The sequence below is a fragment of the Syzygium oleosum genome, unplaced genomic scaffold (assembly GCF_021117445.2).
Source record: "Syzygium oleosum isolate NSW1041296 unplaced genomic scaffold, Sole_v2.1 Sole_v2.02, whole genome shotgun sequence".
In the NCBI taxonomy this organism is placed as follows: Eukaryota; Viridiplantae; Streptophyta; class Magnoliopsida; order Myrtales; family Myrtaceae; genus Syzygium; species Syzygium oleosum.
In genome coordinates, this window is record NW_026607486.1 from 24059069 (window position 1) to 24191684 (window position 132616).

Genomic DNA, 132616 nt, shown 5'->3' on the forward strand with positions numbered 1-132616 from the left:
GGAAAAAAAAAAAAACAAAACCGACGGTGGCCAAGCCGGGCGGCTACCGGCAGTGGCCGCCGCCACAACCACCGGGAAGGATCGGCGGAGGTCACCTGGGCCTTCCTGAAGCCCGGCGACCCTCGCCGGCCCCGGGCGAGTCCCCAGTGAGGCCCGGCGACCCTTGCTCAGATCTGGGGCGAGGGTCGCGCCCTCCCCCAGATTGAGGGTCGCCGGCGGTGGCCGCTTGGCTTGGCCACCGCCGGTTTTTTTTTTTCCTTTTTTTGGTTTTTTACAGCTTTTTCTATTTTTATTTTTATTTTTATTTTTGCTGACGTGGCGCCACGTATCTCAAGGAAAATAATTAAAAATGACACGTCAGCATTTTCCGTTAGTAAATCTAACGGTGTTAACTTTAGTACTCAAATGAATCATTTTGACAAGTTTTAGGACTCAAATGAACTTTTTGTAAGTTTTAGAACTCAAATGCACTTTTGTGATAAGTTTTAGGACTTGTAGTGCACTTATCCCTATTATATATATTATATACATGTATATAGAGAGAGAGAGGGTGGAGTGGGACTTCGTTCCTATTTAGGTGGTCGGATCGAATGATATCGTTTCGTCTCCACCACCCCCACCGCCCATCTTCCATCTCTTCGTTGGGCCTGGGCCTGGTCCTGGTCCTGGGCCTCGCTTTTTTCTCTCCACGGCTCGCCACTGACATAAATTGCGACTACTATTTGTTTTCCGCATTTTGAATTGCTCGCGCAAAACACCACCAAACCACAACCCCCCCTCCCTCCCCGCCACCGAGCATGAATTCTCCAGCGGACGGCCGCGCCACCGCCACTTCGTCGCCGGCCATGCCGACCCATCCACAGAAGTCGGGCCAATGCCCGTCGCAGGCGGCTGTGGCGAGGCAAGGAGTGATGTACCCAGTGGCCTCCTCGGGCCGCGGTTTCATACCCAAATCCCCAAATCAGCTGGACCCCGCGGCGGCGGTGCGCCATCCCGTCCCCGCATCCGCTAGGGCTTTGGCCCCTTCTCATCCCAAGCAATGCTTTTCCCCTTCCCTCCCCCTCCCCGATTGCAATGGCTGTAAAGAGCTCAGGTCTTTTTTCCTTCAAATTCTGCATCTTCCCTCATCTTCAATCTGTCTGTCTGTCTCTCTCTCTCTCACTCTCCCTCCCTTGACTAACTATTCCCTCGTTCTCTTCTCTTCATTCTTTTGCGGGGGTGGTTTCTGTAGGGATCGAGCCAGAGAGGACGCAGCTGCTGTCGTTCGAGATAGAAAAGTAAGCCTTTTACCCTTTCCTTCATCCCTATCCGTACATGGAAGTTGACTTTAGCGGGAGACCAATTAGGATGCCCTGCGATATGAAGGCATGGCTTAAACTTTGGTCATATATGTTGAATCGTGTTAGACTCTGTGGTTTCCCGTCTTAAGTCTTGAATTGACTTAATGTAGTGATTATGTTCCTTTATTCCTGTCTAATATACTGAGGAAGTAAGGCAGGTTGCTATCACGATGTCGAATATATATATATGTAGGGCTTTTCTTGAGCATGCCTTCAAGTGGATGATGCTGTTTGATCAAAAGTAATTGGTTTGGGTTTGATGCGTTAACATTCATTGTTAGGGCATAGATTTAGGCCCTGCCACACGGGGTTTCCCCAATACAGTATTCAGTATTGCAGCCTTCTCTAGTCCTTAAAATTAGCATTGATGGAGGTTCTTAGAATTGTGCGGAGAAAAGTCGAGCATGCATAAGTTGGTATTTAGAGGCTGTATTGTTACTGTCAATTCCTAGGCTGCCAACAACATATCGATTTTTCACTAGGTGGGATCGCCTATTTTCAGTAACCATAAGGAAGGAAAAATAAATGAATAATGTCCAGCATAGCAGGATGAGGAACTTATGTGTCGGAAAGTGGAACAAGCACTTGTGAGTTGATTACACTCTGGATGACTAGTATGTTGTGGTTAGATCCATATTTGATAGGCATGTTCTTTATCTATGTAAGCGTGATAGCAGTAACTACAATTTTGTTGTAGATTGATAATTTGTTTTCCATTGAGATGAGAATCCTTGTTCGCCATCCTAAATTTCGGTTTTTGGAGTGTTGGCATCCCGGTGCTTATAGCCATTGTCCTTACTTGGTTATAATTCTGTATCTATAGGTCCGATTGTCAGATGGGGATTCTCTTTATGCACTTTGCAGATCATGGTTAAGGAATGGTTTCCCTGAAGAACCACAGGTTTGAACTATTGTTCTTTCTTTCTCTAAATACTGATGATAGTGCATATAGACCATGGAGAACTTGACGGGAACTGTGTTTTGAAGATAAATTTATGTATAATAGAAGTATTTGATGGCATGGCTACATATTCAAGAGTGTTCCACTTTATGCTTTTTTCTCTTGTTTATATCAAATATAAATCTGGCCTTAGATAGTAGATTTTGTCTATGTACTATGGTCACAGTTAGATTTGTATATGGAATGGTATTAAGAAAGGTGACTCCACCGAGGCTATTTTTAATTATATCCTAGGAGATTCGGCACACTGAGGGGTAATTAGAGAATTAGTTCCCCTTAAACTTTTCGTTGTCAATTTGATTCTGTCCTAGTCAAAATGGATCTTTGAAATCTAATGTTCTAATGCAGTCTTTTCTTGTGCGATGTCAAATTTATCGACAGGCATTTGATTAATCATGATGATACACCTCCTAAAGTTTCTTGCACTATATGTGTTTGTTCTTTCTTTCAATCTTTACCTTTTTCTTTAGTTTTGCAATAGGTTAGTCTCAAATGTAATTTACTTACTGGATCTACTAACTAGGGTCAATAAAGGGGCCAGTTTTCTTGGCAAGTACAAGATCCATGTTAGATCTGATTGTAGGATTGATGATTTTCTTTATATATTCATTCAATCATTTGTCTTAAGGAAATTCTACTATTTCACCGTTTATTTTTTTTCAGCCACCATATGGCGTTGGTGTTAAATCCCTTCCAAGACCCCTGCCTCCTGTCGAAAGTTACAGGATAGTAAAGAAAGAAGAAGCTGAAGATGACAAGGAGGTTTGGTTTGCAATTGTTATTGTCGTTTTGACTTTTTGATAAGTTAAGAAAATTTTATTGCAACTCACAAGGTACTGATGGTATACTGTTAGGACTAAGGATATGTACCAGATATCTACATTTCCATCCTGTCAATATGGTGGCTGTGCATTGTCACTGTCACTTAGGCAGACAAGTGCTTCTTTATAATCCAAAGGACAAGAACTAACGTTTTCATTTCCCTGTGTCTCTTGAAAATTTCAAAGTAGAGTGATGCTAAATTCTTTTGGATTCTGTACAATGAGGCAACTTAAGCTCCAGTTTGTAGCATGTCTATTGGGATGGCACTTCTTCGTAACCATGAAAAGAAGTACCTTTTTGAAGAATGTTTACTGGGTACAGATTTATGTTTCTTGAACTACAAGCCCGGTGGATGCCTGTAAAACTGTTCTAATAATGTCGAAATTTCATGAGCAAGCCTTTGAAGTCCATTTACAAATTTATATATTCTTAGATAAGTACATATGCTTGTTTCTTGCATTAAGGATGTTTTTGAAGGACTTATAGTATTTTACTCGTATTTATTCCCTGCAACATAAATGACTGGATGACTTGTTTTCTCATATCTAATCTAAATGCTCCAAACAATGAATTGTTTCCAATGAACATATTCTGTTAATTGCTCGTTAAAAATTTCATTTTGATGCCGCATCTGTATGGGTGGTTTCATAGCAGTTTGAAGGGACATCTTGATTTAAGGACTTCGAGAATTTCTAATGGCAATTATTTTAACTTCACCTATTATATATCGGTTAACATTTTTCAGTAGATTCTAGATAAGAAAGAGCTTAGCAGGTTGAGGAAAAGAATCTTCACACCGTCTTTTTTTATTTTCAACACATTGTGGAAGGAAACACGATGATTTGGACGACAGTGTGTAATTTCTGATCAAAGTAAACGAAAGAGCAGTGGTCGTTAAGATTGCAATTTGATATCTCAAACGTGTTAGATCTGGAATTGTTCTATTGATGGTTCTCATATTTGATTTGTCTGGATTATGCAATTGCTTACTTCTTTTTCCTCTCTTAGGAGGAGAAGGATGCTGAGGAGTTGAGCGCTAGTGATTTGCTGAAAAGACATGTTAAGCGTGCTAAGAGGGTCCGGTCAAGGTAATATCTCATCTTTTGATGATTTCTGCTTTAGGAAGTGGTTCTTTGATGATATTGTTGGTAGATTTAATTTTTCTGCTGTTGGCTGCACTTTTTATTACTTTATGATTTTTGTTGACCGATGTTGCTTCTGTTTAGAAAGATATAAAAGATTAACTCGTGTATGTAGTTAGATATCATTTGAGGACAATTGAACTCCCATTGCACTCATCTCTTGGGTAATATAGACCTGGAAAAAATTTCTGGCCATGGAGTCAGGTGAATGACATGCTTTTTTCTTTTCTATTATAGATTAAGAGATGAGCGATCGCAACGGATTGCAAGGTACAAAGGTAGGCTTGCCCTTCTCCTGCCCCTTCAGGTGGAGCAATTTAAAAGTGATTCAGCTGCTTAAACCTGACCGACCATCTTTGACAAGCTGCACCTTCCAAACTGAGGAACCTGTTGAGTCTATGCAAAAGCAGTTGAAGCAAACTGATCTTGTCGTCAAGTTGGTTTCTATTCCTATTCAAGCATTTGTCGAGGTTGAGTAAATGCGTGGTTGATGCTTCGTCTCTATGATTAGCATTCTTGGAACACACTTGCATGATTGTTCTCTTTGTAGATTCTAATAGGTAGGGTTTGAGTAGTTGTTATGAGATGTTGCCTCTGGTGCCGTCCTGCGCTTTCACTTTCTGCCTTAAGCAGAATTTGTGGCCTTGACTGAGATGGTTGAGTTGCTGAGGTGAGACACTGATTACAATCATGTAAGAAGTATTGGGGTAACATAAGACATTCTCTCCTTTTTTTTCTCCATTTGTTCAATTTGTCTGTTATTAATTGGACATGCCTCAACTCGAAGTGCTTGCATTTTCTTCTTTTCCAGGTTCTTTGGAGGTGATGTAATACTAATGTTTTCATATCGTAATGATCACTTCAAGGTTCACTGGCTCTTGATGTCACCATTAATTTAAGTAGTTAAAAATAGCAATTTCTTGAGATGATGATATGGCCATATCTCAATGGTTTAATTTGCTAGAATCATGAGTATGAGTTAAGAACGCTCGATAAACTCGCATACAAAGTCCAGGGAAAGCAGTTTTATTTTCGGGCACTCAATAGGAAATCAAAAAATGATTGTAAGCTTGTTGACCTGGTCGATAGGTGTGTATGCTTGTCGTTTGCTTTTGATAACTCAGTATTTCTATTTCCTGAAATTGAAGCATCTATTGACTGGAGGTTTGTGGGTTCGCAAGAAAACCAAATAGATTGGCTTCAACCCTTGGTAGATTTTGGAAGGCAGAGGAAGTGAAAGCATCAAAGTAGATAAGAGATCACATGAAGCGAGTATGTTCAGTCTTCGACAATTGATGTAATTCTGGTACAATTTAGTCTGACGGTCTGAAAACGCATTCTGCATAATAATCCAAATATGAGAAAAAACACATTACAACGGCAGGGATCTGAGGTTGGGACCTGCTTTGCATGCTTCTTCGGGCATCCAACCTTACCACAAAACTCCAGTGGATTTGCCTGTTTGCGCCGACTCCCGTCAAATGTTAGCGAAGCATACATTAACACAATTCAGCAATATCAAAAGCTGACATCTCCACATCCTAGACCGTCAGGATTCCCCAGGTTAATATCAGTGATAAATCAATGACACGTATATCCAAAATTGATTTTCGCATTGACTAATATATCAAATTAATACATTCATGCCACATTTATTCTAAATTAATTATCATGTTACAAAAAATTTAAAGCTGATACACATATGGCAAATTTTCAAGACTAGTTTGAATTTTTTGGGGTAATGTGATATAAAATTAAATTGGGAGTAAGTGTGACACGTATGTATCAATTTGAGATTTTTTGTGATATTAACCCAATTCTCCTAGACCGGCTCCAATATTTTCATAGTCAAAACTTCCGCCCGTTCCACCAAAGCTGTCGTTACCCACTGAGAAGAAGCTTCCATTTGCAGTCCCACCGTCGCCTCCATAGTCGCGCATTCCGCCACCAAAGTTATTTCCTCCTCCACCTCCACCGCCTGCATTACCACCGCCACCACCCAGTAATCCTTGGAGGAGTGTCTGACCAAGTTCTGTCCTCCACCTCCGCCTCCTCCACCGAAGAGACCCTGGAGAACTTGGTTCAGAGCGTTGGCCTGCCCATTTCTTTCCATACCCACTGGCTGCCCGGCTCCATTGATGCAAGGGTTGGCAGGAGTAGGACTCTGGAAAATGCAGGGCACCCCTTGAAAATGGGTGGTAGCAGAAGCCATTGGATCTGTTTGGTAACGCTGCGTTGTGTGAGTTAGATCTGGATAATAAGGTCCAGCTTGTGGAAATTGAGTAGGAGGCTGGAAAATTTGAGCCTGAGGGTATTGAGCAGGCAATGTGGAGTAACTTTGCATCAGGGGTTGTTGAAGCGAAGTTGAAACTGGAGCTACTGGCTTCTTCATGGCGCAAGATAAGTGAGCGTCGAATTCACAGGAGTGGCAACGGTAGAGCCAATGGTTGGAGCCCAAGTTCCCGCAGATATCGCAAGAGAAACTCCGGTTGGGGGTAAGGAGGGGAGAAAGTGAGGTTGAGGAGGTGATGGTGGGAGGGGTGAGTTCGAGTCAACGGCATGGATGCGCAGGTGATATGGAGATCGAGGTTGCACGAAGCGCAGCGGTAGGAGAAGCCGCTGCCTTGCTTGCCACAAGCATCGCATCGGGAGACACCCGGTGGGTACACCGGGGTTGGAAGGAGGGTGAGGATGTGATTGTATGGGTGGTCGACGGGGTGATTGATTTGAAGGGGCATTTTGGCGCATGAAACGTGGAGGAAGTAGCTGCAGGGTGCGCAACCGTACGTCCATCCCGCTGCCTCGAGCTTGCACCCTGAGCAGGAGGCTTGCTGAGGTTGAGGTTGACGGTAGAGAGTCAGGATGAGGGTGGCTGAAATGGATGATGGATGCTTCCGGTTGAGCCATTCATCCTCCTTTTCATCCACTGTTTTCAAAGCTGTTTCTTTCCCCCTCTCGATGGTGTCTTCTTCATCTAATACACCTCCCCTACATCAAAGTCTAGTCAACGCTTATCTCTAATTTCAGGTATATTGACCGGTCAGCATCCGGTGAACCTGGTGGTTTGAATAGGTGGGTTCTGCATAGCATAATTGAGTTCACGAGCTGTACGGAATGATTGTCATGTCGATCACTACATGCTAACCATTATCTCCTTCACGAGCAAAAATATTGTACGCAAAAGGATACCAGACCACCACCTCAGTAATCCTACTACCCAATTCTTCTAATACACGTAGCTTCATAATATTGAAGTCGAACCGTGATCAAGTTTCAAGGTTTTGATTCTTCATGAAATGCTACTGCATACAATACCAATATGGAGACTTGGTCTACAATTGAAATCGACTTCCCCTCACTATCTCGTATATGTTTTTCACATAAATTGAAAAGAATTGGAGAATTTTTTATTGTATTGTATTGATCTCATGTATACATGTACATAGTCTATTTATAGTGTACAAATGAAAGAAAAAGAGGAAACAATATACAAGAGATCATAATCAAATTAATCAAGGATCGATTAAATCAATTAGTCTCCAATTGATATCCATATTGGAATCTCCAATAATATCAAATCATATCTCAAACACTCCCCCTCAAGCTGGTGGCCTATATATGTCGAGGACATCTAGCTTGCTTAGTAGATATGCATGTTGTCTTTGACATAGTGGCTTAGTAAAGATGTTTGCAGGTTGTTCCATAGTTCCAATTCCTTTTGTCACAAGGATCCCTTCTCGAATCTTATCTCAAGTAAAATGACAGTCAACTTTTATGTGTTTTGTTCTCTCATGGAAGACTGGATTTGCCGCTAGTTTGAGTGCGGCATCGTTATCACAAAATAGTTCACTTGGTCCATTGAGTTGTACTCCAAGATCCGAGAGCAGTCCTCGTATTCACACTATTTCACAAACAGTCTTTGCCATGGTTCGATATTCGGATTCAGCTGATACAACAATACAGTTGATTGTTTCTTCGTTTTCTACGAAATCAAGGACTTTCCCAATTTGATGCAAAAATCAGTAATAGATCTTCTGGTCATCGGGCAAGTAGCATAGTCTGTATCATAGTAAGCTGTCATCTTCATGTTGCAATCACGAGACAAGAATATACCAAGTCCTGGGCACCCTTTTAAATACTTAACTACCTTCAATGCTGCATTCATGTGAGATTGTTTCGGACTATGCATGAATTGGCTGAGTATTTGCACTGCATAACATATGTCAGGTCTTGTCATGGTGAGATATATCAGTTTCCCAACAAGTCGTTGATATCCCGAGGGATCCTTAAGTAATGGATCCTTGATAGAAGCAGATGAACCCATATCATACTCATGTGTCGTTAATTTTGTGCTCTGCTCAATCGGTATAACGGTTGGTTTACATCCTGACAATCCTACTTCGGAAACAATCTCCAAGATGAATTTTCGCTGACTAAGGTTGATGCCTTTGTCGGATCGAGCAATTTCAATACCAAGAAAATATTTGGAAGGACCTAGATCTTTGATGTGAAAAGCAGAGTGTAGATACTCTTTGAATTTTTCAACATGAGAGTCATCATTTCCCATGATAAGTATGTCATCAACAAATATTAATAAATATATTGATGAAGTACCTGCAGTCCATGTGAATAAAGCATAATCATGTTTGCAATGCTGAAATCCTGCATTTGTCAGTGAGTGAATTTGGCATACCATTGTCTAGAAGCTTGTTTCAGCTCATATAGAGATTTACGGAGACGACATACTCAAGACTCCCCCTGTCTACGTAAACCCTGTGGAAGTTCCATGTATATTTCTTCATCAAGATCTCCATGCAGAAAAGCATTATGTATATCCATCTGATGTAATGGCCAATTGCTAATGGCAGCAATTGACAAAAAGGAACGTACAGTGACCTCTTTGGCAACTGGAGAAAAGGTTTCATGATAATCAAAGCCTCTCATTGTGTGAATCCTTTAACAACTAAACGAGCCTTGTATCATTCAACAGAGCCATCAGCTTTGAACTTAATTTTGTATACCCATTTACATCCAATTGGCTTCCGATGTGAGGGCAGTGGAACAATATCCCAAGTGTGATTTTCCATGAGGGCATTAAGTTCATGTGCCATGGCATCCTGCCATTGAGGATCACGTGCAGCTTCATAATATGAAGATGGCTCCTGTTCTTCCGAAATACGACTAATGTAACACATATGTTTTGGAGATAATTTACTAAAAGAGACATATGAGGAAACATGATATTGTGTACGAATATGCCGTTTAGAACGTCGAGGTTGCTCAACTGGCAATTGTTCAGATACTTCTGGAGAGAATTCTTGGGCAGGCTGTGGTGGAGGTGAAGTCTCCATAGGTGATGTAGATGAATGAATATCCTCAGATAATATGGCTGGTGATTCCACTGCTTGATTTGAAGACTCCTTCATAATTTGGGTAGATGGTTTTGGTGTAACAAGGACATATTGTGGAGCCATTGATAAATCCTCATCTGATAAGAACTGATGGCGGTCTAATAAAGATGATTCGGATGAGGAAGTCTTCTCTTGGAATGGGAATACATCTTCGTGAAATATAACATCCCTGCTTATGAAAAATGCCCTGTGGATATTTCCATAACCATATATCCTTTCTGAAGAGGGGGATATCCCATGAAAATACACTAAGTGGCTCGAGGTCCCATTTTGTCCCGAGGCCCCACAGTTGTTGCATAGCATAAACAGCCAAATACTCGAAGGTGATCAATATCCAGCTCTTTTCCATAAAGCAGTTCGAAGGGAGTTCGGCCATTAAGAATTCGAGTTGGCATGTGATTAATTAGATAAGCTGTCGTGACCACACAATCTCCCCAAAAGATTTCAGGAATTGAAGCTTGATATTTTAATCCCCGAGCTACTTTTAAAAGATGTCTATGCTTGCGTTCAACAACTCCATTTTGTTGTAGAGTGTAAGTACAAGAACTTTCATGAAGAATTCCATGGGAAGATAAAAACGATATGCAATCAGAAGTGAAGAATTCATGTCCATTATCTGTATGAATTCTTTGGACAGATTTATCGAATTGATTTCTGACCAAAGAGAGAAATTTTGACATGTAAGAAAAGGTTTGGCTTTTAGATTACATAAGGAAAACCCAAGTAGCACGAGTATAATCATCAACTATCGTGAGGAAGAAACGAGATCTATCACGATGAGGGGTATGATACGGACCCCAGATGTCCACATGGAGTAAGGAAAAAGGATTGGTTGCTCGAGATGTACTGATTGGAAAAGATGCTCGAGATTGTTTAGCCAAGGGACAAATTTGACATTTTGGATGAGGAAAACATGCACTATGACCCAGGCGTTGATGAAAAAGGAGATTTTTATTACTAGTGGTCGCATTACAAGAAATGCTCTTATTTAGTAAAGCTAAATCTCCTAGAGAGTCCATCCAAAAATATAGTCCTTGTGCAATACTACCCAAGCCTATCAGTTTCCCAGTCGAATGGTCCTGAAAGAAGCAATTCTCCGAATTGAATATGACACGACAAGAATTGTCCTCGCAAACTTTTGAGAAAAATAGGAGATTGAATTCAAAATCTGGAATATGTAGGACATTTTTAAGGATAAGATTGGGACCAAGACGAACAGTGCCAATTTTAGAAACATAGGTGACATTCCCATTTGGTAGACGCACAGATATGGAGGATTGTGAATTTCTATGAACATGGGAAAATAGATGCTCATAACAAATTATATGGTCACTGGCTTCTGAATCAATTATCCATGCATCAGTTGATATTGAATTCGTCTTGTGAAGAATGGTGCCTGAGAAACTTGCATTCTTGTCACTGGTATTCAGTTGACTTAGAGCTTTCATAATATTATGATATTGCTCCTGAGTAATTGTTTAATGTGTTCCATCAACTTTTTGCGCAGAGACCTGGTAAGCAGAAAATTCTTTTTCCTTCTTGTCTTTATCATTTGGTCTCCCATGTAATTTCCAGCATGTGTCCGCAGTATGGTGTGGTCGTTTGTAGTATTCAAAATATTTATTTTTGAATTTTGAATTTTACCCACTAATCTTTGCTGATGACGTGGCATTTCGTGAGCCATAGGATCCTTTATAATTGGGTGCTGACGTGGCTTGATTATGGCCATTGGATTCGGCCAGATTGATGGACAAATGTGGGCCATCCGAATCAATGCGTGAATCCCAGCCGTCCGCTCGAGAAGACCTAGGGCGTCTCTCATTTTCCTTCGACGCCTAGCAATTCGTCTGGCCCCATCACTCCCGAAAGCTCCAGTCGCTCCCTGTCCTCCGGTCGTCAGCTCTTCCGTTGCAACGCTAGATGGGAAGACGGCAAGGCTTACTCCTTCATCGATCTTTGCATGTTCGATCGCAGCTAGCCGTTGGCTCTCCTCCTGGACGGCCAATTGGTAGATCCGGCCTAGCGAAGGCGCCAGTTCCATCGCAAGAATTTGCGACCGGAAAGACGAGTATGACTTGTTGAGTATCAGTAAGAACCTTGTGACCTTTTCCCTTTCTTTTATCTCTTTGTATTGTTGGAGTGTGGCCTCGGGTCCTTCGAGCCGCTCCTCGGCCGCCTCGAGCTCGTTCCACAGAGTTGAGAGCCTGTTGAAGTAAGTGGTAACCGAAAGGTTCCCTTGCTTCAACTCCAACAGAGCTTGATTGATTGTGAATAACCTCGCTCGATCCAGCCGTCTGTACATCTCACGAATGTTTTCCCAAATTTTCTTTGCATCTTCGGTCGGTGGGAGGCCAGCAGCAATGTCTAAAGCTAGGCAATTTCTTATCCAAGTGCGAACCAATTGGTTGCACTTCTTCCAGTGCCTCTAAAGTCGTTCGTCAGCGGAAAAAGGTATGGCTCCGTCGAGGAAGCCATCCTTGTCTTTTGTGACAAGGGCTTGCCGGAGATCCCGAGCCCAAGCGTTGTAATTCTCCGGTCCGGTGAGTTGCAAGGTAATGAGGCGTAACTCGGGTCCGTCGACTGGCGAGGTATAGAGTGGGTCGTCGGGCTCGGGACGGCCACCGCTGCCGATTGGGAACGCATACGGTAGATACTCGGGTTGAAGGACTAGGTAGGGATTTGTCCCTAGACCCGGCGGAATGGATCCAGATCCGGATCTGGATCCATGACCCGGATTTGTCCAACCCGTTCTGCCATTCGGATTGGTTTCGTGCGCTGGATGAATTGATCCATCCCCACTGGGCTGATTTCCAGGCCCAGCTACATTTTCCTCTCCGTGCAGGCCATGTTGAGGATTGGCCCACGCTTGTCCTGGTCTGATGGTCCATTGACCTTGGGTGGAATACCAGTGAGCTAGATGCCACTGAAATGGGCCGGGAATCTGGACTGGAGCAGGTCCAAATGGCCCGGAAATCGGGACTGGAGCAGGTGCAAATGCGGTTGAATGCTGAACAGAAGACCGTCCATCATCAGTTGGATTAATTTGATCCGATGATGTTGGAGTTTGAATTTAGGTGAGTTGAGGGCTTCTTCATTTGTATTATGATTTTCTGACATTGTATCAAAAAATGAATTCCTACCGGGTGGCTGATTTGTTTTGCAAGGTTATGATTGCAACAACCAAAAAGGAGAAAACACCGGAGGCAATTCCAGAACTGTGGAAGCTAGGTTAGGAAGGATGGCTCTGATACCATGACAGAAATTGAAGAGAATTGGAGAATTTGTTATTGTATTGTATTGATCTCATGTATACATGTACATAGTCTATTTATAGTGTACAAATGAAAGAAAAAGAGGAAACAATATACAAGAGATCATAGTCAAATTAATCAAGGATCAATTAAATCAATTAGTCTCCAATTGATATCCATATCGGAATCTCCAATACTATCAAATCATATTTCCAGCAGTTTTCTCTGTTGAGGGCATATAATTTGGGCTTCTCTTATTTACATGCACTCAATCTGTACATCAACTTTCTTCTGGAGAGAGAGGGAGAGGGAGGTCAGCCTTTACAAATACATGCTCTTAGTCAACGCCACCGAAAGTTTCTCCTCTCAAAAAGTCAGACTTCAGATGCCATATCTCTCGTGAACAGATGTGTAATTTTAAAAAGCATACATTAGGAACTCCCTCTATAATTGCGCATTTAGCAAGGTCAACTCGCCTCCTCACCGTAGTCCAAACGTACGAAATGCAATAAGTGCTTCCTTGATTTCAATTGCCTAATGACTAAAATAACACGACTTTCCTCAGTAATTAAAGCATGATATGAATTCTAAATCACCTAATTCAAAAGTCGAAGGATCGAGAGATGGAACAAAGCATACTTTTATGGAAAAAATTGCCCACGATCTGGCCGCCGGAATAAGCACTCCGGCGAAGATTTGGCTGCCGATGAGCTCAGACCAAATCCTTTTCGGAAAGAAAGTCCATTTCGGGTTTTCTTTTGAGAAAAGGGGAAATAACACAAATGATTGGTCCAGTATGCAATATGGTCCCTGAATTATTGGTAAATGTTCAACATAGTCTTTTTATTAGGCTCAAACAACAAATTAGTTGTTATCTGATGACGTGAATGAAGATATTGAGTCAATATGTTCATATTTTTATTCGTCTACTTCAAAAAGAGGAAAACAAATGAGGGTGTTGACATCATTATTTAATTATGTGGATCATCACATCCTATTTTGAGATGAATATCTTACTTATATAATCTGATATGACTTTTTTTTCATGGGCTCACCATTTAAACGTAAGTAAATTGGAAGTCAGATAAGCAGATTTCGTTAAGTTAAATTAACGAAAAGAAGATAATGAATATTTTTATATAATTAAGGGATTAAATTAAATATTTACTAATAATTTAGGCATCACATTAAACATATTAAAACACTTCAGAAATGAAATTGCGCACTAAATCGAAGTTAATGATCAGTCCGCTGCCTAGGTCAAATATTTGAGAATTTTTTCTTGGATGGGCTAGACACGTGGGCGACAAGGGGCCCACCCTCGCCTCGCCTTTGCTCGGGAGAAAGATTGGATTGGATTGGATTGGATTGGGGGGATCCGGGGGGCGGGCGGGACTCTCCTCTCACTCCACTTCCACTGGGTCTGTGCCGTGCCGAGGAGGGGGGGTGGGAGGGAGGGCCACCCGCCGACTCAAACTTCATCATCATCACCACCAATTAATTCTCGTTCGTTCCCACATCGGAGGGATGGAGGGAGGAGGGAGAGGGATGAAGGAGGAAGAGGTAAAGGAAGTGGAGACGAAATCCGGGAATGGAAGCGGCGCGCCTCCGCCCAACCCAACCCAAAACGACGCCGCGGCTCCTGATGCCCAGCTATTCCAGCTCCTCTCCGGCCTTCTTCACCAGGTGTGGGTGGTGGTTTTCTTTCCCTTCTCTTCCCATCCTCCTCCTCCTCCTCCTCCATTTCCCCTTTGAATTCTCCCCTCCCCCCCTCCCCTCCCCCCTCCGACGATTCCATTTCATTCCCGACCTACCCTATCGAAATTCCCCCTCTCTCTCTCTCTCTCTCTCTCTCTCCTTTTGTTGTCGTCGTCTGCTGGGTGTATGTAAGTATTGGATGTTTTGGGTTCTGTGTGATCCGCGCGTGCTGGCCCAGCGCGAGGTTATTTATCTTATGGAGCCATCGTGACGAAATTTTTGCTTTCTTGGGATGAGCTTCTATTGCGAAGCCGTGCCCCCCTCAGCTGCAAAGACGACGACCACGCTTCCCCTCGTCTTCTTTTCTTTTCTTTTCTTTCTCTTATTTTTTTTAGCTGGGTCGCCCTTTTCCGTATCTCAAGGCGCTGTTTCTGAGTTGCAATACAATTTAACACGAAGGCGTGGAGGAGGTGACGACAATTGCAATCTGGCGCCTTGGATCGATACACTGTGTCCTTTAGGATTCCAGGCATCTCTTTGAACCCCCCAACATATTGTTGTTTGTTCTTCCTGCTTCTTGTTGTTGTTGTTGTTGTTGTTGTTGCTGCGCTTTCAAACAATGTACATCTCTTTGTCACCCTCCCCTGTTCGAAGGAATCGAATGTTCGGTCCGTCTAGGACTAGGAGTGCCATCTCAAGAAAAAAAAGGGTGGAATACGATTCTAGCGTCTGTCGAATTTCAAAGGGCTGTCAAAATTGGCTACATCAATCATTGTTTCTTAGGAAAGAAACTCTGGAGGTAATTAATGTGATGGCTTATCTTCAGAGCATCCGGAGTTGCTGTATGTTTCTGCCTCCTGTTTCATTTCCCAGCAAGCATCCTACCTTTCACTACTTGTTCAGTCATCAACCTGGGGATATCTGTTTCTCAATGCTTTGTTTGGATATATTTTCTAACCTTCTTACCGCACGTTGTTTTCGATGAGAATTTTCGAAAAAAGAAAACAGAAAAATGAAAACTTGACTCAGCTTTTCATATTGCCTGCCCTTCATCCTTGTAGGTGCCGAGAGGACGGACTCTGGAAAATCATATAATGAGTCTCTTTGGTTTTCTTTGGCATGTTTATCATTTTTCCTGGCTAAAAATGAAGAGCGTTTCTGTGCCATGTGATCGTGTCTGGTGTTTGCATGTGTCTGCACGTGTCTATGCCCACATCGATGCCTTGGATGCATGATGGAGTGCGTACGTCTACCTTGCATGTGTATGTCTCTCCTTTAGGCCATGGGGTTAAAAGGTGGCATTTTCTCTAGAAACGTGTATGTATTGGGTGTGCTCGAATTGGATTCCGTAGGGAGCTTTTAGCTGATGCTTTCTTGAGGTTTTATTCATTAGGTGGAAGCATTGACCAACGATGAGGAAGTCGAATTGCGGTCCAAGATTGAAGCACTTAGATTAGAGGTGACAAAGGTTCCTTCAAGCTCGACTCGGCATCTTGATGAGGTATTTGTTTCAAGGTTATCTAGCAATCATGTTTCAATTGTTAAGAGGTCTTTCTCTGAGCACCCAAGATTTCATTTGATGCTTGGATTACTATAACTACTTCATATGAGGGATTTTCCTTTGATGTTTCTGTTCGATTTAGCTGGAAATAGCCAAAGAGTTGGACAAGCTGTCAACGAAGTTGGATGATGTGGATGAGATGATATCGTCAGCCATAGCTTTGGATCCGCACGTGCAGTCGCTCTTGAGTGGTACGGCTGATATATGGATGCCAGTGATTACAGCGAGCGCTGATGAGAGACGTAACTTTGCCGGACCTACTGGAGAAGGTGATGCCAGAGAGAGTGAGAAGGCTCCTATGTAGTTCTTGTAAAATCATGTCGACCATTTGAAAGGCGGAAAAACATTCAATAGAGTTGTATGGACAACCAAACACTTGTGCTCGTACTTGCACAAGCCAATTAAATATTTCAAAAGCTGTCGCCTTCTTCAATTCCAAACTAATTTCAATGCATAACCTGTATGATAAGAAGATAACAGAGGTAATCCAGGGATGGCCATTTTGTTAATGAGCGTGCTAAGGGCAGGAATCAATAAGGAAAAGTTCTGCTTTTGTGATGTGAACTTTGTAGTCGGTGCTTTGACAATATGTCGAGTTTTAGTACGTGGTGTTGGACTACAGGGATTCTCTCTAATTTTATGTACGTCACGGTGGAAGTTAGTGCTCGTTTGTTTAAGCCATTTTGTAAACTGATGCATGAACTCAAACGTGCGCCAAATGCAACTTCTTATATCCCGGGTGCCCTTTGTCATTCCATACGTTCTTATATCCCAGGCAAAGCAGCAAGGGTTTTTTTTTTTTTTGGATCGAAACAATATCATTTCATTTCATCAATATGAGCTTCACCACATGCAAGATTCTAAAGGGTTTCGAGAGGGTTAAAGACCCAATTATAGGGCAAAGATTTGCACCTTTGAGTCTTAACAATCCTGCCACCTGATTTATTTCCCTATTAAAGTGGGCTAAAGAACATTAGGTAAATAGGCTAGCACTTTGGTAACAACAGATGTGATTGTTCAAATAGATCATCCTAAAATTCTGAAGTTCATGCTGATTCTCACGTCATAAACTTTGTGAGGCAAGCAATTTCGTTTTTATATGAAGTTTCTTATTTGCATATGGAGTAAAAGAAAAGGCAATGAAAATTAGAAAAAAGCCGTAATTCATGGAATTTATTTTCATGAAAAAGACGTGGGCAAAGCATTTTCTTAGTCATAAATAATGGAATGTGAAAAGATCCATGTTCCCCAAAAGACTAACGGAGTATATAAAAAAGGCCTGAGAAGTGTAAGGAATAGAATTGGGTTCCTCTGGTTGCAATCTTTCGGAATCGGGCCATTTGAAAATGATTGCTCAGGAATCTTCTAAACTGATGAAGAGAATTTAAACACTATGCCAAACCTAGAAATTGCCGTACATGAGATAAACAGCAGAGGCCCTCGTATCTTGGAGTCATGCCTGAATACAAGCTGTCATTTGTTTCAGAATTTCCTACTAAACAGGTGGGATCAATTTGGTGGAGGTTCCACATTTCGACTGCTCTCGTCGTCGTCAACAACATTACACCAAACAAGCTCTCACTAAGCTATTTAACCAAATAGAGAACTGTTCGGCTCGGATTCTGACAAGAGGTCGCCTTTGCAAGGGATGAGTTCACTGTACACTCAAAACTGCCCAAAAAACCATTGTCAATGACAGCAGCAGGACGGAGAACTCACCAGACGAGTGAAAACCATCGCCAGCCGTGAAGCCAAGGTCCACGAAGATAGAGGGCGGTGAATAATTGGGATTGGGCATTATGTTGGAATTTTGGGACGCATGCACGCGTTCAAGCTTATTACCATTTAGGATTCCGAGGAGGATCCCATCCAAGGAAGGTACTCCAAGTTAAAATGGGAATACGATACCAACAAGGAATAGTTATTCTGCTTTGTTCTCAAACTAGTATTAAAGGTGCTGTCACTACAAACCCTAAAAGTGAAATGTGAAAACATCTACAATAGCTACACTTTGTAGTCATAATTTCTCGCAAGGCAAGATAAGATCATCGACTCTCCCGACGAACCATAAAAGTGAAATGTGAGATGTGTGGAAGGAGCAACCAGTGGCTATCTGGAGTTAATGCCAGACAATGCATGAGGCTCAGTCCTGCTGTAAGTGGTAATTAACCATTATTTCCATTGAAGCCCATCATTTGTATATCACACAGCTACCAGGTCAATAATTTGACGAGCCATCATAAAAAATTTAAAACTTGCCGAGAAAGGGAACAGGCGAAGAGTTCTAAACCTCTCACAGCTAGACAACACCATAATTCAGCATCGCCGGGCCTATCAATAGAAAAATCAGCACTTTCAAGAAAATATCACAGAACAAACATTAGTGGCTCCATCGTCCACGTTTAGGAGGTGGCTGCTTTTCTGCAGTAATTTTCAAGCCATTCCATGGTAACACTTTTGGGCCTCTCTAAAGGCAACCCAAGTGCTCTGTCCCATATCAGCTGAAGAAGTGCAAAAAAGCTTCCATTAACTCTTAAGACTGAAAAATCAATACTCAACGGTAAATGAACAATAGAGGAGTACCTGTGAGCAGATTCCAATGCTCCTAGATACGCCAAAAAGAACAGTATAGTATCTGTTCCATAGTTTTGAAAGAAATTAAACTCCAACTTTAAAAAAAGAAGCACATGCACACAGTGTCAAAACAGATTGTAAGCAACAATAAGAAACGTCACCTTGCTTCCGTCAAACCAAAATGATTCAGCAAAACTCCACTGTGAGCATCCACATTAGGCCATGGGTTTTTGACCTACAAGAATCCCCAACCACACGACACATTTACAGCATTGTAAAAATTCCATCAGGTACAACACTAGAGCTTAGACCCACAAAATGCTGCAGGAAGTGTAGCTTAATTCGTGCACACACAAGTGCTATCTATACTTATTTCTTTTCGTGGTGATTCTAAGAAATTATATTAGCCAATTAATAAACAACTAGATGATTTAAAAAACCTACATTACTATGAAAGAAATCAAACAAATATTAAATCAATCTTTCTCGTACAAACCCTTATCATTGCATAGTAATTTGGACCCGTAGACTGAAAAATTGGAAAAGTTTTATCAGCATGCAAGTCTGGTCATTCTCTCTTTCATAGTATTCCCTTCTATATGAATTGAGCTTGACTTAGATAATTGTGACAGTTTCGGAACAACGCATCACAATGATAAAAAGTGCCCTTGTCTAGATAGATAAGAAAATCCCATGAAAAGATGAAGGAAAAGAAAGACACTAGTTGATAGGAAAAATAGAGTTGACAGAGATGATAACTAAGAACAGCATGTACCTAAAACTATTGAAGAAAAATATAGAAGTCAAAAAGCAAAGGAAGTGATAGAAAAAGCAAGGGGGGAAAACGATAGTAATTTGAGAGGTGAAATGAAAGGGCAAAACTAGAACACCTGATTTCTAGCGTATCCCCAAGACCAAAAAGAAAAAACCAAAAATGAAAAACGAAAGGGCAAAAAAACAATCCATCAAATTCAAGATTTACTTAACCACTGGGTTTGCCCCAGTAGCCACCCTCCTACTTGGGAAGGGGGAGGTGGGGAGTTCGATTCCCCACCTTTTCAGAGAGGCTAAGGGTGGGGAGTCAAGAGTTAAAGTAGGATAGACACAAAAAAAAATTCAAGATTTACTTCTTTTATATTTTTGCCCATAAATTCATCAAGAGTTAAGGGGGCTGTGACTAGTTACTATTTTTTGTGTAAGTTTGTACTCTTCTAGAGTTTGACCCTCAAATTGTCTTGTTTAACACAATCAAATAAGATGGGGGAAAAAACTACTGTATTCTAAAAGGCCACCACTCAGAGAGGGAAAATTCAGTTGTTACTGTCCTGTAAATATCATGAGAAATCACAAGAAAAAAGCCCATCAGGCGGCACACTGCTTTAGCGTTAGTTAAATTGTCAAAATCTTGACAAATTTCATGATTTTCTTGTTTTGATGGCGAATTTGACATAATGCTGAAAGTACAAAGAATACAGAATTTTGATTAAAAAAAAGTATTATCTAAAAACATTCATAGTGAAGAGTATTTAAATTAACACAATACCTTTCCTAACTCAGTCAGTATAGGAGGTACCACTTCATAAAGCTTTGAAACCTAGTCATTCAAATTGTAGTAGATGGTTAGTCAAACAATAAATTGATTACATAACATAATTAGTCACGCCAAGCTAATTTTTGTACACAATGAGGGCTCAAATACTAACCAGTTGGAAAAGGGGATCATCAGGTAAATGCTTCAGAGCAAATTCCCTCTGACATGTATATCTGGGATCTGTTTGCCGGAGCACTCCATGACCATACCCAGGAACGACCTGCATAATCAAAAGGAGAAAAGAAAAGAATGGACAAACAATCAGCAAAATCCTACTTAGAATTTTAGTTGGGCTTTGAGCCTTATAACTTTAAGGACGATACAGACAGAAAACTTTACGAAGTGCCATAGATAACAATGATAATATCACATCAAGGACCTCTCCCTCACATGCAACATAGTATTACAACAACATTGAACAAAGAGTGAATCAGCATTTCCGATATTGACATGTTAATGTATGGAAAACCAAATCCAGCCGAATCAAGTATTAGCATCATCGAGAGTTTATGGATTTCTCAAAATATCCTAACTGACATAAGCTGCACAGACCAGCTTTTAACATTTTCTCTCAATTAGATAGCAATGTAAGGAGGGGAGGTCCAAAAAATGGATATGTTGGAGTGCAAACTAAACCAATTATAGTAAGTGGCACTCTATGATTCTGTGATGGAACCAACATATCGCTTGAAGGGGTGTGTAATGTAACCACCCAGTTTAAGGCAGTAATCCAAGAAAGTAACAGAAATAAGGGGCAACCGATTGTCTGCCACTCTAGATTTAACAGTGTTCAGAAATTAACTGAGGCTGTGTCAATAAACGCCTCACGTTGGCTTGTAAATCTAATATCTCAAAGTAGAGAAGTACTCTATACAAGATTGAAATTACAAAAATAAGATGTAATACATATTCACATTTAGGCTCGAGCTCTTAGGATCAGCAGCACACTCAAGGGGACTGGCAAGGGCCATCATCTCCTAGGCCATAAGGTGCCTTGGTATATTTTTTCCAATAGACAGAAATTTCATGTAGTACGCTTTATTTCACGCCTCCCCTACCCCATACTAGGATCTTGCAAATATTTAATTTCAGCCCTTAATCTAAGGTTCTGCATTTCGTTTATCACTGCTTCTTTTAATATGAAAACAGTATATAAGGCAAAGCCAAAGTGTATACAAAAAAAAATTGACAACATGTGAGACCCAACAAAGAGTTCCATCAGACGGTATTTTTCTTGCGTGAAATCACCAAGATCAAATCTCGAGGACTGTCTCCCAAATGGTGAGTAACAGTTATGTTTACCAAAAACATTATATATGAAACAGATGAATGCACCTTGCCACTATTCAGAGTCTTCCAGATATATTCTTTCAACTGTTCTGTACTGACATTCTCTCCACACTCATCTACAACTGACTTGATCCAAAGCAAAACTTCCTGCAGCAGAATACAGTGACAGTAAGAGATGGAAGAGAATGAGAATCACCAAAGCTGCGACCAGTAAATTTCGAATAACAAAAAAGAAAAAGAGATGAAAAGAAATACAACTAATACTAACATGCAAGGAAATAAACTAAATTTCATAGAATTTTATCCAATGTTGATTAAGAAACATATAGCCATAAACAACCGACAGAAATAAAGCATGTTCCTAACTAGACAAGTGACACATTTGCAAAAAGTATTTCCAACAAACAAATGATGAACTGAACCAAGAAATCAATTTCACAGTCATTGCTTTGTCGTATTAATGCAAATCATGTGTTCAGTTTCAAACCATTTATTCATAACTGCTGCTAAAATATGATGAAAAATAAGTTAAAAACATTAGGCTGGGTATATGCTCCTTAGCGGATATTCATCATGAAACCAGTCGAATCATCTGAGTTTCATGGAGGTTATGTTTTTGCCTCGTGCCAAATTTAATATTCTAGGTACTATATTACATTGCGATGACTTTCATCTAGGCTAATATTAGACAATGAAATATATCATCTACCTACACTTACTAATTTTATTTACTTTAACAATGGAGGGACACTGAAGTTGGTAACTTTAGTCCCCAAGTGAGTAGATAGAGGCTTATGGCATGGCTTCGGAGGCAGTTTCATAAAGTCCAATATTTATCAAAAATCCACGGTGGTACCCTCTAGACGACATTTCTTTCGGCACAACAGGTAGGCAACAGCCAGACCATATGTGACTAGCCAATCTGGCTTTGCCAGAACTCTACGTGCCATAACTTATGCTCTACTTGATAATACACAATCATGCCCTAAAGACATCTTCAAAGGTGTTCTTGTGTTCAGAAAGGGTAGCACAGAGTGTTTAAGTAGGGTTGCACGTTGCGTAAGACTAGATCTCTAACAAGACAATCGAACAAATTCATTATATATTAAAATAAAAGATGAAGAAGATCCTAAGGAATTCAAGGATATTTGTCAGAAAGAAGCTGCTTTCACATCTCACTATCGTTGAAAAAACCTATCTCTTCATAGTGAAAAATATATACCACCAACAGCAATCTCATCCTTCCCCAACACAAAAAAAAAAGAAGAAAAAACCCATCCCATTGAGTGGGGGCCCTATATTATTAGTTTTACACCACTGCGCTTGATTCTGTATGAAATTCAGCTTGGCTCTACAACAAAGAAGATCCAAGCAAGGATAAAAGTTTTCATCCAAAAGCACAAGTAGATAAAAACAGCCACTTAGCGAGACTGTTGATGGTATCAGCAGGAAAGCAAAAATTATATGTATCCCCACTTCTTTCTTTTCTTTTCTTTTTTGGTTCAAGGAGAACCAATAGAGCAGTTGCTACCACAAATACTTAAAACAAAATTTTTAAAGAGCACTGAATGAATTGGCAATCCTGTGTTGAAATCTTCGTTACCCTATTCTTCATCCCACCTAAAATGAGTTACACTATCCAGCTTCACCGCTTTGAGTAGAATGAACATCGCTTTGGTTTGATGTCATTTTACACATGAGTGTGTAAAAAGCGCTTAAACAATTAACAAGAGCTCCATCCCATAATCAAAGCTTTTAAAAATGTTAAGAGTCGTCCCACCACTCCGACCATATATCATTGTCATTTGTCTTCAGCTGCATGCAATATTCAATTAATTGAAGTTTGCTATGAAGTAAAATGCTTTAAAATTGATGGCTAATGACTTCTAATAGTTATGAGTAATGAAACCTGATTAGCCAATCCATGAAGTGGCCCAGCTAAACCATTTAATGCAGCTGCAAAGGAAAGATACGGATCTGAAAGTGCACTGGCAACCTGAATAAAACAGACATTTGTCAAGATTTACCGATAGCATCAACATTTAACAAATTATCTCTCTGAATGTGCATTACAATGCATATATGTGATCCACTAGACGATTATTGGTTCTCATCAGATTCTTTCAACTACAGGAGCTAGAAACCTATAAGAGCAACATCAAATAAGATGATCAGGAAGCATGGCACTTACAAGGTGGGCAGTGTGAGCACTGACATTTCCACCTTCATGATCACTGCAGTGAAGTTATTTTGTTAAACCAAGTTATATAAGAATTTAAATTATCACATGCTAACACAAACAACAATCATGAAATCAAGGACATGGGATTCTTGCCATGCAATGTACCTGTGAATTGTGAGGTAGAGTCTCATAAGCTCATGCATTTTGGGATTATCAAATCCTAGCATGTGTGCAAAATTCCCTCCATAATCCAAAGAATCATGCATGGGTATGAACTGACCTTCCTTGTATATCCTTTAAAAAGAAAGGGCTTGTGTCAAGTTATGATTTGAGAAAGCCACAATATAAAGAGATAAATAAAGTAATAAATGCCATGCTAACTCCAATCCTATGTTCTTTTCATTGCAGTATTTCTGAACTAATTCTCAAAATTATGCCAAAAAAGAGTCTTGGTATTACCTTAAATGCTAAAACCTTATCCATGCATAGCTACTCAACATAATTGGAGCTCTAGTAGTTTGTATTAAAGAATTTACATGCAAAATCAATCATGTGATCTACTAACCTCCGATAAATGTAAGCAGCAAGTGCTGGAAGACGAGCAATCAAATTAAGAGAGTCCTCATATGCTGTTTCCCAGTATCTGAAAATCAGTTTAGCAATTGGCATCACTAAACAATAGAAGGCCAGTGTTATGCACAAGCATTCCAAATTTACTAACTTTGATTTATGAATTCCTTTTGCATATGCCTTCTGAAATTCACTTTGAACCTGAAAAGGAATGTCAATAAGTTAAACTATATAATACGCTTCAAACTTCAGAGACATTGATAAAGCATATGCTTCAGCAATTATCATGAGGTTATGCTATGAAAATTCTTTCAATGTGGAAATGACAGTTCACCCCCTTAAAATTTCAAAGCTGGACATAAACTATTTTCCATGTGGAACTCATGCAATTTTTACAAAAGCCATGTGGTACTTTTCTGCTCCATGATGACACTTCAAACATTTCCTCGTGGGAAGCTTCTAGTATCAATGTAATTAAAAACTCGTCTTCTGTCTTTTGTTCCAGCAATCGCCTCTTACTCTTATTAGCTGATTTGTTCACAACGCTTTGTTAGTCGATTTTGCCAAGCACCATTAAAGTTTACCTACGAAAATAAAAAGCTAATGGGCACCTTTCTTTGTCACTTCATGCAATCAGCAGAGTTCACACTACGGCAATTCTTTTCAATTTACAAACCCATAAAACAAGAGACTAATTTATAAACAGAATAGTCCATCTATGAACCTGAAGGAACATAACCCCGGCTGTTAATTGGGTCATTGGGTGAGCTGTTACATCCAGACCATCAATAAACTTGTACAACTTATCTGCAAGCAAATTTTAGAAAGCCAGTGATTGTCAAATGCCAAAATAATAGGGTTATCAGTATATAAAAAGAAAAAACATCATGAGCACTATAGACCATGGTATCAACACCAAAAAATCACAGCATATTGTCAAGGACGGATTATTTCAATAAAGTTAAGATGGACATCAGAGGACTATGTGCAGCCATTGAATATCTAGATAGATTTTGCCCTTTTTACAGTCGTCACAATTCTGAATAAATAGCCAACGACCCAAGCTTGAAAGTTCCTCATGCCTAATGTTTAAAAACCTTCAAATTTCCTAAAACACTAAGTTAAAAGATCAAAGTCAAATTACCCATTTAGCATAAGATATAAACAAATCACCAAACAATACCGGAAAGAGATCAATACTCTAATAGAATCCACAAAAACCACCCGACTAGAGTCTGTTCCCTCAACTTCTTTTCTGGCTAAGGCTTCACAAGCTTTGACGTTCATTTTCTCTTTCAATCAAAACAGTCGCAGCAGAAGCACATGCTATAAACATACCCACAGTTTTGTTGGTCTGGAGAGAGAGAGAGAGAGAGAGTCAGAGAGAGACAGAGAGAGAGAGTGAGAGACCTGGAACTTGAGCACGGTCTCGCAATTCAGCAGACAGTGCATCCACCTGTGCCTTGTTGGGAACCTGAACCAGAATAGGAGAAGAAACGAGCTATGAGTTTTACAAATAAAGTAACAAGCACCTTTTAATTTTCCAGTACATAAAAGCCTACAAGATATTTTCCTCCTTATTAAGAATTGAAATTTGAGGATTTTCCAAAAGAAATAGCTGTCAAGAAGTTCTTAGCTTAAGTACTGTTGTTCTGAAACTCAAATCACAACACACTTTCTCATCAGATGGTAAATGACGGGAAGCACCCAATAAATACTTTCTTCCTAATTACCCGAAAAAACACAGGTATACTATCAGTTACAAAAGTTCATCCTGTCAATCTCATGATGATCCAAAATATTGAAAATGCAAGCTCTCATAATTCCCTAGCAAATTGAGAAGACTAAAACTAACATTCTTAATGATCCAATATAGCTTCAGGGTACATACTTAAAATATGATATTTCTTCAATACTAACTAGCATGGAATGCAGGTCTTGTACCTTAGCATCCACAATATTGGAAATTATGGTAAGGCATGTAAATGGGCCAGAAGACAATTTCTATTTCTAGTAAATATGGAAAAAAATGTAGAATCATGCATGTTTGTTGCCGGGGGCAACAAGATCAAGTTGGTAAAAAGCAAGGAGATCAACCTCTTTCTTTCAAATATAAATATAAAACATCGATTCTAGTTGTCGTTCCTTAACTTAATTCTGACTCTAACCACTCAATGAGCCCCCCCATCACTCATGTGGACCTAAACATAGTTTTCAGCTCATCCGGATCTGCTTGCCCATTCACAAAGATTTTTTTGACATAGGTCGGATAGCACAATTGATTCCTCTAAGAGAAGCAGCCTGATTACTACGACACTTCCAATATATTGTTAAACATAAATGCGGAAGGGCTTGAGGATACACTTTTAGGCCTGATCTCCCAACCAGCCCATCAAGACAATATATGGGCCTAAACTATCACTAGGCTAGCCCGAGCCCATTTGAACCTGTCTAAACCTTTATGTATTTGTCACTGTCATAAGTGAAACTGAATAAAGATATCTTCTTCCTCATTCTTATGTTTGTTCCACATACTGGAAATATCCACTGTCTACGAAACCTACTTTATCCATGAATTTTAATGTATTACTTCTTACGAAAAACTCTATATGTTTATATTAAAATGCTCCCTTAGAAGATTATCCTGGGGATCAGACAAAAATAGTTTTCATTAGTAGTTCCTCCGTCCACCCACAATTTTCATCTCTCTCTCTCTCTCTCTCTCTCTCTCTCTCTCTCTCTCTCTCTCTCTCACACACACACACACACACACACACACACACACGCAGCCCACTTGCCCCATGGCGCACCCCTTCCCTTCAATCACAAATTTATGTGCTGTGTGAACAATTAGATCGTGAGTATCTTGGCATCAAATCAATTGAACTCTTGACATCTTTTGCGAAACTATCATAAATTGCTATAGTACTAGATATCATAAGCCACTGCACCATCAACATTTTAGGAGAATTAAAAACTCAAACATAAACATAAAGGACCTTTCCAGTCAAAAGAAGCCAGAGAAGGCCCTCAGGAAGCGGCTCTCCCCCAGGTTTTGCAGCTGGTAACACCTTTTGGCATTCAGGAATTGAAAGACCCCTGAAGCGAATGCCCTGGAAATCAAAGAGCCACCATTAATATTTAAATAACAACACAAAAAGGAAAGCCAACCGTGATAAGAATCATAGATGACAGACCAGAACTACTTCAAGGAATCATCATACCAATATAACTTGGTGCATAAACAACAGTTAATGACAACATACCTCATCTGGGTCAAGTAATGAGGTCTCCCACAGTAACCCGATCATTCCTCTCATGCCACCAAGCACCTTAGCAGTTTTCACATAAGAGATGTCAAGTAAGAATCAAGAAAAAAGGAACCACCTTTTGCATGAACACAGGTTCTTCCACAAACAAAAAGGGGAGGGCACTTGCACTCTTGTAACAAGAGCTGAAATGACCATATTAATGTATATACCATATCAGTTGTAAAATTCCCCAATTGAACCTTTCCATGTTCTGCTTTCAGTTTCTTCAGTCGCTCCTGTCAACAGAGGAAAATTTCTTAGTGTCAAACATGAATTTTCTGATCTTTAGCATGTCGCCATGTTGCAGTCACTTAAGAGACTCAAAAATTCATTGAGGGCCCATGATGGAGCATATTGGAATTGAACAGAGCTGCCCTAAAGTGTTTATCGATTTCTAATGCAAACCAATACAACGTTAAGTCTGATTGCCACTACTCCAAATTTCAACACTAGGATTAGTGTACTATTTATTTAATTATTTATTAATCCCTATGGAAAGAGAAGAGAAATAATGTTAAAGGCATCGCCGCATCTGACATCTAAACATAGGTGAACATCAAAGAAAAGTCAAAAGTAGAACAAAACCTGTTGTTCTGGAATCATCTCCTTCAACTGACTGTGAAGATCCTGAACGAAAAAGATATCACGTGAGCAAATCAAGTGGGTACTATAGTAAAAGCAAAAGTACTTGCTGACCATACCATGAATTCATGCTATACACTAGTTCTAATTTATGAATCTACGTGCAAGGGGTAGGTCTAGGGCATTTCAAGGTATCAGAGTTGCAGCATAATATCATAGCATTTGGTTAACTTTGTTTCTCTAATCCATTCAACCAAGCAAACTCAGATTTGTCGTACAGTACGGTACAGCTTCCTAATGAAATCTCGTGTAAGTATGAAGGTCTCGCAAAACAATTAATTCAATGATCGCGGGAGGGAGGGAGGGAGGGAGGGATATTACAAGATCGGAAGAGCTCTCCATCTGCAGCCATCTAACCGAATTTCCGAGACTAGATTGCTGCGCCTGCAAGACGAGAGAATCCAAATGAATCGAAGACGAAACCGGAGTGCCGTTTTTTTATTTTATTTTTTTGGGGTTCCTGAAATCAAGGGAAGATGGAACTTACGGAGCGGGAGCGCAGTCTGGAGAGAGCAGACAAGCTTCGAAAGAACGCCATGGCTGCAGGCTGCTTGTAATCGCCTTGATGCCCCTAATCCAAATCCAAATCCAAATCCAAATCCAAATCCAGTAATGACGATAATCAATATGAGATTTCAAAGAACAACAAACAAATCAGGGGAGAGCGAACAAATGGGAGAAGAAGGGAAAGGAGGCTCTGGCTCTGGCTCGAGTAGCAGACCGAAACCTGGTCAAGAGGAGAGCACAACCGCAATCTCCGATCCTTCTTCTTCCCCTCCTTCTCTCTCTCTCTCTCCCTCTCTCCCGTTCACTCCTCGGGGTCGTTTTTCGAAACCAGAGTGTCGCGTGGTGTTATGTGGACGGTGGAGAGAAGAGAATAGGGAGAGATGCTCTAAGCACTCCCAATTAGACCTTTCGATCAGTCAACTTCGCACGAAAGCCAATTCGAGGCCATCTCTCTTCCCTTATTATGGCCCGTTTGATTCAACTTTGAAAATGCTATTTGAGAAATGCAAATGCCTTTGGGTAAAAGCCCAATGGAGAAATGCAAATGATATTTGGTAAAAATATTTTATAAAGCTATTTTGGCCAAAATATAATATTTGGTGAATTATTTTTGCAAATGGACTTTGGGAGTAAAAACCTAACTTACCCTTCGCCGGAGCCGGCGCCGGCAGGCCGCCGGCGAGCCAGATCTGGCACCGGCGGCCGTCGCCTGAGGTCAGGCGACCGCCGCAGGCGAGCTGAGATCTGAGGGGCAGTGGCCCGTCGCCCGAGGCGGGTGACCCTTAGCGAGGGTCGCGGGACCCAGCGCGCGCTGGGTCTCGGGCGGCCGGCGCCTGAGTCGCGCGACTCGGAGAGGCCGTCGCACTGGGTCGCGCGACCTCGGGCGGCCGTCGCCTAGCGGGCGGCCGCCGGCCTCTTCTTGAGGAGTCACCGGCCTCGGGCGACGGCGGCCGCCGGCCTCTTCTTCGGCCGATCCAGGTCTTGCGCCGCCTCACCAGGCCTCTCTCGCCGGCCACCTCACGAAGAAGAAGATGAACAGTACACACGAGGGGCAAAACCGGAATAAGCTAAAATAACTAAGGTAGTTTGGGGATAAAAAATTTGGGTTCAGCATTTGGCAAATGCTGATCCAAATGCTGAACCAAACGGGCCCTATATCTATTAAAAGTGGAAGTTCGCCTTTTGCGGACAGGTGGGGGTGGACACCGGACACCTTTCTCTCCTCTTTTCCAATATTTCTCTCCTTTCCCACACGCCGGCGGTTGGCACACATGTAGACCCGCCAAACGGATTCGGGTCGGATCGGGTCGGAGATACTCCGATCCAAATTAACCCATTTCTATTCAATAGGAGCGTGAACGTGTGTAGGTGTGATTAGTCCTTTGTATAAGTGTTTTTAATCAATTCATAGCTAACTTTTGAGTACTCAATTTAGTTTTGCTATCATATTTCTGTTATTTGTATAAAAAATTATCTTTTGAAATCTGGAGTTTTGGAATGGGTTCATTGCTTCAAAATATCTTTCATTATTTGATAATGACTTTAATCAGTTCGACATTCCGACGATGTCGTTAATGAGTTAGGATTTAATTGCTCGAATTTGAATATGGTCTAATACTTGATTATGTTTTTTTTTTAAATTACTCTGTAGTTAATAATTACAGAGTGTAAAATGTCGAAGAGCTCTATGATGTAGCTAGCAAGGATCACCTAGAGGGGGGTGAATAGGTGATCTTATATAATTTTTTATCAATTTACGCGGAAATGAAAGATCACAGTTGAGTCTGAATAAACTTCAGATTCAAGACAGATTATATAGATAGTGCTCTTGATGTGCGGTATGTAAATTAAGAGATAAGGGATAGAAAAACTGTACACAAGTTTATAGTGGTTCGGCTTATAGCAAGCCTACGTCCACTTTCCCACGCTGACAGCCTACCGGTTGGATTTCACTATGTAATCAAGAGGAATTACAGCTTTTGAGTGACAGCACTCATGTGTATGATAGGACTCTCTATCTCACACAATCACTCTTACAAAGTATCCCTCAAGATCTTAATGTTTGGCTCAGAAAGACAAGAGTAAGGATCGGAGTATGCTCAAACTTTGGACTTGTTGATTCTTGATTATGTTCTCCTTCTGCTGCTCGTTGATCTCCTTAAATACTCATTTACTTCCAAACTAGCCGTTTGGACAGCTTTCAGAGGATCATCTTCCAATCTTCACCTTGGACAGATTTGTATAAAAAAGATTGAGTAGCCGTTGGATGGCAGATTCTGAATTCCGCTGATTCTGGTCGCCCATACAATCAGAATCTTGGTTTCCATAAGTAGAGCTTTATCCGTTGTAATGCATACTTGTCGTAATGTTTGATTGTCAATCAATTTGATTGAGATTGAGACAATCAAAACTTTCCTTTTGTGAAATCCATACCAGATCACTAGCTGTTATTTTTCATTCTGAGTTTTGCGTCTGCATCTGAAGAACTTCTGCATCTGCGTTTGCGTCTGAATAATTTCCGCGTCTGCGTCTGCGTCTGAATAATTTCTGTATCTGCGTCTGCGTCTGAATAATTTCTACGTCTGCGTCTGCGTCTCAGAACTAAGATTATGTGGGTCTTCAATAAGATATGAACTTCTTATTTTGCCAACTTGTAAAGTCTGAAAAACTTCCTTCTGAGCTTCCAGAATATATATACATACCTGGAATAAAATAGTTCAGAATAAGTATCAGATTTACAATAACATGGAAGATTTTGTCAACTTCAAAATCAATAGGAGTTTTCCTCAACAATCTCCCCCTTTTTTATGGTGACAAAACTTCCTTGCAGATTGAATCAAATTTGAAATAAATAAGCATATTAAGCGCATGAAGCATAGATTGAAATTGAAAGAGCAAACTCTATTGATATCTGTGTCTTTGCTTCCTTTGTATATAACCTGCATATGATCTGCATATTAATGTTAGTATGGCAAATCTGCATATAATTTCTCCCCCTTTTTGTCATCAGCAAAAAATAATAATAGAGAGAATAAAGCATTGATATAAATTAACCAAACAGTCTAACAAGAGGAATTGTTAAAATATTACAGACCAATTGAGAAAGAGATGGATTTTGAGAAAAATGTTAAAAAGCAGGCTATTTCTTGGAAGGTGTTCGAATAAGTTGAAAGTTTTCCAATATGGAGACAGCTTCCTCAATCTTCGAAGAACATTGACCCATAGCTTTGTCCATGTTGGTTGAGCACAGAGCAATAGCTTCCTCAAGTTCTGCTTTATCTTTTGCTGCCTGAAGACGTTGAGTCTTGTTGTTTTCCTCAATAATTTTATGTAGATTCTTCACGTCTTGTTCAAGTGTAGCTTGCTTATCTTTGATTTCGAGCAGAAGAGAGAGAATGGTCTGATTTTCTGAGGGCTGTTTCTGGACATTGGCTTGTTCAGACTGATCGAACCCAGTTGCTGCTTTTGGTGGAATCTCTCCTTGAAAAGGTGCATGGTCTGCAGAAACATGTTCTTCGGGAATTGGTTCTGAAACCTTTGAAGTTGGTTCGGAAACATGTTATGGACCATCACTATGTCCTTTTTCAAGGTGCTCTGCTTCATCATCTTCATCTTGTAGAAGAATTCTTCTTTTCTTCCTGTACACCTTGAGTGGGCTGGAAGAGTCAGTCTGCTTGCTTGCTGTTCCTGTCCTTTTTCTTTGCCCTTTCTCTTTATCATTTGTCTTCCCAACAGATTGTGCCTCTGAAGGTTGAGCATCCTTTCCTTTTGCTGTGCTTATTCTTTCCCTTATATCGTCAAACTGCTTCATCTTGATAAGCATTTTTTCTCCAACAAACATACAAGGTACAAGGTTTTTGCACATCTCAGCAGGAATTGATATCTTTAAGAACATAAAAATTCGAGAGATGAGAGCACCATACGGAAGTTGTCCCTTGTCCTTTTGCAGTGTTCTGTACATGTGGAAAATGATGATATGAGGAAGAGAGAAAGATTGACCTTTCAAAATTGCCCAAATAAGCTTCATTTCTGACTTGGATAAGTCAGTTTTGAAGGCTGCTTTAGGCTTCAAGCAGTTGATGATGATCTTATATAAGATCACAGATCTTCTGGACAGATCAGAATAGGAAATATGCCGTTTAGAGCTTTGAGCAAAATTTTGATTCTCTGAGGCCGCTTTGGAAGCATCTTCTAGGCTCACTTTCAATGGAGTAAATTTGGAATTTTTTGCTTCAATTATCAAAGCCGGCTCTTCCGCTTTCAAATCGAACTTTTTATCACCAACAGTGAATTGAAACCAGTTTGGTGACAAAATGGAAAGATTAGAATAAAAATAGGCAATCAGTTCAGCATATACATTGGCAGATTGCAGACAAAATTCATAAATCCCCAATTTCTCAAACAGATACTTCATTAAGATGCCAGCCTTTTCAAGATAGTCGAAATCCACAGTCCGATGGTTCATAACCCCTCGAGCAAGTAATAACTTATAGTAGACATTGTGGTCAGTACCTCTGAATAAGCCTCCAATACCTTGCACACCAGATGCAATTCCGACCTTCATTTCAAAAATATTAAAGAATCTAGCATTATCATCAGGAATTACAAATTTGGATGCACTGGTGGACTTAGGGTTTATTTGAACGAATTTCTTGTCAAAGGGAGTGGATGATTCTCTGACTTTCTCCTTGCCCTTTCTGGAAGTAGACTCTTTTGGAACAGTGCTGGCCTAATCGTGATCAGTTTTAGTGCAAAACTGAGAATAACTTTGCAAAAGACTTGCTTTAGAGAGAAAGCCGTTGTCTTTCAGACATTCGCGAAGGACCGATGCAGAAGCATTACCTCTTTTCAACCTTTGATAAGCATTCCACACAAACTTGATGCTACTGAAGCGAAAATCAGTTTTACCGGTGGTTTTGGGTGGCGACGATCGTTGTGGTGGTGTCGCTTCTGAAAGGTCTTGTTGTTGGTCCGATTCTGTGTCTGAAATTTTCATGAACTCTGCCGATGCTAAAGACTTGGAATCTTGGTTGAGAATACGCGAAGATCGTCTTTTGAAAGGCATTTTGATCACTTCTAGAGTAGAAAGATTCGATCTTGGAGAAGGAAGAGGAGTAGACTCAGAGTATCAAGAAGGTCGGGAGAGAAAAAGTTCGTACTGATAGGGTTTTAGAAGAGAGAAGGATAGTTTTTAAAAACGAGAAGGACAGTATGTGGAAAGAAAAACCACTTTTAGAAAATATAAAAAGTGATCCAATTATGTAGGAAGGAAATATAATTTTTGAAGCACAAACAATCACAAAAATATCATAACAATATTTTAAGCACAAATAATCAGATAAATTAGAATACATAATTTACTTCCAAAAATAACAAATATGAAAATATCCTGCCAGAGATGCCAAAAATATACTCGGCAAAATTTGAATTAAAGACGTACCTTTCTTTGTGAGTCTGAAATAGACATACAGATTGAGAACATTTGAGTCTGAAAAATTCATGTCTAACAAATACTTCAAGAAAATGGATAAGTAATGCTTAGTTTATTTCTAATATACTCAAATGAAGACTTATCGAGAGGTTTTGTGAATATATCAGCTAATTGATTCTTAGAATCAATGAATTGAATATTCACATCACCATTTTGAACATGATCTCGAATGAAATGATGCTTGATTTCAATATGCTTAGCACGTGAATGAAGAATTGAGTTCTTGATCAAATTGATAGCACTTGTGTTGTCACATTTGATTGCAACACTTGAATCTTCAATAGCAAAGTCTCGCAACTGTTGCTTCATCCACAGAATCTGTGCACAGCAACTTCCCAAAGTCACGTATTCTGCTTCTGCCGTAGAAAGTGCAACTGTATTTTGCTTCTTTGAGTACCAGGATACCAACATGTTTCCTAGTAGTTGACATGTTCCTGTAGTACTTTTCCTGTCCACTTTACATCCAGCTAGATCAGCATCAGAATAACCAGTAAGAGTAAAATCTGAATCTTTGGAATACCAAAGACCTGACATTGGATAAGTTCTAATGTATTTGATTATCCTCTCTACTGCATAAAAATGTGATTTCTTTGGGTCTGATTGAAATCTTGCACACATACATACACTAAACAATATGTCAGGTCTAGATGCAGTAAGATACAATAATGAACCTATTATGCTTCTATATACCTTTTGATCAACCTTTTTACCATTTTCATCTTTGTCCAGTTTGGATGAATGAGACATGGGAATGTCTGTTTTCTTGCAGTTTTGCAATCCAAACTTCTTGACAATCTCCTTTGCATACTTCTCTTGGCAAATGAATGTACCACCTTTGGTTTGTTTCACTTGTAGGCCAAGAAAGAATGTCAATCGCCCATCATACTCATCTTGAACTCATTCTGCATATTCTTAGAAAATTCTTTGCAAAGCAGTTCATTAGAGGATCCAAAGATGATATCATCAACATAAATTTGAACAAGTAAAAAATCCTTACCTTTTTTCTTAATGAATAAAGTTGTATCAATCTTACCTTTGGTGAAGTCATTTTGCAGAAGGAAGTTACTTAACCTCTCATACCAAGCACGGGGTGCTTGTTTCAGACCATAAAGGGCCTTTTTGAGTTTATAGACATAATCAGTCTTCCTTGATTTTTCAAAGCCAGGTGGTTGTTCCACATATACTTCTTCTTTGATATATCCATTCAGGAAGGCACTTTTCACGTTCATCTGAAACAATTTAAAGTTATGGAAACAAGTATAAGCTAATAGTAGCCTAATGGCTTTTAACCTTGCAACTGGTGCATATGTTTCATCATAATCTATGCCTTTTTCTTGAGAGTAGCCTTTTGCTACCAGTCTTGCTTTGTTTCTTGTGACTTTTCCTTTGTCATCCAGTTTGTTTCTGAATACCCATTTTGTTCCAATTACTAGATGATTTTTGGGTCTTGGCACAAGCTCCCATACTTTATTGATTCTGAACTGTTGAAATTCCTCCTGCATAGCTTCGATCCAGCTTTCATCTGATAATGCTTCACCAACTTCTTTTGGTTCTACTTCTGATATCGACGCTAAGTTGCTGATGTTCTCCTTGTGTTTATATCTAGTCTTGATACCATCTTCTATTTCTCCAATGATGAGGTTTTTCGGATGACTGGATTTATGTTTCCAGTTTCTGTCAAATTTTTCCTTCTGAATATCATCAGACTCTGAAGGTTCTGATTGAGTCTAGATTGTATCTTCTTTTCCTTCTTCTACGGATTCGACGATCTTTGGAGATTCTTGTTGAGCTTCTGATAACTCTTGAATTTTGGAAGATCGTTCAGATTCATCTTTGTGAGTCTGAATATTTTCATCAAACCTTACATTCATTGTTTATTCCACAGTCTGAGAATTCTTGTTGAAGACTCTGTATGCTTTACTTGTAGTAGAATATCCAAGGAAGAATCTTTCATCTGCTTTCTCATCAAACTTGCCAGAGCGGTCATTTGGATTTTTGAGCATAAAGCATTTACAACCAAACACACGAAAATATGAAATATTGGGCTTTCTACCTTTGTAAAGCTCATAGTGGGTTTTCTCAAGAATGGATCTGAGAAAAGCTCTGTTAATGATATAACATACTGTAAAACCTGCATCTGCCCAAAAATGAAAAGGAATCTTGCTTTCAATCAACAGAGTTCTTGCCATTTCTTGTAAAGAACGATTTTTCCTCTCCACAACACCATTTTGTTCTGGTGTATAAGGAGTAGAAAAATTGTGTTAAAAGCCATTTTCCTCACAAAAATCTGAAAAACTTTGATTTTCAAATTCTCCCACATGATCAGTTTTAATGTAGGAAATGGTATAGCCCTTTTCATTCGGAACTCTTTTTGCAAATTTTGAAAAGTATGAAGATACTTCATTTTTATGAGCAAGGAAGAACACCCAAGTAAATCTAGTGAAGTCATCGACAATAACTAAATAATATTTCTTACCACCAATACTTTGTGTTCGGGTTGGTCCAAATAAATCCATATGAAGAAGCTGCAAAGCACGATTAGTGGAAACATGATGTATAGTCTTAAAAGAGTTTCTTACTTGTTTTCCTAGAGTGCATGCATTGCATAACTCTGTTTTCTTGTATTTCAAATCTGGCAGACCTCGAACCAATTTCTTGTTTGAGATTTTTGAAATTTGTTTCATACTGATATGCCCCAATCTTCTGTGCCATAGATCTTCATCTTCTTTGATTGAGATCAAGCAATGAGTAGAGTTTCGATTGACATCTAGAAGATAAATATTGCCATGTCTTCTTCCTGTGAATGTTTGAAAAGAATCTTTGCTTGTTCCTGAGCGTGTATCTCTTGAAAATTTATTCTGAAACCTGTATCACATAGTTGGCTTATGCTTATCAAGTTGTAGTTGAGTCCTTTTACCAATGAAACATCATTGATTGTGAGTCCTCCAATTTCAACCGTTCCTTTGTCAACTATTTTTCCTTTGTTATTTCCTCCAAAGGAAACTTTTCCACCATTCAGGCTTTGTAGTTCAACGAATATGCTTGGATCTCCTGTCATGTGTCTAGAACATCCACTGTCTAGGTACCACTTTCTTTTTCTCTTTGTGGTAACCTGCAAAAGTCACAACATCTCAAGTTTTCTTTGGTACACAAATTTGTTTGGGTCCTTGAGCATTAGTATAGGCTGTCTTAACAAAGTCTCTTCGAATAGGTCTCCAGACCTTAGGACATTCATTCTCAAAATGTTGTGGATCTCCACATTTTGAGCACTTAAGAGCACTTCGGCCAACAGGTTTGACAAAATTCCTTTTGAAATGATTTTTATAAGCTTGTCGAGGAGGTCTTTGTCTTAGTCTCTCCTTGACCTTTGGAAAATCAATTAAGCTATCACTTTCCTTCACAAATCCGAGACCAGATTTGTTGTAGTAAGGAATTTGGATAGAAAGGATATGCTTCAAGGTTTTCTGAACCTTTTGAAAACTTGGAAGTAATTTCTGAAACTTCCTTTTTCAAAACAGCATTTTCTTTGGAAAGAAAATTTCGACTGTCCTTGACTTGATGAAATTCTTTTTGAAGGAAATCGATTTTTTCTTTTTGTGAAACATCCTGTTGCCTCAGTGATGAATTTTCCTTTTTCAAAGAAGAGATTCTTTTAAGAGCAGTCTTAAATTCAAAGCATAATTCATCAATGTAATTTGATACTTCAATAGGCATTTCAGAATGCTTTACCTCAATTTCCACTTTAGGATCAGAGTCTGAATCTGAGTCTGAGTCTGACTTAGCCATTAGACAGAAATTTGAGATATATTTATCACTGTCTTCGCACTCTGTATCACTCCAGGTTTATGCTTTTAAGGCCTTCTTTGCTTTCTCAAATTTGGTCTTCTTTTTCAGAAGTGGACAATTTGGCTTGATATGTCCACGTTTCCTACAGTGAAAGCATATTACATCCTTTGATTTTTCTGTTTTATTGAGAGACTTCTTCTTCTCAAAATGCTTCTTCCCTTTGAGGTTTCTTCATTTGATTTTCATCTTCTTAAACTTCTTTATGAAGAGAGCTAGTTCTTCATCGTCAACATCTTCATCTTCAGAATCTGCATCAGAATCAATGTTAGTTTTTAATGCAATTGACTTATTACCTCTGGATTCATTCTCCTCATTCCGTTGCTCAGTCTCATATGATTGAAGAGTTCCAATTAACTTATTCACTGATAGAGGCTTGATCCTTTGTGTCTCTCAAAGAGATGTTTTGATATTATCCCACTGCTTTGTCAGTCCTCTCAGTAGTTTGTTAACTTTCATCGCATCTGAGACTGGTTGTCCTTGATATGCAAGTCTGTTTACTATGTCAGCAAACCTATCATACATATCAGCTGTTGATTCTCCAGGCTTCATTTTGAAGGATTCATATTGACCAAGTAGAAGATTGATTTGAGTTTCCTTGGCTCGATCTGTTCCTTCATAAGTAGTGTGGAGAGTATCCCAGATTTCCTTGGCTGATTCACAAGAAGCAATTTTTTTATATTCAACAGGTGATAAGGCACAATAGAAAGAGTAAATTGCTTTGGAATCTAAAGATTCTCTTTTAGATATCTCAGTTTGAGATAATGAAGGATCTACTGCTTTGCTTCCGTCTGCCTTTTCTTTTGAATCAAAAGATTTTGGATTGACTCCTCTGATGATGACATCCCATTACATGTGATCAATTGACTTTATGAATGCCTTCATCTTATTCTTCCAGACACTATATTCCTTGACATCGAAATATGATGGTTTGTTGTTGCTCTGTTCTTCAATGAGCCCTGGAGCACTCAAGCTAGCCATATAGATCGTTAGCTCAAAAGTAAAACACTTCAATAAATGAGCAACCTTGCTCTGATACCAATTGATTTAGTTAGCAAGGATCACCTAGACGGGGGTGAATAGGTGATTGTTGCGACCTAAAATTTTCTCAGGCTAATGGATTATTAAGACTAAGCCTAACTCGGGCCCTCCCAAGCCCTACCAATTCGCAACTTAGGTTTAAGTTTTTAACATGCAAAAGTTTTCATGCTTGGAATCGCCACTAATCTATTTGTGATAGGTCGATTAGAAACCTAAATAAAACATAGGAAGATATGTTTTATTCTTACGAACCAGAGATTATAGACTCGGGGACTTGGTTACACTAGATTACTCTAATGCCCTTTCGGTACCTTTTCTCTTTTATTAAAAATATTTATGTAGGCAGTCTGGATCCATTTTATTACTTAATCACTAACATGTGAGGTGTTCATGCGGGTGCACAAACCACCAATTTAACACCCAAGAAAGCGATAAATAAATAGCAGGATAACATACCTTAAAGCCACGTAAGCATCTGCATTGTTAGTAGAAAATCACACAGACAATCCTAATATGATTTCTAATTAACAAAGTAAGGCACTCAAGATGTTCATTAGGGTTTGCGCTTTATTAAAATGCAAACTAACTTATATGCAATGACGTGCAAAAAATGACATGCGATTAATGCAACCTAGCATGCGAACTATATGTCATGCGACGACGTGACCTAATTCTAATGACGGACAAATGATTTATTTTTGGTATTTTTCCAATGAAATTCGGAATTTAAAAAAAATGCCTAAATTAACATGCAACCTATTCTAAAAAAAATAATTTAATCTATCCTAAAGTGACTTTTTTTGGTATTTTTATGAAAATTCGAAATCAAGAGTTACCCTAAAATGAACCATCGAGATCAGGATAATATCTAAATTAAACTAGGAAATAAATTACTCTAATTCCTAATTTAAATTAAAAAGTTATCCTATCGACTTATTCAAAGAAAGTTATTCTAAACCTATCCTAAACATGCATCATTCTTTTTGGGATTTTCCAATCAAATCAAAACAAAGATTCAAACCAAAGCCAAAGATAGCATCCAATCACCCAAGATATCATCCATATCCATTCAAATTTGGAAAATAAATTGACAAATCACATATCGGGCATGAGGATCGGATTGGCCAATTTTTCACGCAATCGCGAGTCATATTTCGGTCATGAAATCGGATTGAAGATTTTCCGTGCGATCGCGAGTCATATTTCGGGCATGAAATCGGACTGTCGATCATATGCACGTTGTGAAATTAGGAAAATATCACAATTTAAATTTACTTGAGGATTTCATTTGATATGAATAATATTTGAAGATTCAAACAATAATGCAATTTCACAAATTAGGCAACAAAATATACGAAAATCGAATCAATGAAGATTCTTACCTAATTCGCGATATTGCTCGAATAGCGTTTCCAAATTCGGATGGACGACGGATCCGGACTGCGGATCGCAGGACTCGTCAGATGGCTTGCGGTGTGACTCGGCCAGGGAGGGTTCGATAGCCTCTCGGTGAGGCAAGGACTGAGCAAGCTCGCAGCAGCGTTACTGTGAGTACTCGATGGAGAATCAGATAAGACAACGACCAACGAGATTGGACTCGTTGGACTTGGTAATGACTTTGAACTCACGGAGCTTCAATGCGAGGACACTTGTGAAGTTGCTGGACGTTACTGGATTTCAAAGGAGGACCTCCGGGAGTCGTCCAAATTGATTGAGACCCGCCAGACCTGCTGGAGAATGGCCGAATTACAGGGACTTGCTGGAAAACTTGATTGCAGTGAGCGTCGGGTCAGGGACAGTGGCTCGCCGGGATTTTAACGGTGCTATGGTAGCTGGCGATGAGCACTAGTTCTGCTGGGCTGCTGTGCTGAACATCGGAGAGGATGGGCTCGCCGAGAATCTGCAGAAAATTGTTTGGAATTACTGGAAACCGCTCGCGCTTACTGGCTGGTATCTCTAGGCGCTCGCTGACTGTTGGCACAGCGTCTGAGGCGTGAAGGGCTGAGGCAGGGACAACTTCGGATATTGGAAGCGTGGTGGTGCAGAGTGGCCAGCAGCAAAGGGGCTCACAGCAACAGTGATGAGCAGTTCGGCAAGGGTATCACTGAGTTGGACTTCACTTGGACGTAGTATATTGACTCTGTCAACAAAAGCCAACCTTGGGTGAACCTGCAAAATCAGAGAAGACCGAGCCAAACATAGAAGTTCAGATCTCGGTTGGGCTCACGGCAAGGACAGCATCAAGTGAGGGCAAAACAGCTCGTGGGCAGCGGCTCCTCGTCGTCGTCGGAGGTGGGCACAGCAGCAGCAACTTCTTCACGGACAGCCGCCAACTTACTTAAGTGACGCAGCGATGAGCGGAGGAACAGCCACGAGGAGGCACGAAAGCAGCAAGAAATATAGTCTGGTCGTGGAGCTCTCGGTCGTGATCATGTAGACACACGCCCAAGGAAGACGACGACTCTTCTCTCCCTATGAACTCTCTTGTTTTCTCTCTATGTTTCTTGTGTGTGATCAGACCCCAAAAGAAAAGCCCCTTTGTTGTGAATTCTCCTCCCCCTTTTATATGCAAGACAACCTAGATTTTTCGGGAAAGGACGTGGTCAACTTTCCTTATACAGAACGTATATTTTATTCCTTTCCTTCCTTAGGTTATATCTTCCTTCTGATCATGGGCACAGGGAGGTCTTCTTGGCAGCATACTCTTTCTTGTCTTGAGAAAGATATATTGCTCAAATAATATACGTCCTCACATGAATATTCCTTTCCCAGTTGCTCTTACTATTTTCCATTGACCGACAAAATCTTGCATATTTCCACAAATATCCGAAAAACAAAGTCTATGAAATCGTGGACATCTTCAGGAAATCATGAAAGATATTTCTGCACAAGTGCCCAACCAAAAATATATTGACCGAGAATCATGCATATATTCCGAAAATTCTTCATATCCCACGTGCGAAAATTCCACCCATGATAATGAACGAGTTTGGCGAAAATCTTTATTCGTGGGCTTTTAACTAAGTCCATTCGCCATTGATTTAATGCAAATGCAACTATGTGAGCCTATTACTATAAATGCTCCTAAAATCTATATGCAGTTCAATTATTATTTTTGCTAGGTGTCAGGATCGACCCCTAATTTTTCTGTGCAATTAATCACTAAATTGTTAGCCCAAAATTTAGATGTCAACAATGATCTTAAACAATTTTTATCAATTTATGCAGAAATGAAAGATCACAGTTGAGTCTGAATAAACTTCAGATTCAAGACAAATTATATAGACAGTGTTCTTGATGTGCAGTATGTAAATTAAGAGATAAGGGATAGAAAAACTGCACACAAGTTTATAGTGGTTCGGCTTATAGCAAGCCTACGTCCACTCTCCCACGCTGACAGTCTACCGGCTGGATTTCACTATGTAATCAAGAGGAATTACAGCTTTTGAGTGACAGCACTCATGTGTATGATAGGACTCTTTATCTCACACAATCACTCTTACAAAGCATCCCTCAAGATCTTAATGTTTGGCTCAGAAAGACAAGAGTAAAGATCGGAGTATGCTTAGACTTTGGACTTGTTGATTCTTGATTCTGTTCTCCTTCTGCTGCTCGTTGATCTCCTTAAATACTCCTTTACTTCCAAACTAGCCGTTTGGACAGCTTTCAGAGGGTCATCTTCCAATCTTCACCTTGGACAGATTTGTATAAAAAAGATTGAGTAGCCGTTGGATGACAGATTCTGAATCCCGCTGATTCTGGTCGCCCATACAATCAGAATCTTGGTTTCTATAAGTAGAGATTTATCCTTTGTAATGCATACTTGTCGTAATGTTTGATTGTCAATCAATTTGATTAAGATTGAGACAATCAAAATTTTCCTTCTGTGAAATCCATACCAAATCACTAGCCGTTATTTTTCGTTCTGAGTTCTGCATCTGCGTCTAAAGAACTTCTGCGTTTGCATCTGCGTCTGAATAATTTCTGCGTCTGCGTCTGCATCTGAATAATTTCTGCGTCTGCGTCTGCGTCTGAATAATTTCTGTGTCTGCGTCTGCGTCTGAATAATTTTTGTGTCTGCATCTGCGTCTGCGTCTCAGAACTAAGATTACGTGGGTCTTCAATAAGATATGAACTTCTTATTTTGCCAGCTTGTAAAGTCTGAAAAACTTCCTTCTGAGCTTCCAGAATATATATACATACCTGGAATAAAATCGTTCAGAATAAATATCAAATTTACAATAACATGGAAGGTTTTGTCAACTTCAAAATCAATAGGAGTTTTCCTCAATACTCTATGGTGATTTTATTTTGAATTTAGGAATGATCAATGATAATTCCTTTTGTGTAATTATGATATAAAAACACTTAGAAAAAGGACCATAGCGTAGACGCGGTCCAAATATACAGCGCTGCTGCTGCATGAAATGGCCGTTCTCTGCTGCTCCACTGCTCGACACTCCCTTCTCTCCTATGCTCTCCTCTCCGTTGCCACCGGAAACACCCTAAGAATCCATTCCCAACCGCACTCCTCCTCCAATGGCAAATCACAACCGTTTAAGCCACTGGACCCGTCCATTGAATGGCCACTCCGCCGCACCTAATCCCTGTTCCACTTCCGCACACTAGCCCTAACCTTGACTGTACTTGTGATTCACGTGGATCATTTCAAAGCATCAAGGAAGATCGAATGAAACAAGCTCGTCACGAGTTTCGCGCAGAGCAGATTTTCTCACGGGTCTGTTGATAGTACTAGCACAATCGTGACACAGTTGAGTAAAGGGCAGGAGCGAGAGAATCAGGAACTTGATTAGAGAAATTGCCTACAGTACTTAGTGAGGACTCCGTCGAGTTCGTCCGTCTCCTACAACGAGAAGGGCAGGTGGACGGTGGAGATGCCGGAGATAGGCAGTGGGGGTGGTGGCGACTCCGTTTGGTTGGGATAAGAGGGAGAGAGCTGACCCAGATAGAGATCTGCCGTCGGTGGAATTTAAGAGAGTGAAAGTGAAGAGAGGAGCCAAGAGATCCAAACCAATTTTGTTTTTTAACTTGGGTTGAAAATGGGTTTACCTCAAACCCAGGGCTTTTCATTTAAAAATCCATTAAAATTCATATTTCCTATTTGAGCCGATTCATTTATGATCCACTTCAATAAAATTGAGTTACATTATGGGTTTTTAATCCATTTTAGTAGGCCTATACACATGTATCAATTCTTCTTTTTAGATATATTTTTTCCCGATGGAAAAATATGACAAAATTACATTTTCGTCCTCGCAATGTTGGGGGAAGCTCACATTTGGTTTTTATTCTTTCTTTGGTGATAATTTTTGTCTCCGTGCTTCTCTTTGGTGACAGTTTAAGTTCTTTCATAAGATTCGGTTCGAGTTTTGTCGAAAATTGCGAATTCAACACCGGCTATTAACATGTGGTGTCTACATGTGCAAAATTGTAAATAAAAATTACACTTTTTAGTCATCCTACTTTTTAGGCTATTCGAATTTTGTCAACATACTTCAATTTTGCAACAATTCTGGTCCTTGTACCATTTATTGATGAGATCATAAGTAAAATTTTCTTCATTTCCAGTCCAAAATGTAGTGATTGTTCATACGTGTACAGATCTTTATAGTTAATATTGACATGGTAATAATAACCAAAGGAGATTCTTTTAAGCCATGAAATATAGAAGAGTCAGAGATGCGACACTCAACACTGATGGCCATCACTACATAAAACAGTCCCTACAATTCTCCTGAATTGCCTGAAATTTTAAATGGAAAAATTTCTCTACAAAGTGGTGAATTCAATTGTGGTTAGAAAATATTAAAATGATCTGTTTTTTTAAGAGCAATTCTAAATATGTCTCTGGATATAAGCTAGAAATGAGAACCCCATTATTATATATGTTGAATTAGCCTTGCGATTCCATCATCTGATTCACATTTGTATACATAGAAATTATCAATTAATGGTGGTCTTGATTTGATAATTACGCAAGATTTCGAAAGGAAATACAATGGAAGTAACTTCGAAAATCCAATATAAAATATTGAAAGGGGAATTCCTCAACTCTCACCACGGGGAGAGTAGAGAGAGTAGAAAAAGAGTGCACGTGGGCTTACTTTCACCAACCTCACCTTCTTAATTTTGTCATAATTGTTTCCCTTCTCAACATATACACATTTTCTTATCCTATCGCTATTTTCTAACTAATATTTCGACACAAATTTCTTTTCTTTATCTATTCAATACATGAACATGCATAATTTATGAGTAGATTCAATTTTGATTGTTTTCTTTTATACTTTGTTGGTTATCATTCCATTAGTTACAAGTGATTTCTTTCTTTTCATTGTTTTAATATGGGCAGAATATATAGAGCCATGAATTTCACGTCAATCCAACTCACCTGCAACTTGGTATAGGTAGTTGTCCCAATAATCTACAAATATGAGAAATGATTTTTAGGAGATACATGAGGTTGATGTATGTTTCCATATTGTCATTTTTTTATTAGTTATATAGTTCTCTTATCTTAAATTCATGTGTTTTAAAATAATCTGATTGCAAAATTTTATAGGATATAAATAGCAATAAAATATGCATTACTTTTGCATATGAATGTTATGGTACGTCAATATATACAATATAAGCTTTAAGCACATAATTTTAATGATTATTTTATGGGAACCATGTCAATCTTTTAACAATTTATGTTGCAAAAGTCTGACAGAATAAACAAAACTTTATTGTCTTGATCTTTTTATGATTGTAGAACTCATTTCTCTTAACACTCATCTTAAAGGTGCGAGGATATTTCAATTTATATAAAATTTAAATAATGTTTTATCTTCTAATATTTTTTTAGTTATGTCTGTGAGTACTATACATATTAATTATGACATTCAAATAATAAGGTGGATAGTTTCAACTTGGTTTCATGCATATTTATAATTAGAGAAAAATACTATCATTCTCATTTTTATGAAGAAGGTTGTGAGAAATTGATTGGTTTCGTGGGTGGTTATGGTTGACCTCACGTGCATAATGCCAAGTGAATAATTAAATAGGGTAGCCAAACGACGATGTCCCGGCGTACAATATCTCAATCAACTTATTTATAGATTTTATTAGATAATTATTCCAAAAACGTACATTATACGTATGTTGCACATATTGCACAAACATTGCACGAATGTCGCACGGATATTGCACGTTAATATAAAATCTTCTTAGACCTAACATAGAAGAGAAAGAGAAAAGTTTATGAAGATTTATGCAATTTGTATAATGGGACCAACATACTAATAATGTACGTTTTTATATTAACGTTGGATTTAATCTAATGGTGAGCATTATTACATTCGTTCTGGCGAGTATAACAACTTCATTTGTCGTCAAAGAGAAAACACTCGGAAAAGCATGTGCTGACTTGGCAGAAGGTGAAAGCATTAACAGAAGCTCGACTAAGAAGATACAAATGAAAGAGCTGACGCATGATGGTGAAAGGCTTAATTTATTAGAAGGGAAAAAACCACTAAAAACCCCAAATTTTATCATCTGTGACACATTTACTCTAAACTTTTTTTTGTGACACCAAAAACCCCAAACTTTGCTTTTTGTGACACATTTACCCCAATGTATTTAGTCCATGGGCATTTTCGTCTTTTTTGCTTTTTCTCTTTTTTTTTCCTTTTTTTTTCCTTTCCGGCGAGGGCCCCCCTCGCCGACGTTGGGCGAGGGCTGCCCTCGCCGGCGTCGAGCGAGGGCGGCCCTCGCCGGCGTCGGCCGAGGTTCGCCTCGCTCGGGCGAGCGAGGGCGGCCCTCGCCCGACACGAGGCGAGGTCAACCCTCGCCGGATCGGGCGAGGGCCGCCTCACTCGATGCCGGCGTCGGGCGGCCCTCGCCGGCGTCGGGCGAGGTTCGCCCTCGCTGGGCTAGAGAGGGCGGCCCTCGCCCGACTCGAGGCAAGGTCAACCCTCGCCGGCGTCGGGCGAGGTTGACCTCGCTGAGTCGGGCGAGGGCCGCCCTCGCTAGCCCGGCGAGGGCGACCCTCACCGGATCGGCGAGGGCCGCCTCGCCGGCGTCGAGCGAAGGCGGCCCTCGCCCGATATGGCGAGGTCGACCCTCGCCGGCGTCGGGTTAGGGTCGCCCTCGCCGGATCGAGCGAGGGTCGCCCTCGCCGGATCCGGCGAGGGCCGCCTCGCCCGATGCCGGCGAGGGCCCCCTCGCTCGATCCGGCGAGGGTCGACCTCGCCCGAGTCGGGCGAGGGCCGTCCTCGCTCAATCCGGCGAGGGTCGACCTCGCTTGAGTCGGGCGAGGGCCGTCCTCGCTCGCCCGGGCAGGGCGGACCTCGCCCGACGCCGGCGAGGGCCGCCCTCGCTCGACGCCGGCGAGGGCCCCCCTCGCCGGATCCGGCGAGGGCAGCCCTCGCCCAACGCCGGCGAGGGCCCCCCTCGTCGGAAAGGAAAAAAAAAAGAAAAAGCAAAAAAGACGAAAATGCCCATGGACTAAATACATTGGGGTAAATGTGTCACAAAAAGCAAAGTTTGGGGTTTTTGGTGTCACAAAAAAAGTTCGAGGTAAATGTGTCACAGGTGGCAAAGTTTGGGGTTTTTGATGGTTTTTTCCCTTATTAGAAAGAGATTCATAAGGTAATTTATTTCTGGAGACACATGATCAGGACAGTCCATACCCAGACCTCTGTTTAATCAAGCTTTGGATACTGTTAGATTTCTCGTGGTTGGTATAACAACCGCCAAAGAGGAAAATTGTTGGAAAAAATCTAGTAGAAGATGAAATCATAGAAATGAATGAGTTGACGTCTGATGATGAATCGCACGGACATTGCACGAATGTCGCACAGGCATTGCACGCTAATAAAAAATCTTCTTAGACCTAACATAGAAGAGAAAGAGAAAGGTTATGGAGATTTACGCAATTTGTATAATGGGACCAACATCAGGGAGAGCAGAATAGGGAAATAGGGAAAGAAAAAACCTTCAATTCAAAATATATTTCCGCCTACTTAGCACTATCACGTTGTTGGAGAAAGATACGATTTTATCTTTAACCTTGATTTGAATTGATTCAATCAAGGATACTCGGAGATAAAGTAGGAGAGTGTAATCGCTGTAATCTTACTTATTCTTTCCTTTTTTGTATGATAAATGCATATATGTACAATGTGAAGGAAGATGAAAAAAATTGCCCCAAAAATACGTCTTCATCGTTCTTGTTTTTCAACATGGTATCAAAGCTCTAGGTTTTGATCCTTGGGGTACTGTACGTCAATCATCGACTACGGCGATCCCGCTCGCCGGTGAGCGGGCTGGGGGTTCGGGGGCAGCGTGATACTTTTTTGATCCTTTTTTTTGGCTCGCTTTCTTTCTCTATTGCGCCGTCCGGCGTGCGTCTTACCCAATCTTCTTCATCTTTGATGCGCGATTGAACTTGGATCCATGTCGGATCAGAACCCTACCGGAACAATGATTCCCCACCAGAACCAGGGGGGAATTCAACCACGGAAGCTCTTTTGGAGAATCTGACTGCCAAATTAACTCAGATTCTCACTCAGAACCAGACGAACCCTCCTCCTCCATCACCAACACCGCAGAATGATTCGGTTTCTTCTCAGATTGCGATTAAATTGGATGGAGCCAACTATGGATTGTGGTCTCAGGTTGTCGAGATGTACATCACCGGCAAAGACAAACTGGGATATCTCAACGGAGACTTTCCTCAGCCACTGCCTACAGATCCTGGCTTTCGGAAGTGGAAAACATAAGACTCGACTGTGAAAGGATGGCTTATCAACTCCATGGATCCGGTGTTGATTGGCAATTTCATTCGATTCCCAACAGCGAAATCTGTCTGGGATGTAGTTGCAACGACTTTCTTTGACGGAACGGATGCCTCTCAGGTTTATGACTTGAAGAGGCGTGTTGCTCGGATGCGACAAGGAGGAGGATCAATTGAGGCGTACTACAACAACCTGCAGGGTTTGTGGAGAGAAATTGATTTTCGCCGCCCAAATCCGATGGTTTGCCTTGTTGATATCGAGCGATATAATTCAGCTATTCAGGAAGATCGGGTCTATATCTTCCTTGACGGGTTGGATGACCGCTTGGATAAAGTTCGAGCGGACGTGCTTCAAATGCAGCCTTTTCCCACAGTTGAGCAGGCCTATGCTCGTGTTCGACGGGAAGACGTACGACAGAGTGTGATGCTAGCACACGGAGATACCACACACCCGTCTACAGCTATGGTGTCTCAAGGAGGCAAGACGGGACTGCAGATCTTCGACCGAACTCGGGACATACCAGCATTACAAATGACAAAGCCGGGTGGTTTGACAAGAGGAGGTCGACCGGGTGGAGCATCGAGAAGCAAACCTTCCTCGACAGTAGTTGGTGGCTGCTCTAATTGTGGGAGTGTGAAGCATACCCGGGAGACGTGTTTCAAATTGATTGGGTATCCTGATTGGTGGAAGGAGCTGAAAGCACGCAAACAAGTAGAGATTGCAACGAATGGTGAAACAGGGAAGGCATCACTTGTTACTGGGGAGGCTCAGCTATCACTGATGCCACAGGTAGAATCAAACAGTGAATCAATCACTGGAGGTGAAGGTAATTATGGTCATGCTTTCATTAGTAATTCTCGAGATAAATGTAGTCAATGGATTATTGACTCAGGTGCAACAGATCATATGACCTTCACAACAGATGATTTTGTCAGTTATACTAAACCTAGGCGGCATAATATTTCAAATGCTAATGGGATTGTATATCCAGTGACCGGGGCTGGAACTGTTGCTATTTCCTCTTCTATATCACTATTGAATACTTTACTTGTACCATCTTTGTCCACGAAATTAATATCAGTGGGGCAAGCGGCTGAAGATTTGAATTGTGTTATCTTGATGTATCCACAATTTTGTCTTTTTCAGGATATTCTCACGAAGGAGATAGTTGGGCGTGGTACTAAGAGGGGGGGCTCTATTATTTGGATGACTTCAGTTCTGGGAGGGTGCACCAAGTGCGAGGCTTATCTAGTAGCAAAGAGAAGCAAATCTGGCTATGGCATCGCCGATTGGGGCATCCTTCATTTGGCTATATGAAACATTTACTTCCTGAATTATTTTCCAGTTTACCAGATTCAGTTTTTCAATGTCAGACTTGTATTTTGGCCAAAAGCCATCGTGTGCCATTTCCAATCAGTTTGAATAAGAGTAGCGTTGCATTTTCCTTAGTCCATTCTGATGTTTGGGGGCCTTCTCCCGTTACTGCAGTTTCGGGATATTGCTGGTTTGTTATATTTGTGGATGATTGCACAAGAATGACTTGGCTCTATTTCTTGAAACATAAGGATGAGATGGCTAATGTTTTTCGGGTATTTCATAGAATGGTGCAAACACAGTTTGGTGGAAAGTTACAAATTTTAAGAAGTGATAATGGTGGAGAGTACGTTAATGCGCAACTTAAGGACTATTTTCAGGAACATGGTCTAATGCATGAGACGTCATGTGCTCACACACTACAGCAGAATGGAGTAGCGGAGAGGAAGAACAGACATATTTTAGAGACCGCTCGTGCCCTTCTCACTGAAGGTCACGTTCCTAAACGTTTCTGGGACAATGCAGTTGTGACAGCTTTTCACCTCCTAAACCGAATGCCATCCAAGGTATTGGATTTCAAGACACCTCTGCAAGTGCTGTCTACACATGCTACCTTACCATCTGTCTTGCTTATTTCCCCTCGAGTATTCGGGTGTGTTGCTTATGTCCATATTTCAAAGACTCACCGAACCAAACTCGATCGCTGTGCGGTTCGATGTGTTTTCTTGGGATATGGTACACATCAGAAGGGTTATCGCTGCTATCATCCGGCTACTAAAAGAGCCCATGTGATAATGGATGTCACGTTTGTTGAGTCAGATTTTTTCTATCCGAGCACCAATTCTTCCTTTCAGGGGGAGATAGAGGAAGAAAGTGTGAATTGGTGGCAAGTTGGTGGTGTCATGTCTGGAGAACAGAAGGAAGCGCAAAAGGTGCAGCCTGGAAATGAACAACAACCGGCGAGAATGTCGCCAGAAAATGAAAAGCAACTAGTGGAAAATAGTGACAATGAGCAAGCTCTGCAACCGACAGTTATGGATGTACAAGAATTGAATATACAAGAACAGCCCCCAGAACCGAATATACAAGAACAGCCCCCTTTCTCTTGAGCACCCAAATCTGACTCATCTCCTGAGAATATCCCTGAGGTAATTTTCCCTACTACTACATCTTGTTTGCTTGATGATTCTGATATATCTGTGGGATATAAGTTACCTGACAGACATAATAGGGGCAAGCCTCCTGACTGATACTCACCTGATGTTGGGGGGAAGAAATCCAAGTACCCTATTGCAAACTATGTTTCGACGAGGAGACTATCAAAACCATTGAAGGCGTTTGTGTTGAATGTATCTTTAGTTTACATCCCGAGTGGAATGCAAGAGGCTTTGGAAGATCCTAAGTGGGTTCAGGCGATGGAGGAGGAAATGGAGGCGTTGCAAAAGAATAAGACTTGGAAGTTGATGAAGTTACCTAAAGGGAAGAAGACGGTGGGCTGCAAATGGGTCTTCACGGTTAAGTATAAAGGGGATGGTTCCATCGAGAGATACAAAGCACGGCTAGTAGCGAAGGGATACACGCAGACATATGGGGTAGACTATCAGGAGACGTTTTCCCCTGTCGCAAAACTTAACACTGTTCAGGTCTTACTGTCTTTAGCGGCGAATCTAGATTGGCCACTGCATTAGTTTGATGTCAAGAATGCGTTCCTTCATGGCGATCTGGAAGAAGAAATTTATATGGATATTCCACTGGGGTACACTTTTCCTTCATGGCCTGGATTGGTCTGCAAGCTAGAACGATCTTTGTATGGGTTGAAACAATCACCCCGTGCTTGGTTTGGCCGGTTTAGTGCGGCGATGAAGAAATATGGGTATATTCAGAGTGGTACAGATCACACATTATTCTTAAGGCGTTGTTAGGAAAAAATAACTGTATTGATTATCTATGTTGATGATATGATTATTACAGGGGACGATTCAGAGGAAATCTCTAAACTCCAAGAAATACTGTCCTTAGAATTTGAGATGAAAAACCTAGGGGGACTGAAGTACTTCCTAGGAATAGAAGTGGCACGATCTAAAGGTGGAATATTTCTCTCGCAAAAGAAGTACGTGTTGGACTTATTAGCGGAAGTAGGGATGCTAGATTGTAAGCCTGCAGACACTCCAGTTATACAGAACCATAGACTTAGGGAGTATCTAGATCAGATACCAACTAACAAAGAAAGGTATCAAAGGTTGGTGAGAAAATTAATTTATCTATCGCATACTCGACTTGATATTGCTTATGCTGTGAGTGTTGTTAGTCAGTTCATGCACGCCCCTAGTGAAGATCATATGGATGCTGTGATAAGAATACTGCGCTACTTGAGGGGAGCTCCAGGAAGAGGAATTCGTTTTTTGAAGAATGGACACCTTGAAATTGAGGGGTTTACGGATGCTGACTGGGCTGGGAGTGTATCTGATAGGAGGTCAACTTCAGGATATTTTACTTTTGTCGGAGGAAACTTAGTTACTTGGAGAAGCAAGAAGCAAAATGTTGTAGCATTATCAAGTGCGGAAGCAGAATTCAGGGGGATGCACAAAGGTCTTTGCGAACTTCTATGGCTTCAGAGATTAATGACAGAACTCGGTTATACTCCTATGTCCGAGATGAAGTTGTTTTGCGACAACAAGGCAGCCATCGATATATCTCATAATCCTGTTCAGCATGATCATACAAAACATATTGAGGTAGATCGTCATTTCATTAAGCAGAACCTGGATACCAAAGTGGTTCGGTTTCCGTATGTAAAATCGGAAGATCAACTAGCGAATATACTAACGAAGGCTGTATCGAGTAAGATCTTTTACAGTTCACTTGACAAGTTGGGCATCCAAGATATCTATGCACCAACTTGAGGGGGAGTGTTGGAGAAAGATACGATTTTATCTTTAACCTTGATTTGAATTGATTCAATCAAGGATACTCGGAGATAAAGTAGGAGAGTGTAATCGCTGTAATCTTACTTATTCTTTCCTTTTTTGTATGATAAATGCATATATGTACAATGTGAAGGAAGATGAAAAAAATTGCCCCAAAAATACGTCTTCATCGTTCTTGTTTTTCAACACACGTTTGTATGGATGTGGACGCTTCAAGAAGACCATCGTGCATCTTTGGCGTCACCTCTCGCATGGCTCCAGGACCTTACGGAATGAACAGCACCGAGGATTTTGACTTTTCGCCTGTTTCTGACATGGAGTCAAAATATTGGAACATGAGGACTATGTTGAAGAAGTCCTTGGTTACCACTGGTATTTTCCTTGAGATGTCCTTGCAGCATCCACGATGGCCTGACTCTGGCGAGCAACATTCCCCCTAGAGAGTTTCTTGAACTCAGCCTCCCCTTCAGCTTTCCTCTTCATTGCAACCCACAAATAGTCTGAAAATTTTAGTTTCTCAGCAGAGAGGTGTAATTTCCCAAGCTATTACACCAGAAATGCAAGAGGTTGTCCACTCTAGACTTCTTGAACTGGAGTGTTTTAAATTTTGTAAACTCTGCTTCTCTATGAATATGAGATTCTGGAAACCCAAATCGACAATGTAAAATTGGATGAGGGACTTGAGCGAAGGAGCCCGTCGACGAGGACAGTCCGAGGTAAAGAGATGTCCCTGGCGTGGCCTCGGTGATGTAGTCTCGGTGAAGAAGTTCAGGGAAGAAGATCACGTGCAAGGAAGAAGCCGGGGAAGAGATAAAATAGAAAAGGAAAAAGAAAAACATAAAAGGAAAAAATTTTAAAAAAGGGGGAAAATAGGAAAAAGGAATAAAAATTTAGAAAAGAAATAGAAAAAAGGGGGTTCACCAAGCGGGTCGGAATGCCGAATCGGACCGGGTCCCCTGACCCGGTCCGGAGTCTTTTTTACTAATTAATTAAATATTTAAAAATTCCAAAAATTCCAAAAATCCATAAAATTAGGAAATGTTCATAAATCAATTTTTGGCTTAATTTCACTAGATATTAGTGTTAATTTCACTCTAGATTTAGTCCAAAACTTGTGTTGTACATATATCGCACGGACATTGCACGAATGTCGCACGAATATTGCACGTTAATAAAAAATCTTCTTAGACCTAACATAGAAGAGAAAGAGAAAGGTTTATGGAGATTTACGCAATTTGTATAATGGGACCAACATCAATATATCGCACGGACATTGTACTCTAGACTTCTTGAACTGGAGTTCTCTGACGAGGATGGTCCGAGGTAAAGAGATGTCCCCGGCGTGGCCTCGGTGATGAAGTCTCGGTGTAGAAGTTCAGGAAAGAAGATCACGTGCAAGGAAGAAGCCCAGAAAAGGGGAAAGAGATAAAATAAAAAAGGAAAAACAAAAACATAAAAGGAAAAAATTTTAAAAAAGGGGGAAAATAGGAAAAAGGAATAAAAAATTTAGAAAATAAATAGAAAAAAGGGGTTCACTGGGCGGGTCGGAACGCCGAATCGGACCGAGTCCCCTAACCCGGTCCGGAGTCTTTTTTATTAATTAATTAAATATTAAAAAATATTAAAAAATTCCAAAAATCCAAAAAATTAGAAAATGTTCATAAATCAGATTTTGGCTTAATTTCACTAGATATTGGTGTTAATTTCATTCTAGATTTAGTCCAAAACTTATGTTGTACATATATCGCACGGACATTGCACGAATGTCGCACGGACATTGCACGTTAATAAAAAATCTTCTTACACCTAACATAGAAGAGAAAGAGAAAGGTTTATGGAGATTCATGCAATTTGTATAATGGGACCAACATCAAGGCCAGCAAAATAGGGGAAACAGGGGAAGAAAAAATCTTCAATTCAAAATATATTTCCACCAACTTAGCACTATCAATTTTGTGTGGACGTGGACGCTTCAAGAAGACCATCGTGCATCTTTGCGGTCTCCTCTCGCATGGCTTCGGGACCTTGCGAAATGAACAGAACCGGGGATTTTGACTTTCCGCCTATTTCTGACATGGAGTTGAAATATTGGGACATGATGACTATGTCGAAGAAGTCCTTGCCGATTACCCCTTGTAGACAAAGCAATCGATGCCTTTTACCAGCTGAGCAACCCGAGGAGTCAGATGGAGACCTATGTGATCAGTGGTATATGCCAAATGACCTTCCAAATTTGTATAATTTTCATGTGCAAGTAAAATACTCTAGTCCTTCAATTAACACTTAGAGAAAGCAACAACTATTGCATTCCTGTTTTTGTTGTTTCAATCAATGCAGTGATCAGAGCTAGTGTCGCAAAGCTAAACGCGGATGTTGCTTTTGAGCGGAAGAATGAAATCGCCGAAGCTGTTGAGAAAGAGCTCGGAAACGTTGTCCACTCTAGACTTCTTGATATTATTAAGAGAGATAATCCGAACGGGAGTTCTTATAATTTTGCAGGCTATGTCCGACTATGGATACGAGATTGTGCGGACCCTGATCGTGGACATTAAACTGGATCTTTGTGCTAGGCGAGCTATTAGTGAAATCGCTGGTAACCTTGAAGTTTCAATTGCCAATTGATTCTAGATAACTGTTCGACATGGTAAAATCTTTGAATGGTTAGTGATACATGACATCGTGTCATTTGCAGCACTAAGTGGCCATGTGTCAAAGGTTTAAATTTAAACTCGAATCGGAACGCCGAATCGGACCGGGTCCCCTAACCCGGTCCGGAGTCTTTTTATTAATTAATTAAATATTTAAAAATTCCAAAAATTCCAAAATCCATAAAATTAGGAAATGTTCATAAATCAATTTTTAGCTTAATTTCACTAGATATTAGTGTTAATTTCACTCTAGATTTAGTCCAAAACTTGTGTTGTACATATATCGCACGGACATTGCACGAATGTCGCACGGATATTGCACGTTAATAAAAAATCTTCTTAGACCTAACATAGAAGAGAAAGAGAAAGGTTTATGGAGATTTACGCAATTTGTATAATGGGACCAACATCAATATATCGCACGGACATTGTACTCTAGACTTCTTGAACTGGAGTTGTCTGAATTTTGTAAACTATGCTTCTCTATGGATGTGAGATTTTGGAAGCCCAAATCTGCAACGTAAAATTGGATGAGGGACTTGAGCGAAGGAGCCCACCGACGAGGACGGTCCGAGGTAAAGAGATGTCCCCGGCGTGGCCTCGGTGATGAAGTCTCGGTGAAGAAGTTCAGGAAAGAAGATCACGTGCAAGGAAGAAGCCCAGAAAAGGGGAAAGAGATAAAATAGAAAAGGAAAAACAAAAACATAAAAGGAAAGAATTTTAAAAAAGGGGGAAAATAGGAAAAAGGAATAAAAAATTTAGAAAATAAATAGAAAAAAGGGGTTCACTGGGCGGGTCGGATTGCTGAATCGGACCGGGTCCCCTGACCCGGTCCGAAGTCTTTTTTATTAATTAATTAAATATTAAACAATATTAAAAAATTCCAAAAATCCAAAAAATTAGAAAATGTTCATAAATCAGTTTTTGGCTTAATTTCACTAGATATTGGTGTTAATTTCATTCTAGATTTAGTCCAAAACTTATGTTGTACATATATCGCACGGACATTGTACGAATGTCGCACGGACATTGCACGTTAATAAAAAATCTTCTTAGACCTAACATAGAAGAGAAAGAGAAAGGTTTATGGAGATTTATGCAATTTGTATAATGGGACCAACATCAAGGCCAGCAAAATAGGGGAAACAGGGGAAGAAAAAAATCTTCAATTCAAAATATATTTCCGCCAACTTAGCACTATCACTTTTGTGTGGACGTGGACGCTTCAAGAAGACCATCGTGCATCTTTGCGGTCTCCTCTCGCATGGCTTCGGGACCTTGCGAAATGAACAGAACCGGGGATTTTGACTTTCCGCCTATTTCGACATGGAGTTGAAATATTGGGACATGATGACTATGTCGAAGAAGTCCTTGCCGATTACCCCTTGTAGACAAAGCAATCGATGCCTTTTACCAGCTGAGCAACCCGAGGAGTCAGATGGAGACCTATGTGATCAGTGGTATATGCCAAATGACCTTCCAAATTTGTATAATTTTCATGTGCAAGTAAAATACTCTAGTCCTTCAATTAACACTTAGAGAAAGCAACAACTATTGCATTCCTGTTTTTGTTGTTTCAATCAATGCAGTGATCAGAGCTAGTGTCGCAAAGCTAAACGCGGATGTTGCTTTTGAGCGGAAGAATGAAATCGCCGAAGCTGTTGAGAAAGAGCTCGGAAAGGTTGTCCACTCTAGACTTCTTGATATTATTAAGAGAGATAATCCGAACGGGAGTTCTTATAATTTTGCAGGCTATGTCCGACTATGGATACGAGATTGTGCGGACCCTGATCGTGGACATTAAACTGGATCTTTGTGCTAGGCGAGCTATTAGTGAAATCGCTGGTAACCTTGAAGTTTCAATTGCCAATTGATTCTAGATAACTGTTCGACATGGTAAAATCTTTGAATGGTTAGTGATACATGACATCGTGTCATTTGCAGCACTAAGTGGCCATGTGTCAAAGGTTTAAATTTAAACTCAGAATCGGAACGCCGAATCGGACCGGGTCCCCTAACCCGGTCCGGAGTCTTTTTTATTAATTAATTAAATATTTAAAAATTCCAAAAATTCCAAAAATCCATAAAATTAGGAAATGTTCATAAATCAATTTTTAGCTTAATTTCACTAGATATTAGTGTTAATTTCACTCTAGATTTAGTCCAAAACTTGTGTTGTACATATATCGCACGGACATTGCACGAATGTCGCACGGATATTGCACGTTAATAAAAAATCTTCTTAGACCTAACATAGAAGAGAAAGAGAAAGGTTTATGGAGATTTACGCAATTTGTATAATGGGACCAACATCAATATATCGCACGGACATTGTACTCTAGACTTCTTGAACTGGAGTTGTCTGAATTTTGTAAACTATGCTTCTCTATGGATGTGAGATTTTGGAAGCCCAAATCTGCAACGTAAAATTGGATGAGGGACTTGAGCGAAGGAGCCCACCGACGAGGACGGTCCGAGGTAAAGAGATGTCCCCGGCGTGGCCTCGGTGATGAAGTCTCGGTGAAGAAGTTCAGGAAAGAAGATCACGTGCAAGGAAGAAGCCCAGAAAAGGGGAAAGAGATAAAATAGAAAAGGAAAAACAAAAACATAAAAGGAAAGAATTTTAAAAAAGGGGGAAAATAGGAAAAAGGAATAAAAAATTTAGAAAATAAATAGAAAAAAGGGGTTCACTGGGCGGGTCGGAACGCCGAATCGGACCGGGTCCCCTGACCCGGTCCGAAGTCTTTTTTATTAATTAATTAAATATTAAACAATATTAAAAAATTCCAAAAATCCAAAAAATTAGAAAATGTTCATAAATCAGTTTTTGGCTTAATTTCACTAGATATTGGTGTTAATTTCATTCTAGATTTAGTCCAAAACTTATGTTGTACATATATCGCACGGACATTGTACGAATGTCGCACGGACATTGCACGTTAATAAAAAATCTTCTTAGACCTAACATAGAAGAGAAAGAGAAAGGTTTATGGAGATTTATGCAATTTGTATAATGGGACCAACATCAAGGCCAGCAAAATAGGGGAAACAGGGGAAGAAAAAAATCTTCAATTCAAAATATATTTCCGCCAACTTAGCACTATCACTTTTGTGTGGACGTGGACGCTTCAAGAAGACCATCGTGCATCTTTGCGGTCTCCTCTCGCATGGCTTCGGGACCTTGCGAAATGAACAGAACCGGGGATTTTGACTTTCCGCCTATTTCTGACATGGAGTTGAAATATTGGGACATGATGACTATGTCGAAGAAGTCCTTGCCGATTACCCCTTGTAGACAAAGCAATCGATGCCTTTTACCAGCTGAGCAACCCGAGGAGTCAGATGGAGACCTATGTGATCAGTGGTATATGCCAAATGACCTTCCAAATTTGTATAATTTTCATGTGCAAGTAAAATACTCTAGTCCTTCAATTAACACTTAGAGAAAGCAACAACTATTGCATTCCTGTTTTTGTTGTTTCAATCAATGCAGTGATCAGAGCTAGTGTCGCAAAGCTAAACGCGGATGTTGCTTTTGAGCGGAAGAATGAAATCGCCGAAGCTGTTGAGAAAGAGCTCGGAAAGGTTGTCCACTCTAGACTTCTTGATATTATTAAGAGAGATAATCCGAACGGGAGTTCTTATAATTTTGCAGGCTATGTCCGACTATGGATACGAGATTGTGCGGACCCTGATCGTGGACATTAAACTGGATCTTTGTGCTAGGCGAGCTATTAGTGAAATCGCTGGTAACCTTGAAGTTTCAATTGCCAATTGATTCTAGATAACTGTTCGACATGGTAAAATCTTTGAATGGTTAGTGATACATGACATCGTGTCATTTGCAGCACTAAGTGGCCATGTGTCAAAGGTTTAAATTTAAACTCAGAATCGGAACGCCGAATCGGACCGGGTCCCCTAACCCGGTCCGGAGTCTTTTTTATTAATTAATTAAATATTTAAAAATTCCAAAAATTCCAAAAATCCATAAAATTAGGAAATGTTCATAAATCAATTTTTAGCTTAATTTCACTAGATATTAGTGTTAATTTCACTCTAGATTTAGTCCAAAACTTGTGTTGTACATATATCGCACGGACATTGCACGAATGTCGCACGGATATTGCACGTTAATAAAAAATCTTCTTAGACCTAACATAGAAGAGAAAGAGAAAGGTTTATGGAGATTTACGCAATTTGTATAATGGGACCAACATCAATATATCGCACGGACATTGTACTCTAGACTTCTTGAACTGGAGTTGTCTGAATTTTGTAAACTATGCTTCTCTATGGATGTGAGATTTTGGAAGCCCAAATCTGCAACGTAAAATTGGATGAGGGACTTGAGCGAAGGAGCCCACCGACGAGGACGGTCCGAGGTAAAGAGATGTCCCCGGCGTGGCCTCGGTGATGAAGTCTCGGTGAAGAAGTTCAGGAAAGAAGATCACGTGCAAGGAAGAAGCCCAGAAAAGGGGAAAGAGATAAAATAGAAAAGGAAAAACAAAAACATAAAAGGAAAGAATTTTAAAAAAGGGGGAAAATAGGAAAAAGGAATAAAAAATTTAGAAAATAAATAGAAAAAAGGGGTTCACTGGGCGGGTCGGAACGCCGAATCGGACCGGGTCCCCTGACCCGGTCCGAAGTCTTTTTTATTAATTAATTAAATATTAAACAATATTAAAAAAATTCCAAAAATCCAAAAAATTAGAAAATGTTCATAAATCAGTTTTTGGCTTAATTTCACTAGATATTGGTGTTAATTTCATTCTAGATTTAGTCCAAAACTTATGTTGTACATATATCGCACGGACATTGTACGAATGTCGCACGGACATTGCACGTTAATAAAAAATCTTCTTAGACCTAACATAGAAGAGAAAGAGAAAGGTTTATGGAGATTTATGCAATTTGTATAATGGGACCAACATCAAGGCCAGCAAAATAGGGGAAACAGGGGAAGAAAAAAATCTTCAATTCAAAATATATTTCCGCCAACTTAGCACTATCACTTTTGTGTGGACGTGGACGCTTCAAGAAGACCATCGTGCATCTTTGCGGTCTCCTCTCGCATGGCTTCGGGACCTTGCGAAATGAACAGAACCGGGGATTTTGACTTTCCGCCTATTTCTGACATGGAGTTGAAATATTGGGACATGATGACTATGTCGAAGAAGTCCTTGCCGATTACCCCTTGTAGACAAAGCAATCGATGCCTTTTACCAGCTGAGCAACCCGAGGAGTCAGATGGAGACCTATGTGATCAGTGGTATATGCCAAATGACCTTCCAAATTTGTATAATTTTCATGTGCAAGTAAAATACTCTAGTCCTTCAATTAACACTTAGAGAAAGCAACAACTATTGCATTCCTGTTTTTGTTGTTTCAATCAATGCAGTGATCAGAGCTAGTGTCGCAAAGCTAAACGCGGATGTTGCTTTTGAGCGGAAGAATGAAATCGCCGAAGCTGTTGAGAAAGAGCTCGGAAAGGTTGTCCACTCTAGACTTCTTGATATTATTAAGAGAGATAATCCGAACGGGAGTTCTTATAATTTTGCAGGCTATGTCCGACTATGGATACGAGATTGTGCGGACCACGATCGTGGACATTAAACTGGATCTTTGTGCTAGGCGAGCTATTAGTGAAATCGCTGGTAACCTTGAAGTTTCAATTGCCAATTGATTCTAGATAACTGTTCGACATGGTAAAATCTTTGAATGGTTAGTGATACATGACATCGTGTCATTTGCAGCACTAAGTGGCCATGTGTCAAAGGTTTAAATTTAAACTCAGAATCGGAACGCCGAATCGGACCGGGTCCCCTAACCCGGTCCGGAGTCTTTTTTTATTAATTAATTAAATATTTAAAAATTCCAAAAATTCCAAAAATCCATAAAATTAGGAAATGTTCATAAATCAATTTTTAGCTTAATTTCACTAGATATTAGTGTTAATTTCACTCTAGATTTAGTCCAAAACTTGTGTTGTACATATATCGCACGGACATTGCACGAATGTCGCACGGATATTGCACGTTAATAAAAAATCTTCTTAGACCTAACATAGAAGAGAAAGAGAAAGGTTTATGGAGATTTACGCAATTTGTATAATGGGACCAACATCAATATATCGCACGGACATTGTACTCTAGACTTCTTGAACTGGAGTTGTCTGAATTTTGTAAACTATGCTTCTCTATGGATATGAGATTTTGGAAGCCCAAATCTGCAACGTAAAATTGGATGAGGGACTTGAGCGAAGGAGCCCACCGACGAGGACGGTCCGAGGTAAAGAGATGTCCCCGGCGTGGCCTCGGTGATGAAGTCTCGGTGAAGAAGTTCAGGAAAGAAGATCACGTGCAAGGAAGAAGCCCAGAAAAGGGGAAAGAGATAAAATAGAAAAGGAAAAACAAAAACATAAAAGGAAAGAATTTTAAAAAAGGGGGAAAATAGGAAAAAGGAATAAAAAATTTAGAAAGAAATAGAAAAAAGGGTTCACTGGGTGGGTCGGAACGCCGAATCGGACCGGGTCCCCTGACTCGGCCGCCCGCCGCCGGCGAAAAATATTTTCCGAAACTTTTTCATATTGATCACCGAACACCGGAAAATTATGTTCCGGAAAAACATTTTCCAGGAAAATGACTTCCGGAAAAATATTTTCCAAAAGGAGAATATTTTCCGCCAAACGAACGGAGCCTAAATCATTTTCCTCAAAACAATGAAGGATTTGGGGGTGGGGAAGGAAAATGTTTTCCGAACACCAGAAAACGCGGAAAATGTTTTCCGAAAAAATATTTTTCCGGAAACGAACGGAGCCTAAATCTCATGTTTATGAAGGACGAAAAAGGGATTTGCATAGTGCTGGAAATTCGACTTTGTTTGGTGCTTAAAAGCTAAACTCAAAGCCTAAACTCAAAGCTTTGTTTTTGTGGGTTGTAATGAAGAGGAAGGCTGTAGGGGAGGCTGAGTTCAAGAAACTCTCTGGGGAATGTTGCTAGCCAAAGTTAGGCCATCGCGGATGCTGCAAGGGACATCTCAGGAGAAAATACCAGGGGTAACCGGCAAGGACTTCTTCGACATAGTCCCCATGTCCCAATATTTCGACTCCATGTCAGAAATAGGCGGAAAGTAAAAATCCCCGGTTCTGTTCATTCCACAAGGTCCTGAAGCCATGCGAGAGGAGACCGCAAAGATGCACGATGGTCTTCTTGAAGCGTCCACGTCCACACAAAAGTGATAGTGCTAAGTTGGCGGAAATATATTTTGAATTGAAGATTTTTTCTTCCCCTGTTTCCCCTATTTTGCTGGCCTTGATGTTGGTCCCATTATACAAATTGCATAAATCTCCATAAACCTTTCTCTTTCTCTTTTATGTTAGATCTAAGAAGATTTTTTATTAACGTGCAATGTCGGTGCGACATTCGTGCAATATCCGTGCGATATATGTACAACATAAGTTTTGGACTAAATCTAGAATGAAATTAACACCAATATCTAGTGAAATTAAGCCAAAAACTGATTTATGAACATTTTCTAATTTTTTGGATTTTTGGAATTTTTTAATATTTTTAAATATTTAATTAATTAATAAAAAAGACTCCGGACCGGGTCAGGGGACCCGGTCCGATTCGGCGTTCCGACTCGCCCAATGAACCCCTTTTTTCTATTTCTTTCTAAATTTTTTATTCCTTTTTCCTATTTTCCCCCTTTTTTAAAATTTTTTCCTTTTATGTTTTTGTTTTTCCTTTTCTATTTTATCTCTTTCCCCTTTTCTGGGCTTCTTCCTTGCACGTGATCTTCTTTCCTGAACTTCTTCACCGAGACTTCATCACCGAGGCCACGCCGGGGACATCTCTTTACCTTGGACCGTCCTCGTCGGTGGGCTCCTTCGCTCAAGTCCCTCATCCAATTTTACGTTGCAGATTTGGGCTTCCAAAATCTCACATCCATAGAGAAGCATAGTTTACAAAATTCAGACAACTCCAGTTCAAGAAGTCTAGAGTACAATGTCCGTGCGATATATTGATGTTGGTCCCATTATACAAATTGCGTAAATCTCCATAAACCTTTCTCTTTCTCTTATATGTTAGGTCTAAGAAGATTTTTTATTAACGTGCAATATCCGTGCGACATTCGTGCAATGTCCGTGCGATATATATACAACACAAGTTTTGGACTAAATCTAGAGTGAAATTAACACTAATATCTAGTGAAATTAACCTTTTTTCTATTTCTTTTATAAATTTTTTATTCCTTTTTCCTATTTTCCCCCTTTTTTTAATTTTTTCCTTTTCCGTTTTTCTTTTTCCTTTTCTATTTTATCTCTTTCCCTTTTCTGGTCTTCTTCCATGCACGTGATCTTCTTCTCTGAACTTCTTCACCGAGACTGCATCACCGCGGCCACGCCGGTGACATCTCTTTACCTCCGACCGTCCTCGCCGGCGGGCTCCTTCGCCGAGAGTCTGCCATGCCAGACAAGCTCTCGCCAAGGCTCCGGCCACTCCAACGTTGGCAACGGCCACCACTCCAAACATTACCTAATTACTTCCGGCCACATTAACGCCACCGAAAACACACACAGGAAACAAACGTCATCCCAGCAAATCAATCACACACGCGTATTAAAGCAAGGTAAAGGACTGACCGCGGTGGCCTCTAGCAAGGAGAGATGGATTTTCCGGCGAGGAGACGTTCGTCCATAGCCAACTCGGGAAGACGATTTTCGTGCCACAAAATCACACGAAAGCACGGAGCAGTTACCAAACATCAATCTCAAAACGATTAAGGCATAAATCGAAGATTCCATGGACTGAACTCGTGTTTTTTGGCTTCGGCCCTCACTCGGGCATTTTGTCGACCAGATGACAGGCGAGTCCTAAGATTTGACGTTGTAAGCCTATGTTGTTTCATTGAGACATTTTATCGAGGAGGTACTGTGCGACTAGAGTAGGGGCTTCAGATTCGAGTTTTATGCAATTTTCGCCTTAGACGTGGTGTATTACGCTCTAAATCAACCTTGTTAGTCACAAAATAGCCTTGGTTTCAGACGGAATCGTCGGCGGAACTCGGCACCCTAAACTCGGCCAAAACAGGGGAAAAAAAAGGGCTATTGAGGAGGAGAATTACCAGTCAGAAATGGAGCGGGAATCGTAGTCGGCGTCAACAGGAACGATAGCGACTGGACTCCTCAACGAAGGCTCTTTCGTGTTGTGCAACAGACATGTGTACCGTCCTTTCGAAGAACAAGAAGCTCGTACACAAAAGTTTGAGATTTCCGGCTCAACCTCCGGCGTTGATGGACGGCTCAGTGCACCGAGAAGAAGGAGGGGATTTGCCGGCACTCCTGATCTCAGGAGCTGGAGCGCTCCCCTCTGAAAAACCTCTTCCGGCTCCGGTCCCTCTCTGCCCAAAAAAACGAGTTCTCTCCTCTTTAACCGAGAGCTCGCTCCATCGCGAGGTCTCTCCCTTTTTTTTCTTCCGTCCTTTCCCCTTCAGTGAAACATTTGCTACCTTTGCAGCTACCGCAAGCGAAGAACCGCCGCCAGTTGAGCCTCGGATTCCCCCAGAAGAAGCAGTGCATTCATGGAAAAGCCTAAAGCCTTGCCCTTGCTACTCGCTGTGTTCGTCGGTAGAGAGAGAGAGGGGTCAGATTCCAAGGAACCCCTTATCGCCCCCCGCTGTTCGCCAGCTCATTCCTGCTCGTTTAAGGCCCGTTTGGTAACGTGCCAAACAGTGAAAATTTTTGTTCTTTTGTTCCCAGAAATAGTTTGGGAACAGAAATGCATTTGGTAAACTTTTTGTTCCCGGACGCATTTTTGTAAATATTTGTATCAAGAAACAGTTTTGGAAGAGAAACAAGAAATAAAAAAAAGTTGCTTCTTGTTTCTCGACACAATTTTGAGAATCAGTTTTTTTTTTTTTTTTTTCTTTTCTTCTTTTTGTGTTGCTCTTCTTGGGTTGTGGTCGGTCGCCGGTGACCGGCCACAGCCCAGGGCCGGCGAGGGCGTCACGGCCCTCGTCGCCCCCCGGCGGAGGCAAGGGTCCCCCCTGCCGGCGAGGGTGAGGGCTGGACCCTCGCCGCCTGGGCGAGGCGGCTCGCCATCTGTCATGGCAAGGTCGACCTCGCCCAGATCTGGCGAGGCCGAGCCTCACCGTGGGTGGCGACGGCCTCGCCCAGATCGGGCGAGACCGACCTCGCCATGACCGACGGCGAGCCGCCTCGCCCGGGCGGCGAGGGTCCGGCCCTCGCCTCGCCTCGCCGGCTAGGGGGACCCTCGCCAACGGCGGCGGCCGGCGAGGGCCGTGACGCCCTCGCCGGCCTGGGGCCGTGGCCGATCGCCGGCCGCCGGTCGCCGGCAACCGGCCATGGCTTGGGTAGAAAGAAAAAAAAAATTAAACAATTTAAAATATTATTAAAATATTATTAATAAAAAGAAATTTATTTGTAGTTACCAAACGCATTTCTGTTCTTTTCTATTCCAGGAATAGAAATTTTAGATAGTTTACCAAACGCCTTCAAATGCACAGAAATTGTTTTTAGGCATAGAATAAAAAAAAATTATTTCTATTTAGAAATAATTTTCGAGCACAGAATGATTGTCATGCCCATCTTAAATCTCGCCTAAGGACGGTTGTCCTTGGAGAGGTAGAATGGGTGCGTGACGACCGTACCCCTGTCTGCTTCCCGATCCGTTTTGCGTTTTTGTCGTCTCTGTCTCGTCTCTTCTGTGTTTTGTCCTAGCGTGAGGGAGAGGAAAGACTGAAATGTCAAAAATAGAAGTCCAGAGTCATGAGTTTGTGGGCTTTGAGAACTGTGGTAGAGGCATGGCTGGGTCCAAATGGGCCGGGCTAGTCGAGCTCGAGTCATTTTCATCTCTATTTTTTTAATTATTATTACGTCTCATTTGCACTGATTTTTTGGCCCATTTACATTTTAAACATTGATTTAACAAGGTGGATAAAATTATGTGTCAACACTGGCCTTTATTATATTGTCATCCGATTCACAATTATAGACGTAGAAATTACCTAATTAATAGTTGATCTTGATTCGATAATTTTACAAGATTTTGAACGAAAATAAAATGGATGTAACTTTGAAAATCCAAATAAGATATTGAAAGGGGAGTTCCTCAACTTTCACCATGGGGAGAGTAGAGAGAGTAGAAAAAGAGTGCACGTGGGCTTCTTTCCACCAACCACACCTTAAATTTTTCATTATTTGCCTCCTCGACATATAATATACTCATTTTATTATACTGTCACTACTCTTTAGCTAATATTTCCAAACAATTTTCTTTTCTTTATCTATTTAATACATGATTTTGCATATTTATGAGAAGATTCAATCTTGATTACTTTTTATTATACTTTGTTGATTATTATTTCATTAAATCATAAGTGATTTCTTACTTTTATTGTTTTAATACGTGCATAGTAATAGAGAGTTATGAGTTAATCTTTTAATAATTTATGTTACAAAGGTTTTACTGAATAAACATAACTTTATCATCTCGATCTTTTTGTAATTATATAAATTTTTTTTCTCTTATCACTCATCTTAAAGGTGCGAGGATATTGTACTTTATATAAAATTTAAATATTTTTTTATCTTTTCATTATTTTTTTAAATTTCTGTGAGTACTATACATAATAATTATGACATGCGAATAATAAGGTGAATAGTTTCAACTTGGTTTCACGCATAATTATAATAAGAAAAGAATACTGTCATTCTCATTTTGATAAAACATGTTATGAGAAATTTACTTAAGCAATGTATTTTTCAATAAAGTTGCTGTATAGATGAACTTATTTTGACATCAAACAGATATATCATCATTTCACTTTTAGAAAAATGTGAATATTTCATGGCAATATAAAATTTATTGACTATTTTTATCACTATCCTTTGCTAGTGTTTCTTCGTGCAAGATTAATTTTTTCCGTTAATGTCAAATAGTAGCTTTCACGATTTTTGGATAAACACGGAAAAAATGTTGTGATATTCACGTTAGCTTGGTCGTAATATTTGAGTCATCATTTAAAAATTTTCAAAGCGATTGGGAATGAAATATTTTTCTTATTCAACTATAAATATCAATGAAGTCTACCAATTGAAAATACTTTTCCGCCGTGAAGCACAAGTGCATAGCTAGTTTTGTCATTAAAACAAAATACTGAGACTAAAATGGATCATCGTTAAAGAGTATATCGGATCAAAGTACAGTTTATTTTAAAAATTTGTATATACTAACATGGCATATTAGTTTTTGGTGCTGACTTAACTAATTTCGGCAAATTCTGGACAGAAATCGGATGGAAAGACTTAAAAATTGTCATACAAATATTAAAATAATGACATAAAGAAATATAGGGGGAAAAAGTATGAGTTTTCCTTTTTTTTAACCCAAGAGCAACATGCAAACGCCCCGAAACGAGCGCGCCTTCCGTGGAAGAGTGAAACTCAACCGCGAATGAAAAATCAAAGCAGATTAACATGAGGCTAACAAGCAGGAGATCATCAGGATCGGCCCCGTCAAACAGATGTTGGAAACACAAATCTGGAATGCAATGCGAGGCAGGGACTCTAATCTTCTGGCTGCAGCTGGGTGAGAAAGTGGAAGTCCGATCTCTGACGGAGAAGCGGCGGAGGGTCCACATTCCCCGGGTTGTTTATGTTGCTGCCACAGCACCGCAACACTTCTTCCATCGAGAATGGCGAGCTGACATTTAGCATGACATCAGGTTTTCTTTCTTTCTTTGGGGCAATGAAACAGCGAAAGGAAAAGGAGAAACGAGAACAAATCACCTCGAGTTCACGTCAAGCAAGAAGGAGTTGTTGGTGTTCATTGAATCCGCAGCCGTCAGAGCTCTCATTTTGCCTATGACCTGCAAGTTCCAAACATGACCCGGTGCTGAGTTCCCAAAGGAATGATGTGTGTTCATAGAAAGAGTGAGAAGAGCCACTCACATCCAGCGACAGCCCTCGCGTTCCGTACTTGTCGTCCCAAAACATGGTTCCAATGCGATATATTTGAGGGATGCTCAATTTCTAGCAAAAGCACACACACCGGGTTTAGTACCCTGCAACTGCAAAGGTAGGTGGGGTGGAGCACAATCTTATTCTAGTTTTGTAATGTTTTTTAGCGCTGGAAGTGGCAGTTTAATTCTTTTCCAGACTACTTTTCGAAATAGCCAAGTCCCTTTCCAGATGCACTCGCAGTTACATGATATATAAGATGGAGAGTTACCGGGCAGAATTCCCTAGTGATCTCATCCAAAGATTTCTGTGCTTTTTGATGACAAACCTGCAATCAGGAAGCTACTTTAGTCATTCCATTTCCCACCTTTTGGGACAGGCCGAGAATAATACATAGTGAATCTTGGTAAACTTACAAGAAATCCCACAGCTTGTCTTATATGTAGAAGTTCCTCAATTAGCAATGCTGCAGACTGTGAAATAGTTCAAAATTTAAGTTGGAACTTACCTTTTTCTTTTGTTTAGTTTTGATTTTTTTGGGGTGGGGGTGGTATCAGAAGATGGTTCGGGAAAGAAAGAGAGAAGAGGAGGTTGAACTCTCAACAGCACGCTGAGACTTGCCTGATCTGGAGCTTTGAGGCACCATTCCTCCAATTCTTGCAGACCAGTATTCAGATATTCCCCGTTGCTGAAGGAGCAGCACTCTCGACGAAGCAATAAGCTGATCAATATAATCTTGCAATTAGTTGTGTTTTCATCTCTAGAATATAGCTGTCTATGCGATGGAGTCTAAAGGAAACCTACCTATTGAACAGTTGAACATTGATGAATGAGAAGACCTGAATATACATTTTTCTTGTGATCATTGAAGGTACCTGATAATACATGAGTTAGGAAAGCAGTACATGGTTTATTTCGAGATAAAAAGTAATCAGCAGGAGGAGGGATTGGTTAATCTCACATGATTGTGAGAGATTATGGATAAGTATTGGTCTAGTTTCTTGACAATGCTTTGCCAGCATGCATTTGATGTGTGCTGTTTAGCAACTACATTAGATTGCAATCTTTTCGAAGACCCTCTGAATGGTCTCCCTCTTGCAGATCTTGGTGCCTGTCAGTAGTAATGTAGAATTGATTTACTGGACCGCCATATTTGCAACAACTACTATCCTCAAGCTAAATGTACGCGTTCAGATGCGCACCTGTATGCACAAGTTCAAAAATTGACTGATCTCTTTCTTTAGGCTATCACGAATAATCCCGTATAGTTTCTCAACACATGCAGTCAACTGTTGTTTAAATAGTAGTGCAGGGTACTTGGCTTCTATTTTTGATTGCTCTGACGGTTTATCCATCATTCCACTGTAACCACTCGAAATACCCAAGCCCATTGAAGATGAATGGAAACCCTGTTCCAGCAACTAGCCCTGTTGATTTCCCCTGATCTCAATGTGCCATAATTCAAGAGAATTTTCCAAGAGAACATACCTGCAGCGTGGCACCAAATAACATTGCAGGAATGTTCCTTGTACGATTTAAGGCCATACTAGGCAAATTACTTGCTTTAGTTGCATTTTGTAGAAGAAAGAGAAGAGTGGATGTTGTTGATAGCCAATATGCAAGATTGTCGATGCTATCTTGACTCTGTGAGGCACTAGAAGAACATTAGTCAAATCATGTTAGATACTTAATGTGCATAAAAATAACTCAGTCATTAACACATTAGAAACTGCTGCTTCTACTTAAGGTGCCATCATTGGTAACTGCTTGCTGAATACCACCTCGAAAGATGATTGTATTGCCTGAATAATCCTGTCAAATATATTTGTTTTATCTACTTCAAAGGCTCTCCATTGAAGAAGTGATGTGAACACAATACAAGCAGCTTTTGATCTGTCATTGTCGAATTGCTTCTCTTCCAATAGAAATTTTATTAATATGTCGTGGTTTTCCTGTTTATGCAAGGACGTAAAAAAGGTTGCATTAGAATGAGAATGGCATGGTAGTTTTGGCATAATGCCTAAACTTGCATATGGTAGCTAATACCTGCTGTCTCTCTGTTAAGAATCTTTGTCTTGACAGAAGGGAGACAAACTGTTCTGATTCCTGCAGGCAAGTAATTGTTAGGTCTTCATAATTCAAAAGAAGCTCCACTTCTCTAGTTTTACAGTTGAACCATTCTCAGAAAGATGCTCATACTTTTGTTCCATTATCTTTATCTGTTAGATGTCCATTTTCCTGAATCTGCACCAATCCCGTATGGTGTTTAGTGACTGTAAGTCCATGTAAAAGAAAAGGGCAGGTAGTAGTGATAGCAGACCTTAACATGTGTTGCTTTCCTTCCAAAGATGGATGTTTGCTGACTTGTGGCGACATGCTTCGGGAGGATTTCATTCTCTGACTCCAAGTTCAGAATCTTTGTCTTCGGACTGCAAAAAGGGAGCTTGGATTCTTCTTAAGATGGTAGCAAATGATAATGAACTACATTAGAATTCTCCAGGCTTGAGAGCTCATCAAAGACAGGTCACTACAACTAGCAAAAATTCCTCCTTTACATGTAAGGATTGATCAAGGGGATAGACACGTGGATTGATGGAGTCTTTATGCTCTAGTATCAAGATGCAATTCCATGACGAGGCACAATATGAAAAGAGATAAAAAAGACATGAAAGCGGAAACAGGGAACTAAAATGTGTGCTATAGTATAAGACAACCTACATAAGCAGCTTTAATATTAGGTGTTGTAGTTTAACCATTTCTTTGTTTAATGATGGCAGAGAAGATATTAAATCAAACCAGTCAGCTCTTTCTCGGTAATAAGCCACTAAACTCTATGAATGGTAAAAACAACAAGAGTTGCACCTAAAATGTGATTCCACAAGACTATGTTCTTACCCACGCAATTCATCCGATAAATTCTCCTCTAGCGGTGCAACCAATACTTGCTGCCGTAGAACACGATTTTCTGATTCAAGGTTGGACAAATTCAGTTCCAATCTAAGATGCAGAAACAAGAGTTGGTCAAATGCAGTTTAAGATATAGTGACATATATTTCACTTGTTTTCGCTCGACTACCTTTCCACAGTCTCATGAAGTTGCATTGCTCTCTCCTGAGCTTCGGCAGCTTCTTTTACCCTTTCTCTGTTCTCTGCCTCAACTTCCGAATTCTTTTTCTCGAATTCCTTCATTCTCTGCCTCACTTTGTCGAGTTCACTCTGTGTAGCAAGAAGCATTGTTAGGTTTTTAACTGTATCATACATGAAAACTTACAGGATAGTGTCAGCGAGCTGTCTGTGCAATCTTGCGTATTGCAATCTTCAGGGCATCTATCTCAAGTAGCCTTATGAACGGGCACAAGACATAGTGCCCCACCACTATGCACATATTTCAAGCATCATTATAGTTATTCTTATCACTTGGTGAACAATAGATCCTCGGTGACTCATCTAATCAATAAAATACATTCACATTATATGACAACATAATATCCCATAAGCCCTAACTCCTAAATATTTCTAGGCAATATATAGTCAATAGTCACATTTTTAGTCCCAGTTCTAAGGATGGTATCATCAACCCCTAATGAAAGAGAGGGCAAAATAGCCTTCGATGATCATAATATCTTAGCTCCTCGATAGCGCGATGGTGTATCTTCAGCATACCCTTTATGCTTCCAGCACCAGAAAAATGAATCTGTACCACTTGTCGAGTGAGGTCTGAAGCTAAGCACAGGAAATTACCTCCAATTTCATATTGTGATTTCTCAGCTGCTCCAATTTGGAATCGTCCACTACCGCTCTCTCCTTTAATATAGGAGGAGCTTGTTCAAAAGCTAAGTTTGCTGCTTCCTTCTCACGGATGATCGCAGCATGCGCTTCATCTAGTAGGTTGCGCGTGTTGTCCAAAGCATTTTGTAGCTTCTCAATTTCTTGGCGTTTGGTTTCTTCCAAGTCAATCTACAGTAGGACAGGTATTGTCATATAATGATACAAAGCAAAAGTATCTGTATGTGTATAAAATCACCTACTAGAACACATGCTCGTTGGTACTAAAAAAACATTCTTGTGGGTCCTATGTGCCTGTCAACTAATCAAGCATTCCTCCAGTGTGGTATGAATCGTTTTATGGGACACTTTTAGCGAAAATTTGGAATCTCTAGCAACAGAGAAATGAACATGTTCTTATCCTTGTCTACTCTACACCAGAAGGATATCCTGGCAAAGCTAGTCTAACAAAAATAATGAGAGATTACTGGATTTCGAGACCTCTATTTGTTATGCCATGAACTATAATAACATATTGTTGAAGTATTATCCCACGTCGATTGACAACGGGTCCTAAATGCTCTTTATATTCATGTGGTCTCCATCCACCTAATAGCTTAAGCATTTGGGTTAGACTTTCTAACATGGTATCAGAGCCAATACTATCCCTTTCGCGAATGTGCGTGGTAAAAATTCCATGTGAATGTGCGAAGTCAAAATTTCACGTGTTGCTCGTAATCCGGCTTGCACGTGAGTGGGGGTGTTGAAGTATTATCCCACATCGATTGACAACGGGTCCTAAATGCTCTTTATATTCATGTGGTCTCCATCCACCTAATAGCTTAAGCATTTGGGTTGGACTTTCTAACACATATAACATTGTCCCAATGTTGGAATGTGGTTGCCCCATCTATTAACCATAACACATAACGAACTACCATAATAGAGAGGGCAATGCTACTGAGACTACACGTCAGGTGAGCACTGAGTACTTTAAGATTGCCTCTTGCATATGTTTCATGATCTGATTGTCTTGAAACTTCATAAAAAACAATTCAATATACTATACCCTCAGGTGCTTTTCAAATTCTAACCGCCATGTTAGCTCTTCTACACGCTTCTCGAGCTTGTCCTTAGCTTCCTTAAGTGCACCTGTTTCTCTGGCAGCCTGCATTAGAAGCCTCTCGATTATATATTGGAATACTAGTTTAGTTTTTGAAGTAGATACGATAAAAGCTTGAAACTTACCATCCTTAGCTTTTTAAGCTCCTTTCTAGCTAATTTTGCTCTCCAGAGGCATTGGAAAATAAGAGTCGCCTTCTTGAGTTGTGAATAAGCAAGAAGAGCTTCATATCTTCGCCATTGTGTCTACATGTACAGTAAAGAGTTGATGTTAAATCAAAAAGAAGTTGGACCACATTGAATCTCCATTTTTGGCAAAAATTCATTCAAATTATGACTATTACCCGGAGCAGGGCAAAAAGGAACTCATGATCATTTAGAAGAAGAAGAAGGAGGAGGAGGAGTTACCTACCCATACTACAAGAAGTCTATCGAGTATATGCCTGCTCCATGTAAAAATTATTGAAAGCAATTTTTATTCATCTAACGTGGATACAATACCCTTGTTGTGGAAGCAACAATTTTCATCTTTCAAAATATGATGTGAGGCTACTAAATTCTGATTCTGCATAGTTGCACATTGTCTTCACTGTAATCCCAGAATTAGAACAGAGAAAAATTCTTTTGTGCTTCCTGATTGTTATGCTGACCGATACCCCTACATATGTGGAAATATTTCTTGCCCGAGATAGTGTTAGATTTTCAAATGGACTATGGCCCGTTTGGTTCGACTTTGGGGGAATGCAAATACCTTTGGGTTAAAGAGTTTTCCGAAATGCAAGTAGTGTTTGGTAAGTGTTTTTTAAAATCAACTTGGGCTAAAGGACTTTTGCTAATATTTAAAAAAAAAAAAAAAAGCTCCGGTGGATCTAAACCACTGGCCATTGCCGCCGACCAGATCTGGTCGTCGGCCAACCGCCGACAGCCAGATCTGGTTGCCGGCCACCGCTGCCTGGGGTTGCGTGACCCCGGCGCCCGCCGCCTGGGGTCTGGCGACCTCGGGTGGTCGCCGGGGTGGCGCGACCCAGGCAACGCTTGGCCTGGGTCGCGCGACCCCGGCGACGCCCGAGGTCCGGCGACCCCAGGCTGCGATCGCCGGGGTGGCACGACCCCCAGGCGGTGGTCGCCAGGGTCGGGCTAGCCCTCAGGCGGCGGTCGCCGGCCGCCTGACCTCGGTTTGGAGAAGATGAACAGTGCTGCATTTCGAAAATGCAACTTTTTAAAGCACCTTTACCCTTACATTGGCCAAAAGTCCTTTGGAGAGCGTTCCAAATACAATTGCATCTCCTTAAAGTGAGTAAAAAAAGTTGTCAAACACCATTTACATTTGGCCAAGGGATTTTAGAGCCCAAATGAGCATTCCAAATGCTGAATCAAACGGAGCCCGTCACATCTATGACAATGTACGACTCTTTGGATTTTCAAAATTGCTAGGCGACCTTATGCTGGATGCTATTGCTAACTACAATAATAACGAATTTATAATACGTATTCTCTAGTATTAGGCGATATTATATAACAGCTCCAGTAGTGCTACTGGGCAAATGGTCCAGTCGCTTGGAATTGGGAGGAGGAAGGGCTAAATTAGGAGTTCGTAAACCCTGGAAACGAAAAAAAAAGGTTAACTGGTAATTTAGCATGATTCTATTGACACAAAAGACCTATCAAACTTTTACTCATCATTTAATCATATACAAGTCGTGTAGATATTATTGCAGTTGAAAGTCCAAGCCAAGACTCGAGTACCTGGACTAGAATTGCAGCTTTTGTTCTTCGTCTGTAGCTATGTTCTTTTCGTGCCTCCATTGCTCTTAATCCACTCTGAATAACTATGGCTGACTCGTGCAAATGACTGTAAATTCTTCTTGAGACTCGAGCCCTTGCATACTTCTGTATGCACTTTGAGGCAGCATCCCTCCGCAAATGTTCATACAGCTTGCGTGCAAGTTGGCCTGCATTGAGGAGGCAAGAGGTGCATCTTGTTATTTACTTTGTAGGAAATGCTAATTCTGTCCAAGCACATCAAAATTTTGAAAGGCTCCTAATTTTCTCCTTATATGGCCTTTGGACAAGATGAGCCTTTTTCATTGGCTCACCTGTACTTCTGTTTTACAAACTCCCTTTAGCAGTCTATTAACTGCATCCTGCTGTTACTAACAATTAAGTGAAATAAAAGAGAAATATTGAACGAAAAGTCGCAACCTCTCCAATGTTTCTGCATACATATGGTAGCCCTTCGCAGAGAAATAAAGTCTTTTCTGGTCAAATATGTCAGGATTTGCCTTTGGATGAGTCTTGCAGCGTTAGCCAAAACTTCAGTTCTCCGTGCATCTAACTCAGCCATCTGTCCAGCCCTAAGAAACACCTTCATTTTGCCAATCTGAATACAGTATTGAGGGGAAAGATTAAATACATAAAGAAAAAAATACACTTCATGTAAAGCTGTGTGAAATGAAGGATGCATAGACTTCATTCCGTATATGGAGTATATGGAGTACCTGATACCCGTTTAGGCACATCTTGTCACAGATGGCTATACAGGCAGATTTCTCATTGGATCTGCACACAGGGAAGCATCATGGTTGTTAATGTGAGAATCAAGTGTTACGAGGTGCAGCTGGTGTAGACTACATATATGCCTTAACTATGAAATCAAGCTTAACACATCGGGATTAGCTATGTTGCTGGATCTGGTATTTCAAGGATCAACTTCAGTAAGACAACAACAAATTCTTCACAATTAGTTCCTTTTCCTGTAGTGTGAGATGCAAGAAGCATACCCCTCTGAAAGGTCAGGCACAAGCATTCCGAAACGGTCTAGAAACTCATCAAATGTCCTTTTTGTGGGATATCCAGCACAACTTATCCGGATAGCTTCTAAAACGCCCTGAAAAATTTGTGTCAAAAGAAATATCTCCATTCTTAGGATAAACTGAGCTTAAATGGCAAAGCCTATTTAGAGAGGTACAGGCATATCAGAACCTACCCCGCATCTCAATTGATTTAAGACATTGAGATTCTCAAAGATTCCTGGCTTCAAAACCGTATTTGGTTTTACACATCTAATATAATGAGGTTCCGTTGTATTCAAGGTCTCCATCAGAGCTTGTAATTGTTGCTGGAAGTAGTCTGAAAGTAAGTTCAGTATGCAATTTTGTTGAAGTGCAGTGATATGCATCTATTATGTGGCTAGTCCAGTTACCTTACCTTGAAACGAGTACCAATGGAAGAGAACTTGGACTGCTTTAATGCCTCCTCGTGCAATGGAGGAAAAAGATTCGAAACAAACAAACACTCGGAAGCATTTAGTAAAGCTTGGTGTTCTGCTACCACATAATCCTTGTTTTTATCAAGGAATTGATCTGCTTGATACGTAACCTATTGAAAGCAAATATAAGTAACCAAAAATTTCAGCTTTTGAAGAGAGAGAGAGAGTTGAAAAAAAAAACATAGAAGCTTGCTCACATCTCCAGCATAATGATTTATCGTGAAGTCTGTTCGAGCAAGTTTAGGCTTGCTGAAACGCTTGTTGCCTTTATAAGTCTGATACATCTTCTGTGCAAATGTCTCGTGGGTCGATTTAGGGAACATACTGCAGAATGACTTGAAACTTAATTCCAGGTTATGTATAGACAGCCTTATTGTTGTATTTCTTGGAAATTCACAGGTAGAAGCAACATAAGAGTTAGGGAAGGATTCTGCTTCTACCAACATGGAAAAAACACAGATTCTAATATTCTCTTGCCAACAAATTTTTAGGACTCATGTAGAAAAATCACCACAGTGACTTAAGAAAAACATACCAGGCTTCATCAAGAAGTGCAATTATACCCCCAGGTTTCTGCAGATGAGAAATTACGGGCACAATTTTCATTTGACAAGATTTTTCTTTAGTTGCAAAAAGCTGATTGAAATGGATACCTTCTCTATGAGATCTAGCACATCCTGGTTGTCAACAAACTCCACATAGCTCCAGTCAATCTCCTCTCTCGTGTATTCTTCTTGTTCCATCTTGAATACATGCTGTTAATAAAATTTCTATTGTTTCAGGGGAACTCAATTAGATAACATTGAACTTCAAATTACTAGTTTCGACTTTTACCTGGTTGAAATGCTGTTGCAACTTCTCATTTGTAAAGTTGATACATAGCTGCTCAAAACTAAGAGATGTGTAATTTGTTACATGTTTATTCAGGGTATCGGAACTTCTATTTGCAGGTTTCAAGATGTATCATGTTGCTATCTACCTGTTGATTTTGAAGCTCTCAAAGCCGTAAATATCAAGCACTCCTATCAAGCTAGCTGCATTTGGATCTTGACCAATCGACACGTTTATCTTATCCACAATCCTGCCAAGGTTTAATTAATTTGGTCAATATATTTGCCCCCACAAAATACAGGCACGACAAGAAACAGTAATTGAAAGCAGAGTCGCTCGACAATTAACTTATGAAATTCATTTTCTGGTCGAAAGTTTTTGCTTACCAATCGAATAATCTGGAGTACACTGTCTTTGCCAATGCATCGCGACTTAAAGTAGCTAACTCGGGATCTAGTGGTTTCGTAATGTTTCCATCTGGAGTTACTATGACACGCTTGCAGAGGGAGTCCTCTAAAGCCTTCTCATTGCACCTGAACGACACAATTGTCAAAGACCACGTGTTACCATATTTAGAGGCTATGGTAAGGAAATCTAGTATTGGTATTTCTACATGTAAAATAAGCTGACATTAGTAGCTCTGCTGCTGTTCGAAGATGATATGATGATTTCTCATCTTTCAGTCTGGACGAGTCTACTTCTTTTCCCTTTGTAAAATTAACATTTCCAAGATGGAGAATTGCAGCCACTACTCGGAATATGGCATCCTAGAAAGAGGAAAGCCTCTCACTGTTAAATTCAGTGTCTCAATTAGATCATGGTGATAATTTCAAATGCAGCAAACCTGTTCATCCTGGCTGATCCCTACAATATCCATGGCATTTCTTGTCTCCAAGTACTCTCTTGCATCATCCACATTTGCCACTTCATAACAATTGGACTGATTTAGGTAGTGGAATGTTCTGGGGTCTCCCAGCTTAAATTTCACTAGATCCTGCATAAAACAAGAGTCAGCCAGATTCTCTTATGAAAAATCAGAGAGAAGATGATCAGAATTCTGGAGGAGCGTTTCAAAAATATGGCCAGTAGCAGCATATTGTTTATATCACCTCCGTTGGTGCTGCACATAACATGTAGAAACAATGGTAGTTTCTTTCTGGATCAGATACTTGGCAAACCCGCGATCTTTCTAGAAGATATGTACGAATTGCAGCACCCGAGATCTTGCCATGCTTATCAAACTGAATTTCGACAAATTTACCAAACCGACTGTAGAAACCGTTAGATTTGATTTCCTAATGTTATAGTCTGAAGATAGGAACTAAAGAATGCCAGTAGAAGGAACATAAGGTGGAGAGTCTTCTAATGCGATCTTTTAGAAGATGTACCTGGAATTGTTGTTTTTAACTGTTTTGGCATTCCCAAATGCTTCCAAGACTGGATTGGACTGGAGAGGGAGAACATCAGATTAGTCTGTGGGATCATTGAGCAAGCGCTAGCCCGCACCCATCAACTTGGGGAGGAGGAATGGATCAAGATGAACAGATACCCTGCGATATGGCAACAACAGAGCAGATTGGAACTCACCTCCAAAACCTGTTGTTCCACTGTTCTTCCTTCCGAGTGGGATCTACCTCCCATGAAGGCCAGGTACCTCATAAGCATTTTGGTTGTCTCGGTTTTTCCAGCTCCACTCTCTCCACTTACCAAAATGGATTGGCTTTGCTGCTCATATATCATTGCCCTGGTAATATCAAAAAGAGAAGGCTATGTGACAGTAAGTTTCCAAATCATGCAACGTCATGTGAAAAGTTTTTTGAAGCTTCAGCCCTGCCAATATACCTATAAGAAGTGTCTGCGACTGCAAAAAGATGGGGACTTAGCTCTCGGAAGGGCGCTCCTTTGTATTGTTCCATCATCTGAATGTCATACAAGTGTGGCAGTCTTCGGAAAGGGTTCACTGCTATAAGGATATTGCCGGTATATGTCTGCTCATTATCACTGACAGGTCGGTCACCCTCATCCAGATTGCCCTTCGGCATATATTTATATTGTAATGGAGAATAAACTCACATAGATCTCATTGATAGCGAATCTGCATGCAAGGTTGTGGAGGACTCCTGGTTCATGGAGGTAAGCTAATTTAGTCATGTCATCGACCCCGGCAGGTGGCGCCTCCATGTCTTTTGGATATATGTTTGAGATATCTGCAACCACCTGGGACCAACGTAAAAAGATAAGTTGGTTGGATAACCGAGGATGGTGATAATGGTGATGATGGGGGAAGGCAAGCAGGCAAGTGCGTACAGTTTTCCCATGGGAGGTGAGAATGGTGGCTTCTCTGGCATTGAGGGTCTTGACTTCTCCATCAACCCAGGCGAGCTCTGCATCATCAATCCACACCTGGGATCCAACGGCGATGTTCACGGAAGTCCCCTGGATGGTGAAAGCTAAGTCCATTAGAGAGAAGCAAATAGAGGGAAGAGCAGAGGATGTTAACCAAGGATGCTTACCATGCTGAGAGTCGACGTAGGAATGGGATCATCAAACTCGTGCAAATCAAGAACAAGATAGAAGGTAGGGGGGGAGCGTCCATTGAAAAAGAAGGTCGAAAAAGCAGAGTCGGCAAAAAGGGTGGGAAAAGCACAAAAGGAGAGATCACACCCCCCACCAGTTTACTTTGAAGAAGAGCTGATCTGGCACGGGAATGGTGCATGCAATTGCAATTGCAAATGCAAATGGGATTCATCATTGATGATGATGATTCGATGCTTGAGCCACAAGGTTGCAAGCTCACTCTGGTTACTTCCTACTGCACCGGACTGGACCCGATGCTTTGGACTTGTTTTATGTACACATCTCAGGTGATCTGTAAAGTAAGACATACTTAAGCACCCCTGCCCCTGCCAGCGCCTGCTGATTGGAGGGTCATATCAAAAGAAAGAAGACCATTTCTGCTTTTGCTTTCTCAATCCATCCTTTTAGACTATGCAAAAAAACATTCACGCTGGCCGCGGGGCTCCTTCACCATCGTATCATTTGCCGATTTCCTTTGGTAGTAGTTCCCTCTTTATGTTCCCTCCTCAACAAGATAACAATACGTCAAGTACTAATATTCAATTGCCAAATTGGTGCACAAAGACGATGTCATAATTTTATTTAGTATTGCACACTATTGGTGTTGCGGAAGCCAAGCGATCGAACAATAAAATTGACAGAATAAGAAAATAAATCGGACATCAGATTTACGTGGTTCGGTCGTAATAACCTACATCCACGGGGAGAGCAGCACGGAATTTCACTATAAATCAAGCGATATAACGGAGATTACAACCACACTCGAGTCACTCAAACACTCTCAGTGTTTCCGAAGCCCCAATTACACCCAATAACGCACACAGTGTTTAGCTCCCAATTCCTCACGAAATAATCTCTAAATCTCGCAAAGGAATTATACACAAATCTTATCACAAGATTTAATTGTTACGAACACTTAAACTCTTGGTGTAATTTCACGAACAAAATCACGAATATTGCCCACCGCCAAGCACTCGCACACTAGTGGCGCTTCAAGAATAACTTCACGTATTCATCAACGACTGCGTAAATATATACTCAGGAAGAAAACGCGGCGGACTCAAAATTGGAAACCTGGATAATTCGGTCAACCAAGATTGGCTTGGACTTTCCCTCTGTTGACTGTGAATCCCACTAGAATTAGGAAAGAATACTTCTATTCTTTCTATTTTCTTTCTTTTATTTCTTGCCGACTCCAACAGAGGAAATAATTCTGTTTTTCGTTGATTTCTTTCTTCTTCTGACACATTGACCGAGTCATTGTGTAAATCAAAGTCCACTCGGACTTTCCAATTTGAAGCCACGGACTCCAACTCCAATCCGGAAACTCACGTCTCTTTTGCTTTGCTTGATTTCGGATGTCCGCAAAATATCCAATTTAAAATATTTAGATTTTCGCTTCGGGCTCAAACTCGAAACATATTTTCAACAATCTCCATCTTGGCTCGACGTTTGAGCCAAGTCACAATTGCTTTGATAGAATCCGAATTTCGCTACTACTCTCCCACAGCCCCCGATGGGCTCAACCGCCACAGATGTCTTTCAAGTCCAAGCCGTGCTTGAACTTCGCCATAACCGTGGACCTCATCAGAATACCAACTCCACATGCACCTTTAATCGCTCCACAAGGATTTTCCGATACAACTTCCTCAATCGCAGATAAAGCAAAACCATTGTTGCATCCATATCTATCGGGAGATTGAATACGCACCTTGTCAATTTCAGCAGTTACAGCAACTGTTGGCTCAATAGGCTCCACCTCGCTACAAGCACCATCCGTGTTGATTACTTCGTTAGAACCCGTTACCTCAGGAGTTTCTGGTTGCAACTCCACCTCAAGCTGAACACCGTCTAGATCCGTATAAACACTGCTATTAACACTCCTAGCCAGAAGTACTGGAGACTCGTCAAATGTAACTTCTTTGCTGATAATAGGTGAATTTAACTCCGGGCACCACAACTTATAGCCCCGCTCACCTTGTGCATAACCTAGGAACATGCGCTTTCTTGTCCTTCCATCGAGCTTACCATCACTAACTCGAACATAACATGGGCAATCAAATATTCTAAGAACAGAATAATCAGCAACGTTACCTGACCACACTTCTTCGGGAGTCCAACATTCAATCGCAGTCGATGGGGATCTATTCTTCAGGTAGCTCGCCGTACTAAGCATATCCGCCAGGAATTTCCTAGCCATACCAGCACTAGAGAGCATTTTATGGCCGTCTCTAGTAATGTTTTGCTCATCAACTCTACAACCTGTTGTGGTGCAATGGCACTAGTGCGGTGTTTCACTATGCCTTCCTTCATGCAGAATTCGTTTAACAGCTTCGAGCAAAACTCCATACTACTGTCAGTCCGCACTTGCTTGATCGTTTTACCAGTCTCCTTTTCGATCAAAGCTCTCAACTGCGTGATCCTGATAACAGCATCACACTTGTGCCTAAGCACAAACACCCAAGTCTTCCTCGAGTAGTCATCAACAACTGTTAGCATAAATCTAGCACTCTTCCTCGAAGGAAATCGCGACAACCTACGAACATCCAAGTGAATTAATTCTGCAATATCCGTGGTTTCTCTGACAACCGTACTAAACTGCACTTTCTGCCGTTGATCTAAATCACAGCACCTGCATACATTCAGTTCGTTAGCCACATAACCACATAGCAAATTCCTTTCACTTAGAACCTTCAGGCTTCTCTCGCGAATGTGCCCCAAACGCATATGCCACAATTCAGACTCTCGAACATATGCATCCGATGTCTCCACAGCGAATTCCGTCACTGTCTCACCTTGAAGCTCATACAGGCCACTATGCTTGATTCCTTTCATTATCACCATGGCACCTCGAAGAACTTTTAGAACTCCACATTATGAAGAATACCGATACCCAGCTGAATCTAGGGCACTCAAGGAAATCAGATTTTTCTTCAACTCTGGAACATGCCTCACTCCAGTCAATGTCCACACAATACCATCATGCATTCTGATTCTGACATTACCAACACCAATAACATCGCATTTAGCATTGTTCCCCAACTGCACTTTACTACTATCTGTGCACTGATAAGTAGTAAACCAGTTCCTGTTTGGTGTAGCGTGAAAAGAACAACCAGAATCCATAATCCATCCATCAAACGATGAATTATCAGTGACAGACAAGACATAATCAGCATTATCCGAATTACTGTATGCTATAGCAGCAACATCATCCGCAGACTCAACTCTAATTCCCTTACCCTTGTTGTTTTTCAGCTTAAGGCAATCCCTTCTAATGTGTCCCCTCTTGCCACAACTCCAACAGACAATACCACCAGTCCTAGACTGACTTCGTCTATTCGAGTGCATACTACTCCTGCTAACACGTGTACCAGTTCTTCCTCTATTTTCATCTACTAAAGCAGCATATACATGTTCGCCAGATTCTCTTCTACGGATGTCTTCACTCAGAATTAAATCTCGAACACCATCAAACGTCAAACTTGTCGACCCAGAGGAATTACTAACAGCAGTAACAGTAGTATTCGAACTATCAGGCAACGAGGATAATAGAATCAAAGCACGTACCTCATCTTCAAAGTCAATCTCAACTGAACTCAATTGACTAACGATCACATTGAATTCATTAATATGATCAGCAACTGACGCACCTTCGCTCATCTTCAAATTAAACAGACGTCGCATCAAATAGACTTTGTTGATTGCAGAGGGCTTCTTGTACATGTCCGACATGGCTTTCATCAAACCCACAGTGGTCTTCTCATTCACGATGTTAAACGCGACGTTACAAGCCAACGTCAGCCGAATAACACCCAAAGCTCGTCTATCCAACAATTCTCAATCAGCTTGCTTCATCGTCTCTGGCTTCTCCCCAGACAAGGGCAAGTGCAATTTCATCTGATATAGATGATCCTCAATCTGCATATTTCAGAAACCAAAGTCTTTCCCATCAAATCTGTTGATTCTCACTTTTCCTTTTTCTGCCGCCATCGATTCACTTCAACTTAAGCAAGTCTAGCTCTGATACCAATTGTTGCGGAAACCAAGCGATCGAACAATAAAATTGACAGAATAAGAAAATAAATCGGACACCAGATTTACGTGGTTCGGTCGTAGTGACCTATGTCCACGGGGAGAGCAGTACGGAATTTCACTATAGATCAAGCGATACAACGGAGATTACAACCACACTCGAGTCACTCAAACACTCTCAGTGTTTCCGAAGCCCCAATTACACCCAATAACGCACACAGTGTTTAGCTCCCAATTCCTCACGAAATAATCTCTCAATCTCGCAAAGGAATTATACACAAATTTTATCACAAGATTTAATCGCTACGAACACTTAAACTCTTGGTATAATTCCACGAACAAAACCACGAATATTGCCCACCGCCAAGCACTCGCACACTAGTGGCGCTTCAAGAATAACTTCACGTATTCATCAACAACTGCATAAATATATACTCAGGAAGAAAACGCGGCGGACTCAAAATTGGAAACCTGGATAATTCGGTCAACCAAGATTGGCTTGGACTTTCCCTCTGTTGATTGTGAATCCCACTAGAATTAGGAAAGAATACTTCTATTCTTTCTATTTTCTTTCTTTTATTTCTTGCCGACTCCAACAGAGGAAATAATTCTGTTTTTCGTTGATTTCTTTCTTCTTCTGACACATTGACCGAGTCATTGTGTAAATCAAAGTCCACTCGGACTTTCCAATTTGAAGCCACGGACTCCAACTCCAATCCGGAAACTCACGTCTCTTTTGCTTTGCTTGATTTCGGATGTCCGCAAAATATCCAATTTAAAATATTTAGATTTTCGCTTCGGGCTCAAACTCGAGACATATTTTCAACAATTGGTTTCTTAAAATATTTTTTTATTGATGAACAAATCGATTATATGTACCTATCTTAATATTCTTGATATTACTCTAAACTTATTAGGTCAATCACCCATTTCCCTAAGATGGTGAAATTGTAGTTAAATTTCACGTTCATATCACATGCTTCCTCGGTGCTTGCCTCATCATTATAGGTTACCAAACAACGTGAAGAGAGGGAATGGGAATCCTTGAGTTCATTCAATACCATCAAACAGGCCAGAGAGAAAAATAGAATACGGGTTCACTCAACCCATCGGTTGAGATGAGATGAGATGACACTCCAATGGCTCTGTCACGTCCTCCCGATGGCCCTAACTCCTTCACCCATGGGGGTCGGCCCAACCACCCATGGTGGGTGGGGCTTTGTTTATTCGGCCCAGTCCCCAGCAAGAGTGCTGGTCGACGTAGCCCCCCGTCAACATCCAAAGTATCAAATGAGATAAGCTCACATAAAAGTAGTATCATATACAGCCGACCAAGTTAGTCCAAAAAAAGACATGTCGATAAGTTTTTCATACGGAAAAAGAATTTCTTTGAAGTGATTTTTTTTTGTAATATTTATTTCTCCTAAATTTTGCCATGTCCTTTAATCTTTTTTAATGAATTTTTTAATTTTTCAAGATATTTAAAGATTTTAAAATTTAAGTAGTCTTTTAAATTTCCGGCATAAGATGTTATGGTGTGGCGTGGTCTGTTCATCATATTTGCCCGAGAAGGATAGCTGCCGTCTGGGCGTTGCCTGGGATACTGCCAAGAGTGCCATATGCCACTCCAAAAATCCATAAAGTTGCGATCTAATTATTCCTGAGTCTGACTCTCTTAGTTTGTTGGAAACGATGACGAGAATATTGTCTTTCTTTTGGCTCCTTTAGGATGTCATTGACAGATTTTCCAGACCCTGAATTCCTACCATCAACTAGGAACCTAAACGACGAACTAAGCTTCGTACGACTCATTTTGATTAGAATTCCCAGCTCCTGAAGCGAAACGGTATCCTTCCCTGCTATTAAACGAAGTCCTCCTCCGTACCTCCTCCCAATAGCCTCTCTCTCTCTCTCTCTCTCTCTCTCTCTCTCTTTCTGCGCAAGCTCTCTTTGTTCAGAAGGGACACGTCAAGTCTGAAGCAGAGGGGAAAAGTGAATACGTGAGTAGCTACCACTAATTCCTAATATGTTTTCTGTAGAGAATTTGTTAAGGAGAGCCCCTGCAAGTCTTCGCTTAAGAGAAGATAACAAATCTAAGCATATTATATGTTCCAGTTTTTTTCTTGATTAAAACTTTCTTTGCAAAGTATGTTATGGTTGTGGTTAAGGAGCGGAGTTTTATCCTGAATTAGGCTCAAAACACATGTTCAATTTCCCCGCTGCCAAGTACAAGCAATTCTGGGTTCGGGCCGCTTATCCGAGTTTTAGCTCACATTTTACTTGGCACATGAATTTAAAGAAAGCATTAACAAGTGTTTTTAAGACACTTATTAGTTGTTAACATGGCTATTTCCAGATTTATCTTAGTAAAGGGCAACGCAATTACATTTATGGTGAGGCCACTAAGAACAATTGAATTCAACTTAACCATGCTCGCTTTTCTTAGGCCATGTAGATGTATAATTGTTTAATGCACGAGGGAACTAGGAATACTCAATTTGATTACAGTAGGGCAGCCTTGTATAACATGACCTAAACAAAGGTCATGTTAATCATTTCCCATGAATAAATACCTTCTTATTCGCATTCTGTAGAAGCAAAAGGTGTATGATTCTGCATGATTTTACACTGTGACCTGAAGAATGTGACAGATAGTCGAACTCGTCCCTTTAATCCCACCATGATCGGCATTCTGCCAACTAGAATAACCTTTTTGGAGAGAAAATATAAGTTCTTGGATGGACTTGAGTTAACTCTAGACTTTTGTTCACCTGAGTGTGCGCACAGTAGAGATAGCATGAAAATAGGAAAGATTGAATGGGCTATTTTCGCAGCTGCAGAGAAGCAGAGAGAAATGGAGGCCATTACTGGAGAAGTGAGAAGAATTAAAGTCCTTTACTTCCTCAGGCATGGCCGTGGGACTGGGGACGGGGTTGAGCAGCCTCACCTGTTCTGTGCCTATCACAGCAGCAGCAATGACCTTCTTTTAAAAGGTTCATCATGGCTTCCAATCCCTTTTTCGGGGTCGTCTACTACTACTAGCAATTGTACTACGTATTTAGCGTTCACATACTTGCAGTAACCTTCTTTTCCCTTTTTTTTTTCTCCTCGATGAAGATATTAAGAGGTGGCTTGCGGATTTGAGAGGAAGCCACTTGACCGAGGCCTTATCTTGGTCCTACAAAAGGTTCACATGCACTTACTGGCCAGACTGACTATCTATTTTCTTCGTGAAAAATTTGGGGGATAACCCGTCTGAAGAATCAAGACTGCTGACTATAATTGGTTTGGCTGAAAATGCAGGAGGTGCAAGACGGGATACATTTGGCAAGAGGTAGTGGATGACGATCTTGTGATGCCTACCTCTCGTAATAAGTATGTCCTCCAAGGATGTGAAAAAGTTGCCCTCCCTTCATCCGGTACCCCACTCACTTTCATGTTCTTTCCAGTATCAGTTTATCATTCCTCGATCACTACTAGCAAGTGACATGTAGACATAATTAAAAAGTGCAATTTTTAGATCATTTTCAGTTTCACCTTCCATTACTCTCTCTAAACATTCTATTCCGATGTTCCTTCTGTTTTATGTACTAAACGTATGAGTTTTTCTTAAAACAGAGTCTTGTGCATACAACGATGAAGCATCCGCTGGTAATAAGGTATCCAGTTCCAGAGAAGAAATCAGAGACAAGTACCCGCATTCCTCGCAGACAGAATCACCGACATTCCTACAACATTATTTTATCCTCAGCTCAGACACATCAACGTTCACCATCAAATCAGGGCATCTTGAGGATGATGAGGAGCATTTTGGTATGAGTGAACCCGACAACCATAGTCACTGTCATACTTCTTTCAAAAACATGGAGAAATGTGAGAGAATCCGAGGAGGGATGGCTAAAACACCTGTTTCTACCTTGTCATTCGTTCAACCTCCATTAACAGAGAGTAAAAGGCGTTTTAGTGGAGCATCCCACAAGTTCAGGAATCTAATTACGTGTGGTGCTACGGATACGAATGACGCAGTCTTGGTGATGATTGATCGGGTTGAAATGAAGATTAGTTTAAGGCAGGATTTTAACATCGAAAGGTCATCTCAGATATGTAGGGTAGATAGATTAGGAGGGTCTCGTAGGACCTCAAATACTTCTTGGAGTACTGGGAAAGGGCGACAGGAACCACATTGCCATCCAAGGTAATGTCCGCATATCTACTCTCTCTGCCTGACTGCATGACATGCACTTATGCACGTCTTTGCTTGCAAAAGCCCGTTTGTTCATATAAAGGAAATCAGAAATAGCTGCACTGCTGCAGGAAAAGCTTTGATGGGGTCAAGGGCTGGAAAAGAAGCAAGAAGCAGAAGAATGCTTGTGAGGGAGACGGAATTCTGGATGCTTATAAGCCCACTTCAATGCCTAGTTGCTCGTAAGCGATTCGTTCATTTCATCATCCCTTGTTATTTGGTACCAGATAAAATTAGTTTTCTCGGGAGATAGAGTCAGGTTACCTTTTTTGGTCTAATTATTACGTTTCTTGAGGAGCAGAAATCCACAATTACTTCTATCTAAGATTAAGAGTGCTTATCCTTTGATTCGCATTTGGTCTTATGACTGATCAAGGGGCAGCGTTCAATTTTACTCTAAATCAAAGTCCTAAAGAGAAACCCTGCACTTTCATTCTTTGAACAAGTCTCTCTCCTGTTACCTTTTCCTCCTATCCAATTTGGTTGAAGTGCCAAAGAGGGATCACGGTTCTGCAAATCAACAGTGAGTCAATGCATTGCATGCCTAAATGGAGCAACTAGGCTCGAGTTTTACATGCTGATTTTCTCCTAGTTTGATTTTCTTGAAGAAGTTCAGAACATTGGTAAAAAGCGACGTGGAAATAGGACGGCAGTCACTGAACAATTTCTCATATTTATATTTCTAATCATAACTCCGATTCATTTTTAATTGAGTTACTCACTCTCACAGACAGTTTGCTCTTATTTTTCCGACTCATCGGACACTCATTCATTGACATACAACTAAGGGACTCTCTTGCATTCACGCTACATACCCACACAGACTACTATGATCACTCATGCTTGTGCCCACAAAAGTTTACACCTCAACCTATTCATAGGCCGTGGAGGTCGACATGATTACCTGACTTTGTGCAAATATCCAACATTCTGGATGGCCAATAAGGCCAATAGATATTGAAGTAGAAAATTTTGAATGGTGCTCGAGAATTGTTGAGATAGGGGCAATGGTGATCGTTCAACATCCGACACAAACATTAATGTCGGCAAAATGTAGGGGAATCATGTGGAAGTTTGTACTCTTCCAGCTGTGTTTTGTTGATAGAGTCAGATGTGCTAAGTCTTGGATGAGGAACTTAGTGTTGAATACTTAATACATGACTTGGCATATGCAGGCAATGTGGAAAGCCATTTAAGCCTGAGAAAATGCACAAGCATATGAAATCTTGCAAAGGAAAGAGGGTTTTATCAAGAGAGAGCAATAGTTAAGGCGCCATGCTTGCATTATGAAAATGCAACTCTCAGATCGAGGATCCATCTCCAGGCTGCTGCCTACATTGGCCTTCAGAAGATCAATCTATATTATGTTCAACTTGCGTACAAGTCAACTTCATAGGTGGATAATTCGTTGACTAAAATACTCTCACCTCTAAATTAATCCCTTATACATGTGAGTATGAATCATCTAAAATTTCATTCGACCCAAACGAGACTTTTGACAGGAATATAGAGAATATTGCAAAGGTTCACAACCTTTTGCATAATCAATGCAATCTTGTGCTGGCCAAAAATATCCACGGTGGCACAACAACCGGTTCATTTTTATTTCAGCTTGATGTACGCCACATATTTCTTCATGTACTTCTGCCATGGCCAACATTGATATGTTTTTACTTAAGCACATGAGTTCCCATCAACAGTTCTTCTGTATAACTCGTCACCAAGTAGTAAGTATTTCGTTGCTTGTCTTTTCAAATTTTTATCTTTGGCAATTGGGTTCTTCAAATAATCAGCAAATGGTTTTGTCCAATCCCCTTGGTCTTTATCGACAACTTAATCCCCGACTGAATTGGCATATAACATCATCACTCGGTTTTCCATCGATGGCAATATTTTTACTTTATTAACGATGAATTTTCCCAATTCCTTTGCTATTCTATACTCATACGGCATTTGAGTTACCTTATTGGCTTTCGACCTTTCATCTATTTTGATATGGACCAATTCGTAATCGGAGAAATTATTTAGTAGTTCTTTCGCCAATGTATGATGTCGAATAATGTTCTTATTAAGGCATTGATATTCTTTAGTTAATTGTTTAATCACTAACTGAGAGTCTTCTATTTTTACAAATCACGCATTTATGTTAGCGAAGATGTTTAGGCCGATTATCAATGCCTCATACTCTGCTTGATTGTTTGAGCAATCAAAATCAAGTTTGAACATGAATTTTATCCTATGTCCCTACGGGAACACTATGAGTATTCCTATACCTGAGGCATTATTTGCACAGGATTCATCGAAATATAGAGTCAATGGCATCGCTTGTACTAAATTTTCATCTTTTTCTCCTTTAGTGTGCACACATGTGTCGCGACCTAAAAAAAAATCGGATTTTCGATCTTAGGCTAATGGATTACTAGATCAATTAAATTAACTAACCTAGCTCGAGTTCTCCCAAACTCTACCAAATCGCAACTTAGGTCCAATTGTGAGCATGCAAATATTTTCAATGGGAGTCGCCACTAATCATTTAAGGTAGGTTGATTAGAAACCTAAATAAAATAGCGAGAGTACTATTTTATTTCTGCGAACCAGAAATTATAAATTCGGGGACTTGATTACGCTAGATTCCCTAACGCCTTTTCGGTACCAATTTCAAGAGAAATACTCAATTGGACAATTTTGATAAATCCTGACTTAGAGTTCAAAGGTGCAGAAATTTTCTTTTTTGATTTTTTATTTATTTAAATGAAAGCTAACCTATATGTAATGATGTGCAAAAATTGACATATGATTAATGCAACCTAATATGCAAACTATATGTCATGCGACGACGTGATCTATTTCTAATGACGGGCATATTATTTTTTTTTTGTATTTTTTCTTTAATGAAATTCGGAATTAAAAATGCCAATTATCTAAACATGCAATTTTAAAATAAAGAAATTAACTTATTCTAGAGTAATCTTTTTGGCATTTTTTTTATCAAAATTCGAAATTAAAATCAAGTAAAAAATATAACCGCTAAATCTTTCGAATTAAGTTTCGATCTGAAGCATGACAGATCGATCCTAAAATTCGAAATACCCGCTATGGAAATAACTCTATCTAAAGCCTGATAGATAGATTTATTTCCACGTGTGCGGTTGCGGATTAGGAAATTTTCCTAATCGATCACATCTTGAAAAAAATTAGATATCTTAAATATCTTGGATATATTCAAAAGATTTTGAAAATTCTAAATTCTATCCAAATTTGAAAAGTAATAGATATCCAAGATTTCAAAAAAGGAAATAAAATCCTAATTGAAATAATGCTTATTATCCAAATATGCAAAATTAGATATCAATAAGCACAAATTAGGCAACCAAATATTCGAATCAAATCGGGATATGATAATTACCTGATTTGCAGATTTCTTTCCTAATTTGAATCTGTAGCGGATCGGGATTGCGGATCGGCGGTGCGTCGGGAGTGGCGGCGTGACGTCAGGAACAGTGGCGGCTAGCGACGGTGACACGATAGGAACGGCGGCGCGGCGGGGCGTCCCGGCAGGCCGGGCCCAATGTGGGGACGGGCGACTCTTCCGCGGCCGTGCAAGCCGAACAATGGCAGCAGACAAAGCGGTGGGCTAATGGCGGTGCAGGCGGCTTCGGCTAGCGAGCGGCGGTGCACGGCAGCTCTGGCTGGCGAGCGGCGGTGCAGGGCAGCTCTCCGGCGGCTGTGCAGCGAGCAGCGGCGACACAGACGGGCGGAGCAGGGACGTCCAGGCGGCGGTGGCACCGCGCGGCGGTGGTGTGCGACGAGGGCAAGGGCAGTGTGCGTGCAATGCGGTGGCACACGGCGAGAGACGGCGCCAGCACGGCAGAGGCAGCCGGCGCGCGGCGGTGGCACGCAGCGGGCCGAGGGGCGGAGCAGCTCCGGCGTAGTGCGGCAGGCGGTGGCGCGACAGGCATGCAGTGCGGCGCGGCGGGCGGTCTCCTTCTCTCTCTCTCTCACTCTTCTCAAAATTCTCTCGTATGTCTCTCTAAAAATCCGATCTGAAAAATTATGAGAGCCCTCCCCCTTGATTATGAGACATAAACATATATTTATAATGTAAACCTAGGTCAATTAGCCGGGCTTTCTAGTCCTAATGGGCTTAGGTTTAGGCTTTAATTTAATTCTAAGTGGGCTGAATTAATTTGGGCTTTTCTTTAATTAAGCATAATGGGCTAATTTAAGCTCAAATTAAGACAACCAAGCCCTTTTGTGTGTGATTTTCGGCTCATGCTTTCCGAGTGAGCCGAGTCTCATTCGGTGCCCGAGCTCGATTTACGTGATGAATTTTAAGCTTGCTTACCACCGCCGATCCGATGCGAAATGCAGTTAATCTATATGAACCTAAACTTTATGCTATGCGATTTGTAATATTTTTGTTCAGGGATTAAATTTTAATCCCTAATTTTCTATGCAATTAATTACTAAATGATGCGCCGAAATTTAGGTGTCAATAGCTGCCCCTCTTTGAGTGGAGGCTCGCAGAGGTTTCGCTCAAAGACTGAGACTTAAATTTAAACTATGCAAAATGATGAATGATGATTTTTTTTAATGCAATGATGCATGATATGCAAACAATAAAGAACGTATGCTAAGGCTTCTCACTTCGTGTAGAGCGGTGAAAGAGCCTTACATACGGATCGCACAAAAAGCGTCTAAGTGAAGGAAAGCTTTATAATGCTTTGACTTCCCTCGATCTCCAAACTTCTGGTCCACTGGAAGTAAGGTTCTCGAGGTACTGGATTGCCTATCTGTTACCTGTAGTTTCCTACAGATGCGAAATAGCGCATGATATAAAGAAAAGAATGGGATGTGTTGCCCATACCACTGGGCAATCACGAAAAGGATCATGTCACCTCTTCCATTGGATGAACATGAAATGGGGTGTGCCGCGTACTCCACTTATCAACACCAAATGAGAAATTATGCTGCCTGTACTACTGGGCAAACATGAAATGGGGTGTGCCGCGTACTCCACTTAGCAACACCAAATGAGATATTATGCCGCCCGTCCTATCGGGCGAACATAAAATGGGGTGTGCCGCGTACCCACTTGGCAACACCAAATGATATGTCACCTGTTCCACTTGGCGAACATATGAAAGAGATCATGTCTCACATTCTGGGAAAAGAGAAACAATGAAGAATAATTAGTAGACGTACCTGATTTCTTCTTGTGTTATAAAAATGGCAAAGCCAATTGCATTGCACCTGTTTTTACCTGAGAAAAGGCTAAAACAACACATGCGCAGGGGCATAGAAAACATAATTCATGAATCTGCTTGCATTACCAAGCTTTACTGGGGAATTTATCAATAAGAACAACTATTTCGTCCTTTTGACAATTTGATCACATTAAATGAGAAACCTTTAATCATAAAGGACTTTCTACTCACTTTCAATAAAAGGCTTTTGACCCGACCTTTGATGCGGGTATAAGAATCACTCAAACTCTCTTCATCGTGCTTGACAAGGGTTCGGATATTCTCAAAATCAGTATGACTTGACCAATCTGAGAGGTCTTTATAAGGACTAAAACGTGGGTTTGGTCAATGGCTTAGCAAAAGGGACTCTTCGAGTCAAGGCTATTGAAAGAATTGATATCACCAGCTGCTCCGGGTTTACAAGTCAGGAATGCTGCAAAAATGAGATAGAAAAATCTTGCTCGCACTTCTTCGAGCAACATTTATAAGCATTTGAAACTCTACGTTAACTCAAGTGCCCTATTCTGAAGAGACTTCGGTAAGGGTTGTAACGTAGGTTCGGGTAGGCTTGAAATGAATGGCTTATTTCATCAAAGGGGGGTATTATGAACATGGAGATTGGTGATCATCCAATTATGCTACTGGTACCATTGACCTATCTCTAGCAATTGCTCCACAAATGAACCTTCAAACGGTCTTTTCCTTGAAGACTGATCTTGTATGTCGACTCAGTTCTTGCTGAAGCTTTTCTTTCCCTCCTTTTTTTCTCTCTCTCTTTTTTTTTAGAGAGATTTTCTTTTCGAGAGATTTTTCCGAGAGAGAGAACTTCAATTTAATGGAGTCCTTTTGCGTCCTTTCTGATGAATTTTCTTTCTAACTCCCATTTGCCTCAAGTCACCTTGAACTTGCTTTGAGATGATTTCATTTGTTTATCACTGAATCGATCACCAATCGGGTTGAAATGAATTCACCGCTCAAATTGGGTATGCAAAGGGTATAATGTGTAGGGATATAGAAAGAAATGCTCTTCGTCATATCTAAGGCACTCGAGCTAACACAGAACTTGCATGCAATAAATATACTTAAAGATTGATGCAAGTGAAAGCAAGAAAATTCTAACCATTTTGAACTTTTTAAGAAATTGCCCCGGTATGGGGTTGTTCCTGACAGGGGTAAGAAATGAAACTTCGTTCAAAGGGGTTAAGCAAATGATAACCTGTAGTGTTTAGATAGAGGAAATGAATGCCTTTCATCATTTTGGTCGTCATACTTTTCGTGAGATAATCCTTTACCTTGTCAGCACGGAATTTTCACTCAACTCGCACTAGGGATTATTATTCAGAACATGTATGGAAATGTCTTGCCTTTCGTCATCTTGAAGTCTCTCATGCAATATGATCGCTTCATTAGGACAGAAACAGATTGCTAAATCAAAAGCCTTCCTCAAACAAAACTTGGTAACATAAATTGATTCATGAAATTCAACTTGATACTTGATAGAAACAAAGTCAGAATGAGTACAAATCAAGTGTAATACTTCTTCACAGAATCGGAATTAACTGGACTGGAAAAAACACGACCATCCATCTCGGCCAAAATCAAAGCACCTCTTGGAAGAACTTTCTTCACAATGTACGGGCCGCCATAATTTGGGGCGAATTTTCCTTCTGCAAGAGGAACTATCGGCAATAATTTCCGCAGGACAAGGTCGCCTACCTGAAAATGTCGAGGCTTGACTTTCTTGTTGAAAGATTTAGCAACTCGTTGTTGGTAGCACTGGCCATGACATAGAGCTCTAAGCCTTATCTCATCAATCATGTTCAATTGGTCCAATCTCTGCTGGATCCAATCTGCTTCTGACAATTGTACCTGTGAAAGAATACGCAACGAAGGAATTTCAACCTCAACAGGTAGAACTGCTTCCATACTGTACACAAGAGAATATGGAGTTGCCCCTGTAGATGTCCGGATAGAAGTCCGATATGCCATAAGTGCAAAAGGTAATCTCTCATGCCAATCACGGTAGTTCTCAACTGTTTTAGCCAAAATTTTCTTGATATTCTTGTTGGCTGCTTCGACCGCTCCGTTCATCTGCGGACGATATGGAGAGGAATTCAAATGCTTGATCTTGAACTCCTTGAATAGATCATCCACCAATTTATTATTTAGATTCGACCCATTGTCAGTAATTATAGTCTCAGGTGTACCATATCGAGCAATGATGTCTCGACGAATGAACTTCACCACAATCCGGGCCGTCACTGTCGTATAGGATATAGCTTCGATCCACTTCGAAAAGTAATCGATAGTGACCAGGATAAACCGATGCCCATTTGACGCTTTAGGATTAATTGGGCCAATCATATCAACGCCCCACATAGAAAATGGCCATGGTTCAGACATTTGATACAATTCATTCGGAGGAGTTTTAATCTTGTCACCATGGATCTGACATTTGTAACAACTTCGGACATGCTGAATGCAATCACTTTCTAAAGTGAGCTAGTAATAACCTATCCTCATTATCTTCCTTGCTAGCATATGACCATTCATGTGCGGACCACATACTCCCTCGTGTACTTCTAGCATCAAATGAACAGCCTCGGTTGAATCAACACACCTTAATAAAACCGAATCATAGGACCGCTTGTATAGGCAATCCCCGCTCAAGAAGAACTTCGACGCCATTTTCCTGATATACTTTTGGTCAGATGCGGTACTTTTCTCAGGAAATTCCTGTGTTTGAAGATATGCCTTGATATCATGATACCACGGCTTGCCGTCAGGCTCTTCTGTCGTGGCCATGCAATAAGCCGGTTTCTGTAAGACCTCTATCTTCAAAGGTTCAACTTCTAAACCACTTGTCACTCGTAGCATTGCCGATAACGTAGCCAAAGCATTGGCAAAACTGTTTTGAGTCCTTGACAAGTATTCAAACGAAATGTCTTCAAACTCTTCCACCAACTCCTCTAGATAGACGTGATAGGGCTGCAACTTAGCATCTCTAGTTTGCCATTTACCAACGGTCTGAAGAATAATGAGGGTTGAATCCCCGAACACCTTAAGTCGAGCTACTCCCATTTCAATTGCAGCTTGTAACTCGAGGATGCATGCTTCATATTCGGCGATATTGTTCGTACAAGGAAATATCGCTTTGTCGCGACCGGATAATGTTGTCTCGCCCGGGAGATATTAAACCGCCCGATACCCGAACCCGACAAGTTTACGGCTCCATCAAAATACATGGTCCATACATACTCATCAATTGGCATGACTCTATCCTCTAACGGATCCAGATTCTCATTTTTCCCAGGATTTTCGGCCAAGACATCAGCAATTGCTCGTCTTTTGACTGATTTCTGGGACATGAATCGAACATTAAATTCTGAGATGAGAATCTGCCATTTTGCCAGTTTTTCAACCAAAGCGGGTTGATTGAGCAAGTATTTGATGGGATCACACTGTCACAAGCAATATCCGATAGTGCAAAGTGTATTGCCTCAACTGTGTAGTACCCAAACCAATGTCGCGCACGTTCTTTCTACTTCAGAATAATTCATCTCAGAGGCGGTGAATTTCTTACTCAAATAATAAATCGCACGCTCCTTTCCATCCTCTTCACTTTTCTGAGCAAGCATGGCACCTAAGGATTCACTGTGGATTGTAAGGTACAGGATCAGAGGTTGCCCCGGCATTGGTGGAACAAGCACTGGCGGATTCATCAAGTAGTGTTTAATCTTGTCGAATGCCAGTTCATACTCTTCATCCCATCTAACAAGCGCATTCTTCTTGAGGAGTTTAAAGAAAGGCTTCGCTGTCTCAGATAGCTGAGAAATAAATCTGGCAATATAGTTTAGTCTGCCCATTAAGCTACGAACTTCCTTCACTGAAGAGGGAGATTTTATTTCACAAATGGCTTTCACTTTTGACGGGTCAATCTCAATCCCTTTGTTACTAACAATGAAGCCAAGTAGTTTGCCAAAGGCTGCCCTGAATACGCATTTTGCCGGATTGAGGCGCAATTTGAACTTGCGAAGCCTGTCGAATAATTTCGTCAAGATTTCTATGTGATCTTCTCCACGCCGAGTTTTTGCAATCATGTCGTCAACATGGACCTCTATCTCATTATGCATCATGTCATGGAACAACGTGACCATTGCCCGCTGGTAAGTTGCCCCAGTATTTTTGAGACCGAAGGGCATCACCTTGTAATGAAATGTCCCCCAAGGAGTAGTAAATGCTGTTTTTAACTTATCATCCTCATTCATCAAGATCTGACTATAACCTGAGAAACCATTCATGAAGGAGAATAGTTCGAATTCAGCTGTACTGTCCACAAGCACATCAATGTGCGGGAGTGGAAAATCATCTTTAGGACTAGCTTTGTTCAGATCTCGGTAGTCAACACATACTCGAACCCGATCGTCTTTCTTCATCACTGGGACTATATTAGCGACCCATTCTGAGTATTGGGTAGTCTCAATAAATTCCACGTCAAGAAGCTTCATGATCTCTTCCTTGATTTTCTTCGCCAGTTCTGGCTTAGCTCTTCGCGGCCTTTGTTTCACAGGCTCAACCGAAGGATCAGTCGGTAGACAATGTTCGACGATCGATCGATCAAGACCCGACATATCAGGATAAGACCAGGCAAAGATGTCTTGATAATCCTTCAACAACTGGGTCAAGCGTTTGGCCACATCTTCAGGAAGACATGCCCCAATCTTCACCTCTCTAGGATTCTCCGTGTCGCCAAGGTTGATCATCACGGTTTCTTCGGCGGTCAGAGGCTTAGATTTCTCATGGATTTCCAAGTTCCGTCGTATCTCTTCATCATTCGGTTTAGAATCATCTGAGTCATTGGATTGGCTTGCATCACATATATGAGGGTCCACGATTCCCGTCCCTTCGCATACCTCGAGATTAGTCCTGAAACATGAAAGAAAGGGATAAAAAAGACAAGACAGGGCTTAACTACATGCAATTTTTGAAAATTGTTCTTTGCTTTTTTTTGAAATTCATTTTGCTTTCGAAGACCTCGAAACGAGAATTCTTGAGAAGCCCAACCCTCAGTTCTTACCGTAGATGACAAATTTTTCAATCGTTGGTTATCGTCATCGGGTTGGTTTGGGACACGTCAACAAGATTCAAAATGCTAAAAAATGCTTAATTTTATTGATATTGAACCAATGAATTACATCTTATTGGATTGAAAAACCTAAGTGCAACATGAATAGGAATGACAATCGAAAAAGGCAATAAAGATTCCCACGCAAGGGAGATACGAAAACTAGAAATGATTACTCTTGAGGGCTATCGCCCATCCCTTCAAGTGGTCCTTCAGTGATTGCACAAATGGAGGTCTCAGCAAACCAACCGGTGAGGTAAGGTATACCATCATCAAAGTCCAACACCCTCGACTCCGGCTTCTTGAAAATACAGGGTGGCCGGTCATCCTCAGAATCGTCAGACAAACTGACAAGAATCGCTTTACCGTGCTTCTTAGGTGAGTCAGTTAGGGCTTGTGGCGACTCAGGAAAGATGAGCCCAAGATCATCCTCAGTCGGGCTCAGATTTAAATGTTCATATCCTCCCACAACTCCAGCCGAGTGAAAGGTGTCGTTGATGGAAGGTGGTAAGGGACTTTGACCTGCTCCTGTTTGGCTTCTGCAACAATTGTTGCTTTGTTCGCGGCTTCCCTGCCTATGATATCCCAAACCAGCTTTGTGGGATTGTCCATTTGTCTCAATCGGGGCATGAATGCCTTGGCCTTCTTTCCCAAGACCCTGACCTGGCTTAAAACCATTACCGACCATGACCTTAGCCACCATGAGAGCTGCTTTAGAAACTTCAGGAACGGGCAACGGCATATCAGAGGAAGCTTGAACAACTTGAATTATCTCAAATGAATGATAGCTATCCTCCTCAACATGATCGGGTTCTATGTATGGGATCGATGTTGCATTGAAGATTCGGTGATCTTCCTCTCCATAAATTGTAACCAACTTTGCTTCAGCCACAAACTTGATCTTCTGATGCAAACTGGAGGGTACTGCGCCTGCATTGTGAATCCATGGCCGTCCCAGCAAGAAATTGAAAGCGTAAGGGATATCCAAAGACTTGAAAAGAATATCAAACACCGAAGGTCCGATCTGCAGCCTTTAAGTTAATCCGGCCTATGACATCTTTCTTTACTCCATCAAAGGCTCGTACAGAAGTCTTGGCTGCTTGCATGGTAGATGGAGGAATGCCCAGCCTTTTCAAAGTAGCCAACGGGCATAAATTCAGAGCCGACCCGTTATCAACAAGTACTCTAGCCATGTGAGTCTCCTTGTACTTCACTGATATGTAAAGCGTCTTATTATGACTACGTCCTTCAACTGGGATTTCCTCATCAGAAAATGCTACTTGATCTTTGAGGAGGATCGTCCCGACAAACCCTTCTAGCTTATCTTCTTCAATAGTCTCGGGCACATGAATCTCACCCAACACCTTCATTAGAGCACTCCGATGCTTATCTGATGTCTGGAGAAGTTCCAACAACGAGACTTGTGCAGGTAACTTTCTCAGCTGATCAACCACGTTATATTCACTAGCCTTAATCACAGCTAGGAATTCCTTCGCTTCTTTCTCAGCCACTGGCTTGGCCGGTTGCTTATCAGGATAAGTTTGCCTTGACCTCGTTATTAGATCAACGTCGTACGACCATGGAACCATCTTGTCACTCTCATAAGCGTAGGGCTGAGGTGATGCCAGCATCAATACTTCTGGAGTGTCGGGTATAATGATCCCGAGGTCACCGTCAGAGGCGTCCTCGAGAGCGGGCATGTCAGGATCCAACTTCACTTGTTCATCGATCATCCTTGCGAGTTCTTCATTCCAATCAATGATGACTTGGGATATAGCGGCCACTACCCCGAATTCATCTGCTGTCCCAATCATCCCCTCTCTCACCAACTCATCCACTTTCTTTCTTATGTCACCGAGTGACACCACTTCACCGGTCGAAACATAACCAGCTCGGACTAAAGCATCGAACATATTTTCGAGAGGGACCCTGAAGCCTCGAACCTGCTTGACTCCCGGGCCAAGGACAACATTTGTACTGCTCGAATGATCAGGGAGTGGATTGTTCTGCACATTGGGCTTACCGGCTGGCTGTAGTGCAAACGCTCCAGTCTCGAGTAGATCCTGCACTCGATGTTTGAGCACTTGGCAATCATCTGTCGAATGCCCAACCTCACCTCTATGGTAATCGCATTTCTTCGACGGATCATACTTTGCATAGCCGGCAGCGTTAGATCTTTGTGGCTCTGAATTCAGCAAGTTCTTCTTCCTTAGCACCGCCAGTACCTGAGATAACGTCCCGAGAAGTGGAGTAAACTGGCGGGATTTGTGCTGTTGGCGTGGGTCTTGCTGGCCTTGCCATCCATGAGAGGTCGTCTGCTGGGTGCTAAATTGTAGCTTAGGGGCCTGAGCTGGCGTCTTCTGCACATAGGTCATGTTGACTTCGGGGACATGCTCTTTGTCCTTCTTACTAGTAAATCTCTTGCTTGATGAACCTGACTCACTGTACCATCCTTTCTTGAGCCCGGTCTCAATCTCCTCACCCATGGCTATCAGCTGGCCAAAAGATTGGGCGGCCGTTACTAACATTCGTGAACGAACTGGCTGCGGTAGAGTGGACACGAACAACTTCATTAAGTCACATTCTGAGGGTTCAGGCATGATCTGCCCTGCCATGTTCCTCCAATGAGTGGCATACTCCTTCAGAGTCTCGCCCTTTTTCTGCTCAACTCTCTCCAGGTCTTCCCTTGTAATAGTGACGTCGAGATTGAACTTGAAGTGCTTGACGAAAAGGTTTGCCACCTCTTCCCACGAGTCTTTTTGGTTGATCTGGTGGTTGGTATACCACCTCATTGCAGCATCCTTCAAGCTTGCTTGGAAGGTTTGGATCATTAGGGGTCCGTTAGACACATATCTATTCATGAGCCCCTGGTACATATCGATGTGCTGAATTGGGTTCGAGGTGCCGTCGTACTTCTCAAAGGCTGGCATCTTGAATTTATTGGGCACTTGGACCCGGGTAAAAATGGATAAATCCACAGGCGGAACACTTTGAGTTCCCTCCACTTCACGTAACCTCTGGTCGAGCTTGGCCAACAACTTGGCATTCTCATCGTTGGGGGGTGAATGAGGAACAGGGACCGACGGAGAAGCACTAGTGTTGATCAAAATGGCATCATCCAGTTGAAGGGTTGTATTAGTGTTTACTGCAGGAGATTTGTCAAGGCGGAGGTCTTGACGGGTTGGAGGTGGAATCTCCGATTGAGAGGCAACATTGATCTCGTGCGCTTGGCCATGAGATCACTCATCATTTTGGACATGGCACCGTGATCCGCTCATTGATTGTATTCATGTGTTCTTTAGCTTTTCGTCGATCATGGCTGCAATCTCGGCTTGATTGGCCATCCTTCTTTTGGTCACCGATCAAGTATTATGAGGATGAGGGGGATCCGTGGCAAATTACCTGCAAAAAGCAACGGTGGAATAAATATGACAAGTAAGAATAACGAGTCGGTCCATGACATCCTCTAGACCCTCAAGATGAAATTTCTTTCGAACGATCGATTCGTCCAGTAAATCCCGAAATTCCAAATTGCTTTATTCAATAAAAACCTGGACTGATTCCAAAATTTACAAATTATAGCTCAACGTTTTTCATTGAATTGCTCAAAATGGAAAATGTCTCAAAAGAATTCTTATAAAAATCGTTCAGCAACATTTATTACCAAAAAACATCAATAGCATGAAGTACAAATGTAAGCTAATATTCCATCTTAAAAAGAAAGAAAAACTTCCTAAACCAAACTAGAAATCAGATAGTCTTTCTCTTTTTAGAGGCTACGTGATCTATAGACGAATGGGCCTTCAAGGCGTGCCGTAATCGTGCATTCTCTTCAGACAGAGCATCTGCCTTATCCTGGGCTTTCGTCGCCTTTTCTTCGCTGATTTTGATTTGAGTTGAAGGGTATGCCGTACTGTCACGACCGGGATCTTCGGGAGTATCTCAGCAGGGATGGTATGATGCTGAATATACCGGGCTGTGGCAAAGTGACTTCACATCCTTCCGGTGGGCTCATCCGCGGGCCAAATCAGCTTTTGAGTGGAACAATTCTGCCAAGCCTCAGAATGACGCCTAAGCTCGACTCTGTAGGACTCGTCCTTCTCGAACTGGACTTGAAATTCATTGGGCCTGAGTGGAGGTGGGACATCCTGCAGAACTCGGAATTGACGTGTAACTCGAAGGGGCTGATAGCAGGTTGCCCCATAAATGCCCATCAAAGGTACGGGCTTCTGATCGCCATGGTATAATCGAGCTTCAACCTCCCGAAACCACATAACTTGCCAAAGGAAAATCTTAGAGCTTGGATCCTTGAACAGATGGACCCATTGTGTATAGTGCAAGCTCTTAGTTTGATCTTGTATTTGTTTGAACCTTAAAATAGGGTTATCAGTCATGTCCATTTCAAATACAGTCATATTTTCCCCAAATTGAGAAAGGTGTGAGAGAAGCCAGATTTGTAAAAGCTTAATCGGGGCTCGAAAAGCTCTATCTTTTCCTTTCTTGAATCGTGTCAGAGACATGAAAGTTTCTGCCAGAATTGTGTTTATAAAACTAACTCCACCACATATTTGTTTTACCGTCCTAGCTATCACCGGATCAATATCATTTTGACGGAATGGAAAAATGATGAGTCCAAAAAAAACTAAGATAAAAATTTTAGATCTCATGAGGACGGAGTTATTTTCGAAACATTCAATAAGAAAAGATAATGGGCATGCTTGACAATTACCCTTTAGCACTTTTTCAATTTCCTTTTTAGTCAAATTCAAAAATTCAGCAAGCACTACCACATGATCTACCTTAATGGGTGGTTCGACTATATCCAACTCAATCGATTTTCCAAAGGCAATACTGTATTCTTCCAGAGTCGGTGTGAGCTCAAACTCACCTCCCAACACAAATGTGGTTGTCTTGGGGCACCAAAAATGAGCGAGTGCTTGCATGATCCCGCTCTGAACATCTATGTCTAGGATTGGCAGCATGAATCCAATACGCTTGAGAACGTACTGCTGACCATCTGGCTTCAACTGGCTCCATAACTTCTTGAGCTCTAGCTTTGGAGTAGGCACGAAACGGATATCGAGGCGACCCATTCTTATAGACCACGTGCCAAAAGACTCAACCTAAACCATGGACCGACTCAAAATAAGATACAGAAAACCAAAGATAAAGCTCGAGAAATTACCGTCTTTGGGGAAAAAATGTCAATCACAGATACATGCACATGAATCGTGAGTTTAAATCTTAATCTATCTATCCTAATGGCTTTTGCAAAGTGAAATGATGAACGGAACGACACGTCGCAGCCTCGCGTACAATCATCATGACTAGTCGCGGCCTCGCATACCGTAGTCATGACTAGTCGGGTCCAATCACTTCGGCTTGGTTCGGTCGACAAGGGTAACCTCCATGCATTGTAGCCTCACGTGCATGAGGACGACCCTTGAGCCATTTTTTGAAAAAAATTTCGGGATCCAAATGGGATAACCTTTAGCGAAGTCTTACCGCCAAGGTTAAAGAACCATCCAAATACCATCTTAAAACTATGGGTGTGACCCAGGTCCGGTCACAGGTTGTGTATGGTGTAGTGCAAATACTGTAAATCATGCACAACAATTATATGCAAACACCACTTCAATAGTGCAAAAATTAAATCACAATTCCACTCCACCAAGCCTGCAAAACAAAGGGTTAGCCAATCACTACTCCCCTTATAACTCCCATCCTGGAAAACCATTTAACACCTAAGAATGAGAATCCGATCAAATTTTGTCAAATCAAGTGATTTTTCCATAAAATTTTTTTGGCCTAAGTCCTCCTTAAATTTTTTTTTTAAAAAAAAAAATTAAAGTTAATCTCCCCAGCGGAGTCACCAAGCTGTCGCGACCTAAAAAAAAATCGGATTTTCGATCTTAGGCTAATGGATTACTAGATCAATTAAATTAACTAACCTAGCTCGAGTTATCCCAAACTCTACCAAATCGCAACTTAGGTCCAATTGTGAGCATGCAAATATTTTCAATGGGAGTCGCCACTAATCATTTAAGGTAGGTTGATTAGAAACCTAAATAAAATAGCGGGAGTACTATTTTATTTCTGCGAACCAGAAATTATAAATTCGGGGACTTGGTTACGCTAGATTCCCTAACGCCCTTTCGGTACCAATTTCAAGAGAAATACTCAATTGGACAATTTTGATAAATCCTGACTTAGAGTTCAAAGGTGCAGAAATTTTCTTTTTTGATTTTTTATTTATTTAAATGAAAGCTAACCTATATGTAATGACGTGCAAAAATTGACATATGATTAATGCAACCTAATATGCAAACTATATGTCATGCGACGACGTGATCTATTTCTAATGACGGGCATATTATTTTTTTTTGTATTTTTTCTTTAATGAAATTCGGAATTAAAAATGCCAATTATCTAAACATGCAATTTTAAACTAAAGAAATTAACCTATTCTAGAGTAATCTTTTTGGCATTTTTTTTATCAAAATTCGAAATTAAAATCAAGTAAAAAATATAACCGCTAAATCTTTCGAATTAAGTTTCGATCTGAAGCCTGACAGATCGATCCTAAAATTCGAAATACCCGCTATGGAAATAACTCTATCTAAAGCCTGATAGATAGATTTATTTCCACGTGTGCGGTTGCGGATTAGGAAATCTTCCTAATCGATCACATCTTGAAAAAAATTAGATATCTTAAATATCTTGGATATATTCAAAAGATTTTGAAAATTCTAAATTCTATCCAAATTTGAAAAGTAATAGATATCCAAGATTTCAAAAAAGGAAATAAAATCCTAATTGAAATAATGCTTATTATCCAAATATGCAAAATTAGATATCAATAAGCACAAATTAGGTAACCAAATATTCGAATCAAATCGGGATATGATAATTACCTGATTTGTAGATTTCTTTCCTAATTTGAATCTGTAGCGGATCGGGATTGCGGATTGGCGGTGCGTCAGGAGCGGCGGCGTGACGTTGGGAACAGTGGCGGCTAGCGACGGTGACATGACGGGAACGGCGGTGCGGCGGGCGTCTCCGAGCAGCGGCCAATAGGCGGGGACGGGCGACTCTCCGGCGGCTGTGCAGCGAACAGCAGCAGCACAGGCGGTGGGCTAACGGCGGTGCAGTGCAGCTCCGTCGGGCGAGCGGCGGTGCAGGCGCCTCCGGCCGGGCGAACGGCGGTGCAGGCGCCTCCGCGGCCGTGCAATGAGCAAAGGGCGACATAGGCGGGCGGAGTAGGGACGCCCAGCGGCGGTGGCACCGGGCGCGGCGGTGGTGTGCGACGAGGCAGCGGCAGGCAGGCGTGCAGCGGCGGTGGCACACGGCGAGAGACGGGCAGCCGCACGGCAGAGGCGGCGGTGCGCGGCGGTGGCACGCAATGGGCCGAGGGGCGGAGCAGCTCCGGCGTAGGCGGCAGGCGGTGGCGCGGCAGGCATGCAGTGCGGCGCGGCGGGCGGTCTCCTTTCTCTCTCTCTCTCACTCTTCTCAAAATTCTCTCGTATGTCTCTCTAAAAATCCGATCTGAAAAATTATGAGAGCCCTCCCCCTTGATTATGAGACATAAACATATATTTATAATGTAAACCTAGGTCAATTAACCGGGCTTTCTAGTCCTAATGGGCTTAGGTTTAGGCTTTAATTTAATTCTAAGTGGGCTGAATTAATTTGGGCTTTTCTTTAATTAAGCATAATGGGCTAATTTAAGCTCAAATTAAGACAACCAAGCCCTTTTGTGTGTGATTTTCGGCCCATGCTTTCCGAGTGAGCCGAGTCTCATTCGGTGCCCGAGCTCGATTTACGTGATAAATTTTAAGCTTGCTTATCACCGCCGATCCGATGCGAAATGCAGTTAATCTATATGAACCTAAACTTTATGCTATGCGATTTGTAATATTTTTGTTCAGGGATTAAAATTTAATCCCTAATTTTCTATGCAATTAATCACTAAATGATGCGCCGAAATTTAGGTGTCAACAACATGGATAATTTTTTTTTTGCCAATTCAGTCCTACACCTATTAAAATTATACCAATTCGGTCATAAATCTTTTTTTCTTGTCATTTTAGTCCTAAACCTTTTGCATTTGTGTCAGTTCAGCCCATCCGGCCAATTTTGGTGGGTCGGCGCTGATGTGGGCTGATAAAAAATGGCCGGATGGGTTGAACTGACACAAATACAAAATGCTTATGAATGAATTGGCAAAAAAAAAAGGGTTTAGGACTGAATTGATATAATTGCAATGGGTTTATGACTTTTTTGGTAATTTTCCTCATCTTCAAGTGACATGTTGGATCATCTATAAGTTAGTTTAATACAGTGTAGTTACTGACATGCTAAAGGAAAACCAAGAAATCACAGAATCAATTGCTAGAATAGTTCTTTGTTGTTAACATATATACTAAGCTTGTATCCACGTCTTTCCCATCAAGTGCGTCGACTGAACTGTCATGTAGGCTATCCCCACTGGAGATGTGGTTCTGTGAACAATCATCCTTGGACTGAATACTGATGAATGTAATGGTCGCTATAAATGGCTATTACTCAGCTCAATTTTATTTGACACCATCTTTCAATTTTCTAGATGCTTCTTATCTCTTAATAGCAATCTCAAGGTTTAAATGTCAATGAATGTGCTTTTCCGGGCACCCTATTGGTTTCTTTCTCAGGGTTGGGTGGATAACAATTCAGATCATCTGGAAGATAATGCTTAAGCAAATTAAGCCGTAAAGCATGGTGACTTACAGATAAGTCCCTAAAATGGAATGAATGCTTCCAACCCCTAGGCGATAAAGCATCTGTTACTGCGTAATTAAATACTATTGCATATGGTCATTGCATAAGATGGTGAATTGAAGGAGGCACCTGTTATGCAGTTCAACTAAAGCATAATGGAAGTGTGGAAGCATCTTTGTAAAAGCATTTAAATTGAACAAACTACATACTTTTAATAAGATCAGTCACTTTCTATACTCTTGTTGGCAGTAAAAATAATCTGGTCATTGATAAGCACATGCCTAGCACGTGAATGAGAACAAACACGTGAATAGCACATGAATACGGACAATCACGTGCATGGCACATGAGCGTCACTGCACTTATGCCAACTTATCGACAAATTTAAAGATTAACATGTGTTAATTGACATTGGTATTTATCAATGCCACATATTCAGTTATCAAACTACGATGACTGATAGTCGGTAGCCGCTAATATGAACATCGGCGATGAATAATTATCAGAGGGACATTGAAACACCGTTTTGAAACATAAAGTCGGTGAGACAGTTAGGATTAAGAGCACATTTTGGAGAAAACAGTTATCACTTGAAAATAAGATCATGAGACAACCATCGTAACAAGGAAAAAGATCACGGAGCAATTCACATCTGACAAAGGCAATTGTCGGAGAACATGGATGCCAAGCTTGTGGAGGTATAGGAACATGGAGGTCATCGATGGAAGTTACTCAAGGAAATGCAACCGCTGAAAACCATTAGAAGATAGTTACTTCAGAACCAGTATAAATACCATCGATCACCCATCATATATCCACTCCCGCCACAAATGAAACAAATGTTATCTTTCAATTATTTTTAGCTTTCCTGGATTGTACTTTAAATTCCCCTAGCTATAATTTTCCGATTCGAGTCGTTAATTAAATTTCGACGTGTATCTTTATCTTGGGTATTGTGCCGTCAATTAAATTTTGGCGTAGTATCTTTACATTTTCAAGTTGTGTCATTGATTAAATTCCAGTAGAGTTTGGTTACGTTTGGTTACTTAATCGAGTCTGTACCTTCCGGACCTTGTCGTCGATTAAATTCCGGCATGGTTTGAATCTATACGATTCCGTTCGAATTTGAAAGTGTTAATTTCTTTCTCTTGTGCCTGTGATATTTTCTGCTCGAAGTTAGCGTAGAATCATGGTTTCCTTAATTAAAAAGTCAAAAAATGATTTTTGGTGAAATATATTTCGTCGCAGGAGAAATCGCGGCGAAACAACTCTAAATTTTGTCTGTTCTTAAGTCGGTCAGCAAAGGACAATAATAACATTGTGAAACTCCTAGATACCAAATGTTCAAGGTAATATATTGCAAAACAACAAGAAAATTTCCCCAAGCGACTTTACAAATTTAGGCAAACCAAGAAGCTTCTTCTAGAGAGGACATGCATCAGCGCGTAGTTCAACTACTCAACAGAATATGCAGGCTAAACAATGAAAAGAATCATGAAACTCAATAAAGTAGGTCAATTGAACAGGTTTGACTTTACACTTTCAGCACTATATTCAGTCCCTTCAGGAAAAATTAGACACCGATACCTCTGTGTAAAAAACAGACGTATCTCTGAAGCAATTGATCAAGGACCGGCCTAGCAATTGATGAGTCTACTAGGACAAGCTATACAAGTCCAGAGTACATGGCTCTTCTACTTTTGACTGAGCACAGCAATCCAATTTTAGTTAAAAGAATAGTCCAAGGACAAACGAACTGAGAAAAGAAAGTAACTAACTCTTGGAAAAACAAGGATGATTATTTCAAAAGCCAACACCTACTGAAAGAGGCATCTCTGAAGCAAACCATTCAGCTCTTGCTAGATAGTTCCGCCCATACAGCTAAATACCTCAGCTTGCTGGCTGCAACTAGCTTGGCTTGACAAATCTTGAAACGGGAGACTGTCATTAGATTGTTTAGGATTTGGGGTTTTAGGGCTTAGAGCTTTGGGTCTTTTTTTTATTTTTGGGGTGAATTCAATTGGTCTTTGAATGAGCACGTAATGGGTGCAATTGAATGTTTAAACATGTGAAGATATTGCTCGTTTGCACATTGATGTAATATCAAACTATTAATATTATTAAGAATTATCAATGTCAGAGTCGACTATGTACAATGATTTCCGGTAATAAGGATTGAACTAACAAAAATGTAATAGGTTTATAACTTTTTGGACAATTTTTCCCAAGATAATCGATGCAAGACAACGTGAAGGAGGATTACATGGAGAATAATTGTCTCGCATCACTTACCCAGAGAGCTTTCCAAGCTTGCATCTCCTATAAAAAGCAAGGCTTGCGAGCAAATAAGGTTCCTCTTGAGAGTCTCTTTTTATTTTTTATTTTTTATAATAATATTATTACTAGTAATATTTTTAATAGGTTTTTTTTTAATCACAAACACATTGTTAAATACATGAAAAAAATATATTTTTCTTGTAAAAATACATAAGTGGGGCACATTCGCGGGGTAGGATTGAACTGGCCCGAGCATGCCTAATGACCCGGGATAATTTTTCTTGGAAATTTTGCTCTATTTGGAGCGGTGCCTTGTGAAAAGGCATGGATTGCCAGCACCTTGTGCCTTGTGCCCATCCCATCCCTATTCGTGACTCAGCTTCTTCATATGTGTTATGTGTGCATTTGTTTTTTCCTTTTTCTTTTTATAATATAGGAAAACAAGCGTAGAGATTCGGCTACTTAGAGGCTCATGACAAACCCTATAAACCGATTAAATCTAGATATTTGCTCGGTTTATGTAGCCGTAACCCTATAAACAAGGGCACTATTTTAGTTTTTAAGAAATTATGAAAAGAGTTGGGATAATAACACAAACAGTCATGAACTTTGGCTCAATATGTAATTTGATCTCTGAACTTTTAATTTGTTCAATGTAATCCCTGAACTTTAGCATAATGTTCAATGCGGTCCCTGGACTTTTAATTTATTCAATATGATCCCTGAACTTTTGGTGCATGTTTAATTTAGTCCCTAAACTATATGAAAATGTATAGTATAGTTCCTGAATTTGAATTAATGGAAGGACTACATTGAACATTTTTATAAAGTTCAGGGATTAAATTGAACATGTATCAAAAGTTCAGGGGCCACATTGAACAAAGTGAAAGTTCAGGAATCACATTGAACATAGGATTAAAGTTCAGGGACTACATTGAACAAATTAAAAAGTTTAGGGACCAAATTGCACATTGAGTCAAAGTTCAGAGACTGTTTGTGTCATATTCCCGAAAGAGTTTAAAGGGCCACATAAATATCTGTACCTTGTTGATTGTTTTGTGGCCTTTACCTTGTTAAAGGTTTCGGGTGTTCAATACTGATCGAAAGACTAAACTTTCAACATCATCAGAGAAGACATGCAAATTGTGTAAAGCAAAGTCGTCCCAAACATGCAAGGTTGAGATACTTTGGCTTTAAGCCGAAGTTGACACAATTTTGGATGTGCATAAAGGCTGGTGTTGTCACTTATTTATCGGCAAAAGGACACTATAAGTGCCATAACTTGTGTACGGCGCTCACTTTGGTGCCATAACTTTTTTTCGGATCACTTTGGTGCCAAGTCGGAGGAAAAACGATCACTTAAGTGTCATAACTTTTTTGGATCACTTTAGTGCTAAAATTTTGAAAACGATCACTTAAGTGCTAAAATTTTTGAAAAACGAACATTTAAGTGCTAAAATTTTTGAAAACGATCACTTAAGTGCCAATCTCCGGCGAGACTCCGCGAGCCACGCGCCTTCCGAAATTAATAAAAAAATGCCACGTCAGATTTCCGGCGAAAAATTGTGTACGGCACCGGAGTTGGCATTTAAGTGATCGTTTTTCAAAAATTTTAGCACTTAAGTGATCGTTTTTCAAAAATTTTAGCGCTAAAGTGATCCAAAAAAAGTTATGGCACTAAAGTGAGCGCCGTACACAAGTTATAAGACTTGTAGTGTTTTTGCCTCTTATTTATCCTTGCCCTTAGCGAAAAGGATAAGAGCAGGGAAAAGAAATTTCATATTTACTGTTGTTTTTGTTTTTAGTTGTGGAGGTTGTGCTTGACAATTAGCGTAATATTTTCGGTATTTGCTGCATGCAAGTTTTTTTACCACAGTTTTCAAAGGAGGAAAAAAGCTCACAGAGGAAGACAAAAAGTCTGGTCTTTCGATGCTAGCAAAACAATCGTCGTTGTCATCACTATCTTCCTCACCCCCTTCTTTAATATCAACATCTTCCCCACTAATATTTTGACCGCAAGCAGGATCCACATTCATATAATTGGTTTCATTGTCGTCTGTGTTTTCTAGTACAATACCAACTTGTTCGTTACACTCTTCACCTAAAAGTATGACAAAATCCAAATTTTCTTAAAAGAAATTGCTTTGCATCAAGAGGAACATAAACAAAGAACAAAGGATATATCCAAATGAGCAAGCTGCATAGGATAAGAGTAACAATGTCCCCACACATCATTGAGAAAGTCAACAATGTGAATCCATACATTGTCACGAAAACCAATTCCATTCACATACGAATTGTGTGTGGTGATTTTTCTGCATTTCCACCACAATTTGGATGAACGAAGATGTCTTCCCATATGCCTAGAGTAGTGAAGACTATCAAGAAATTCTAAGCCCAATAAATCAAAGGGATGGCTTAAGAGCCCAAACTAAAGCCTTGAAATTGTAAAGGCCCATAACTCTAGATATTTCCAAGGGCAATATAGGAAATGTACACATCAAGATATTTCTAGGGGTAATATAGAAAATGTATTATAGATATTTTTTAGAATTAGATCTTCACCGTTAAATCAATAGGAGATCTAACGGCTATATATGGGAGGCCTCATGTATAAATAAGCGCGCTCTCCCTTCATTCAGATCATCCAACAATCGAAGAATAAGTAAATTCTCTCCCAAATCTTCTCTCTTTATACTCTCTAAGATCCGGGACGCTAACATTCCTATTCAAAATTGAAATTTGAACCATCAAATTGACGCAAAGCAATTGCTGTAGCTTGTCTGGTACTGAATAGTTTTTTGCATTCACTATCTAGTGTAAGGTAGACCAAGTCCAAATCCTCTTGTTCCACAAACCAACTATTAGGACGAACAGTTGGAGAAGGCGAATCCAGTAACATCAAGCCCACTTCAAAAAAATGATTATAATAATAAGAGAAATACATTTCTTGCACAAATGTGGAGAGGAACATCAGATTATATATATTTTTATGATTTTTTCTTTTTTTTGTATATTTTTTTTGTATTTTTGATATATATTTTTTATTAAAAAAAATGTGAGGTATCAACATCATTGAACTTGGAGATAAAGGCAAGCGAAGGAGAAAAAAGTCTAATACTATAGATGAATGCAGTCGAAGGCGAAAAAAATAAGCCCAAGGCGAAAAAAGTTCAATACTGGAGATAATGTAGCCGTAGACGAATAACGATTCAAAGTCAAATACTGCTGGATATAGGCGGAGACGAAGTAATGAGTCAAAGTCAAATATTGCCCGATATAGGCGGAGACGAAGTAATGAGTCAAAGTCAAATATTGCCGGAGACAGGTAGAGACGAAATAACGATTCAAAGTCAAATACCGCCTGAGACAGGCAGAGACGAAATAAAAATTCAAAGTCCCTGGAATGAAGGCAGACCATGTAGCAGTGGACCTTCCAAGTGGAAGTGAGGTATAGAACAAGCCTAAGGAAAAAGAAAAGAATACATGGGGAGAAGGAGGTGTCGAGGCTGACATTGAATGCTACATCGGGGACACTTTAGTGGCTTCTTTTTGGGTGCATCAGCATAATTACTTGGATTGGCTTGATCTGGCATACATGTTCTGCTTGACTTTGATTGTAGTGCTAGTGATGTTAGGTAAACTATCCCAATCTAGGAAGGTGATGAGATGGGAGAGGCCACATGACTCGTGCAACTACCGTGCTGATGAATGCCGTTTTCTCTTTGCTCTTGATAACAAAGCGAATGCTTTATTTCGTTGGGCAATACATGTTATCTTGCTTGCCAGTAGCATAAACTTTGACTGAAAAGTCAATCCGAAGTCAAAATTTGATTTTTTGCATGAAAAACCCTAAAATATTGTCAATTTCACTTTTACATAATCAATTTTCAAACAATTTAAAGTTTGACCCATTAATTAATATTTTAGTACTTCGTTACTAAAATGTTGACTTTTGATAAACAGTTTAACAAAAAAAAAATTGGAAAATTTGAAAACCCCTAAGTCACCTTATTTTTACTTCAATTTGACTTTACCATCATCAATTTTGCAAAAATCGGTTTATAACCAAATTTTCCCCAATTTGGGGATTTTGGTTCAAATCGGCGAAAAATGAAATTACTTCATTTCTAGTCATTTTTTGGAATAACTTTCTTCATGATATTTGATATAGAGGTCATTTCACATCCAATTTTCAAACCAATTTCACAATTCCAAGCTAAGGATAAAAATCCCCAATTTGAGCCCTAATTAGGGGTTATGGTCGGCTCTTCATGTTTTGTGCAATTAAACCATGAATGAGTCTGTTTTCTTATTTGAAACTCAAATCTAGCATCAATTTTGAAAAATTCACATGAATTCAAGTCAATTTGATCAATTTGGCTAACCAATGACTTGTAAAACCAAGCTAAATTGGTCTAATTGACATAATTCAATTTGACCCATTCTAATCTAGGGGTTAATTTAATGAATTGTGCTTAAATTTCACGATTTGATTTAAATTTCCTTTGGGGGTTTAATTCGAGCCATTATGTAGAAGTCAATTTGAGCACATTGAATGTTTTAAATCTACTTGGGGGTGGCAGGCCAAGAGAGGTTCCAGACCTTCTTGGGGGTGGCAGAGTTTGTTATTAGGCAGGGAATCAATAGCCAATTCTTTTACGTGGTCAATTGGCGATGGAAAACGAGTTAAAATTAGGGAGGATAAGAGGTTAAAAAGTGGTCTTATAGGGGGTCCAACAAACCAGAATGAGCCAATAATGGTCTCAGAGTTGACATTAGCTGAAGAGGAAAAATGGAAAGTTCAAAAGCTCCAGGAAATTTTAGATGATCAATTAGTGTAGGAGATTCAAACAATTCCAGTCAGACCCCACAATGCACAGGACAAGTTTGTATGGACATGAACTAAATCGGGTATTTACACTGTAAAAAATGGCTATAACATTCTGAGAGAAGAGACAACACAAAAGCACAAAAAAAGCATCCATGCTCCTCATATCAAACTCCCAAATCACTTTGGCGAACCATCTGGGACATGTAGAATTATCAACAAATTAAAATTTTCCTTTAGTCCCTCTACACTAATGCAGTTCCCATAAAGGAAAATATCTGGAAGAGGAAAATTATATGACTCAATCTGTCCTATTTGTTGATTGGGGGTAGAGACGGTAGAGTAGATCTTTCTACTCTGTCCTTGGACACGGTTTGTTTGGGCTGACCCTTACATGAACATTCAAATCAACAGCCAGGAAATCTCAAGGTTCAAAGTATGGTTGCTGGATTTATCTGAGAAAGGCACTAATTTACTTGACTTACCCTTAGTGGCGACAATCCTTTGGAGTATCTGGAAATCCCGCAACGAATTTGTGTTTCGAGGCAAAATTCCAGATGTTCAGTAAATGGTGGAGTCAGCCATATTTTTGGAAGCAAACTTCAGGAAGTGGAATGCCAATTAGCAAGAATTCGGGAAGAAGCACACCCTTACTAGTTCGCAGATATGGGTGCCGCTGGAGGGGACAACGCTAAAATTCAATGTTGACGGCTCCTTTGTCGAAGGTTCGGTGGATGCCGCCATAGCTAGTATTTGCAGAGATCACTTGGGAATTATTATTGCTGGCTTTGCTAAATCAATGAAAGTTTCTTCAGCTGCACAGGTGGAAACCCTAGATGTTTATGAAGCTACTTTGTACTTAGCATCGAGAGAAGACTTGGTTTTGAGTGTTACTATTGAGTTTGATCAGGCAGATCAAGTTGAAGCATTGATAAGTGGTTCAACAGATTACTTCAACTAGAAGGAGCGTCATCTTATCATAGATTGTCTCAAGCTTATTAAGGCCCATCCAACTATTAGCATAGCCCATTGTCTGAGGGAGTCCAATTTGGTTGCCAATTGGGCCGCGAAATCCCACAGACTTGGTTCTCTTCCAAAAAATTGGCTTGCAGACCCTCCGCAGGCTCTTGGGGCCATCCTTTGTCTTTCCCATTTTGGGTTGTTATAGACCTTGTCAGCAATATAATAATACTTTTGATTTCAGACAAAAAAAAACTAAATTGAATCAGTTGATTGTTTTTCAAATCAATATAGGTTTAATTGGAATCAATTTTACCAATTGGGAACCAAAATTGCACAAATAGCATCAATTAAATGAAGATCCGCAATTGTTGTGAAGCAATTGATTAGGATGAAATTGGCCTCGCCCATGATATAACTCAAACAAATTCAGTCAATTGAGATGTTGGGAATGAGTTTCATTGAATTTAATCTTTTGAATTCGAGTTGATGATAAAGAATTGGACGACCTTAAAACAATCATAAAGAAAATTACTACTTATACACAAAGCGAAGATCGAGTGGTGGTCAAGGAACTTACAGTATAGAGTTTAAAGCATAGGGCATAGGATTTTAAGGGTTCGGGTTTGGGCTTGAGGTTGGACGGCTTAAGGTTTAGGGTTTAGGGCTTAGGGTTAAGGGTTTAGGGTTAAGGGTTTAGGGTTTAGGGCTAAACGTTAAGGGTTAAGGGTTTAGGGTTAAGGGTTTAGGGTGTTAGGGTGTTAGGGTGTTAGGGTTTTAGGGTGTTAGGGTTTAGGGTTTAGGGTTTTTAGGGTTTAGGGTTAAGGGTTTTTAGGGTTTAGGGTTAAGGGTTTTTAGGGTTCAGGGTGTTAGGGTTCAGGGGGTTTAGGGTTTTAGGGGTTTAGGGTGTTAGGGTTCAGGGGGTTTAGGGTTTAGGGTTTTAGGGTGTTAGGGTGTTAGGTTGTTAGGGTTCAGGGTTCAGGGTGTTTAGGGTTCAGGGTTCAGGGTGTTTAGGGTTCAGGGTGTTAGGGTTGAGGGTTCAGGGTGTTAGGGTTCAGGGTGTTTAGGGTTCAGGGTGTTAGGGTGTTAGAGGTTCGTGGTGTTAGGTTCGTGGTGTGTCGGTGGTTCGGGTGTCGGGGTGTCGGGTGTCGTGGCCGAGGGTGTCGGGGTTGAGGGTTGAGGGTCGAGGGTTTAGGGTTTTAGGGTTTCGTGGGTTGAGGTTGAGGGTTTAGGGTTTTAGGGTTTTAGGGTTTAGGGTTGAGGTTGAGGTTGAGGTTGAGGGTTTAGGGTTGAGGGTTAGGGTTTTAGGGTTGAGGGTTTAGGGTTGAGGGTTGAGGGTTGAGGTTGAGGGTTTAGGGTTTAGGGTTGAGGGTTGAGGTTGAGGTTGAGGGTTGAGGTTTTAGGTTGAGGTTTAGGGTTTAGGGTTTAGGGTTGAGGTTTAGGGTTGGTTGAGGGTTGAGGGTTGAGGTTGAGGTAGTTGAGGGTTGAGGGTTGAGGGTTGAGGGTGAGGGTTGAGGTTGAGGTTGAGGGTTGAGGTTAGGGTTGAGGGTTTGAGGGTTGAGGGTTGAGGGTTGAGGGTTGAGGGTTGAGGTTTGAGGGTTGAGGGTTGAGGGTTGAGGGGGCCCAGGCCCAGGCCCAGGCCCAGGCCCAGGCCCAGGCCCAGGCCCAGGCCCAGGCCCAGGCCCAGGCCCAGGCCCAGGCCCAGGCCCAGGCCCAGGCCCAGGCCCAGGCCCAGGCCCAGGCCCAGGCCCCAGGGCCCAGGCCCAGGCCCAGGCCAGGCCCAGGCCCAGGCCCAGGCCCAGGCCCAGGCCCAGGCCCAGGCCCAGGCCCAGGCCCAGGCCCAGGCCCAGGCCCAGGCCCAGGCCCAGGCCCAGGCCCAGGCCCAGGCCCAGGCCCAGGCCCAGGCCCAGGCAGGCCCAGGCCCAGGCCCAGGCCAGGCCCAGGGCCCAGGGCCCAGGCCCAGGCCCAGGCCCAGGCCCAGGCCCAGGCCCAGGCCCAGGCCCAGGCCCAGGCCCAGGCCCAGGCCCAGGCCCAGGCCCAGGCCAGGCCCAGGCCCAGGCCCAGGCCCAGGCCCAGGCCCAGGCCCAGGCCCAGGCCCAGGCCCAGGCCCAGGCCCAGGCCCAGGCCCAGGCCCAGGCCCAGGCCCAGGGCCCAGGCCCAGGCCCAGGCCCAGGCCCAGGCCAGGCCCAGGCCCAGGCCCAGGCCCAGGCCAGGCCCAGGCCCAGGCCCAGGCCCAGGCCCAGGCCAGGCCCAGGCCAGGCCCAGGCCCAGGCCCAGGCCCAGGCCCAGGCCCAGGCCCAGGCCGGCAGGCCAGGCCCAGGCCCAGGCCCAGGCCCAGGCCCAGGCCCAGGCCCAGGCCCAGGCCCAGGCCCAGGCCCAGGCCCAGGCCCAGGCCCAGGCCCAGGCCCAGGCCCAGGCCCAGGCCCAGGCCCAGGCCCAGGCCCAGGCCCAGGCCCAGGCCCAGGCCCAGGCCCAGGCCCAGGCCCAGGCCCAGGCCCAGGCCCAGGCCCAGGCCCAGGCCCAGGCCCAGGCCCAGGCCCAGGCCCAGGCCCAGGCCCAGGCCCAGGCCCAGGCCCAGGCCCAGGCCCAGGCCCAGGCCCAGGCCCAGGCCCAGGCCCAGGCCCAGGCCCAGGCCCAGGCCCAGGCCAGGCCCAGGCCCAGGCCCAGGCCCAGGCCCAGGCCAGGCCCAGGCCAGGCCCAGGCCCAGGCCAGGCCCAGGCCCCAGGCCCAGGCCCAGGCCCAGGCCCAGGCCCAGGCCCAGGCCCAGGCCCAGGCCCAGGCCCAGGCCCAGGCCCAGGCCCAGGCCCAGGCCCAGGCCCAGGCCCAGGCCCAGGCCCAGGCCCAGGCCCAGGCCCAGGCCCAGGCCCAGGCCCAGGCCCAGGCCCAGGCCCAGGCCCAGGCCCAGGCCCAGGCCAGGCCCAGGCCCCAGGCCCAGGCCCAGGCCCAGGCCCAGGCCCAGGCCCAGGCCCAGGCCCAGGCCCAGGCCCAGGCCCAGGCCCAGGCCCAGGCCCAGGCCCAGGCCCAGGCCCAGGCCCAGGCCCAGGCCCAGGCCCAGGCCCAGGCCCAGGCCCAGGCCCAGGCCCAGGCCCAGGCCCAGGCCCAGGCCCAGGCCCAGGCCCAGGCCCAGGCCCAGGCCCAGGCCCAGGCTCAGGCCCAGGCCCAGGCCCAGGCCCAGGCCCAGGCCCAGGCCCAGGCCCAGGCCCAGGCCCAGGCCCAGGCCCAGGGCCCAGGCCCAGGCCCAGGCCCAGGCCCAGGCCCAGGCCCAGGCCCAGGCCCAGGCCCAGGCCCAGGCCCAGGCCCAGGCCCAGGCCCAGGCCCAGGCCCAGGCCCAGGCCCAGGCCCAGGCCCAGGCCCAGGCCCAGGCCCAGGCCCAGGCCGGCCCAGGCCCAGGCCCAGGCCCAGGCCCAGGCCCAGGCCCAGGCCCAGGCCCAGGCCCAGGCCCAGGCCCAGGCCCAGGCCCAGGCCCAGGCCCAGGCCCAGGCCCAGGCCCAGGCCCAGGCCCAGGCCCAGGCCCAGGCCCAGGCCCAGGCCCAGGCCCAGGCCCAGGCCCAGGCCCAGGCCCAGGCCCAGGCCCAGGCCCAGGCCCAGGCCCAGGCCCAGGCCCAGGCCCAGGCCCAGGCCCAGGCCCAGGCCCAGGCCCAGGCCCAGGCCCAGGCCCAGGCCCAGGCCCAGGCCCAGGCCCAGGCCCAGGCCCAGGCCCAGGCCCAGGCCCAGGCCCAGGCCCAGGCCCAGGCCCAGGCCCAGGCCCAGGCCCAGGCCCAGGCCCAGGCCCAGGCCCAGGCCCAGGCCCAGGCCCAGGCCCAGGCCCAGGCCCAGGCCCAGGCCCAGGCCCAGGCCCAGGCCCAGGCCCAGGCCCAGGCCCAGGCCCAGGCCCAGGCCCAGGCCCAGGCCCAGGCCCAGGCCCAGGCCCAGGCCCAGGCCCAGGCCCAGGCCCAGGCCCAGGCAGCAGGCCCAGGCCCAGGCCCAGGCCAGGCCCAGGCCCAGGCCCAGGCCCAGGCCCAGGCCCAGGCCCAGGCCCAGGCCCAGGCCCAGGCCCAGGCCCAGGCCCAGGCCCAGGCCCAGGCCCAGGCCCAGGCCCAGGCCAGGCCCAGGCCCAGGCCCAGGCCCAGGCCCAGGCCCAGGCCCAGGCCCAGGCCCAGGCCCAGGCCCAGGCCCAGGCCCAGGCCCAGGCCCAGGCCCAGGCCCAGGCCCAGGCCCAGGCCCAGGCCCAGGCCCAGGCCCAGGCCCAGGCCCAGGCCCAGGCCCAGGCCCAGGCCCAGGCCCAGGCCCAGGCCCAGGCCCAGGCCCAGGCCCAGGCCCAGGCCCAGGCCCAGGCCCAGGCCCAGGCCCAGGCCCAGGCCCAGGCCCAGGCCCAGGCCCAGGCCCAGGCCCAGGCCCAGGCCCAGGCCCAGGCCCAGGCCCAGGCCCAGGCCCAGGCCCAGGCCCAGGCCCAGGCCCAGGCCCAGGCCCAGGCCCAGGCCCAGGCCCAGGCCCAGGCCCAGGCCAGGCCCAGGCCCAGGCCCAGGCCTAGGCCCAGGCCCAGGCCCAGGCCCAGGCCCAGGCCCAGGCCCAGGCCCAGGCCCAGGCCCAGGCCCAGGCCCAGGCCCAGGCCCAGGCCCAGGCCCAGGCCCAGGCCAGGCCCAGGCCCAGGCCCAGGCCCAGGCCCAGGCCCAGGCCCAGGCCCAGGCCCAGGCCCAGGCCCAGGCCCAGGCCCAGGCCCAGGCCCAGGCCCAGGCCCAGGCCCAGGCCCAGGCCCAGGCCCAGGCCCAGGCCCAGGCCCAGGCCCAGGCCCAGGCCCAGGCCCAGGCCCAGGCCCAGGCCCAGGCCCAGGCCCAGGCCCAGGCCCAGGCCCAGGCCCAGGCCCAGGCCCAGGCCCAGGCCCAGGCCCAGGCCCAGGCCCAGGCCCAGGCCCAGGCCCAGGCCCAGGCCCAGGCCCAGGCCCAGGCCCAGGCCCAGGCCCAGGCCCAGGCCCAGGCCCAGGCCCAGGCCCAGGCCCAGGCCCAGGCCCAGGCCCAGGCCCAGGCCCAGGCCCAGGCCCAGGCCCAGGCCCAGGCCCAGGGCCCAGGCCAGGCCCAGGCCCAGGCCCAGGCCCAGGCCCAGGCCCAGGCCCAGGCCCAGGCCCAGGCCCAGGCCCAGGCCCAGGCCCAGGCCCAGGCCCAGGCCCAGGCCCAGGCCCAGGCCCAGGCCCAGGCCCAGGCCCAGGCCCAGGCCCAGGCCCAGGCCCAGGCCCAGGCCCAGGCCCAGGCCCAGGCCCAGGCCCAGGCCCAGGCCCAGGCCCAGGCCCAGGCCCAGGCCCAGGCCCAGGCCCAGGCCCAGGCCCAGGCCCAGGCCCAGGCCCAGGCCCAGGCCCAGGCCCAGGCCCAGGCCCAGGCCCAGGCCCAGGCCCAGGCCCAGGCCCAGGCCCAGGCCTAGGCCCAGGCCCAGGCCCAGGCCCAGGCCCAGGCCCAGGCCCAGGCCCAGGCCCAGGCCCAGGCCCAGGCCCAGGCCCAGGCCCAGGCCCAGGCCCAGGCCCAGGCCCAGGCCCAGGCCCAGGCCCAGGCCCAGGCCCAGGCCCAGGCCCAGGCCCAGGCCCAGGCCCAGGCCCAGGCCCAGGCCCAGGCCCAGGCCCAGGCCCAGGCCCAGGCCCAGGCCCAGGCCCAGGCCCAGGCCCAGGCCCAGGCCCAGGCCCAGGCCCAGGCCCAGGCCCAGGCCCAGGCCCAGGCCCAGGCCCAGGCCCAGGCCCAGGCCCAGGCCCAGGCCCAGGCCCAGGCCCAGGCCCAGGCCCAGGCCCAGCCAGGCCCAGGCCCAGGCCCAGGCCAGGCCCAGGCCCAGGCCCAGGCCCAGGCCCAGGCCCAGGCCCAGGCCCAGGCCCAGGCCCAGGCCCAGGCCCAGGCCCAGGCCCAGGCCCAGGCCCAGGCCCAGGCCCAGGCCCAGGCCCAGGCCCAGGCCCAGGCCCAGGCCCAGGCCCAGGCCCAGGCCCAGGCCCAGGCCCAGGCCCAGGCCCAGGCCCAGGCCCAGGCCCAGGCCCAGGCCCAGGCCCAGGCCCAGGCCCAGGCCTAGGCCCAGGCCCAGGCCCAGGCCCAGGCCCAGGCCCAGGCCCAGGCCCAGGCCCAGGCCCAGGCCCAGGCCCAGGCCCAGGCCCAGGCCCAGGCCCAGGCCCAGGCCAGGCCCAGGCCCAGGCCCAGGCCCAGGCCCAGGCCCAGGCCCAGGCCCAGGCCCAGGCCCAGGCCCAGGCCCAGGCCCAGGCCCAGGCCCAGGCCCAGGCCCAGGCCCAGGCCCAGGCCCAGGCCCAGGCCCAGGCCCAGGCCCAGGCCCAGGCCCAGGCCCAGGCCCAGGCCCAGGCCCAGGCCCAGGCCCAGGCCCAGGCCCAGGCCCAGGCCAGGCCCAGGCCCAGGCCCAGGCCCAGGCCCAGGCCCAGGCCCAGGCCCAGGCCCAGGCCCAGGCCCAGGCCCAGGCCCAGGCCCAGGCCCAGGCCCAGGCCCAGGCCCAGGCCCAGGCCCAGGCCCAGGCCCAGGCCCAGGCCCAGGCCCAGGCCCAGGCCCAGGCCCAGGCCCAGGCCCAGGCCCAGGCCCAGGCCCAGGCCCAGGCCCAGGCCCAGGCCCAGGCCCAGGCCCAGGCCCAGGCCCAGGCCCAGGCCCAGGCCCAGGCCCAGGCCCAGGCCCAGGCCCAGGCCCAGGCCCAGGCCCAGGCCCAGGCCCAGGCCCAGGCCCAGGCCCAGGCCCAGGCCCAGGCCCAGGCCCAGGCCCAGGCCCAGGCCCAGGCCCAGGCCCAGGCCCAGGCCCAGGCCCAGGCCCAGGCCCAGGCCCAGGCAGGCCCAGGCCCAGGCCCAGGCCCAGGCCCAGGCCCAGGCCCAGGCCCAGGCCCAGGCCCAGGCCCAGGCCCAGGCCCAGGCCCAGGCCCAGGCCCAGGCCCAGGCCCAGGCCCAGGCCCAGGCCCAGGCCCAGGCCCAGGCCCAGGCCCAGGCCCAGGCCCAGGCCCAGGCCCAGGCCCAGGCCCAGGCCCAGGCCCAGGCCCAGGCCCAGGCCCAGGCCCAGGCCCAGGCCCAGGCCCAGGCCCAGGCCCAGGCCCAGGCCCAGGCCCAGGCCCAGGCCCAGGCCCAGGCCCAGGCCCAGGCCCAGGCCCAGGCCCAGGCCCAGGCCCAGGCCCAGGCCCAGGCCCAGGCCCAGGCCCAGGCCCAGGCCCAGGCCCAGGCCCAGGCCCAGGCCCAGGCCCAGGCCCAGGCCCAGGCCCAGGCCCAGGCCCAGGCCCAGGCAGGCCCAGGCCCAGGCCCAGGCCCAGGCCCAGGCCCAGGCCCAGGCCCAGGCCCAGGCCCAGGCCCAGGCCCAGGCCCAGGCCCAGGCCCAGGCCCAGGCCCAGGCCCAGGCCCAGGCCCAGGCCCAGGCCCAGGCCCAGGCCCAGGCCCAGGCCCAGGCCCAGGCCCAGGCCCAGGCCCAGGCCCAGGCCCAGGCCCAGGCCCAGGCCCAGGCCCAGGCCCAGCCAGGCTCAGGCCCAGGCCCAGGCCCAGGCCTAGGCCCAGGCCCAGGCCCAGGCCCAGGCCCAGGCCCAGGCCCAGGCCCAGGCCCAGGCCCAGGCCCAGGCCCAGGCCCAGGCCCAGGCCCAGGCCCAGGCCCAGGCCCAGGCCCAGGCCCAGGCCCAGGCCCAGGCCCAGGCCCAGGCCCAGGCCCAGGCCCAGGCCCAGGCCCAGGCCCAGGCCCAGGCCCAGGCCCAGGCCCAGGCCCAGGCCCAGGCCCAGGCCCAGGCCCAGGCCCAGGCCCAGGCCCAGGCCCAGGGCCCAGGCCCAGGCCCAGGCCCAGGCCCAGGCCCAGGCCCAGGCCCAGGCCTCAGGCCCAGGCCCAGGCCCAGGCCCAGGCCCAGGCCCAGGCCCAGGCCCAGGCCCAGGCCCAGGCCCAGGCCCAGGCCCAGGCCCAGGCCCAGGCCCAGGCCCAGGCCCAGGCCCAGGCCCAGGCCCAGGCCCAGGCCCAGGCCCAGGCCCAGGCCCAGGCCCAGGCCCAGGCCCAGGCCCAGGCCCAGGCCCAGGCCCAGGCCCAGGCCCAGGCCCAGGCCCAGGCCCAGGCCCAGGCCCAGGCCCAGGCCCAGGCCCAGGCCCAGGCCCAGGCCCAGGCCCAGGCCCAGGCCCAGGCCCAGGCCCAGGCCCAGGCCCAGGCCCAGGCCCAGGCCCAGGGCCCAGGGCCCAGGCCCAGGCCCAGGCCCAGGCCCAGGCCCAGGCCCAGGCCCAGGCCCAGGCCCAGGCCCAGGCCCAGGCCTAGGCCCAGGCCCAGGCCCAGGCCCAGGCCCAGGCCTAGGCCCAGGCCCAGGCCCAGGCCCAGGCCCAGGCCCAGGCCCAGGCCCAGGCCCAGGCCCAGGCCCAGGCCCAGGCCCAGGCCCAGGCCCAGGCCCAGGCCCAGGCCCAGGCCCAGGCCCAGGCCCAGGCCCAGGCCCAGGCCCAGGCCCAGGCCCAGGCCCAGGCCCAGGCCCAGGCCCAGGCCCAGGCCCAGGCCCAGGCCCAGGCCCAGGCCCAGGCCCAGGCCCAGGCCCAGGCCCAGGCCCAGGCCCAGGCCCAGGCTCAGGCCCAGGCCCAGGCCCAGGCTCAGGCCTCAGGCCCAGGCCCAGGCCCAGGCCCAGGCCCAGGCCCAGGCCCAGGCCCAGGCCCAGGCCCAGGCCCAGGCCTAGGCCTAGGCCCAGGCCCAGGCCCAGGCCCAGGCCCAGGCCCAGGCCCAGGCCCAGGCCCAGGCCCAGGCCCAGGCCCAGGCCCAGGGCCCAGGCCCAGGCCCAGGCCCAGGCCCAGGCCCAGGCCCAGGCCCAGGCCCAGGCCCAGGCCCAGGCCCAGGCCCAGGCCCAGGCCCAGGCCCAGGCCCAGGCCCAGGCCCAGGCCCAGGCCCAGGCCCAGGCCCAGGGCCCAGGCCCAGGCCCAGGCCCAGGCCCAGGCCCAGGCCCAGGCCCAGGCCCAGGCCCAGGCCCAGGCCCAGGGCCCAGGCCCAGGCCCAGGCCTAGGCCCAGGCCCAGGCCCAGGCCCAGGCCCAGGCCCAGGCCCAGGCCCAGGCCCAGGCCCAGGCCCAGGCCCAGGCCCAGGCCCAGGCCCAGGCCCAGGCCCAGGCCCAGGCCCAGGCCCAGGCCAGGCCCAGGCCCAGGCCCAGGCCCAGGCCCAGGCCCAGGCCCAGGCCCAGGCCCAGGCCCAGGCCCAGGCCCAGGCCCAGGCCCAGGCCCAGGCCCAGGCCCAGGCCCAGGCCCAGGCCCAGGCCCAGGCCCAGGCCTAGGCCCAGGCCCAGGCCCAGGCCCAGGCCCAGGCCCAGGCCCAGGCCCAGGCCCAGGCCAGGCCCAGGCCTAGGCTCAGGCCCAGGGCCCAGGCCCAGGCCCAGGCCCAGGCCCAGGCCCAGGCCCAGGGCCCAGGCCCAGGCCCAGGCCCAGGCCCAGGCCCAGGCCCAGGCTCAGGCCCAGGCCCAGGCCCAGGCCCAGGGCCCAGGCCCAGGCCTAGGCCCAGGCCCAGGCCCAGGCCCAGGCCCAGGCCCAGGCCCAGGCCCAGGCCCAGGCCCAGGCTCAGGCCCAGGCCCAGGCCCAGGCCCAGGCCTCAGGCCCAGGCCCAGGCCCAGGCCCAGGCCCAGGGCCCAGGCCCAGGCCCAGGCCCAGGCCCAGGCCTAGGCCCAGGCCCAGGCCCAGGCCCAGGCCCAGGCCCAGGCCCAGGCCCAGGCCCAGGCCCAGGCCCAGGCCCAGGCCCAGGCCCAGGCCCAGGCCCAGGCCCAGGCCCAGGCCCAGGCCCAGGCCCAGGCCCAGGCCCAGGGCCCAGGCCCAGGCCCAGGCCCAGGCCCAGGCCCAGGGCCCAGGCCCAGGCCCAGGCCCAGGCCCAGGCCCAGGCCCAGGCCCAGGCCCAGGCCCAGGCCAGGCCCAGGCCCAGGCCCAGGCCCAGGCCCAGGCCCAGGCCCAGGCCCAGGCCCAGGCCCAGGCCTAGGCCTAGGCCCAGGCCCAAAATTCAGGCCCAGGCCCAGGCCCAGGCCCAGGCCCAGGCCTAGGCCCAGGCCCAGGCCCAGGCCCAGGCCCAGGCCCAGGCCCAGGCCCAGGCCCAGGCCCAGGCCCAGGCCCAGGCCCAGGCCCAGGCCCAGGCCCAGGCCCAGGCCCAGGCCCAGGCCCAGGCCCAGGCCCAGGCCCAGGCCCAGGCCCAGGCCCAGGCCCAGGCCCAGGCCCAGGCCCAGGCCCAGGCCCAGGCCCAGGCCCAGGCCCAGGCCCAGGCCCAGGCCCAGGCCCAGGCCCAGGCCCAGGCCCAGGCCCAGGCCCAGGCCCAGGCCCAGGCCCAGGCCCAGGCCCAGGCTCAGGCCCAGGCCCAGGCCCAGGCCCAGGCCCAGGCCCAGGCCCAGGCCCAGGCCCAGGCCCAGGCCCAGGCCCAGGCCCAGGCCCAGGCCCAGGCCCAGGCCCAGGGCCCAGGCCCAGGCCCAGGCCCAGGCCCAGGCCCAGGCCCAGGCCCAGGCCCAGGCCCAGGCCCAGGCCCAGGCCCAGGCCCAGGCCCAGGCCCAGGCCCAGGCCCAGGCCCAGGCCCAGGCCCAGGCCCAGGCCCAGGCCCAGGCCCAGGCCCAGGCCCAGGCCCAGGCCCAGGCCCAGGCCCAGGCCCAGGCCCAGGCCCAGGCCCAGGCCCAGGCCCAGGGCCCAGGCCCAGGCCCAGGCCCAGGCCCAGGCCCAGGCCCAGGCCCAGGCCCAGGCCCAGGCCCAGGCCCAGGCCCAGGCCCAGGCCCAGGCCCAGGCCCAGGCCCAGGCCCAGGCCCAGGCCCAGGCCCAGGCCCAGGCCCAGGCCCAGGCCCAGGCTCAGGCCCAGGCCCAGGCCCAGGCCCAGGCCCAGGCCCAGGCCCAGGCCCAGGCCCAGGCCCAGGCCTAGGCCCAGGCCCAGGCCCAGGCCCAGGCCCAGGCCCAGGCCCAGGCCCAGGCCCAGGCCCAGGCCCAGGCCCAGGCCCAGGCCCAGGGCCCAGGCCCAGGCCCAGGCCCAGGCCCAGGGCCCAGGCCCAGGCCCAGGCCCAGGCCCAGGCCTAGGCCCAGGCCCAGGCCCAGGCCCAGGCCCAGGCCCAGGCCCAGGCCCAGGCCCAGGCCCAGGCCCAGGCCCAGGCCCAGGCCCAGGCCCAGGCCCAGGCCCAGGCCCAGGCCCAGGGCCCAGGCCCAGGCCCAGGCCCAGGCCCAGGCCCAGGCCCAGGCCCAGGCCCAGGCCCAGGCCCAGGCCCAGGCCCAGGCCCAGGCCCAGGCCCAGGCCCAGGCCCAGGCCCAGGCCCAGGCCCAGGCCCAGGCCCAGGCCCAGGCCCAGGCCCAGGCCCAGGCCCAGGCCCAGGCCCAGGCCCAGGCCCAGGCCCAGGCCCAGGCCCAGGCCCAGGCCCAGGCCTAGGCCCAGGCCCAGGCCCAGGCCCAGGCCCAGGCCCAGGCCCAGGCCCAGGCTCAGGCCCAGGCCCAGGCCCAGGCCCAGGCCCAGGCCCAGGCCCAGGCCCAGGCCCAGGCCCAGGCCCAGGCCCAGGCCCAGGCCCAGGCCCAGGCCCAGGCCCAGGCCCAGGCCAGGCCCAGGCCCAGGCCCAGGCCCAGGCCCAGGCCCAGGCCCAGGCCCAGGCCCAGGCCCAGGCCCAGGCCCAGGCCCAGGCCCAGGCCCAGGCCCAGGCCCAGGCCCAGGCCCAGGCCCAGGCCCAGGCCCAGGCCCAGGCCCAGGCCCAGGCCCAGGCCCAGGCCCAGGCCCAGGCCCAGGGCCCAGGCCCAGGCCCAGGCCCAGGCCCAGGCCCAGGCCCAGGCCCAGGCCCAGGCCCAGGCCCAGGCCCAGGCCCAGGCCCAGGCCCAGGCCCAGGCCCAGGCCCAGGCCCAGGCCCAGGCCCAGGCCCAGGCCCAGGCCCAGGCCCAGGCCTAGGCCCAGGCTCAGGCCCAGGCCTAGGCCCCAGGCCCAGGCCCAGGCCCAGGCCCAGGCCCAGGCCCAGGCCCAGGCCCAGGCCCAGGCCCAGGCCTCAGGCCCAGGCCCAGGCCCAGGCCCAGGCCCAGGCCCAGGCCCAGGCCCAGGCCCAGGCCCAGGCCCAGGCCCAGGCCCAGGCCCAGGCCCAGGCCCAGGCCCAGGGCCTAGGCCCCCAGGCCCAGGTCTCAGGCCCAGGCCCAGGCCCAGGGCCCAGGCCCAGGTCTCCAGGCCCAGGCCCAGGCCCAGGCCCAGGCCCAGGCCCAGGCCCAGGCCCAGGCCCAGGGCCCAGGGCCCAGGCCCAGGCCCAGGCCCAGGCCCAGGCCCAGGCCCAGGCTCAGGCCCAGGCCCAGGCCCAGGCTCAGGCCCAGGCCCAGGCCCAGGCTCAGGCCCAGGCCCAGGCCCAGGCCCAGGCCCAGGCCCAGGCCCAGGCCCAGGGCCCAGGCCCAGGCTCAGGCCCAGGCCCAGGCCCAGGCCCAGGAGGCCCAGGCCCAGGCCCAGGCCCAGGCCCAGGCCCAGGCCCAGGCCCAGGCCCAGGCCCAGGCCCAGGCCCAGGCCCAGGCCCAGGCCCAGGCCCAGGCCCAGGCCCAGGCCCAGGCCCAGGCCCAGGCCCAGGCCCAGGCCCAGGCCCAGGCCCAGGCCCAGGCCCAGGCCCAGGCCCAGGGCCCAGGCCCAGGCCTGAGGCCCAGGCCCAGGCCCAGGCCCAGGCCCAGGCCCAGGCCCAGGCCCAGGGCCCAGGGCCCAGGCCCAGGCCCAGGCCCAGGCTCAGGCCCAGGCCCAGGCCCAGGCCCAGGCCCAGGCCCAGGCCCAGGCCCAGGCCCAGGGCCCAGGCCCAGGCCCAGGCCCAGGCCCAGGCCCAGGGCCCAGGCCCAGGCCCAGGCCCAGGCCTAGGCCCAGGCCCAGGCCCAGGCCTAGGCCTAGGCCCAGGCCCAGGCCTAGGCCTCCAGGCCCAGGCTCAGGGCCCAGGGCCCAGGCCCAGGCCCAGGGCCCAGGCCCAGGCCCAGGCCCAGGCCCAGGCCCAGGCCCAGGCCCAGGCCCAGGCCCAGGGCCCAGGGCCCAGGCCCAGGCTCAGGCCCAGGCCCAGGGCCCAGGCCCAGGCCCAGGCCCAGGCTCAGGCTCAGGCCCAGGCCTAGGCCCAGGCCTAGGCTCAGGCCTAGGCCCAGGCCCAGGCCCAGGCCCAGGCCCAGGGCCCAGGCCCAGGCCCAGGCCCAGGCCCAGGCCCAGGCCCAGGCCCAGGCTCAGGCCCAGGCCCAGGCCCAGGCCCAGGCCCAGGCCCAGGCCCAGGCCCAGGCCCAGGCCCAGGGCCCAGGCCCAGGCCCAGGCCCAGGCCCAGGCCCAGGCCCAGGCCTAGGCCTAGGCCCAGGCCCAGGCCCAGGCCCAGGCCCAGGCCCAGGCCCAGGCCCAGGGCCCAGGCCCAGGCCTCAGGGCCCAGGCCCAGGCCCAGGCCCAGGGCCCAGGCCCAGGCCCAGGCCCAGGCCCAGGCCCAGGCCTAGGCCCAGGCTCAGGCCCAGGCCCAGGCCCAGGCCCAGGGCCTAGGCCCAGGCTCAGGCTCAGGCTCAGGCCCAGGCCTAGGCCTAGGCCCAGGCTCTAGGCCCAGGCCCAGGCCCAGGCCCAGGCCCAGGGCCCAGGCCCAGGCCCAGGCCCAGGGCCCAGGCCCAGGCCCAGGCCCAGGCCCAGGGCCCAGGCCCAGGCCCAGGCCCAGGCCCAGGCCCAGGCCCAGGCCCAGGCCCAGGGCCCAGGCCCAGGCCCAGGCCCAGGCCCAGGGCCCAGGCCCAGGCCCAGGCCCAGGCCCAGGCCCAGGCCCAGGGCCCAGGCCCAGGCCCAGGCCCAGGGCCCAGGCCCAGGCCCAGGCCCAGGCCCAGGCCCAGGCCCAGGCCCAGGCCCAGGCCCAGGCCCAGGCCCAGGCCCAGGCCCAGGCCCAGGCCCAGGCCCAGGCCCAGGCCCAGGCCCAGGCCCAGGCCCAGGCCCAGGCCCAGGCCCAGGCCCAGGCCCAGGCCCAGGCCCAGGCCCAGGCCCAGGCCCAGGCCCAGGCCCAGGCCCAGGCCCAGGCCCAGGCCCAGGGCCCAGGCCCAGGGCCCAGGCCCAGGCCCAGGCCCAGGCCCAGGCCCAGGCCCAGGCCCAGGCCCAGGCCCAGGGCCCAGGCCTAGGCCCAGGCCCAGGCCCAGGCCCAGGGCCCAGGCCCAGGCCTAGGCCCAGGGCCCAGGCCCAGGCCCAGGCCCAGGCCCAGGCCCAGGGCCCAGGCCCAGGCCCAGGGCCCAGGCCCAGGCCCAGGCCCAGGCCCAGGGCCCAGGCCCAGGCCCAGGGCCCAGGCCCAGGGCCCAGGCCCAGGCCCAGGCCCAGGCCCAGGCCCAGGCCCAGGCCCAGGCCCAGGCCCAGGCCCAGGCCCAGGCCCAGGCCCAGGCCCAGGCCCAGGCCCAGGCCCAGGGCCCAGGCCCAGGCCCAGGCCCAGGCCCAGGCCCAGGGGCCCAGGCCCAGGCCCAGGCCCAGGCCCAGGCCCAGGCCCAGGCCCAGGCCCAGGCCCAGGCCCAGGCCCAGGGCCCAGGCCCAGGCCCCAGGCCCAGGCCTAGGCCCAGGCCCAGGCCCAGGGCCCAGGCCCAGGCCCAGGGCCCAGGCCCAGGCCCAGGCCCAGGCCCAGGCCCAGGCCCAGGCCCAGGCCCAGGCCCAGGCCCAGGCCCAGGCCTAGGCCCAGGCCCAGGCCCAGGCCCAGGCCCAGGCCCAGGCCCAGGCCCAGGCCCAGGCCCAGGCCCAGGGCCCAGGCCCAGGGCCCAGGCCCAGGCCCAGGCCCAGGCCCAGGCCCAGGGCCCAGGCCCAGGCCCAGGGCCCAGGCCCAGGCCCAGGCCCAGGCCCAGGCCCAGGCCCAGGCCCAGGCCTAGGCCCAGGCCCAGGCCCAGGCCCAGGCCCAGGGCCCAGGCCCAGGCCCAGGCCCAGGCCCAGGCCCAGGCCCAGGCCCAGGCCCAGGGCCCAGGCCCAGGGCCCAGGGCCCAGGCCCAGGCCCAGGCCCAGGCCCAGGCCCAGGCCCAGGGCCCAGGCCCAGGCCTAGGCCCAGGCCTAGGGCCAGGCCCAGGCCCAGGCCCAGGCCCAGGGCCCAGGCCCAGGCCCAGGCCCAGGCCCAGGCCCAGGCCCAGGCCCAGGCCCAGGCCCAGGGCCCAGGCCCAGGCCCAGGCCCAGGCCCAGGCCCAGGCCAGGCCCAGGCCCAGGCCCAGGCCCAGGCCCAGGCCCAGGCCCAGGCCCAGGCCCAGGCCCAGGCCCAGGCCCAGGCCCAGGCCCAGGGCCCAGGCCCAGGCCCAGGCCCAGGCCCAGGGCCCAGGCCCAGGGCCCAGGCCCAGGCCCAGGCCCAGGCCCAGGGCCCAGGCCCAGGGCCCAGGCCCAGGCCCAGGCCCAGGCCCAGGGCCCAGGCCCAGGCCCAGGCCCAGGCCCAGGCCCAGGCCCAGGCCCAGGCCCAGGCCCAGGCCCAGGCCCAGGCCCAGGCCCTAGGCCCAGGCCCAGGCCCAGGCCCAGGCCCAGGGCCCAGGCCCAGGCCCAGGCCCAGGCCCAGGCCCAGGCCCAGGCCCAGGCCCAGGCCCAGGGCCCAGGCCCAGGCCCAGGCCCAGGCCCAGGCCCAGGCCCAGGCCCAGGCCCAGGCCCAGGCCCAGGCCCAGGCCCAGGGCCCAGGCCCAGGCCCAGGCCCAGGCCCAGGCCCAGGGCCCAGGCCCAGGCCCAGGCCCAGGCCCAGGCCCAGGCCCAGGCCCAGGCCCAGGCCCAGGCCCAGGCCCAGGCCCAGGGCCCAGGCCCAGGGCCCAGGCCCAGGCCCAGGGCCCAGGCCCAGGCCCAGGGCCCAGGCCCAGGCCCAGGCCCAGGCCCAGGCCCAGGCCCAGGCCCAGGCCCAGGCCCAGGCCCAGGCCCAGGGCCCAGGCCCAGGCCCAGGCCCAGGGCCCAGGCCCAGGCCCAGGCCCAGGCCCAGGCCCAGGCCCAGGGCCTAGGCCCAGGCCCAGGCCCAGGGCCCAGGCCCAGGCCCAGGCCCAGGCCCAGGGCCCAGGCCCAGGCCCAGGCCCAGGCCCAGGCCCAGGGCCCAGGCCCAGGCCCAGGCCCAGGCCCAGGCCCAGGGCCCAGGCCCAGGCCCAGGCCCAGGCCCAGGCCCAGGGCCCAGGCCCAGGCCTAGGCCCAGGCCCAGGCCCAGGCCTAGGGCCCAGGCCCAGGCCCAGGGCCCAGGCCCAGGGCCCAGGCCCAGGCCTAGGCCCAGGCCCAGGGCCCAGGCCCAGGCCCAGGCCCAGGGCCCAGGCCCAGGCCCAGGCCCAGGCCCAGGCCCAGGCCCAGGGCCCAGGCCCAGGCCCAGGGCCCAGGCCCAGGCCCAGGCCTAGGCCCAGGCCCAGGCCCAGGCCCAGGCCCAGGGCCCAGGCCCAGGCCCAGGCCCAGGCCCAGGGCCCAGGCCCAGGCCCAGGCCCAGGCCCAGGCCCAGGCCCAGGCCCAGGGCCCAGGCCCAGGCCCAGGCCCAGGCCCAGGGCCCAGGCCCAGGCCCAGGCCTAGGGCCCAGGCCCAGGCCCAGGGCCCAGGCCCAGGCCCAGGCCCAGGCCCAGGCCCAGGCCCAGGGCCAGGCCCAGGCCTAGGCCCAGGCCCAGGCCCAGGCCCAGGGCCCAGGCCCAGGCCCAGGGCCTAGGCCAGGGCCCAGGCCCAGGCCCAGGCCCAGGCCCAGGCCCAGGCCCAGGGCCCAGGCCCAGGGCCCAGGCCCAGGCCCAGGCCCAGGCCCAGGCCCAGGGCCCAGGCCCAGGCCCAGGCCCAGGCCCAGGCCCAGGGCCCAGGCCTAGGCCCAGGCCCAGGCCCAGGCCCAGGCCCAGGCCCAGGCCTAGGCCTAGGCCAGGGCCCAGGCC

At 45.4% G+C, this 132616-nt stretch overlaps 5 protein-coding genes and 3 long non-coding RNA genes across 11 annotated transcripts; 6 read left to right on the forward strand and 2 right to left on the reverse strand.

Moving 5' to 3' along the window:
- Nucleotides 1-730: 730 nt before the first annotated feature.
- On the forward strand, nt 731-5045 carry LOC115691723 (uncharacterized). The gene is made up of 6 exons (XM_030618431.2): nt 731-1093; nt 1232-1277; nt 2164-2241; nt 2965-3063; nt 4132-4211; nt 4503-5045. The coding sequence occupies exons 1-6, from the start codon at nt 798-800 to the stop codon at nt 4603-4605; spliced, it is 702 nt and encodes a 233-aa protein (XP_030474291.1). The 5' UTR covers nt 731-797; the 3' UTR covers nt 4606-5045.
- A 7390-nt stretch (nt 5046-12435) lies between these two features.
- On the forward strand, nt 12436-12817 carry LOC130137488 (uncharacterized). The gene is made up of 2 exons (XR_008815914.1): nt 12436-12631; nt 12665-12817. It is a non-coding gene; the product is annotated as an uncharacterized LOC130137488 (long non-coding RNA).
- Nucleotides 12818-14406: 1589 nt separating this feature from the next.
- Nucleotides 14407-16695, forward strand: LOC115691726 (uncharacterized). Its single transcript, XM_030618434.2, has 3 exons — nt 14407-14613; nt 16019-16126; nt 16269-16695. Exons 1-3 carry the CDS (start codon nt 14455-14457, stop codon nt 16488-16490), a joined length of 489 nt encoding a protein of 162 aa, XP_030474294.1. The 5' UTR covers nt 14407-14454; the 3' UTR covers nt 16491-16695.
- Nucleotides 16696-18336: 1641 nt separating this feature from the next.
- On the reverse strand, nt 18337-29298 carry LOC115691699 (citrate synthase, mitochondrial). 2 transcript variants are annotated; one of them, XM_030618411.2, is made up of 20 exons: nt 29074-29298; nt 28834-28917; nt 28668-28730; nt 28290-28331; nt 27875-27940; nt 27660-27725; nt 27393-27506; nt 25804-25867; nt 25118-25200; nt 24545-24594; nt 24389-24466; nt 23989-24117; nt 23833-23875; nt 23551-23637; nt 21687-21788; nt 20464-20571; nt 20304-20354; nt 18922-18995; nt 18770-18821; nt 18337-18687 (listed from the first exon to the last, which is right to left on the reverse strand). In XM_030618411.2, exons 2-20 carry the CDS (start codon nt 28882-28884, stop codon nt 18589-18591), a joined length of 1422 nt encoding a protein of 473 aa, XP_030474271.1. In that variant the 5' UTR covers nt 28885-28917; nt 29074-29298; the 3' UTR covers nt 18337-18588. The 2 variants fall into 2 exon arrangements, with proteins under 2 accessions (XP_030474271.1, XP_056164866.1); XM_056308891.1 differs by having other exon boundaries at nt 29068-29298.
- A 28005-nt stretch (nt 29299-57303) lies between these two features.
- LOC115669584 (uncharacterized) lies at nt 57304-57786 on the forward strand. The gene is made up of 3 exons (XR_008814538.1): nt 57304-57383; nt 57513-57604; nt 57675-57786. It is a non-coding gene; the product is annotated as an uncharacterized LOC115669584 (long non-coding RNA).
- Nucleotides 57787-59207: 1421 nt separating this feature from the next.
- On the forward strand, nt 59208-59690 carry LOC130137513 (uncharacterized). Its single transcript, XR_008815936.1, has 3 exons — nt 59208-59287; nt 59417-59508; nt 59579-59690. It is a non-coding gene; the product is annotated as an uncharacterized LOC130137513 (long non-coding RNA).
- Nucleotides 59691-68400: 8710 nt separating this feature from the next.
- LOC115664419 (myosin-12) lies at nt 68401-80542 on the reverse strand. 3 transcript variants are annotated; one of them, XM_056304204.1, is made up of 40 exons: nt 80405-80542; nt 80199-80327; nt 79965-80108; nt 79734-79879; nt 79479-79635; nt 79280-79338; nt 79001-79160; nt 78736-78885; nt 78522-78658; nt 78278-78424; nt 78040-78141; nt 77895-77952; nt 77714-77815; nt 77596-77633; nt 77258-77384; nt 77000-77170; nt 76779-76910; nt 76573-76679; nt 76291-76351; nt 75995-76172; nt 75539-75744; nt 73919-74038; nt 73740-73838; nt 72647-72862; nt 71982-72121; nt 71801-71902; nt 71232-71334; nt 71105-71149; nt 70952-71011; nt 70687-70857; nt 70394-70549; nt 70108-70314; nt 69867-70016; nt 69710-69780; nt 69527-69626; nt 69322-69378; nt 69177-69233; nt 68897-68977; nt 68735-68814; nt 68401-68648 (listed from the first exon to the last, which is right to left on the reverse strand). In XM_056304204.1, exons 1-40 carry the CDS (start codon nt 80405-80407, stop codon nt 68513-68515), a joined length of 4665 nt encoding a protein of 1554 aa, XP_056160179.1. In that variant the 5' UTR covers nt 80408-80542; the 3' UTR covers nt 68401-68512. The 3 variants fall into 3 exon arrangements, 2 of the variants coding, with proteins under 2 accessions (XP_056160179.1, XP_056160173.1); XM_056304198.1 differs by having other exon boundaries at nt 71226-71334; XR_008814758.1 differs by lacking the exon at nt 68401-68648 and having other exon boundaries at nt 68748-68814; nt 68897-69015; nt 71226-71334.
- A 5678-nt stretch (nt 80543-86220) lies between these two features.
- Nucleotides 86221-90435, forward strand: LOC115664420 (protein SOSEKI 1-like). The gene is made up of 7 exons (XM_030586352.2): nt 86221-86503; nt 87338-87496; nt 87621-87690; nt 87807-87922; nt 88122-88698; nt 88818-88928; nt 89922-90435. The coding sequence occupies exons 2-7, from the start codon at nt 87358-87360 to the stop codon at nt 90013-90015; spliced, it is 1107 nt and encodes a 368-aa protein (XP_030442212.2). The 5' UTR covers nt 86221-86503; nt 87338-87357; the 3' UTR covers nt 90016-90435.
- Nucleotides 90436-132616: the final 42181 nt, after the last annotated feature.

What these genes read in the sequence shown, in the direction of transcription:
- LOC115691723 (XM_030618431.2), top strand. Translation starts at nt 798, where the DNA reads ATGAATTCTCCAGCGGACGGCCGCGCCACCGCCACTTCGTCGCCGGCC. An exon ending in GTTTCCCTGAAGAACCACAG is followed by an intron (nt 2,242 to 2,964) that starts GTTTGAACTATT and finishes ATTTTTTTTCAG; the next exon opens with CCACCATATGGCGTTGGTGT. An exon ending in GCTAAGAGGGTCCGGTCAAG is followed by an intron (nt 4,212 to 4,502) that starts GTAATATCTCAT and finishes TTTCTATTATAG; the next exon opens with ATTAAGAGATGAGCGATCGC.
- LOC115691726 (XM_030618434.2), top strand. Translation starts at nt 14,455, where the DNA reads ATGGAGGGAGGAGGGAGAGGGATGAAGGAGGAAGAGGTAAAGGAAGTG. An exon ending in TCTCCGGCCTTCTTCACCAG is followed by an intron (nt 14,614 to 16,018) that starts GTGTGGGTGGTG and finishes TTTATTCATTAG; the next exon opens with GTGGAAGCATTGACCAACGA. An exon ending in CGACTCGGCATCTTGATGAG is followed by an intron (nt 16,127 to 16,268) that starts GTATTTGTTTCA and finishes TGTTCGATTTAG; the next exon opens with CTGGAAATAGCCAAAGAGTT.
- LOC115691699 (XM_030618411.2), bottom strand. Translation starts at nt 28,884, where the DNA reads ATGGCGTTCTTTCGAAGCTTGTCTGCTCTCTCCAGACTGCGCTCCCGC. An exon ending in CCAGACTGCGCTCCCGCTCC is followed by an intron (nt 28,731 to 28,833) that starts GTAAGTTCCATC and finishes CTCGTCTTGCAG; the next exon opens with GCGCAGCAATCTAGTCTCGG. An exon ending in GGCTTCTTTTGACTGGAAAG is followed by an intron (nt 25,868 to 27,392) that starts GTCCTTTATGTT and finishes ATTCTGGTTCAG; the next exon opens with GTTCCCAACAAGGCACAGGT.
- LOC115664419 (XM_056304198.1), bottom strand. An exon ending in GTCGCAGACACTTCTTATAG is followed by an intron (nt 79,636 to 79,733) that starts GTATATTGGCAG and finishes TGATATTACCAG; the next exon opens with GGCAATGATATATGAGCAGC. An exon ending in CCATTGGTACTCGTTTCAAG is followed by an intron (nt 76,911 to 76,999) that starts GTAAGGTAACTG and finishes GACTACTTCCAG; the next exon opens with CAACAATTACAAGCTCTGAT.
- LOC115664420 (XM_030586352.2), top strand. Translation starts at nt 87,358, where the DNA reads ATGGAGGCCATTACTGGAGAAGTGAGAAGAATTAAAGTCCTTTACTTC. An exon ending in TTATCTTGGTCCTACAAAAG is followed by an intron (nt 87,691 to 87,806) that starts GTTCACATGCAC and finishes CTGAAAATGCAG; the next exon opens with GAGGTGCAAGACGGGATACA. An exon ending in AGTTGCCCTCCCTTCATCCG is followed by an intron (nt 87,923 to 88,121) that starts GTACCCCACTCA and finishes TTCTTAAAACAG; the next exon opens with AGTCTTGTGCATACAACGAT.